The sequence below is a fragment of the Rhea americana genome, unplaced genomic scaffold (assembly GCF_003343005.1).
Source record: "Rhea americana isolate MKP2758 unplaced genomic scaffold, rheAme1 scaffold_6, whole genome shotgun sequence".
In the NCBI taxonomy this organism is placed as follows: Eukaryota; Metazoa; Chordata; class Aves; order Rheiformes; family Rheidae; genus Rhea; species Rhea americana.
In genome coordinates, this window is record NW_028186756.1 from 9,178,590 (window position 1) to 9,304,863 (window position 126,274).

The 126,274-nt window shown below is 34.9% G+C and overlaps 1 protein-coding gene across 2 annotated transcripts; it reads right to left on the reverse strand.

Annotated features, from left to right (window-relative positions):
- Nucleotides 1-30,257: 30,257 nt before the first annotated feature.
- On the reverse strand, nt 30,258-107,411 carry CHM (CHM Rab escort protein). 2 transcript variants are annotated; one of them, XM_085319630.1, is made up of 15 exons: nt 107,345-107,411; nt 96,619-96,685; nt 87,830-87,902; nt 82,166-82,287; nt 77,366-77,741; nt 74,752-74,868; nt 73,974-74,094; nt 71,134-71,359; nt 53,507-53,584; nt 48,129-48,233; nt 47,392-47,455; nt 45,730-45,826; nt 39,354-39,452; nt 35,730-35,896; nt 30,258-30,548 (listed from the first exon to the last, which is right to left on the reverse strand). In XM_085319630.1, the coding sequence occupies exons 1-15, from the start codon at nt 107,391-107,393 to the stop codon at nt 30,342-30,344; spliced, it is 1,968 nt and encodes a 655-aa protein (XP_085175756.1). In that variant the 5' UTR covers nt 107,394-107,411; the 3' UTR covers nt 30,258-30,341. The 2 variants fall into 2 exon arrangements, with proteins under 2 accessions (XP_085175756.1, XP_085175755.1); XM_085319629.1 differs by having other exon boundaries at nt 82,166-82,290.
- Between the last annotated feature and the right edge of the window lie 18,863 nt (nt 107,412-126,274).

A 126,274-nucleotide genomic window follows, 5' to 3' on the forward strand; every position in this document is an offset into this window, starting at 1 on the left:
TCTTCTCTTCCCCAGGCTGAACAGGCCCAGCTCTCGCAGCCGTTCCCCATAGAGCAGATGCTCCAGCCCTCTGGAGCATCTTTCTTACTCCTCAGTTACTTTCTAATGCCACTAGCTAGCCATTTAATTCTGTTTATTTGCTATTAAAAAGGTTAGAGAGTGATTTTTTTTTTAATATTCTTTGTGTCTGGTCAAACTACTTCTCACTATGTTATCCCTAAATTATTTGATTTCAAGAACTGTGTCAAGAATTTCCATTTACTGCTAGGCTTCTCCAGGGAGATAGATGGTACACGTGCTCAATGAACTTATTTCTGGCTAAAAGGCCAAAATTTCCTTTTCTGAAATCCTTATGTGAACTGATATTCTTAGTTTTGTTAATTTTGTTCCACAAATCCATTTACTCTTCAGTCATTTCAGTTAACGGACTACAGAACTAATTTCATTATTAGATGTATATGGTTGCTTCTGTAAGGGTAGATATATGCACAGAATATTTTTCAGCTGTCTTATCTATGAATATCAAAGAGAAACTTTCGCCTAATCTATACTCAGTCTTTCAGTGAGTCATTTAAACCATTGCAAATTAATTGGAAACATTGTTACAGGGGGAAAAAAATACACACACAAAAAAACTCCTCCCTCTTCCATAGCCAGCCAAATAACATCCAGACCATTTTAGCCAGAATACATCTAACTTCTAGCAATAAGTGTAATCCACTTGAAAGCCCAACAGAATCAAGTGGGTTACTTTTTTTTTTTGCTCATTACTTCTGTCTTTAAAAAATAAATAAATAAAAGCAGCTAGTCACAAAACTCAGTGTCAAAGGCAATTCTCCATCCTCTACCTACTGCAAAGGTTTAAATATGTCACTTGTAAGTTGTAATTAATTATCTGCACTTCAATCCAAAAAATTAAATTAAACATGGAAGACAATATTTAAAGCTGTACCTAGTTGTTTAAGAATGATAGTTCTGTAGCACACTTCAATCTTAGTTTCCAAGGAGTTAAATTTTCAGGTAGTATCTATCTTTTTTAACTGACATCACTGTTTTGGGGGTTTTGTTTGTTTTGTTTTTTTTGTTTCCTCTTACAATTCCTACATAAAGCATTGAGACTGAATTGTATTTGTTGCTCATACTTACCTTATCATTCTATGGACTTTATCAGATAGACCAGAAGAAGCGATAATTCAAGAGAACCTTGATATAGCTGTGCTTCTGGAATACTCCGAAAGAAATAGCTCCCAAAGGTTAAGCAAGGGGGATGTGCAGTGATGAGCCACGGATAATCCACSGAACTCAGGTACAGCGGCAGAATGACCCCACCGTTGGGGATGTTCGTGTCCCACCTCTCCCAGCAGGTGTCAGCATAAGGCAGCACTGGCCAAAGGGAACGAAACCAGAACTGCGAAACTACCACGGAGCAGCAAAAGCACAGTAAGAGGAGATGGCCTGCTTTTACAGTAACGTATGCTGCAACTATTAGGTATAAGATCAAAGAGAAGCACCTTTTTTTTTTTTTTTTTTTTTTTTTTTTTTAATGGAAAAGAGCATACAAAGTTTAGCCAGAACACTGAATAGGTAAATTAATGCTATTTACAGATCCAGGACCAATTAAGAACCAGAGATCACACAAATGCATCATTATGAAGATATACGTAAAGCCAAGTTTTCACAAAACTCAATTAGCCTCTGCAGCTGTGTCCAGAAATCACCCTCCCTACCCTGCCAAGAAGTTCAGCCACTTCCCCCCCCCCCTTTTCTTTTTGATGTGTATGGGAGGAATCCCTAAGCACAGAAACAGTATCATTTTGATTTTAGTTTTCTTTATATAAAGATTTTAAGTAAAATTATTCAAAGAATGAACACAAGCAGCAAAATTATACTGTGCCAGCAACTTTGATTTTCTTCTGTGTACACAATATCATTCCATGTTTAATTATGCAATCATGGACTGTTTTCCTCTTTTTCTTATTTAGTGCATAGGGAAAAGCATGCTCACTCAGGCAAATATTTTCTCTTAATCTTCATAGTTCTGTGTATGGTTCTCTGCTTTATTTACCCCATGCAAAAACTGAGAAAAGAATCATCCATTTCACTGAGATCTTTTACTCAGATTTTATTGCTATAGTTTAAGCATCTTATAAGTACTAATTAACTTACACGGCCAGTTCTCCCTGAAGATAGAAATACACTGAATCCCATTCAGCAAATCAACTGAGACAGAGAGACATCACTTAAAACACAACGAATTGGTGGCAAAGCTGGAATTGGGAGTCATGTTTACGTTCATCTCTCATCCAAAAGGAGCAAGTATTCACAACTCATTTGCATCCCCTAAAATCCGGTACTATGCATCTCAAAGGACCCCTAATTGGACTGCTCTTTTTCTAGGTGACGTGCCAAGATTTCCCTTAGAACATTTGTTGGGTTCCCTATGAAAAATCTGTTACAAGGAGAGGACATAAGTGACTTCTCTCCTCCAAAAGTCCTCTGGGGACTCTCTCCAAAGTCCTCTGGGGGCTTTGGTTTGCTTAGTGTACTTTCATCACCAGAGTAAATACAGAACTGTTCTCTTACAGGCAACAAACTCACAGCATAAAACTCAGTCATCTCTGAAAACTAGTTGCCTTGCACACAGAATAAAGGGCCTTGTATTACAAAACAGTGTAATCTTTAAATATCATGGATACATTAATGAAAAAAAAATGCTTATACAAACAATTCCTAAATAGCAAATGTTGAACTCTGCAACTTGGCCTTCTTATATCTTGGATTATTTATTACAGTTTTTTCTTTTAACAAAAACAAAAGAAAAAAACCCTCATACAAAGAATCATTATAAGGATTTGAATCTAAAAATAGTGGGCTGATGGCTATCAACAGCACATACTCTAGCTTAGCTGCACTAGAGGCAGCAGAAGATAATTTAGATGTGTGTTGGACCAAATGCTAAATGCTAGCCTCACATTAAAGCATGGCCAAAGACAAAAAGTTACAGTATGTTCTCTGTCATACAGAGTATAGCATATGGGTGTTGTATGTCCCATCCTCTTAAATATTAGATAACTTCATGCAATTGATATGAGGCATTGATTAGCAATTGCCTGATGATAAGGAAGATGGATGTAGAATGGATGCGTAGGACAGATGTAGGATGTGGAACCAGCTGAAAATACACTATTAATACTGTCCTGTTAAACACTGCCCTATTCTGCTGTCATCATATGCATTTGCCTTTATGTTTCTTAATCTCACTCTTGAGCAATGAGGATAGCACCAGACAGGACAGCCCAAATCCATGTAGTATATACAGTGATGAGGCWGACTACTGGAGTCACTTAAGGGTCTTCATCTGGTCAGGACTGCCACAGTTTTTCTTCTGCTCTTTCTTATGACTACAGTAGGTTAGTGAACAAATACATCATCTCGTCTCCAAGCAGCTGCTTGTTTACTGCATGCATGCTGCATGCTACCTTGGCCACCTGACCATCCACACAATGGTTTGGAGATTCTGACCTGCCGTCAGAAYTGTGCTGAGTAACATGAGCGGCATATGGAGCGTCTCTAACAAAAACAGCAAGATACATCTCTGCATTTTCTACCACCAGAATGGCCTTTAGATTAGGGTTAGAGCACAAAGAAAAGTAAGAAAAGGCTTGAAAATTGGCCTTGATATTGTACATTTAACTAAGAGCTCTTCTGGTTTGAAAAGCAAGTACATCCACTGCCCTAATTTTATGTTTCTTTCATAATTGGGCTAATTTGGGGAAACTGCTTTTAGAACTGTCAGACTGTTCATAAGCCCAGGGAAAACATTTCAGACTCTAGGGAAATTCAAAAGCAGACAACTTCTCAGTCCTTATCTTTTAACAGTTTTCAAGTCATGATCTATAATCTCTTCTTCTCTTATGCCTAATTCTCACTGGATGCAATACGGGAAAACATAGAAAATACTGCAAGTCACTAATTGAAATGTTAAGAGCAGTGCCAGAAACTTAATAAGCAAACCAGATATGCATGATAAAGACTTGGGTATACTACATATGTTCAGGAAGTTTGCCTATGATAGCTGCTTACTTTATAGAGTCTTGTCAAAACTTACCATTTTGATGCTACCAGGCGGACACAACTGCATGTATATGGCTCTCTTCTTAAACTTTTCTGTTTCTTAAAATCAAATGTCACAGGTGCCATATCAATATAACTTTTGCTCTTAAACAGATCCTGGACTACAGAATCCTTCAGATACTTCAACAAGCCAATCAACCTATTACCTAGCAAAGAATGACCTACCTTTTTTTTCCCTGGGTGGGTGAGCTGAATCAGCTCATGGGAGGGTTTAGTGAGTATTAGAGCTGGTGCAAGGGAAGTAGTGAGGATGTGGCTGGGAACTGGGATCTCTCCCTTCCGCTCCTCGCTCCCGCATTCCCTAGTTTTCCAGGGATGGCAATTTGAGGCAGGTTCAGACTCAAAGGCTCTGATGTAACTTAAAAGTAACCAACTGCTAGCCAAAGCACTTTATTCTGCATCATTATTTTTCTCCCTGCTTGTTTTCCTTACGCTCCCATATTGTCYTTTCACACCAGCATATTGACTTAATAGACATCCCTTTAACCAAGTCACATACAGTATGAATAAATTAAGTAGGCACTAATGCCAATCATGAAATGCCAAATCAGAAAATATTTAGCACGTGATGGAGTTCGCAGGCTTACTAACTCATTACTGTTCTATTTGTAAGATCAGTGCAGTATCTTTTATAACTGTAGTCAGTTTTTTCATTATCTTATGCAAGATCAGCACTACTGAAAAAAGATTTCAGCTACAGATGCATTTTTACAAAAAATTGCATCAAGATCATTTAACTAGTTTAGATGAACTTTGCTTTCTAATGACATTACTTCTTGATTTGTCTTAAGATGGTTAGAAATTTTACTAAAAAATAAGGTTTTGAAAATCTGATCATAAAACAAAAACTCACTTTTAAAGAAGCCCTGATTCAGGCCAAATGTGGAAATACAATAAAATCACAATATTTTTTGATTTAGATTCTAGTATTTTTTTCTACAACGCTTTTTTGCTTATATTAACTAAACGCATTTCTTAATACATTGTTCTGATAATATGAAACTGTGGCAGTATTTTGAATATCCTTTGCTAGTAATCATAAAAAATAATTTTTAATATTATATATGGCATATATGGAAGAAAAAAGATACAATTTTGGGCACTTATTTCTAAGAGAAAGGTAGAATTGTTTATAGCATTTTGTAATGCCTCACCTACAGGAAGCACACAGAGTGAATGTAGATTTTGCAAAATAAATATTTTGTGAAAATTAGTAAAAAGAGTTTGGTATTATTTTCAAATGTGAATCATTATGCAAAATTTGCATTCCTGCATGTAAAACTCATTGTTTTTATGTCATATTGCAATAAAATCAAGACACCCATTGTGAACAAGACTTTCAGACCAATTAGGCATACAATTACATGTGCAGAAGGTACGCACAATTGTGCAGCTAATTTGTGCATGAAATTACTTTGATTGTATGTATTAATTGGATAAATGTGTGTGCAAATGCCAATAGTCATTTCTGCTAGCAATTATCCAGCGCACATACATAGTCATGGAAACTGTATGYGTACATTAGATGCACTCTTGCATCTCTAACTGGCCTTGTTTTTTAACCAGAAATCCTTCCCCACCCCTAATCAGATCACTTGCACACAGTATTTGTAGGAAGTTTCTACTTATTATCTTGTTGAGCCAAGGCAATGAACATCATCACTAACAAGTAATTTGATTTCTTCTAAGAAAAGGAAAAAAATAAAGGAAGAGAATTCCGTTTTTACAGATACAGTACCTTATATTTTTATTTGGTAAGGGGGGAAAATAGTAAGTCTTAAACTAATATAAATCAAATATTAAAGCAATATAAAAGATGGGAATATGTTTGAGTCCACGTTCATGACACTTACCTGAATAAGAATTACAAAAATAATTTGTAAGCAATCATCTAAAAAACAGTAAGTGTGAAAAGTTTTCTGTACTCACATAGAGGCTTTAGCTAATTCTACCAGACATGACTACTACGCTTGTGCACAAAAGAAGTTAAGAGCTCACTTCACAACCTTATATATTCATCTGAAAAATTCCTGCATTAAAAAGTAAGTCTCAGAGTTAAAATACATACATACATGACAGAAAAGCCCAAATTCTGAATAAGTCTTGAAAAGAAATATTTACACTATTCTTTTCAAATATGAAGAGCACTTTAAACCTGAAGATATATACAATAGGAAAATGTATTTCAGTAAGAATGGGCTTTTCACAGAAACTTACTCKATTTTGAAATTCAATGGGAGAAAGGTACCTTCCCTTTCTCCCATCCTTTGGGAATCTTACACTAAACAAATAATGAGCAGGATGAAGAAAAGTCAAAGGGTAAATTTTGGACAAATTCAGTATTAAAAATCTACCAAGAAAACTAAATTCAGTGCTTACAAAGCAATGTCAGGAGTCTTCAACACATTTTTTTCTATAGTCAAGCAATTTTGTTTTACAAGCAGAAATTAAATTATGATTCTATCATATAAATGAGTAAAATAGTTTCCTCCCTCAGTAATCATCTTCAGTTCTGGTCACTTTCAAATAGACCAAAGGGCTCCAGAAGAGCAACAAATGTGATCAAAACTATGAAAAATTCTAATACGAGGAGAGAAAATATAGTTTTCTTTAAAGTAGAGCTAAATAATAGAAGACACGATAAAGAGAGATAAAATAGTGAATGTTTATAGAAGGCAAATTAAATGCTTCTATTTAATTATAGTTCAGTTTTGTTTAAGAAGAGTAGGCTTCATTCAACTATAGATATCCTTCCTTTCAATTTTCTGCCTCTTTATTCTCATATGACAACAATAATCTGTGAAAATCATTGCCAAAAGATATCACAAGACAAAAAGGATTTATCAGCATTAACATGAAAGCATTTATCTATAAAGAAATTGCTAATATCTGTAATCATACTGATTAATTTTTAGGAAGGTTTTATATCTTTTCCAAAAAAAAAATCTTCAAGATAAAATTTTTGTTAGAAGATGATTGTAAGATATCTAAATCTTGATGATTGTTAATCCAAAAATCACATAATAGAAAGTGTTTCTCTGAAATGTTTTCTCAGTGATCAGCATCTTAGTAACTTTGGTGAGTGACAGCTCCACAACTAACATCTAACGTAGAACCTGATGCAAAAAATAATGGCCTTTAGAAGTATTTAAGAAGATCTAAGAGAGCACCTCTGCAGATTTCAGTATAGACCCACCTCTGAACTCTAGTAGAACTGTCCTGAAGTCAGTGATGGACTCTGGCTTTTTTAATACACATGAAATTCTAACACAGAATCCCTGGTAACAGTCCTCAATCTGAATAGAAATGTCCTGCTCTCTGGTTTAGTAAAAGATATAAACTTCTTTGACAACTTTCAAAATATTTCAATCTACTAAACAAATGTAGCGTGGCCCTTGGGCTAGAAATCACCAATAGCAATAGTGTGACTTTTTAGTCCTTGCCTGTTTACATAATGCAATTCTACAGTGCTGCTTGTCAAAATCTGGGTGCAGGTCCTCAATATCTGTATGTCAAATATGCAGAGGGCATTACAGAAATAAAGTGACTATTCCAAACTGAAAATGTTAAACTTCACCCATCTTTAGCTCACAATACCCTGCAATCAACCCTTCCTACTCAAAACAAGGAAATAAGGGAATAAAGTGTTTGGTCAGGACTCCTGCAATCACCCTGCTTTTGTTCTTTATCCTTTTCCTGATGTTCACTTTGCTTGTATATGACTCATGCCCTGCACGTCTTACTGATAGTAAGCCCTTCAAGGCAGTGGCCATAAAAACTCTGTACTTGTGCAAAATCCAGCATAAGGGGACCCTGGTCTTGACTGTCCCTTAACAACTGTGCTCAAACAAAGATTAATAAAAATCTTCACGATCATATTGTAACACAAGCTTATTGTCTACTGATCATAAAAGACGAGAGTTTGGAAGAAACATCTAAAGACAAGTTGTTCCCTAAATACTCATTATAAAGTTTCTTACTCTTTTTTTCTGAAGCATCTGATACCAGCTGTGACTGAGGACAGAATACTACAGTGCATGAAAGATTCTTATAATTTGCTAGCAGTTTGTCTTAGTGTTTTTTGCGCTCTCTCAAGTCATGTCTATGTTATTGCATATTCTTCTGAACTCTCTTCATTCTCTCTCTATTTTCTCCAATAATGTTCTGCCTAATACAAAATTATTTATTCTACCTTTAAGGTAATCAGAAAACACAATCTCTTTTGGAGTTATCTTTAAGGTCTAGGAAGTTAGGGCAGGCTGGTTCATAACCAGATACAACACATTTCCATCAAGACCTGTCAACAGTCCTTATGCCTGATGCATGGCAGTTTCAAGACACAGATTGCAAGTTGACATATTCCATCTTTTTATAAACCACAGCTTTCAGCATTCTTTCATCCATTCACATTTACTTTAAAAAGGATGGAGATCTGAACTGAAATAAAATTTTAATCTTCTATATAGATGTCACTAAATCTAAAGTTTCACATGAAAAATCATTTAAATCCTGTAGTGACTAAAGAGCTTCAGAATTCCCAGAACACACAGTGAGCTTTAACTTATGCAGAAGGCCATATGCCACCCATGACGAAAAGTGACTTTTTTAGCATTTGATGACTGAACTTCAGAACAAATCATTTTATTGCCTACTGTAATATGGTAAGAGTGGCAGCGTGTTTGAATCTACTCAAAAAGCACTGATCCTAAACATTTTGTTTTGTAATCCTATGGCAGTAAATCAGTATATCCATAAGAAATTTACTATGCTACTGTACATTAAGAATGATTAATAGTTAGTAGATACTTACAATAATTAAATATTCTTATGGTCTGAATTTTTGCATTTTTTGAATAAGCAGTTGAGGACATTGTAGCTGTCATAAAGAAAATTCAAAGATATAACAAAATATAGTGATAAGCTAGCTGTCATTTCTAAACAATATATTTTCTATATCCCAGGAACTCAGATCTAACTAGGAACTATGTGCCAGGAACTCCTAAAAAAATTCCTAATGGGAGAGAAATACAGAAGGTGTGTTTGTGATCAAGATTCATCAAAGCACTAACATTCTTAGCACTCCCTGAGAAAGGAATAGACCTATCCTGCCAGATATCTTTAAAATTCTACTATTAAAGATAGAATGAAAGATCTAGAAAGAGCTTCAAACAGATTCTAACACCCTCATGAGCAAACCATTGAAATTATTCCATTTCTCTGACCAATGAATAAATGTAATTTTGATGAAAAAATCTGAAAAAACAAAWCTCACACCACATTTAAAGATAGTAACTTTAATGTCTTACAATCCCATTGAAAACCATGATGTCTTGTGCTAGGGAAAAAAAAAAAAAACCCTAGGAATTGTTCTTTAAATACCTTCTCCAAATGATTCACGATGTTAAAGGCCTTCTGCTGTATCTCCCGGTATGCATTTGTTTTGTGAGCTGAAGGGTTCTAGCCTATTCAGACTAACCTTGCTTCATAATGCAAGCATAGCAGGAACACTGAACCAACATTTTCAAAGTACTATCAAGGTCTCTGTATTGAATGGTTATAACAGAGTCATAAACTACTATCATGAAAGTATACTTAAGTTTCTTTTCCCTCCCACATACAGTTATATTTTGATTTTTTTTTCCTCCTTCAGTTACAAAATCTTGGTTTTAGGGAGTATGCAGCAGTAAATCTGTGGACTAAGCTAGCCTCTGGGGCTTGAGATATCTTGACTCTCTTGTGATTTGGGGCAGGTCACAATCTCCTCCTTGAATTTCTGACCTGTCAAATGGGGATAGTACCAGCCCTATTTATGAGGTTTGCAAGTGTGAATCATCTCAGAGATGTGTACTAACAGTAGTATTATAGAAATACTACCAAACTACTAAACAACACTAACAAGGAGGTGGATTAAGAGGTATTTGGATTTTGACAGCTTTTATATCATAATACAAACAGAGAAATTGCAGTTTTGGAGCTTGTCAATATGCATAGCACTTCAGAAGCTCCCATTCTTCCATTGCACTGAATCTATCACGGCTATTCTCTTCCAGGACATAGAAAAATGATTCAGCAGAAATTGAACTTCCTCATTTCTATGCTGCAAGAGCTCATATTCATTTCAGGGCTGTTCACAGCTTCAGAAAGAGAGTTATTGTTAGCATGGAGCATTCCTGAAACCTGAGGTGCCCTGCTGAGGGCACTCCATCAACGAAATCACAGCTGTCCTGCTCTTGCGTAAGTGATGCCCTGCTGTCCTCACAGCCTATTAGATTGCTGCAAGAAAATGTGCCCCATGCCACCTAATCCTTCTGAACTGTGAATTTTCAGTTGTTTGCTGCCATCAGGTGTAACATAGTTCTCTCTGCCCCACTCCCATCCCCTCCTCTCCCCAGCTGGCAGGATTTACTGTGTCCGGTGGAGAAAGGAGKACCTAAAGTAGTTTATTACGTCTCTGGACATATTAAAGATTTAAGAACCTTAAATGTTTTTAAATACTTTTTCTAGGATTCTTTTCCCTTTACTTGAAGCTTCAAGTATTACATTACTACCTAGTTTCAGCAGAAGTAGGAAGAAAAAAACCTCAATAATCAAACACTAATCACAAGAAATTAGTTTGCTTACAGATTTAATTTTAACATTCCTTCCATGGAATGTGTAATAGTAGACATAGTAAAAGTAGATGTCACCTTGTGACGACTCACAACTAGAGCTGCAGTCAGTGTTTTCCTGGAATTTGTAACTTTGAAGTGGTTGTACAAAAAGACAGTGTTCTAGCATTATTTTCACACAAAAAGACCAGAAGAAAATTTAGGGAATCTGGGAGCAAAATAGAGTAACTGTGAAACCGGACAAACTGCAATCTCTATCCTCCTGTTGTTTCTCAACCATATCACATCAGATGCTAGTTTCTGTTTTTACATATTCAGAGAACTCGACTTTTCCTCCAGTTTCAGCTGTGAGCTACAATTTTCTATGTATCTGGCTTCAAGTCAGACTACATTTCAGCAAATGAATTTTTTTCCTCTAGAAATGTACAATAAGTGATATAAAATAACATAGTAGCCCTCATGGAACTGAAAGTAATGTCTAACAGCAGAAACAAAGATTTTAAAAATAATAAAACAATAAATGATCTAAATACATACTTTTCTTATAATCCAGTTTAAGCAGGGCTTGCTTCTTTAGGTAACCTCAATGGAAAGAATAAAAGAAGAGAAAAGAAGGCTATGTTTCAATTTAGTTTTACTCCAGTGGCTGCTGTTTCTCATTTAACAGAAAATCTCTTTCAATTCTGCTCCGTCTCTTATATTCTTTTTATGTCCATCAGCTATTTCCCAGTCTAAGTAAAAACAGTACATYGTCGTAAAAAGGTTAAATCACCACAGCAAACACTTTGGGCTTTTTCCCTTCAACTCCTCAAATTTCTCCTGTGAGACTGCTRTTTTGATGCACTGTTTTTCTTCCAACCATCTTCTCAATAAGTTAATCAATAAATGAAAAAGCATCTCTGCTATCAGAACAATAATATGCAGAAATTACTACAGATTTTTAGACTTTAAGAACAGAATTGAACATGGAATGTCTTAAATCACAGCGTTTCTGCCATTAATTCCAACAATTTGTTACACGCCTTCTATGAGCTCACATACTTTACAGTAAGGCATGCAGTCTTGCTGTGAAGACCTTTTGCGAATGAAAAGCTATCGCTTCAGTTGCTTTTTTCCCCAAAGTCATTTCTAGATTGTTAATCAAGATGTATATCCTATTTTACATGGCATTTGCTGGGAGTTTCTGTTGAGTCATTTACCATTATTATCTTCTAAACCTTTTTAAAATCACTCTTTCCTGGACATACTGTCCCATCCTGTAGTATAACATTTTTTCCCTAGCAGAATACATTTGCCTATAGCAGTATTAACACGTAGTTCATTATAATGGCACATGCTTACCCTTACAAGCTGTATTACTATGCATAATGGCTCTGTCCTTGTCAATGCTTATTAAACCATAATCATTTTGTCAGTGGCAAATGTTCTGAGCRGTAGCATAATATTTATGTCACACTATTGGTAAGAATATTGAAGAATATAATACTTTTCTATACTGCAGAATGTTACCAGAAATTCTGCCTTTCAAAGACTATTTCCCATTGCTAGCTCCTTCAGGTCTCTTACCCGATTTAAATCCATTTTAYATATGTTCCATTCATTATACTCTGATAATCTGTCATGTTCTAGCAAAGMAAACAATTTACATCTAGAAGTATTTACACCAACGCAACATATCTAAATTTTTTATCAACATTAACCCCAAAGAATGATAGAAAATTTCATGAATGAAATAAAACARTGCTGACTAGCTGTCAGAAGGTTTCTATCTGTTAAGTCTCCATCACTGAAATTCCCTACAAACTTTTGTTTTTCCATTGGTTTGTCTGGGATTACACAGATTAATCAGCCTCCAAACTAATCACAACCTCTACCATCAAACAAACTAGAAATTGAGTTTGGTAGAAGAAGACCCAATACACACTTGAGAATTTAACCTAGCATCTAATTTACTAGAGAGGAGACAGATAAAAAATTGAAAGATAATAATTAATACTTGTTTCTACTATGTATATATTAAATTTGAAGCAAAGTGTAATGAATGTGTTATACAAAAGCCAAATTCTGTAAGCCAAGMTCATGTATGGATAGTACTCAGCAARCTAAAAATACCACAAAAATAAAAAATGTTAGAAATACTTTAGACAGGACAGGTTTTGTGAAATTAGGCAGAAATCACTTTGCAGAAATTTAGCAGAATAAGTGTAAGATTTGAAAKCATTTTTACAAGCTTCTTGCTAARGAAGTTCTATGCACATTGCAAGAAAAGCTCACTAGAAGCAGACTCACTAAGCTTCCTCTAAAATATAGAGCTGGATACAGACAAAGTGGCACTGTAGATGAAAAACTGTCAATGAACTCAGAAAATTAGTTCAGGTTAAATTTATTAGCTGTTGCAGCACTTGGATATGTTATTCAAATAGATATTAGTGGAACTAAATATACATATACATACATACATATATATATATATATTCATTGTACTTAAGATCTACCTTTCTTCTGCTGATTGGCTTTTTTGGCTATTTTATGTTAATCCTACTAAACTTCTGCCTCTTAAAAATGGCTGTGTGATGAAACAGTATGCAGACTGAGAGATAGAGTTTTCATATAGATTAAAAAAATAATGCATTTAAGTTTAAGAATTTTGTGGTGTTTTTCTTAAACATTTAAGTGCTTTTTTCATTATCAGAATACTTACAAAATTGCTGCTGAGAAGTAGAGTTAGCCACATCCTACCCAGATGACACTCTGCATTTGTGTATTTTCTCATTCTCTTTGATGAACACCGAGCAGACAATGCAGCCATCTGGTCAGGGAGAAAGAAATTGTGTAAAAATGAGATATGCGTGTGTAAATAAAAGATTGATGAATGAAGCCCTGAAAGCTGAGATGAAAGTGAAGCAGAACAGACAGGTAAATCATTCTGATACTTATGTTAGTGCTGAAATTATGTTCCTCTACTTTCTACTTTTTTTTCTGCTGACAGCAGTGCAGGTGACAAAAAATACTTTCAATTTTGCTGCTGACACAAGTGCTGGAGGTTAGAAAACTGTTTTAGTTCTATTGCTGAAAAAAAGCATGCTTTAGTCAGGAAAAACTGAAAGAAAAGTTTTGTTGTTTTGTTTTTAATTACTTGAGGTGTACCCAGATACTAGTGTGCTGATGGTTATTGAGCTATGAAACTCTAGCTTCTGCACTACCAAAAGAGGACTCTAGAATGGTTTGTTAAAATTGACTAGGTTTAAAAAAAAATATCAATTCTGAGCCTCTTGACTTTAACTTCGACATAAAAGAATAAACATTTCTTTTTGCATTGAGTTTCAGAAATGTTTTCAAGCTAGATTCTCTGACATGTTTCTAAATTTTCTTAAAGTGAGTTWAAATAAAATATTAATTTTAGCCTAAATAAAAACAAAATTAAAGCAACTGTTACCAAACAAGCTTTGCCTGAGAGCCTAGAGTGTAAACGTAATTAGGATCTGTTTTTTCTTGTGACAATCAAATGCTGCAATATCTAATGAACAACTAGCTCGGAAACTGAAAAAAAAAAAAACCCACTTGATGCAGCTCAAATTGACTCTAKCAGGAAATAAACTGGAATCTAAACACTATCTCTATTTGTCATCACATGCTTCAATATTTCTAAATCTTCCTTCCTGCTATAATCACCCTGCTACGTTGCTTTTAAATGGTAAATGTACATTTTGGCAATGAACAAAGATGGTATTATGCAACAAACCACTGACTCATTTTTCAAACGAGGCGTAATCATGTCTGATGTTAAAGGAGGCTTACCAAGTACATCTAGAACAGCACTATAAGGAGACATGAATTTTAAGCACTTGTCCAAATTCTGAGGTATCCAGTGCTTATTTGTTGGTGCTTTGGGCATCATGTGAATTTAAAGGCTGTAACTGTCTCAGTTCAGTGATCCTTTACATAACATTTATGAAACAGACTCATTTTACAGTTCAGCAATATCAGTCTTATTTCTAAGTTACTGAGGTCTTYGTTCATTCGTTAATGTTTAGTGTAAACATACAGCCATTCAAGTCAGCATGTTTAAAATGTTAGTACTTTTTGATTGACATTTCATAGTCTGTGGGTGTTGGTTCCCTTATAATTCAGRTAGAAGATATTTTTAAAGAAAAACCTAAACTAAATCTGTACCACTTTTGATTTCACAGAAGTATTATTCTGAAAATTAAGATACTCAGCTTCAGAGCTGTAAAGGGACTGAATTCAGTCCCTCTGGCTCAAAAATCACAGGTGTCTAGCATTAGATCTAAAAGACTTTTCCCAACAACTGTCAGCAGTTAGCACATCTTCTGCAACTAAGCAGCTCTGAGTCAATCCAAAAAAGCAGGAATATATCCTGCTTGTGTGCATATCGCTTCATCTTCTGTATTTTCAGAGGAAAGTTCTCAAAGGCTGAGGCATGTATTTGACAACAGATCCTTTTCTAATAAAGCGATCTATCCAATTCTAAATTATAGCTTTGAAAAAACCCTCTAATTTTATGTTTTTCACATATCAGATTATTGAACTGCAGAAGAACTGAAACTAGCTCCTGTTTTGAGGTTACAGACTCACTTTTACGTCAACCATAAAAATCACAGGAGCTGATTCTATGTGCCAATTAAAGCTGGGGAGTGGAGAACATTTTAGCAACATCCAGCACTTTCCAGACAGAAAGTYACAACATCTGCTTGGTACAATATAGAGCAGACACTGTGGCTGTCTTATAGATAATATTCCCAGAATTTGATATGGCTATTACTGATCATAAAGAAATAATARAGCCTAGTACTAACTAATGTTGTTTAAGAGGGTTAACAAGATAACCAAATATAATAAAGCCAAGCCCATGCATTACCAAGTAACATCAGTAACAACTTTTTTTTTTTAAATTTACAACAGCGGTAGAATTATGAAAGAATCAGAATGTATGCAGTCACTGCAAAAGTATACTATTATGACAATGATAGCAAYGTTTTGTAAAGAGATTTCAGTAAGCAGCATACAATTTTGTCATGGTTTGTGGACAGAAAATAAGTATTAATTTTGCTAAAATACTGYCACATAATATAACAATCATATGTAAGAAGAAAGTGTAGCCAAATACTCAGTTCTGCTTATGCTTATTATATTTGCTCCCAACTATATACCACMAGTGAAAGAGGTAAACTTCAGAACATTAACACAGCATTTCTATCCATATAACCATGCTGAACATATTATGTACAGAATTAAATATTACATATTAACAACAGAGAAGTTAAAATATTACCTATTTTTCTAGACAATATTAACTATTATTCAGAACAGCAGTGCTTGMAATGCCTAAGACTTGATAATGCCATAGTGTTAAGAATACACTATGTGCTAATGGAAATTTCAAATATTATTGCAGCATAACACAAAGAGCATGAAAAAGAGCTACTGTATTAACAATATTAACTCATTTAGTGCATAACGCTGCTTACTTACGGCCTTCGCACTGGGGAGAATTCATTATCTATTTTAATCACTKTTTTTTTTTTYYTTTTTTTTAACAGGAAAGAGACAACGAAGATAAAAATATGCAGAAGCTTATGACTGAATTAAATGATGTTATGGAATAGTGAGGAAAAGTTGTCATATTGTATCGTTTATTGCCACATACAACAGATAACATTTAGCAATGCATGAAACACAAAAGCCACAAAAGAAAAAATTACTTCAGCAGATGTCAGTCAAGATGCTGCCTGTTCAAATATGTATTTTCCTTTAGAGAATTTTTAATTCACGTATTTATCTTACAGTAAATATCAAACATTGTCTTGCTCTTTGGATGCAACATGCATGCTGCTTCCATGCTGCACCTGCAAAGTGTCAAAGGGAAACAAATCCCCCCAACCAGGTAGAAGAAAAAACCCAACAACCTCCCCTCCCCAAATGCAAGACAACTCCTGTTTTCATGAGTWATAGTTTAAACTTTTAAGTACTAGAAATCCCTATGCTTTAGAGTTCATTCATACCTAGGACAGACAAAGAAATACCTGAGTATATATGTACCCCCTTGCTTAGGGCGGACACTAGGCTAGCTAAGAGGCTTTACTCCGTTTTCAGTAGCCAGCAATCCAATCACACTCTCTGTGGGGCAAGGGGGGGCCTCACAAGCCTACAGCAGAAGAATGGGGTCCACGTTCACACACTCAACGTATGGCTTAGAGAAGTGGCTACGCTTCTCCCTGCATCACGGCAGGATGAAATGGAATAGTATTTCACTTCTAAAGATATTTAATTATTTGTGAAATATATCAATAAATACTACAGCTGATTACATTAAAGAACAAAACCTTTTTGGACTTGGATACAGATATTTATTGTGGTAGCTTCATGCATGCTTCATCTAGACATTAATGTGAGTGGTAATGGAAAGTTCTTGAATAAAACATATATTAAAGGCTTACACACAGAGAACTCTTGGGTCAAATGATAGGAGATCACCACACAAATTATTACTGGAAGTAAAAGGTACAGGGTAACATCCCTAATTTTAGCTAGAAGGAAAAAGTGGGAACAATGCTTTAATTGACTCTATCATATATTCCTTCTGTGGCCTTAGGGAAATCAGTTAACTTCTTCAACTTGTTTCTGCCAGTTAGATAACAGAGATACTAAASACCAGCCATTATAATCAAGACAAAATCAGAAGAGTGATAAAGGTGGATTATAAGTAGCATAATTATCAATATTAATCTGATGGAAGGAAAAGTGATTAAACTCTGATGAATTTCCTGAAATAAAAAGGATTATTTCCTTTCAGAAGTAAAGTAAAAAAATACGCAACAGTGAGTAACCAGTGATAACTTGTTCAAGTCACCCAACATATTATTTAATTTAGTACCATGGAGTTCATTAGATATTACCAAAATAGAGACAATCACTATGCTAAAGAACTCACAAGCCTACATGCAACCCAACATAACAAGAAATAAAATACAGATGATGTAGCAAGGACAATAGAAGTAAAACAGTTAAATTACTTTGGGACAGCTATGATGAACCATGTTCTGTTGGACAACGCAATGGAAGTAACATTTAATTTTTTTAATCTGAGGTATAGCTTTACATAAAAATTTAGTAGTCTCCTAAGTCAGTTTAAAAAGGCTATTCAGAATTCAGTATAACGCATGAAGGAAAAGAATGGACAAAGAAATTGGACAAACTGAACAGACTCCTGCCATTACAGTAAAAAGAATTTTTAAGAAAAACAACCCCAAAAAATCCATCCTGAATGGAAGAAAGTTGAAAGGAAGCTGTACGATGTCTGAAGATTTAAGTAGCTAACAATACTAAGAAGTGGAAAGCAAGGCAAAAGTCTCCAATCACTGCTACTGACATTAAGTGCTCAAAAACTCTGTGTCCAAAGAGCCAGACAGACTTTTTTTGCAATCAAAACATACTGCCATCTATATGAGCAAATGCCTGAAGGACAGAAAGGACTGTACTTTGACAACGAATGGTATGTGTGGAAAAAGATTTTTCAGTATATGGAATCTTGCTTTGATTGTATTAAACCTTAGYTGACAGCAGGTCCCTCAAAGCATCAATTCTCTAATTCTATTTCTTGTGTTCCTCAGTCTCCCAGTTCAGACCTCTAGATGGTCTAGAGTCATGCAGCTGATCCACGGAGCCTATCCTGGGAGTGGGAGGGGAAAACACTAGAAAGCATTTAATACTAGAGCAAAGACAACAGGCAAAAATGTTTGAAGGAGGGATGAGTGTATGCAACTGAACGATGCTGGAAGATTGTAGCTAGACAATGCCAGAACAAGCTTAGGGCAAACAAGATTTAAGCCAGTCTGCTTCCTCTTCCACAAGGCTCTGAGAGCAGTGCTGTAATGCTGAAAGAGATTGCAACATGGCTCAACAGCTGCTAGGAGCTAGGGACTCCCTCTCTCCGCTCGTGCAGTACTATGTACTGTGTTCAAAAATATTAAGTAGAAATTATTAAAGAAAATAAGGTATCCTTTTCTGTTACTGGGCTTTTATTCCTCTGTAAATGAAAAAAAAAAAAAAAAAAAAAAAAAAAGAAAGAAGAAAAAAACCTGCCCTCCCAACCAAAAAAAAAAAACGAATACAAAAACTCATCCTACCCCCCAAAAAACCAACACGCCCTAAAAACACACCAACAAAAAATGTACCTGCAAATCCAGCAACTTGTCAAGTCTTTTGCTGTTGTTGCTCTTCACAGAAATACCTCTCTTACCTTCCTTTTTGCCAACAGGCACATGAAAAAAAATCTAACAAAGCTGGTATTTGTCCAAAGTGTACAGTAAGGTATGAAGTGGTCAAGAGGTCTCCAAAATGCAGTCTGGGTAGAAGATTGAAAAGCAGAAAACAAACTGAACAGTTTAGTCTGATACTACACACGTCAAACAAATGTGTTTTGATGATTTTGAGAAATTGTTCTCAGAACAGAATGTGTTGTTGAAAAGGATGCTGTATAAACATATTTTACATTGAAAAGCTTTTTGAATTTATATAATCTGTAAAAACTAAGAATTTTGGCCTCTGCTTGCTTTCTTTTCGTTCCTCATAGTTATTATTGCCTCATTATACAGTCATTTGTGCAATGTTTTGGCAGACATTTACTATTGCATAAATTAAAGTCACTGAATCTAGTTTTGCCTACAGGTCTTTATGAAAATACCAGCAACATTTTTATTTGAATGTCAAAGTTTGTCAACCATTAAACTGATTGATTTTTCATTATGCAATTCAATAGAAGAAGCAATCTCCAGTCTGTATGCAACATTACTCTGAGGAAAAATATGCATCTTTGAAAAATCCTTGCTGCTTATGCTTAAAAAGTCTCTTCACAATGGAGCTGCAGTTTAGGGCTGACTTCATACGTTTTATTAATATACTAGCAACAGATAGGATGCTGTAATTCAATTCAGTGAAAGAGAATGAATTCATCCAGGGTAACCCAAAAATTCTAATAATCCTTTAAAAAACCTTCTCAAGTGGCTTTGTAAGAAAAATACCTATTGATTTTAATAAGATTAAGCTCTCCATTCTGAAGCTACCATGGCATCTAAAAAACCAACTAGATTCAATGGCGTAAGTTCCTTCACAGAATAGACCATCCAGTACAAGATTTCCTGAAGGAATCATCTCTCACAGTCCTGATTTGTGGAGACCACTGTCAAATTCAGAGACTAAATTTTCTTAATTTATTTAGTTTCTAGTCTCCTTTTCAAAATCTCCAYGGATGACAGCCACAGCAGTGTGTTGATGAAACTCCTAACTTACCTCAAACTCCTCTAAGAATCCACAAAGTGCCAATACACACATGAACAGTTGCATTCAGCTACCACTGTGCAGGACGAGCAGGTCAACATCACATTCATCACTTCAGCTCACGAGGAGTTAAAAACAGTAAATACAGACTGCATGCTGAGACAGCAAAACAGCTCTTCCACTCAGCAACCACTGTCCTTGGTGAGAGAAGCCATCGTTTATCAGCCGCCAAATTTCAGGGGATTCAAAGGACCCGTGCAAAACTCAAACCTTTTCTTGTACCATCCTAGGTTGCAATGCATCACGGATTTGTTTTACTTGTTTACGTTAACTTCCCAAGAAGGAAGTGCAAAGCCAAGGGTATCTGCCTAGGAAGATGGGAGACTATTTCTCTCTTGGGAGTAACTGAATACATTGAGGAGAGAAAAGCATGACAACCATAAAGTAAAGGAGAGGACAGCTGAGTCCTTGCAGCATAGTGACTGTCAGAAGAGAGCAAACATGGAGCCAAGCCTCTGGTGTGAGGGAAAATGACTTTTCTCAGTGACCTAGAGAAAGGAAAGGATCTGCCTACAAAGATAGTGGGAAATATATTTAGGGACACTTTTTATTGCTCTTTGGCTTTCTCAGTGACCCAACTCATTCTCTGCTTAAAAGAAACTTCCTGATCTTGTTTCTATTCAGGTTAAATCTGGCTTCGGAAATTAAAATAGTTATCATGGTATTCTCATGGTTTTCACTCTCAAAGCAAGATCTAAGTGGATTTGCCTTGAAGCCTTGGCTGAGAAAAGTCTATTAAAATCCTCAATTTTGATATTTCAGATTATAAAGGAAGCAAAAGCTCCTGCATTTAAATTCACCCATTTTTGTGTTCCGCTCTGCTCCCCTCCACCCCCCGCCACAGRCCACACAGTTCCCATCTGCAGGCGGCAGTTCAAGGAAAAGCCGGCCATGCTGCAAGGTGGTCTGCCACGCCGTGACCTTACCAGAGCTCTCTGTGCTTCCCAAGGAAGGGTCTCCAAACTTCCTCCCGTGGCTCTCTCCTTCGCCACCAGTGTCCACTTCCTGGAGGAACTGCACACAGCACTTCTCCTCAGCGCTGCCTGCAGGCAAGGCAGATCCATTCCCACCTCTTCCTTGATGCTGGTGCCAGCGCAGGCCTCCTGCTGCCGCAGCAGCGCTGGCCCTCAGGGAGGGCAATGCGGCCGCCCCCTCCCAGCTGCTCCCTGCCCAGGAAGCACTAAGGACTCTCTGCACGAATACATGGTATTCGCAAGAGTTGAACACAAAAGGCCGTCAGGGGAAATACCATCCAAAATAGGTTCACAGCACACTTTTAAGAGTTCCTTGAAGTGTATGTTATCCACAAACATTTCTGTATATAGCACTGTAGTTAGTGGTGTCCCATTGCTTCTATTTAAAAACCTTTCTAGAAAAGGAAGTCATTTATGCAAATAAGATAGCAAATTATCAGAAAAAGGCTGTATAGAAAGAAATATTATGTAAAAATGCATAGAATTCATTGTCTATACTAAAGAGATGACATGGAATACCCAATCCCACAATTACTTTGTGCTTTGTAACTGCAGATAAAACCAAAACAGGTGCTAAGAGTAAGGCAAGAGGTGGTATTTGTGGTAAGAGATCAAAAGGTTGTTTCATTATCTGATTTATAAGCACTACCATTGAATAAAATTTAGATAAAGTTTTGATTCCTTTGAACTCACTGTTAAAACGCCTAGGAGACTTTAAGCAGGACAGTATTTCAAACTACAGATTTCCATTCAACTCGGTCTATTTCTTTTCTTTCTCAAAGAAAAGGATAAAATAGACTCTATTAAAAAAAAGAAACAGAAATCATTAAAAAATACGTATTTAGCACATGTAGCAGCAGCATTTTTCAGGTTCACTGGACTACTAACAACTAAAATTTAAAATTATAGTAACTTTAGAGTAACTTTAACATTATCTTAAATTAAACAGCACAGTCAAAAGCCTTTCATTACCAAAAAAAAGTAACCTACTGGACTACCACATACAGTGCTAATGACATTGGCATTAAACATCCTTATTAAACAACGAAGCAATATACACTACTACTTGCCAGTAAAAAATGCACAAGCAAAAAATATTTCAGTAAAGTGTCATTTTATGTTATTTTTAAATTATTTTGATTAAGCAGTAAACAAAGATTTTATGCAGACTGATGAAAGCTTACTTGTGAAACACAAAACATCAGTGATGGAAAACAGGACTTGGCTAACCAAACATCTGCTATCCCATCATKTTTCAACAGTTATACTTGATTTTCCCCACAGAAAATTGTTAGCATCTCTACTCAGTATTCCTGCTACCCATTTTTACAGTTATCATTAATGCTTTTCATTTTCCTTCTCAGATCTGTATTACTTTTATACTTTATAGATCTCTCAAAAAGCTTCAGAAATTATCTGTCACCAGTTTGCATCTTTTTACTATGACATTAAAGGGAAATGACTCAATCGAGTTTATGCCAGAGATTAGAAATAAACTCACTTCTCTTAAGCTGATAAATTAGCCACTGCTTGTTGTTACTCTTCACTTGAGTACTGCTTCATCCCGTTACTACATTTTCAACATGTATTTTCAGACATTGCTTCAGAGATGACACAAACAGGCCACCTGAAGTGATCTTATGTCTATCAAATTTTTATATGTATAATTTTTATATGTATACTCTAGGTACTGTGCATAAGTAGTATCTTAGCAAAGCTGAATATGTCTTTAAAATGCAACTGTGAGGGCTGTTAGCTCTTACCATGCTTACATTTAAGATTCAGAATGGCAGTCCGGAAAACAATCTAAGGTCTCCTGGCTTAAAACTTCTATGGAAAAAAATATAAGTGTCACTAAAGAAAGTGATGTTACAATGATGATAGATAAAAATTTTTATTGTTTCTCACAAAAGTATTTTATTTTTGTCTTAAAATATATGAAACTTTTTTTAAAAAATTAAGTTTTGTCTATTATTTCAGCATAGAAATACAGAGCAGGAAAAATACTGTGTGGCTAAAAATAGTTCACTTTAGGTACTCAGCTAGGGCTTACACAAATTTTTGAATACAAAAAAAAGGCTGAATTCACTGGATAATTTATTCACAAAAAAAGACTCAACCATGACTAGCAGTGACTTTCATGCTACTGAAAAGTTCTCAGAGCAGAAAAATGTTTCGTAACATTGGTCTGACAGCTGGTCTCTCATCATAATTAAAAGGGTTTTCTTTGGGTGAGCTCCAAAAATATGCTTGGGTTTGAAATAGTTTCAAAATTCCACAGTGGCCACTACAAAGTTTAGGTACACAGAGTCTAAAGCATAAGACAAAAGTGTTTAAATTTCTGTTTCTTTTCTTTTTCTTTCTTTTGTTAAGAAGAGAATAGTCCTTTTCCAGATCTCAAGTTTCCAGTTAGCCAGGAGTAAAATGCATGTTCACCAGTCCAGACATTCAGCTGAGGTACAGAATACCACCTTGCTAACTATGAACACCTGGCTTGTGAACTAGGTCTTGAGGTTTCAAGGAACTTGAATCAAAGACTCAATTATCCTGATGTTTTATTATTGTGCTAGTAAGACCTACAAATGTAACACCTTCAAGATAAAGAAAACAAGCACTTTCAACAGAGAATAATATCTTGGTCCAGCTTTATGTTTAGAGCGAAAGAAAAGAAATGAGATAAAAATACCAGCACTCAACTAGAAAAAGAGCTTCTTGAAGGTGGAGTGGTAAAAAATCAGTTCTAAAAGCTGAAGTCACATTTATTAGCCACAAATTGTAATACCTTAGAGGAGAAACCTCCTCTGTTTGAGGAGGAGAAAGATGAAGTTTTTTTTTTTTTTTTTTAAGTGGGGCATACCAACCATAGGCAGTGGAGGATCAGCACTTAAGCTTTTTGTAAGATCCCAAAATATTATGAATTATGGGACAGTATTTCAAAAGGAAGTATGAGGTCCTCAAAATTTCCATCTAAAAATGTGCATGTTCCAACATTTCCTAACAATCAGAACTATCAGTATTAACACTACAACCTTTTGGCATCGTGTCATTTCTGTTAATATTTTAAAAGATTAGACTGCCTCTAACGAAGTATTTTAGTTCTACTTGATGCTTAATCATTTAGATTACAATAACTGACAATTAATAGGAAAACTAAAATCAGATGAAGACATAATTCAGTATACTAGGCAGTTTAAAAACTCACAAGATACTTGCATAAAACTGCCACTAGAACAGCATTATATTCACTGGGAGTCAGCCATTGTCTTTGAAGATGTTCACTCAAATACATCAGGGGCTTGATATACATTCAAGCTGATACTTTCYATCTTTTTTTTGTCAATGTATGCAAGTAGTATAAAATATATTGTCTGCTAGAATTATGACAAGAGGAACATTTTCTATTAAAGTCTCCTCTGATCAGAACTCCCATGCAGTCAACAACTGCATCTTCTTGATACTTCACTGTCAACTTTCTAAATCTCAAATGTCATTGAGATTTACAACATTCCTGCCTGGTTCCCCCATCCAGATTTTGAAGAACCAGTCACTGTTATTAGCAGGAACTGCCAGCCTGTAAATAAATGTAATGGTGGGATTGCTAATACACTCTATTTCCACCAAAAATATATATATATTTTTTGCTAGATATGAAGGTGATTTCATGAATTCCACAAGGTGGGCAATTTCCTGCTACTTATCCCTACAGTTGAAAGTATCTACATATAGTAACTTTTGATCTCATGAAAAAGTTATTCTTGAAACCATACATAACTAAGTTTTTTTAATGTATTATTGAACTAATCTTACTTTTACAGTGGATTAGAATCAATGAATATTTAATATCGGTCTCTCAAACTTCTAGTGTCTCAGCTACTTCCACTATACTACTTGAATTCTGAAAAGGTTTAAATGTAAACTTTTATGAAGTTTATTATTTTGCTGTAATTAATTAATTAATATTAGCAAAAAAAATCCTGTTGCTTGAGTACACACACACACACGTGTTTACATACACACATGCACACACACATAAAAAAAACAATGAAGTTTTATGATGTGATATTGGTAATTTGCTCCCTTATTTGGAAAATTAGCATCCGCACTAATCATATAGGAATCACATCCATTAATGCAAAACATCTATAATTTAGGAACCTGGGCTGACAGAACTGCAATCAAACAAGAAGGCAGACATAGAGTTGTAAGGCACACACAGTGCATCAGAATTTGCAGAGCTTATTGGGTGAAGAGAATATTCAAAGAAAATAAGGTTATAGCAGAAAAGCTAGGAGATCTATGAATTAATATTCAAAACGAGGGAGTAGTTTATGGAAGCTCCTATACAAGAATATTTATTAAGTGGATTTGTCAGAACTTGCCTTTTTTAGGGAGTTTTTTTTTCTTTTTTTTTTTCTTTTTTTCCTTTTTAAGAGAACTTCTTTATGTTACCACTGACTGAAGTCTAATTTCCATACCAGGTAAACTGATGAAACTTCCATAGGGAATGAACTATTAGACACACACAAACACAGTATTTGGAGTTTCATAGAGAAAAGTCATACCTCACAAATCTACAAAGTTTTTAAGCAGTCTATAATTTGATGGATGCAGATACAGGATTCAGTGATAAGATCTCATCAAAGATTTTTAAAATCCCAAACCATCAGAGGTAAGGAGGAAGCTACTACTAATTAATAGCTGGCAAAAAATTAGGCATCACCTCAAACCGTACTGCTGAAATATTTGGAAAAGATCTAGAAAAGGTGTGAAAAGGAAAGCTTAAGGAAAACATGAAGCTGTTAACTGATTAATAAATGTTCCGTAAGCTTGAAACTGGAATTAAATACAAATTATGATCATGAATAGCACATTAAACAAACATTGTAAAATGGAATGGGAAAGACTTGAACTCACTTAGAGGCACAATTCCCTTTGATGCTTACTGAACATTCAATGTGTTAGGGCTGTGAGCATTTCCATACAGAACACAGGGATCTTGTGCATCCACTTCTCAAAAGCAGGCAAAAGCAAGGGAAAACTAAGTAGCCTACAGAAGTCACCCTATGGTCAAAGCAACATCCATGGGTAYTCAAATACACTCATATCAGAAGGGTACTCTCTTCTACTCTCACTTTATATTTTTCCTTTTTTTGTTTATAAGTCTCTCATAGACTTTTCTGTCYGACTTCTGTAAGTCATCTCTTCCATTCTTCTCTCTTCAAAATCATTTTTCTTTGTCTTGTCCTTCCATTGAGCAGATCTCACTGATCTCATCCAATATCTTAAGAAACAACATAAAAGTCATGGAAATAATCGAATTTCAGTTTGCAGATGTTTACTGGAATATCTTACAACCTTCCATTGGTCTCCTGCTCTTTTACTTTATAGCATAAACTCCTCAGTGCAGGTGCTGGATATTACTCTATGTATATGGTATTCTATTCCTGGTTAATTGCTGTTGTCTCATTCCCAAAAGCATGTTTTTGTTTTTGTTTTTTTTTTTTTCTTAACAAATTGTGTAGCAGTCTCACACAGTGGAAGGGGATATACAAGTGCAAGACACCGTTAATCCTGGAGCATGAAGGTTATGACAATCAGCCCTCATTTTACYCTCTCCCTCCCACTACAGCAATCCTGCTTTAGCTATTTCCATCTGTTTCTTTCTCTCTTCTTTCATCACAGGTCAAAAAGTAGGTAGTTCATGTCTTCCCACTCCTAGTCCAGAAAAGTGTTGGGGAAAGTGATTTTATACTTTCAACTGCTGAGATTATAGACTGTAGATAACCTAGTCTCTTATTGTGTGAAAATAGTATTTTAATGCTTCCTACTTGCTATTAAGCAACAGATTACCAGCAAATTGTTCCTGCAATTAGCTGGTGCATCTCACTTTGCTGGTGCATAAAGATTTGGAGGGGGGTAAGAGAGACAAAGTACAATGAAGGCTGAAGCAACAGGAACCCTGCAACCTCCTGAATACAAAAATTGYAATCAATACTAGCTATGTAAAGAACATAGAATTTTTAGAGGAAATCTGAAAAGATTTGGAAGTGTTCCAAAAAGAAGTACAACATAAAAATAAAGCACAGTRTAAACAATTGTAACTCTCTAAATTCCCCATGTCCTGCTCAGAGTATTTCACTGAGATGACAAAAGGGTAGCATGTGCTCTGCCATTCATGGCTCAACACAGGAACTCACAGTGCTTGGACATTTCTGAATCAGCAAGTCTCACATGAAGTTTTTTTTTTTCTCCCCTAGGGGTCAATTTTCCCATTGATGCAAGGAGGATTTACACATGCAAGTCCAATTAACATTAACAGGAGTTACCCGCATAAATCCCCCCGCAATGATAGGAGAAAAGACCCCACAGTCTGCAAGCATCTCAGTTCTAATGATTACCTGTCAAATGGCCCTAAGCATCATCATCACCAGAAAAAGCAGACGTAGCAGCTTCATGGCTGAAAATACTGAAAAGAAAGGGTAACTAATTGCAGTCATACAKATAAGGCAATACAACACCAGAAGAGAAAAATGGCATAAAATTTACTGTTTGAATATTAAGGGTTAATCCAATTAACTAAAGATAAAAAAGAAAGTACTCATTAAAATAGGAATTCAAACATATCAAAGCACTCCTTGGAAAAAAAAAAAAAAAAAAGGTGTGAATATTGCATGAGCTCCAAGGTGCTTGAAGGATAATACAGCTACTTGTTTAAAAATTCAATTAACCTTATCTTTCTTTAACTTGATTTATTAATAAACCTACAGATAAACTGCCAGTTTTTAAAAGTCATGTTATCTTTTGAATACATCCTGTGTGACAAGCCTTAAAAACTACTTCAAGTAAGCCTATCTCTCATTTTGTATGCTTAAATCATTTAATTCAAGAACAAAATGCAGTTCAATGCATGTTTCTGTAAGATACAAAGATCAACAGTCTTATCTATTGCTATTGCAAGTGAGCTATTGGGTACTCAAGTACCATAGGAAAAACATTTTAAATTTCTATTGACCGTATGAACAAGACATGAAAACAGTTTTAAAGCAATCAATGTAGTGTAACTTCATAGCCTATATAACCTTTAGATTATTGTCTTATCCAAAATTGAATTTGCAGAATTACCGACCTTTTGCTTCACATGGGCACAAAACACTAGAAAGCTACTTTACATAAACTTGCTAAAATATATAAACARATTTTCATGCAAACAAACTTCAATCTTACTACAGAAGTCAATATTACAAAAGTAGTCAACACACAAACATCAGAAAACCTCAGCTAGCAAATGAATTGCTTTTCTTGCATAATTGAAAGAATACACAGAAAGAAATGCAGTTGCAAGCAAACCTTTAATTTTCATCAAACGATTATTTTGTAAACAYTGAAGATGAAAAGTTCAGCTGTGATCCCTATTACTGAAAGACAAACATGAACTAGGTCCTCCACTTAGTTCKTACATAGATTTCCGGATGTTAAATACAATTACCATATACTCATGCTTTCCAATACACGTAAAAATTACAGCTATACAAAGAGGCAGCCTGCTTTTACTATATATAAATAACTGCTTAATCACAAGCATCCAAAGATAACTGTAGCTTAATTCTGGAAACATTTAAGCTGCATTTTTTTCTGAGGACATTAGAGTTAAACACACAATGATGCCTATCCAATGAACACACAATGTAAACACTAACATACTGATTTCTGAAATGCAAGCTGGACATTTTATCATGATGCAAGACAAAAAGTGAAGTTAACTGTGTCAGTTATGTCATACAAAAATAAATAAATTAACCTTTATGGCAYGGAGCCATTTTAAAGGCAGGCACATGCACTGGAAAATTGTACAAAAGCCTGGTTGTCTCAATTTCAGGCAGTGCTGAATATTCATTATTTGATGCCATTTTAATTCATGTATAGTATTTGCCTAAATACTGTATTTAAGTTCATGTTGAAGTTTAAACTCTGACTATCATCAAAATTCACTGATACAGGTAGATACATAGYTGATCTATTGGGTATACATTTTAAGATAAACCTTAAAGTAAAAGTTAAATACTTTTCATTATGGGAATATGTAATTTCAAGCATTGTTCAGAAGAAGCACAAGTCTATCATGGTCATTTACAGTAACTTTCTCATTTTATAATTCTTCGTACAAATTAGGTTTATAAATATTTTAATAAATTTTATTGTATAAATATGCTTTATGATTTACTATTACAAAATGCATAATTTACAACTATCACACTAGTTTTWATCTTATTACCTGGGATCAGTACCAACCTTTGGAGTTATGATCAGCTGAACATCCTCCTTCTTCCTCTCCCCCCAAAACAGCAATTAATCATAATTTAAACTTYTCAGACATGGAACTTGCAAAAAATTAAATTACTAGCTTATCAGGGGCTCAAACAAATATGGGGAAAATAACATCAGCTATGTTCCATTTACAAACATTAATTTTATAGAGGAGAATAGTACTAAGTTTAATCAGAGCTATTTTCCTGACTATGTCCGGAAAGTCATTAATAAAATTATCTGTGATCATGCAACAGTTAGATCTTATTAAGAAACATTTTTAATGTAAAATAGTCATGTGAGAAATATCTGTTGGATTATATTTGCTTCTAAATTATGACATTAGTTTCAAAATCATACAATAAATTTTTCATGATATAAATTGTGTTATTATGTATTCTAAAAAATCACCCCAGAACCATCACTACTGCCTTTTTAAGTTCAAACTGCAAACATCTAGCCACCTTTCAGGACAACTTATGAAGCTCACATTCAGCTGTTGCATTGTAATAGACCCCCMAAATTTTTTTTGAAGAACTGTGATAACTTACAAATCTTTAAGGTGATCATCTAGTGTAAGTACACTTGCACTATTTTTTTTTTTTTTTGATTAGTTTCAACTTTGTGCCTATTTGGAAGATGGAGGAGTCCTTTCAGTATGTAGAACAAAATCAAATTCTCTCCAAAAAATCATGAATCATATTTTAACATTTTCAATTGAATTTTTACAAATTTTGTTTTGCTACTAACACCCTTGATCTGGTTGACCATGCCTTTACTTAGAACTCAGTGAAACTATTTGAAGAAAGAGCATATTCAAGGTAAGAATAGTAAGGCAATCAGAAATAATATAGCCTTTTTTTTTTTTTTTTTTTTTAAAAAGAAAGCTTCTTTTCTTACCCCTCCCTTCTCTTTGTTTTAGTCTGAGTCAACCTCTTTTTTCCACCAAGAAAACAGAGCTACTTCATCCTTCACTATGCTCTTGCTCAACAGTAGTACTACCTTCACTAATGCATTCCTCAAGCGAGGGTTCAGGTTTTGTCTCTGGTGAACTACTGAATCCAGAACCTTCTGGTGCAAGCTCATCTTCATCGTATATAATATCTTCTGGATTTGGTGGTGGTGGGCAAAATTCCTCTGTAGGAAACATTTCTTGGAAAATAGTCTCAGCCTATTCAGAAAACAAAACATGAAATAAACTTTACCTTGAAATGCAATACCTTGTAGCAATATTTTACTGATATTTAAGATTAAACTCTCTTCTTTCAAATCAACAATGATTTAATACTTTGACAGTAGCATTAACACATGGGAAATCCATTTCTCACTGAAGTCCTCAAAAAGGCAATCTATCTTTTTAAGTTGCACAACTATCAAAGTCAYGGTATATATATATGTATTTTTCTTAATGGTAATCATTCTACATACTACACTGAAACTGAAGCAGCAAATTTTCTGCAAGCAGAACGATCTTTTCCATTGCAAAAAAATCCATAGCTCCAGTCAAATATTAARAGACGTATGTGAAAGATCTGACCTCTTTCCAGAGAGGAGAGTGCATTTCAAGTGCCCAAAGCCAAGAAATTGTTTACATGTGCAATCTACAACATCTCTCTAATGCTCTCCTTCTTAAATTTAAAAAGTTATAAAGAACTCCACTTAGACACGACGAACCTATATAGCTTCCAATTCTGTTTTTCTGAACATATTTACAGCTCAATGGAAAACTATTMCCATCCAATTGAGCACTATCTTTGAAAAATATGTATGTATATTTGTATACTACATATTTATCATTTACTCAGAAAACACATCTAACGTATTATGTGTTTGCATCTACATGCACCTATTGTGCTTTTCTGAAAAGAACAACTGTATACGCAACTTTTATTTAGACAGGAAGAGAGTTACTTTTAACATACAGCTCAAGGATTTTTTTTAAAAGACATTTATTCTCTATGCCATCAAGAAGTAGAAATTAAGCACACAGAAGGCTACGATGTCAAGTTCTTGACCGCTGCAGTAAAAGACTTTAAGAAACTTGTTCTTGGTAACATCAGGTTTGTTGCTGTTGTAAGGTAAGGAATACAACTACAAATTCTAGGGAAAAAAGAATCCAAATAATACAATCTTAGAATTCTTGCAAACCAAAAGTTTTATAGAAATAAGAAACAGGAAGACAAAAATCCTTTAAAGAACCTAGGAATACAAGGAACTCTGTTAACTACTGTTAAATTGATTTATAGGTTATTTGTACAAGGATAGCCTATCTAAAGGCTTATCATTAAAAAACGAGATAGAGGTGTTTAGAAATTTATTTCCCGAATCAACACATACTTCAAAGATTTTCATAATATCAGGCTTTCTTTTCCATGTCCTTAAGTTTCTAAGGCAAATAGAGGCAAGAGATACAGATACTAGTCCTGTTTTGGGTTTCCACAAAGGTAAAGACACATTGCCTCTTGATTTTGTCTATTTAGTAAAGTGTGCTCTAAATAAGACCTGTGATGAGAGTTCCCACACAGACAAGAATACATTTAATCTCTATGTCCATACTATTACCAGACACTGCATTGAAAAGGCTGGCAATAGGGTCACTTAATGACAACTGCAAAGGCTGATTACATGATGTGGACTCCTGGACAAGAGGGAATTGTTTTCAGATTAATATATCATTGAGCAYGTACCAAACAGCTTTCTGTGATAAACTTCACTGCCCACCAGCACTGCATTTGTATCACCAGTGCATAGATGTAGGACTCACTTTTTAACTGCTTAAATGACCCTGTCGAGTCTCAGTTCAATTTAATTTTTTATTCTGCTTCCTAAATTTCACTCTTCCATACTCCCTTAAAGCCACTTAAAAATAGTTGTAGATTAGCTTAGGAAGAAACATGCCCAAAACTCTATCYTTTACTTCCAAAGCATGTTTTTTGCAACTGTAAGACCTTGATACGTTTGGGAAAGGTGATGGTGGTGGTGGGTGCAAATATGCTACATCCTACCTAAAGCTAAGTTTCTGATAGCAAGAAAACACTTTTTAGGCTATTTCAAGTTTGCATTTGTCCTTGTTATTTAAGAGTATTAATGAAGAAAAGTACCATATTTTGCATTAAACATAAGACAAACTACAGTAGACAAACATTTTCAAATACAGTTCTGAACAAATTATTCTGCCTCCAATTAGTCAATGAATATCCAGTTCAAAAACAGTCAACAATTATGAGGCTGAATATGGAAAAAATTTCTCAGTATACAATGTAGGACATCATGACATTGATTATACTTGAACAATTTAATGTATATATTGCTTTCAGGTCTACCAATTTTTAAGTTAACCTTATCCATTTGAAGTCATGCAGAATAACCAATAATAATTTAACAGCCCCTTCATTATAACACTTTGATATTTACTGTAAGTAATTAATTTAGTAAATAGTTTTTTCAATATTTTATAGTTAAGTGTACCAGCTTTCAAATATGTAAGGCTGAGTTAAGCATTAAGACACAAACACGTAGAACACTTGCACAGATATTCTTGTTTAATAACTGCTAAACTGCTTTAGGCTGAATAAAACTACTATGTTTTTTACAGTTTTGCTCTATCATGAGTATCTTGATAGCACATACACAAGCTCTATGGGCTTTCATTATAACTTTTATAGAGAACACTACCAAACTAACAGTAGTACAAAATACAATGCAATTCTGTAACTGGGAACTTTTTCTGGATTACAAACAAGAGAAAGGACAAATGCTGGCATGGCATTTTTGTACTTCATCTTGTGCACAGCCTTAGAAATCTGAAATACTTCACGTAATATTTTGTATTATTTTAGTGCAAGATAATTCATGACAGGCTGTAGCAGTGGAAAAAATTGAAAACTGGGAGACAGATTCTATCCAGATTCTTGATCCACATATACAGGATTTGAAGAAACCATAACCAGCACTTTACATTTCACTTAGCTTACTGTCAGGGCAGGTAAGTGCAGATGTCAAAACTARAATCAGCATTATACTAGAAATTTAACACTAAACAAACTAAGAATTAAATCACTTGTACAGTGAGCTGTAGATAGATAATCATCTCTAGAAAATGTGGTACTGTCACTAAATAATTTATCAATAYAGTCAAAGATCATGGCATACAGAAACACTAATGGTAATGTATATTTAAACCATGAAAAGTATCCCTAAAACAGTAAAAAGCTTAGAGAATTCAATCTAATTTTTACAATCAGTTCTATTTCTAAGAATAGAATAACGGATACTCAGTACAATTTTTTTTTTKTAATGTTCCGATTCATAAGTTTGCAAGTATCTTATGTGGAGATTTTGATCCCATTGCAAGGTACAYGAGAGCAGCTTTGGGGGTGGGAGGCCATGGGGGCGTACCAGCGTACWTGTACGCGTTACCTCCGTCCTCACTTGCCGGGAAGGTACGTGCACGCTAGCTGGGAAGCGTTCCGAGTCTTGCTTTATCTGCCATCTATTCTCCCCGCCGCTCGGCCCCTGCCACTTTTAACTACAGACACGGTTCACACTAAGATCTTTTTCACTCTAATTAGCGTCTACTTGTTTCAAAGTTTAAAATGGATTAAAAAACCCGCAACTTTTACTCTTTCTGAAAGTCAGTCTGTCAGGYTCCTGATCCTTTCTTCTGAGATCTGCTCAGTTCACATCTACCTCGCTGACAGTCAACAGATTCCACAGGAAGGCAAACTACAAGACCTTAGATACTTAAATACAGCTTGGTCTACAATGCCATTACTTGTATTGATAAGAATTAAGGGCTGTTAAGCAAAAACAAATTTAAATGCAAGAAAAGATGGCTGATCATAGAATTAGAAATAGCCATAGTATATCTTATTTAAATCATTCTATTTATTGTGTGAACTGTATTGATCATAAATCCAAGTTTGTTTTTAAATATATTTAAACAGCTTTTGACTTGCATTTTTAAATGGTAACAGTTAAAGAAAAAAAACTCCTTAATTTAAAGAAATTCATTTACAATTTAAAAGCGCTGCCATAGCAATTGTCTCGCATTATTTTTGTCTTTACAATCCTTTACCCTCCTGGGAGGCAAATTACTGCCTTGTAAAGCAAAATGAAGGGTACTATTAGCCCTTAATTATACTGTTCTAACCCTACAGTTCAGACTATGTCAGCCTTTCCATTTTAAAATCTTATTTTAAGAGGTTTATGACTTGGTCATAAACCAAAAAAGACCTTTAAAAATAACTAGAGCTAGTTAATCCTATAAAGGTATAGAAGTGTGTTAGCTCTAAGAGCACCCTGACATCAGTGTCGAGTGCACAACAAGAAGTTCACGTGAAGTTCTTTGTGAATTTCTGTGCATCTACCCTCAATGGTCCAGGGTTCCTCAACATTATGCTTCCTGCTAACAGAGGAGAAGGCTATTTCACCCTCTGTCTACCTAWCCAGTTTTCACTCTTCACCTCTAATTTCAAAGCACTAGTTGCTTGTCTTAAATTGAGCTTTGGTAGGCATGTTAATGCCTGCTACTACAAGTCACAAATAGCTTTCAGTTCAGGATTCCAGTTAGCAGGAACCAAATACACAGATACCCAAATATTGAGGACTAAAAATCAAAACTGAACGCGAGTTGTCATCAAATATTTTCTTGAGGTAGAGTGAGATACCCCTCAATTTCTTCAGAGACATAATTACACCATACATTTTTAACACAGTATTAGTAAGGCAAAGAGAAGAAAGATAACCTGCGATAGATAGTTTAATGCACCTCTACCTAGTATTTCTGCTGTTTTTTAAATAGATTTCTGGCCATGTCGAGTACTAAACTTCAGTACTACTTTGACAATTTTTCTACAGTTTAACGGTAGACAGGCTTTTCTGATCTTTTTTGATTTGTACTACTTCCCTGCTACTTTACCTCCTCTGCAAGCTTACAGGTGAAAGACTGCATATATTCTTCCTATATTTCTGAATTATTTGATAGTTTTTCCTTTCCACAATATTTCAGCAAATAACCTTCTGACCAAGATCATCATTTTTAGGTACTACTGCCTTCTATATTTCCTCTTTGTCCTTTCAGACTAGCTGCTACTTCTAATATTTCTATACTAATCATCATTTTCTGAAGTTTTTTCCATTCTTGGTAGCACTGACATTCACTTTGCTTGTTATGTAACAATTCTGTATGTTTAGCTATAAAGAAGCAAAAATGTTTTAATATTAACTACATAGCATAAAACAAGATTATGCAAGAAAAAAAAAAAAAAAAAAAAAAAAAAGAAGACTACATTGGACCTTCTTAGGCCTCTGAAATGAAAGTTCTACAACCAAAATGATTAAGTTGCCTAACCTGTTTGACAGCACAGTCATTTCCTAAAGCAGAGTCTGGTCCAGAACAAACATAAACATTTGAAGGTAAGCCATCATATGTATTTCTGTCAATGCCTGAAGAATCTCTCATGTTGAAGTATACAGCCCAGAGGACTCGAGGTTTTTCCAGTTTTTCATTTTCAGTCTCTAAAATGGAAAAAATGTTTCCAATAATCAACGTTCATGTGCAATAACAGAAATATGGAATTAAGCACATCAGAAGTCAATTTATAAGCATGAAATTACTATAATAGAGTATAAATATATATTTTCAAAAGGCCAACAAAGATGTACTAATAGCATTTTTAATACATTCTTTTTATAAGGTTTCTAGAAAGGATTTTTGTAATTAACTATTTAACATCATAAATCTTGCTAGCTTATTGCACACTTTAACTTTCTTATCTTAATCAAAAGAAGTCCTTGAACCCATGATTCTTTCACATGCTGTAAGTTACCAAAGAAGGGTTCTTTTCACATGGTTATGTACTAAATAATGCTCCCATTTTCAAGTTGCCATTTTTCAAGTAAAACACATTTACTATATTTTCACTGTCAGTATTTTCCTTTTAATTTCAAGAGCAAATCATGTAACATTTTTGTTGCTTTGCCTTGAAAAGAACAACAAAAATAAGGGAAGGGAGAATAACTGTATGTATCCCCACATTTAAAGCCCTGAAATCAAATTTCGTATTATTTCATTTAAAAATAGGCAGAAGTGGTAAATTAATCCAGTTATCCATTAGTATATTTAATTTTACTTTCTACTTTTTTCCTGAGGTGCTTTTGATCATACTTCTATTTTCTATTACAGCTGCAAGCATGCAAATTTGATTTATTCTGTATAAAGAATTCTAAAAAAGAACCAATATCACCATGACAAGCACAAAGAAACTTGGTCTAAATATAGTACACAATACTCATTATGCATACAAAATGACCATAAACCATGTCTTGCTTGTCCACCATCTGTACCATTTTGTAGTTACTTCGTACTTTATATATAATCCCTCTAAACATCATCAGCAAAACTTCTGAGAAAACGAAGGTCACATCATCATCATCAACAGTGCAGAATGCAACAGAAAAACACACAACACAGGTTCTGAGCTTAATAGATACTATTTTTTGGGGCAAATTTGCTGTCCCCTTTTTGGTATTTCAGTTCCTCTAAAATAAATGATGCTTGTAAAAGACCTTGCAAGATTTACTTCTTTCCAAGGAAGAAACTTCTACATAACAATGACATTCATAATAGTATTTTAGTTGAATTAGGAAGGAAAAAAAAAGAGATAAATCTATGCTATTCCTTCAGCATAACTGCCAAGTACTTAAAAAAAAAAAAAAAAAGAGAGAGAGAGAGAGAGCGCAAACCATATTGAACAATTTGAAATATAAATTAAATTCATCAGCCTGTGAAAGTCTGAGCCTTACTACAGGGTAAGATGCTCTTTAATATATTTAAAAGTTCACATTGCTCATAAAAGTTACTTCTTCCTCATTTAGGCAGGAAAATGAATGGAGTCCTCTTCTCCAGGTGACTTTGCCTCTTTGACCTGCCATGGCCCAGTGCTCACTTTATCTGGTGATTCATTTTCAATAACTCCAACAGTATTTGTTCTGACATTTTAATTAAAATACGACCACTACCTCATCCTGATGATAAAAAGGCCTATGTGTCAGTGAAAACTAGCTTTTCAGTGCCTCAGTGCACCTGAGGACCCCTCTGATCACAGAGTTTCTACAGAAGAATTTCAGTCAGGTTTTAAACAATATATCATTTCAAAACTGGATCACTTTAAACATTAAGATTAATGCTACCCTCTCCCCCCGCCATGACTAGAAGACACTAAACCACAGGCTAATCTTTTCTTCACCATTCATACAAACACACAATAGTATCTTCAAAATGCAAGCTATACATTAAATATTAAAACTTGAAAAATACTRGGCTTTAAATGAACTAATATCAAAACAAGAAGTGATTGCAACTACTCAACCTATTTATTTTTTTAATATTTATTTTTATATTTACCATAAGTCCTAAGTAATTGTTTTGTAAAACTGTATACTACAAACCCAGTAAAACATCTGACTCTTTGGGTTATCAAAACAAAGTTTGCCTTTCCAGATATGGAAAAGGAAGAAAATGTATATTATTTAATATTTTACTTCCTATTCAAAGCACTTTGTTGTCTAACAAAGACAATAATAAAACATTTGCTTGTTCTTTAAAAAGGAAAGTACAGAAAAAGCAAAGAATGCAGAAAAACAAAACTGTGAGAAGCTGAAGTCAAGCCGTCACAAAATTTTGTTGTTGGCTGCAGAACTCTAAGAAAAAATAAAGACATTGGATACGAAACACTTTAATACTAGAAAACTCGACTTTAATACTAGAAAACTCTACCTGAATTCAGGAAGTTAAGAACGATGTATGACAGTAAATATTATAAGCAAACAGAATATTAGAATTATGAAATACATCCACATCTAACCTCTACATAAAATCATAAACACTTTCACAGGCAACTAAACATTAGTTTTCCACAGAACCACAATTTACTATATTTAAGTATGAGCATTCTATATTTAAAAAGGCTTTATCAGAGTAAGAATAGAGCAACAGCTTCTATGATCGCACTACCTTAGAAATGAACTCATTATATGGGCTTCTACCCAAAAATATGATTATATTCAACATCTTGGGATTAAATTTCAAAAATTTCTGTCAAATGAGCTCAAATTATCTCTGGGAGAATTTCTTTCTTAGTAAAAACTGCTTTGTCAGCAGCTACTTTCCTCTTGGACTATGGAATTGTTCATCTCAAGGTCAAAGCTCAGAAAAGCAGCTGGTAAAGTCTCCTTTAATACAGGCCCAAAAAACGCATTACTGGAGATAAGAATGACTAGAAATCTCTCTGCCTTCCCAGTAACATCCTAGGGCACAACTCCTTTACACTTCAACTTCTTTAAAACAAAATCCATAGAACTAAAAACAGTAAAGAAGAAGGCACTTAAAGAAAAAGACTGAAAGAATGAACAAAACAGTTGGAATAGGAGGCAGCAAAAGAAAACTAAGAAGCTTATAGCCCTGAATATATTTGGCAGCTGGAGGGGAAAAGCAGACCAATAGCTTTTTGGATTTTAAGATCATTTGTCAGAGATGCATACAAGTAACAGAAATCATGAAATGCAGAACAATGGGAAAAAAAATTTAACAGGTGCACAGATTTTCTTTTAATTGCTGCATCTTTGAAAGACAGAGATGTCAAGAAGCAAATACAGTTCCATGAAAAAAAAAATTCAAAACTAAAAAGCCATAGGCCCTAGACATTTATATCCATGGTCCTGGTATACTGAAGTTAAACCATAGTTGAAGAATACTGGAAATACTAGATCATGAATAGTGAAAACTGACACCAAATCATCTCCCTCTCAAAACACATTCCTTTGAAACATTGACGTCTGAGTAGCAGTTCACAACATATGTTGATTCTGATGACGGATTCAGATGTTCAGTAGCAGCTATTTTAGTTAAAACATATTTTTATATTTTTATATAACTATATTTATTTTGGCAAGATAATCTCTTATTTATTTTTACCTTTTTCTGTTTCAGTATTTAGATTGAATAACTTCTGTACGACAGGCTCTAAATCTTCTCTAGCAGTTTTAGTTGATGGACAGGTTAAATGAACTAAATCTGTTAAAAAGAGAACAGAAATTAATTACAATTACCAGYACAGAGATATATAAATATCATTTACAATTTCTGAAAGACACAGTAGGCTTTTAGAAATCACTGCTCTTCACATAAATCACTTCCTTTAACCCAGAGAAGTACTGTTACGGAAATTCATTCTCTCCCTCTCTCTGTGTGTGTGCGTGTGTGTGCATATCTATATAGATASGTATATAAACTCCCACACAAATGAATATATATGTTTTTAGAGATGGAAATTTTCTTAAGTATCTTATTAAAAATCTGCACAGTCCTCAAACCACTGAAGCTGCAGGCTGAAGTACTTTAAAACAGGCACTAGGTATCATATCAGCTGATGTTCATGTACTTAAAATGTTAAGTGCAATTGCAAAATAATAATTTGCTACAAAATGACTTCTAAAAGCATGAACCTCTTACGGTATCATCCACTATGCAACACATGAAGCATACTCATTCTAAGAGAAGTCATTCATTCCTTTTCTGAGAAGTATAGCGGTCAACAAATGAATCTCACAATTATCTCTCTCCTCCATATAAATTGGTAAAAAGGAACCACAATGTCAATAGTGCAGAGAATATTATTCTAGGAATACGCGTCTTCAGATAGCAGGAAAAAGTATGTTAAAAAAAGTAACAGAAAACTGGATGAACACCTCATTTTTTTTAAACAAACAATCGCTAGAAAGAGCAAGAACATTCTTGATCACTGCCTTAATAGTCAAAAAGTGCAATAACACACTAAAACCACAGATGTCATCACTTCATCATTTTAACTCTTTGGTCAGGCCTGCACTACCCACAGATTAAGTCTGGGTGGACAGGAGTAAGTAGGGAGGCATCTTTCCCCACTGAAGAAAGAAGTGTGAGCAAGACTCATTTCTTTTATTGTGCTAAAGAGTAAGTGGGAAATGAATAAACGTGTTTCAAGTCACAGCTCAAGTGAGTTTATTCACTCATCTTCTTATGGGATTAGAAAAACAATAGTTTTGTATTAGAATATGGGCGAAATTCAGTTACATGCACTAGTAAATACTTATGATGCTTGGAAAACTGATTTCAAGTACTTGATTGTAAAAAGTGCTCTGTGCACATCAGAAACAAACCATAGACTACTGCAATCCTATACTGAAAAAAGATGATGCTGAAAAATATTTGTGACATAATTCACAATTTTGCTCGAATAATACAAATTTGACATTTAGATTTCTTGTTCACGTACCTGTTTTCATGAAAATAAAGCGTCAGCATGTTCCATGGGGAAGCTTTTTAGCAACTTCCTTTGTTCTGTTTTGCAAATAATCGTTTGATATAGCTCTTGACCCATTCTGTCCAACTGGTCTCTCCTCAGATAGAAAGGCAGCTACTCTGCTGCATTATCCCATCTAATTTTACATCTATTCAGATACTTTAAAAGCCTCATTTTAAAGCTTTTTGTAAATCTGCATCAAGGGACCTGCTTACTTTTGAATAGCTGTATGGAAACTCATTAGTAGTGACAGAAGTATTCTTCACAGCATCATGAAGATGTTTAACAGATCTTTCTGCAAGTTTTCAGCTGAATTAGGTTTTTCTTCATTGCTATACAACTTTGATCAATTTAACAGTAATGAATAGCTATCATAATAGTTAGTTACTTCAAATTCATACGATGTTGTTCTTTTAACTTTGAAGTCTTTCTATATTTGAGTCATTATTTCATTTACCAGTACCTCATACATATCTTGAATGATTTCCGGATCTCCCAGCCCCAGTTACATCACAGAAAGTATGACATTGACTCCAGAAGGACCAGAATTTTAACTTTTTTTTTTTTTTAAAAAAATTACATATGCCAAAGGTTATCTTCAAACACTAATACTCCCTTTTATGTTTAGCCAAGAACAAATATGAACTCTAAAAGGAAGATATTCTAAAAGTAAATAAAGGTAGGTGTAATAACGAAAATCACCCTGTAATCTTAACTAAATGTTTACTACTTCAAATACTGTAATACTATCTGTTTTTTCTTAAAAAAAAAAGCTATAAATCTTTAAAGTTCACATCATTTACTTTCTATAAAATAATTTTTATTATCTTTAAGGTTATGGCTATGAGTCACAGTCATCAGTATATATTTTGATTATATTTGATTTACTCAGGTATAACTGCATTAGTTACAGTGGTTGCCAACATTTGTCTTCAAGTAATTCTTCTAGCAGGAAGAACGATGAGTTTAGTTCATGATTTCATCATTGCAGTCTCAATTTTTAGGGCAAGTGAAGGAGTTTGGTTCCACTCAGCTGGCAATACAGATTATGTGCCTGTCATTTATGTAGTGTGATCAAAGAGTAGATCTTATCTGTATACTTATCTTAAATAATTGTTTGAAGGAGAAATAAGTCAGGTTAAAACACATTTACAGATAATGATGTAAAAGTTAAAAGACAGAGGAAAAAAGACAGAGAGAAAGAAATTTTTGAAATCCACCCTACAACTAGAATTTAGCTATAACAAAAAATACAACTATTAGTATTTCAATACTTTGGTCAAGGCCAGCATTCCATTAGTTTACCATAAAATAAAATCACTAAACTAACAAAACTTGCAATTTAAAAACAAGATGACTATAGAATTATAGAATCACAGAACCAGTAAGGTTGGAAGGGACCTCTGGAGAACATCTAGTCCAGCCTCCCTGCTCAGCAGGGTCACCTACAGCATGGTAAACAGGGTTGCATCCACGTGGGCCTTGAACATCTCCAGAGAAGGAGATCCCACAACCTCTCTGGGCAACTCGTTCCAGTGCTCCGTCACTCTCACAGGGAAGAAATTCCCCCTCATGGTCAGGCAGAACTTCCTGTGCTTCAATTTCTGCCCATTGCCTCTTGTCCTGTCACATGGGACAACTGTAAAGAGCTTGTTCCCGTCCCCTTGACACCCTCCTTCAGGAACTGGCTTTCTTGGCCACAGGAGCACATTGCTGGCTCATGGTCAACTTGTCATCTACCAGCACTCCCAGGTCCTTCTCTGCAGAGCTGCTCTCCAGAAGGTCAGCCCCTAGCTTGTACTGATGCCTAGGGTTACTCCTCCCTAGGTGCAGGACCCTGCACTTGCCCTTGTTGAACCTCAGGAGGTTCCTCTCCGCCCAACTCTCCAGCCTGTCCAGGTCTCTCTCAATGGCAGCACAGCCCTCAGGTGTGTCAGCCACTCCTCCCAGCTTGGTATCATCAGCAAACTTGCTGAGGAGGCACTCTGCCCCCTCATCCAGGTCACTGATGAAGAAGTTGAACAGGATTGGATCCAGGACTGAGCCCTGGGAGACGCCACTAGCCACAGGCCTCCAACTAGACTCCACACCACCGATGACGACCCTCTGAGCTCTGCCTTTCAGCCAGTTCTCAACCCACCTCACTGTCTACTCATCTAACCCACACTTCCTGAGCTTCTCTAGGAGGATGTTATGGGAGACAGCGTCAAAAGCCTTGCTGAAGTCAAGGTACACAACATCCACTGCGCTGCCCTCATCTACCCAGCCAGTCATTCCATCCTAGAATGCTATCAGATTGGTTAAGCAGGATTTCCCCTTGGTGAATCCATGCTGGCTACTCCTGAGCACCTTCTTTTCCTCCATGTGTCTGGAGATGACACCCAGAATGAGCAGTTCCATCACCTTGCCAGGGATGGAGGTGAGGCTGACCGGCCTGTAGTTCCTGGGTCCTCCTTCTTGCCCTTTTTGAAGACTGGAGTGACATTGGCTTTCTTCCAGTCCTCAGGCACCTCTCCAGYTCTCCAGGACTTTTCAAAGATGATGGAGAGTGGCCTGGCAACAACATCYGCCAGCTCCCTCAGTACCTGTGGGTGCGTCCCATCTGGGCCCATGGATTTGTGGATGTCTAGCCTGCCCAGAAGGTCTCTAATCCTTTCCTCCTCAACCAAAGGAAAGTCTTCCCTTCTCCAGACTTTCTCCCTCATGTCCAGGCTCTGGGATTCTTGGGGGCTGCGCTTAGCAGTGAAGACTGAAGCAAAGGAGGCATTCAGCAATTCTGCCTTCTCTGTATCCCTTGTCATCAGAGCCCCCACCCCTTTCAGTAGCAGGCCCACATTTCCCCTAGTCCTCCTCTTGCTGCTGATGTATTTGAAGAAGCCCTTCCTGCTGTCCTTGACATCCCTTGCCAGACTCAATTCCAGCTGGGCCTTTGCCTTCCTTGCCGCATCTCTACATACTCTGACTGCATTCCTGTAATTCCCCCAGTTAGCCTGTCCCTTCTTCCACATTCTGTGTATTTTCTTCTGTTTGAATTTGGCCAAGAGCTCCTTGCTCACCCATGCAGGTCTCCTGCCCCTATTGCTGCACTTCTTACTCACAGGGATGCACCACTCTTTAGCTTGGAGGAAGYGATGCTTGAATACTGGCCAGCTCTCCTGGACCCCCCTTCCTTCTAGGGCCTTAACCCATGAGATTCCTCCAAGTAGGTCTCCRAAGAGCCCAAAATCCGCTCTCCTGAAGTCCAGGGTTGCAATCCTGCTTGTTGCCTTGCTTCTTTCCTGAAGGATCCTGAACTCCACCATCTCATGGTCACTGCCCCCAGCCTTCACATCTCTAACCAGTCCCTCTCTGTTGGTAAGGACAAGATCCAGCAGGACACCCTTCCTTGTAGGCTCCATCTGTGACAAGAAGTTATCATCAACGCATTGCTGGAGCCTCCCGGACTGTTTGTGTGTTGCTGTGTTGTCCCTCCAGCAGATGTCAGGGTGGTTGAAGTCCCCTATGAGAACCAGGGCCTGTGATCATGAGGCTACTTCCAGCTGTCTGTAGAAGGCCTCATTGACTTTCTCTTCCTGGTCAGGTGGCCTGTAGTAGACACCCACAACAGTGTCCCCCATGTTAGCCTGCCCTTTGATCTTTACCCATAAGCTCTCAATTGCCTCCTCTTCCTCTACCCCTAGGCAGAGCTCGATGCATTCCAGTTGCGCTCTCACATAAAGAGCAACTCCACCACCTCGCCCTCCTGTCTCTCCTAAAAAGCACATAGCCACCCATGACAGCATTCCAGTCATGTGAGCCATCCCACCATGTCTCTGCGACTGCAATGAGATCATGGCCCTGTGATCGCACACAGATCTCCAGCTCCTCCTGTTTCTTCCCCATGCTGCGTGCATTGGTGTATGGGCATTTCAAAGAGGTAGTCATGTCTGCAGGTTTCCCAGGAAGGGTGTACGGGGGTCCCCCATAGCTATTTTATCAAGGAACATAGCAAATTCCCTTCTGAAATTAACAAATCTCATGATTGGACATAACCCTACCTTCACCCAAACCTTTCAGCAGTCATCAATTATTTCAATTAATACTCAAAGAAAGCAATCTTAAAAAAAAAAAAGCTCTAAAGCCAAGCCATCAGATTCATGTGATTCATTTCACCTACTGATGTAAAGACTCACTATTGTAATAGTGAAAGTAAATCTAAAGAGAAGAAAAGACTTCATCATCTTTTGCTGACAGTATTTTTTTTTTTTTTAAAAAAAGGATTTCAGAAATATTTGGGAGTTTTGAAAATTTTTGGCAGAAATTTTTTTTTAAGAAAAGTAATTTCTTAAGAGATTGCCAATATTTTGTGTTGAATACTGCATGATTCTAGCTGGTTAGAGTGGGGGAATAACAGTTTCTAGAGCTCTCAACAAATCTTACCTATCATTCTAGTAAATCTTTGGTTATCTTAATAATCTTGTAGAATAAAGAAAATGTGAAATTCTAATTTTTTAAAATGTAAAAATACTTAGCAGCCAAAAAGCAGCCAAAGCAACAAAAAAAGCTCTTTCTTGGTGCTATTTTAAAAATATTACATTGGGACACTGGGAGAAATTTCTGTGTCTGATTTTTTTTTTTCTTTAACCAGTAAGACTACAGCTATCAAGTTCTTTAGCCATATTTGATTCATTTGGAAATGAAGAACAATATATCTTATTGCTATGAGAATCATAGTAACACTTTTATAAATAATTCTTGCATGTAAATTAAAAAATACGTATTTAAATGCAAGAACTTTACAGTATGATTCACAAACCAAATGAAAAACTCCACAATTGCTACAGAATGAAGACAATGGACTATTTATTTCATCTTCTGATGAAAGAAGCCAGTATAGRCTATTTTCTCAGGCAGCAATGTGATAATCATGCATCAGAGGAATGACTAAGACACATTTTAAATTTTTGTCTCAGAGCTGATATAATCAAAGGAAAAAATACAGTTAAGAACACTTAAGATACTTGTACTTACAAGTATCCTTCATGCACGTCATGGTTGAGGAACACAACTCAATGACGCAAACTGCTGGTTGCCCTAGATCCACTGGAGGCATTCTCAAAATGGAAACCTAGCAAGCAGGAAGAGAAAATTCTGAATATCAAACTAATTAAAATATAATTTCATCATACAGTATTATCTTACACTGAAATACTGCAAACTGCAACTCTACTAATATACTACTAACAGTTCAAGTAAAATTGGCTTACTATTCAGTTCAAAAAGTAAAATACAATATTAAAACATAATAGGCAACTATGAGATCAGTAACCAAAGACTATCTGGAATAGGTACAGATTTGTACTATTCATGTATACATGAACACATACATTGACTTGAAGTTACTTAAGGATAATCTTCTTACAAAAAACAAAGTTTTAAGATTGTTATACTTTTGCAAAAATAGAAGTTATTTGAATCTCACAAATAATTACCAAGAATTTCATACCTAAATATATTTATCACCACAAACATAACTGTATTTGTATTTGCTCAGTACTCTGCAAAAGTTTAACAACCCCATAAATATGTATTTATAGAACAGATGAAGAAAGCTCTACAAAAGTAGTTACTGTAAACTCTGCTACATACAGCTCATCATAGATTTGTTTCTTTTATGAAATGCAGAAAAAAACCCAAGTCTATATCAAAACAGAGTAACACGAAAGATCAGACAACCACTGCCATTTTGAGTAGAGATGAAAAATAACTGCAGACCTATTGATACAATCTGATTTTCTGGTTTACTAGTAACAGAATCTATGGGATCAATCCTGCAGAGCTTGCAAATACAAACAATTCTACTAAATGAGTAAGGCCACTTTTGTTATGAAGGGCAAAAGTGCTTCCTTTGTCCTTCATAACAAAGGTGCTTTGCTTTTGATTTTTTTTTTTTTTTTTAAGCATCAAAATGGTCAGAAAACATCACATTGTAGCCCTTTCCAAAACGATGATATTCAGCTTTTTATCTGATAACTAGTTTTCATCATAAGCCACAGACAGTTTATGAACTGCTGTTGGCAAGAGATTGCAAAGTGGTTTTTGAACACTGTGCAGAGCACCGTTAGGTAAGAACTGGTGGAGTACTTTTACATGGGACAGCTAGTAGCAAGGCGTAGGAAGAACAAAATTTTCTGCCTTCTATATTCTTACTTTTCAGGTCCTGATTTAAAATATAAGAACATAGGATATGATAAATTGAATTGAAGAAATACTTTTTACACAGACCACAGACCTTAATTTTAAAGGGTATTTCTGACAAAGCAGAAACATTTTAAAAAGGATTTGAATGCATACAAATAGAATTTTGAGCTGTAAAAATGAATGTTAAAAAGCTTTCAACAAAGTTTATGCAATATAATTGATTAACAGTTAACAGTCAGCATGTTAATGGCAACAGCGGTAAAAAGCAAGTAAACCAGTAGCTTAGCAATTGCGTTAATTAAAATAGTCAACCAACAAACAAGGAAATCCAAGTCGCTGAACCAGAAGAAATACAGTTTTACAGAGACTASTGAACCAGATTCAAGCAGAAATAAAAGCATGAATTAACTCCAACAACTAAATATTAATACATACAATTCATAAGAAGTAAGTGATATAAACAGATACAAGTGATACAAAATTGATATATACCTGCTGCTCTGAATCTGTTTTTAGTATGGACTGATCTGTAATGAGTACTGCTCTGGAAATCTGCCTACAATTAAATAAAACAATTATGACATCTCACAGAAACAGAAAAAAACAGCAATTTGGATTCAGTGTTCGGCAATACAAATCTAAACATAGTACTGTGTGAGTGTTAAATATATAATCTTTATTAATATGACTATGTACATACTGCACTGAGCATATACTTTGAATGGGGTAATTTGCCTTTTGCTGAATTAGGTTAATCTCTGGAACATTAATATACTATTTTCAATGCCCAACATAGACAACCAATAAATGAGTGACTGCCATTATGTAAACAGCTCAATACCCTTCTGATTTAAAAGATTTAAAAGAGAGAGAGAGCATGCACAAATGTGTGCAAGAAAGCAATGACTGTTGATACATTTCTAAATCTGAATGAATTTAAAGAGAGAACAGCAAAAGGCACCTCCCTGTTCCAAGGACCTTTCAGCAAATATGAAATCCGTTAGGTTGGGTATTTCCAYAACGAAAAGGGGAATATAATTTTAAGGAAACCTAAACATAGAAGGTACAGTAAGCTCTCAAGTACATACGAGAAAAAAAACTATGTACAGAACAAAGTTGTTTGCACCACAAAGATAACGCAGAAGGCAATATTCTCTTAACTTAAACTTAAAATACTAGTATGTAACATCCTGTAAGAGATTTACTATGCTTATTACTGTATTACATACCTATAACACACATTTTTACATGTGTTCTCTGAAAGGTAACCATCTTCCACAACAAAATACTTGGCACTAATTCTTTGTCCAAAATGATCTAAGATAGCTTTGCATCTGTTTAAAAAAAAAAATTCAAATTAAAGTATGAAAAGAAGGAATTCATCCACAGAAGTATTCATAATTTTATTACAGTTTTGAAATTAAGTGACAGAGAAAATCATTTAAATATCTGTGAAATAAGTTAGCTATAAACATTTAACATGCAAATCCTAAAATAACTCAACTGAAACTCATATATCTTAGAGAAATACATGGTATATACAATTATTCTGAATTACAAGTAACCATGTTAGAAAGTCAACTTGATCATTTTATTATTAAAACAAAATATAGGCTCATAACACTGGCATTTTACTGTACATGAAAATGGAATGTTTCCTGCCTCGTGGTACATGGATGATAGTGTGTCACAATATTTGAGGCCACAGCAATCTTTCATACTTTCATATATTTGTAATGTAACAGATTAGCTCTTATAAATGGGACAGATATGCAAATCACAGGAAGGTAAGAAACAAAAACCTTAAACTGTGGGGAACAAGATTTAAATTTCAGATTTCATTGAGGAAAAAAAGTCTGTAGGAGAGAAAAAAATTTGATACTTTCATACGAAATATATGAAAAATCAGGTAAGTGAAACAAAAGCAAGTTGCATATAGATATTAAACTATATGCTTTGATCTCTATTCTATTTAATTCTATATATCTTCTCAAACAGAAAACTTGCACATACTTTTTAAAAAAGACCTACAGTTCCAAAGGGCTCCTATTAAACTATTATAAACTTAGCTTGCAAACAAAACATGTAGACTACAATTTCTTTCTTTATCGCTTATTTCCATATCACAAGAATCTTTAAGGTTTAATATTGATTCAAAAAATATTTTAAGGTTTTCTATAATATCAGAATATTTATTATTAAAATAAATAGTAATAAGAAAAGTAAAGTAAGTCAGCTTTACTTATCTTTTGCCTGATGTATATTACAGTTGCTTTAAAATACAAGATTTAAAACAGTAAATCTCCTCTTACACTTTTACACACTCACACACACACACACACACACAAAAGGAAACAAGAGGATGCCTAATACAGAGATTCCTTACAGTTTTAAATGTGTTTTATCATAGCATAGCATTATTCTTGTAGAGTAAATAGCTGATATGAAAATTACGTCTTGAGAATAAACAACATTTCTGCAACTTCAAATTATTCATCAGTTTCTGTGAACAAAACAATCTACTGAACTAGTGAGGATGAAAATCAAACCTAAATACATAAATGCAATCAACTGCCACTTGCTTTTGTACGTTTAGACTGTTACCTACTTTCCGCGGTGTGAAATGAAAGCTGAAAAGGTGTAGATGAAATGCTTATTTTGAAATGTAAAAGTGTATTTAATCACCATTAACTTGTTGTAATACTAACTTCTAATACTGATTTCAAAGTCATGTATACTACATATACAACTATATTCAAATTCAAGAGAGAACTTGCAAAACAGTCAAAACATCTAATGGCAGCAATGGTTTAACTTTGTACGTGCAGGATTCTTCACACCGAGTTTAAACAGCATTCTCTTCAACGTGCGTTTCACCTACTACTTTAGGAAGATTTTTTTCCTTAATGTTAGCCCAACTGATTTCATTCTCAAGCAGCTCTTTTACGCACTGCAAATGAACAAGGAAGTCAAGCTGGTACAGTTCATATCCAATTATAACCGTCCTGATTGTTTATCAAACAGTTTCCTCTGCCTGCCGCCCTCCCCCCAAACATTCTGTGGAGGGGGAAAGGCGGATTAAACATCATACTGCATCACTTAAGGCCGGCAAAAGCAACTACRCGCTTTTTATTTTCCTGCTAACTGTTGTTTCCTCTCCACTGTTCAGGAATAGCTATCAGGTCATGTGCTTGGTAAGATTTTAAACAGAAAGAGAGATTGTGCTTTCGGTATCAGTCGCCACTATTCTTCAAAGGATGATGCCAAGAAAATTTCTTTCCAGTACTGCTTCCAAATATGGAAAACACTTATGCACTGACATTATCAGGTCTCTGTCATCTGATACGTGTTGGGACAATGAATCATACAGAACCCTCCATTGACCTTCTTTCAATGTGTCTAGATAAAAGGATGAAAATTAGAATCCATCTCCTTGCAGTGCCACGAGTTATAAATGTACTTTATAGGGCTCATTATCCAAACTAATGGACTAAGGGCGACATCCTTGAAATGGACTTACCAGCACTGACAAAGCCAGTATGCAATATTTCAAGAAAGATATGTAAATTACTATGTGTTTGCTATATCTTTTTATTACAGATATATAAATTTACATTTATCACGTCTTTTCCATTTTTGAGACAGGATTATGTGATTGGAAACATATTTAAACTGTGATCACCATAAAATGCCCACCATTCTTTTCAATGCAACTCATGTAACTTAAAATATCTTAAATTTTATCAGATAAAACCAAATAAGTGACTACCTACTTACTACTAAGAAGTAGAAAATAATCATAAATAACCATAAATACATTCAATTTTCTTCTTCCTCAAGCTAAGCAACACCAYGTACTTTTTTTATTCTCCTAACAGAGCATTAGAGTTCTATCAAGAGTGCAACGTTCTGCATATGTATTAAAATGCCAGACCTAATCTGATGTTGTAAGCAAAAGAAAAATTTTTAATTGGACTACTAAAAATCTTAAAAGAAGTACATCTAAAAGTTTTCATACTTTCATACCATTTTCCCTGAAACTCACATACTATAAAAAGGGCTACAGTAACTTGATAAATATAACTGTATGCTTGGGACAAAATCTACTGCTCTCTGGATATATAGTTATGGATAGTTAAAAAAAATTTTGAAAAAGCAATTCAATTAGGTAATGATATTGTTTCTTACTTTTCTTATGCTAGAGAGACTACTAGTCATGTCTAGAAAAGATTGAAATTTAATTTTAGTAATATTTAGGGAACTTCAAAGTAAAGTCTAAATGAACGAAAATAATTAGATAATAATGGCACTTACCTATAAATACAAATTTTTCTTACATCTACTAGAGCAGAGCATTAAAAATACAGTTCACTAACTACAAGAAGATCTTGAAGAAGTCTGGAAACCTATGCAAGATGTTTATAAAATAGCAATGAACACTGCACAATTTGATTAAGTTTCTACTGTTCAGAGATTGATATATTTGTAATCAACAACGTAAGTTGTCCCTGAAACTACAGGTGGTCTGTGACAAAGAGACATGGTTTTGTCTAKTATCAATTACTATTAATGGACTGTTGACTCAAAACCTCAGTAACTCATAAATACCCTCATTAACAATTTGATAGCTGATCTTTAGTAGGCAAAACAGCGAAGTTTAGAGTCAAGAGGAAAATCAAGATGGTGCAGGAGGGAAAATGCATTGTAAGGAAAAGTGGTAACAAAAAAAAAAAAAAAAGAAAAAGAAAAAGAAGGGAAAACAAGGGATTTAGAGGCGATCCAAACAAACAAACAAAAAAGGTTAGCTTGCCAAGTTACATTGTAGTGAAAGACTTTCATGAAGAAGTAAAAAGCTGTACTACATTCAGGTGAGAGGAGACAGACAGAAAACAAACAGAAAATATCTCTAGGAGGTAAGGAAAATACCGGCCACCAGGTGTTTGTATTATGTATGTCAATACTTAAAATCACAGGCAGGCAGGCAGTTCAAAGCAAACGGCAAGTGATTGAACAGGGGAAGCTGCATGGGTTGTGCTGCCTCACGTTCAGCAACAGATAATGGCATTATTAAAAAAAATAATGCTTTAGAATTAAAAGAGAGTCTGGTAAAGTCCTTCAAAAATATGCAGTATTTCTGCACCTCAAAATCGATCCTACATTTTTAAGTGGAAACAGCAAGAGTGAGCCATTAAATCAGCCTAATAGGCTAAACAGGGAGGCTTGAAATCTGTCAGAATTTCTGACAAATTTATTAGATCCAAAGCATAAAGGCAATTTAACCAAAATGCAGTCCTCCAAATTATTTTCAGAAAACATATAATCTTACTAAAAAAAAGATGTTCACTTCTAGCATCCTGAAAATGTGCAAAATAAGCTAGAAATTAGGGAAACCAGCATCACTGATCAGTGAGAACTACACAGAATGATGTTTGGAAGTTCTTAGAAGCTCAGAGTTTTGTCCCTCTGAAATAACAAGCAATATTCAAACAGCGCTGGAAAATGAAGCTCACTAGTTATGAGTTCAAATATTACTGTTAAAAATAGTTTATGAAAGGGACATAAATTCATTTGCATATGAACATGCACTTGGGAACACATATGATGAATTACTATCACACCTGCATCTCAAGTTTTAAAGCTTTCCAATGAACTTTAGAAGGTCAAACTAGCAATGGAAAGGTAAACTGTTGTTTACAGAACTTCAAGAAAAACACACGCTACTTGACCATGTCATAACAAATTTAGTTATAAACTTCATGCTAAAAAAAATAACTGTGCAGTGCAACTGGAAAGTAAAGATATTGTACTGATTATTTAACTACTAATTTCTCTAATAAAATACTATCATATAACCTTACTACCTATTCCTAGTTTAATTCTCAAATTTTTCAACGCAATATTTTGAAGTTTTCAATCATAAAAACTAAGCTAAAAAATTTCTTAAAAGAACCAAAAGTATTATCACAGGCATTAAGCTAGTAACTGTTAGAATGCATGTAACAGAAACCATGACAATCTTCACAGGTGTGAAAAATGTCAGTATGGACAAAAATATGGGTGGATTTTTCTTTGCTCAAATTTAAACCTGCCTACAGTCCTGATATTGTTGTAAAAGAATTTATCCTATGATAACAGGGCAGCATAGTTTATGACAACAATCTACCTAAAAACTCATTAAAGTCTTTTCTCTTGGAGTGACATGCATTATCAGCAAAGATTAATCTGATGAGTCTTTAGGTGAGCTCCATTTTTAAAAACGCAATAACAGAGGGCTTTGTTGTCATCTGATGAAAATCAATTAGAGTAGGTAAGGCCACAAGGAAAACTAACATCACTCATCACCAGCCCCCCGGCAGCCGAAATGATTTGTCTTCCAAGCTTGGGCGATCAGGAGCTGTAGTAATATCACAGGGAAATTAATTTAGTTTCTATATTCTAGACCCACTTTCCTTGTTCTGGAGGACCTATACACAAATTACTTTTAATCAAGGTTGATGTGTTATTAATACCAAGGAGAATCTTTGAAGAATCATTTTTAAAAATTGACTTAATGCATTTTTCATCTGCATTTTGTATATAAACAGAAGGTTACTTATATTACCCTTACCGTCCAGATTCTTTGTCCACTACAAGGCACTGCACAGAATGGCGAAGACAATAGATACCACCAAATACAGCACACATCCTGGAACATATTAGAAAAATAAAAGTTACTCCTATCGCAACTGACTGCAAGCAATCTGAGTATCTGCAATAAGCAAGGCAAAGTACTCTGTATGTTGTAGCAAAACAATTTTAAATAATGCCTTAATCTCTGAAAGAGATAATCAAAATAAACCATGTCAAGTGGTTTTGTAAAGGATATTTTGTTAACATTTTTTGTATTAGCATTTGTCATAGCCTTCAAAATAGTCACATTAGTTTGAACATTTATCGCTTTGAGATGTCACAGACTTTTAAGTCATTCAGTCCAGAAAAGCATCAATTTACAAAGTACACAGAAGATCTGCTGAACAGGCTACGTTTTACATAGTGTAGAATAAGAATGCAAACAAACAAATGAAAATCAAATTCCTGAAAGACTTAAGTGTGATGCCCAATTCAGAATTTCTCTCTCTACTTTCACAAAATGTAGCATGGGAACTTTACTGGCTACAAGCAGCTTAAGCTTTGGGAGCACTGGGAAGTGCTCAGTTGAATGAACACTTCTTGCAGTCTAAAGCMGACCTCTTCCAAATACTGATTCCTCCAGGTTCTGCTTATGTTAAGATACAGTTGCTCATGATATTGTGTGTGTGGAATGATGATAAGAGATCTCCTAAACATGAGAATGAACCAGCTTCACAGGTCAGTTGTCCGAAAACTAGTTTATGTATGCTATTCAATATTAGTTTTTCCACTTACAAACAAATCCTAATACATAAGACAAACTAAGAAAATTAAAACTACCCAAAAGCTAATCCGTTCTTAAACTACAGGGAGACTCAGAGTTCAAAGAAACTAAATTATGACATTTAAATATGAAGAAGTTATTTTTGTGTTTATACCAGCTTTTACAAAGAGTTTTTAATAAGAGAGTCTGTAATACTATGGTCACGCTTCTCTACTTTGTTTCTGATGCAGTACAATCGATAAAGTTGAGAACAACAGTCCCAGAGCAGAGGTCAACAAGTCAAACTCAGTACTGAATAGCCAAAGGAACAGGTCTATGCAAGATGAGTACGTTTTGCCACACAGTTTGTGATTCTGTTACTACAGGAAGCAATCTGCTGCTACATTTTGCATGCTTTCCTGCCTAATAACATGGTGCTTCTACTCAGAGACATATACCTACCACTCACCTSTGCTGCACTGCTAACTACTTATAACTAAGCATTCAAAAGACTTCCCAGCTAAATTGTAGTCAAGTATATCACTTTTTAGTACATTAAGTTTTGAATTACAAAATTTCAAAATGGACTTTCAGACTTGAAGTTTCAGCATTTTGAAAGATTTTGTTGTCACAGTAAGCAACATGACTTTCATAACACTTCAGATGACTTGTCTTTTATCTTTAATTCTCAAACATCTGAGAAAACTTACTCATCTTAGGTTGATACTAACACCTGGCACATTAAGATTTGTCTGATCCTTTACAATACAGTTTCAGGACTAGACTGTTTCAGTGATCAGTCTTGGGAATCTTGAATTTTTCTTAAGACTCTCCAGTGGTTCACTGAGATCAATCAGCTATCACTGGCCTCTTCTCATGTATTCGGAGGAGCAAGAAAAGCACAAATAAACTGTATATTTGCATAAACTGTATCTCCTTTTCCCTGACAGAAAACTGTTCAATCAGAGAAAACCAAACGCTACCCGGTGACATTATATAATTCTTCCTTTGCCCTACAAACTACCTATCTCTGTTCTTTTCCGTTCTTTTTCTATTCAAAAGTAAATAGCAAGATATCGAGAAATCGTAGAACAGTGTGCAGCACATTCAATGCACTGAGGCACTGTTCTGTTTTATACCATACCAGAAAAGGATACTGTAAGTTTCCTTAGAGTTCCTGCTCTTCAGCCGAGCTTTGGTGTGACCTAGCTATCCGAAGTTCTGCTCACAGAAGGCAGACAGAACCAAAGTTGAGGTTTAAAAACCAGAAAGTCATTTGTTAACACAGTTTGCCTAGATACTGTATTTAAGGTAAGAATATGTAATTATATGAGTTACATAATCCATGCTGCACCCCTGTTTTTTGCACTGCTTTGTTGATGTTTATTAAACTGCAGAAGAAATGAGGATGGGCTACAGCTCTCTTCTGTTTTATTTTCAGTTGAGAGTATAAGGAGACACCGTGAGTCGTTCTTGCGCACAAGAGATGCATGCACCAGTGCATAGTACATACGCACGCATTGAATACAGTATTGTAGAAATATTTAGTTGTATTTGTCATTCGTTGTTTTTCACTAAATAAGGTTAATTTTGAACAGGAGAAAATAAACCTATTTTTAAAGAGTCTATATGGCAAAGCTTGCCCTTAGTTTCTTATCTGTGGAGAACTGAGGTTTAACAGCAAATCAGGACATAACTGTTATTTCTGTATATTTTCTGTAGAATTTCTCTAATTTTAGTATACTCGTAATTTTGGATGAATCTGAAAAATATATCTGAAAACTGATCACAGTTAAGAAAATCCCTTTTTTTACATGTGGAGGAGTTGGCTTTTTCCCTTGTCACAAAGATAACAATATGGTTCCTTTTTTTCAAATTCATGCACTTTATTTGCCATTTCCTGGCATTTGTGAGCAGCTACTAAGGTTTTGAAATTCATTAAAAAAAAAAAAAAGAAAAGAAAAGAAATTTCTTCGTAAAAAAGGAAAATCCTATTCTAATCAAGGAAACCTAGGAGAACTACATTCCAGTAAGCTAGCTTGCCTTTCTCATACTGATTTTCCTATGGTTAGTCCGACGCCTAGCCAATGTTAGACGGGTATTAAAGATGTAGTCACGCTAATCCTTTAAATTACAGTGTATACTGTATTATAAAACAGAATTATATATTCTTAAATACAATATCTAGGCAAATTAGAAAGACTGGTTATGAACATGGAGTGTGGGGGGAAAACACATAAGTCATATACATGCATGTATATATACACGAATGTATATATAATACACTCATAACCCATCAAAGGAATCACAACAGTTGGTGTGACCTTGAAAAGTTCAGCCTTAAGAATCAGAACAAAGAAAACCAAACAGAGAAACATCCTAACACTGTAACGTGAAGATTGCTAACAATGAACTTTGCTTCAGGAGAAGCACAAACTCAGTATCTACATGATGGTATGCACAACACTATGCTTGGTATGATCACTCATTTTTATACTAGGATGCGAGTTTTGATTAAGGAGGTTCATTCTGTTCCAAACTAGCCCGGGGGAGAGAAGACTGAGGGGGGATCTGATCAATGTGTACAAGTACCTGAAGGGAGGGTGTCAAGGGGACGGGGACAAACTCTTTTCAGTTGTCCCGTGTGACAGGACAAGAGGCAATGGGCAGAAATTGAAGCACAGGAAGTTCCGCCTGAACGGGAGGGGGAATTTCTTCCCTGTGAGAGTGACGGAGCACTGGAACGGGTTGCCCARAGAGGTTGTGGAGTCTCCTTCTTTGGAGATCTTCAAGGCCCACATGGATGCAACCCTGTCTAACGTGCTGTGGGTGACCCTGCTGAGCAGGGAGGTTGAACTAGATGATCTCCAACCTTACTGATTCTATGAAACTAGAAAATCAGAATTTATCAAAAGGGCCTGCAAGTCTCAGGTTCACAGTTCTAGAGGTGGAACAAATTAATCTTCCTTCCTGATGCTCTCATTAGACTTCACCCATGCTACAAAAGAACATCAACAGTCCGGCTTGAGGTACAAACTCATACCCTTTCATTAGTTGATGAAGRCACAAAAGCACCTTTAGACACAAAGCTAAACTATGTCACTTTCCCCCCACACACATACACGAAGAGTGGAATTCTTGGCCCTGAATTATCTCAGTTAGTTTCACGGAAAATTATTTCACTTTTGCAGAGCAGGGCAGACAGCTACTAAGTTGAATGCAAGCAAAGAAGGGTCACAATAGTGATCAGCTCCACACATCTGCCAACCCTAGCATTCCAGGAGAACATGAGGTTCTGAGGCCTAGGCTTTCAACAATCAGGACACAAGACTGCCCACTGAATGGAAGCAGGAAAGCATACCCCAGCAACAAATGTTAAGGAACATGGTTCCTCTATACCTAGTAACAACATACATGGTGCTCTCTGAACTGGAGCAGATGTTAATGGCAACAGAWATATTCTCTTTACAATGCTTTTCACTTTGAGAATAAAATCTCAAATGTGACATTTGTTAGTGTTCTGAATGGCTTTGAAATTTGATCAAGTGGTGCCACATTAGAGCATTAGATGGCTCCCCTAACAATTGTCCTGATTCAGTATATGGCTTATAGATTCAACTCACAAAAAGGCTCTTCTTATGCAGACAGCATATTTCTTCAAATATATGTACCTCTACGCAGTCAGTAGCCTCTCAATGTTGGCATTCAGTATCAAAGTCCACTTCTTTGCCAAACTCTTTCATACTGGGGTCCTTTCGATGTTTGAATTAGGCCCCCCCTGTCAGAGTGGGTTTTGGAAATTTTCTGTCCCCCTCTGCTGCAGCATCTGTTCTTTATCTCCTCCAAACTGAGTATGGTTAGTAAAGGCTAGAAAGGAGTTTCAACCAAGTGTGCCCTGAGCCCTTCCCCTCCACCACCATAAAGAGAAGAATCTGGCATAAAACTTTAATATGTAACACTCAGCCAAGCAGAAGAGGGACCTCTTTTTAGAGGAAAAGTATGCAACTTTGTGCTGCTCACCAGGCATTTACCAGGTGGTCCATAATACTAAAACAAACAAATGTAGTGCAATAAATACGTTTTGATACAAGAAAAACGAAAGTTTTGCAGTTTTGAAAAGCTTCAGCTGTCTCTAGGATACATGATACACTAAGTTCCATCTTGCCACTACAAATAGGAAAAATTAGCTGAAGAACATTCACATCTTTTTTACTCCTTATGCCTTATACAATAATACCAGGCAATAATGTTGCGTTTACAGCCTTCTTAGATGACAGAGATGGAAAAAACCTCTAATTCTGCACACTTAACTTCCTAAAATAGGATCCATATTGGTATTCAAAAACTGACTTCAAAGACAGTTAAGACTACAGTACCTTCTAAAGCATGTGAATGATGTAGCATGGCAGACAGCTAAAAGTGATACCAGCTGACATCTCTCACAGTTCTRCTCTGGAGTGTGGCAGTCTAAACAAAGGCCAACAGTATCACTTACTGGGCAAATGAGAAGATCCAGTCCCCAAGAAACATGGCTTCTACCCACACAAAAGTAAGGAGAAATTATACCATATTGTATTCCACCTTTCATGGTCTGGTGGTTGGTTGTTAAAGATGATCCAGCTGAAGATGATCTAAAGGTTCAATACTCACTGAAGAATATTCTAGAGCCTTGGGTCACAGGTTTATTAACTGTAATGCTGCAATCAGAGGCTTCTAACCTGATACAGCATGTGTTAGGATCTTCCAGACCAACTCAGGCAACTTTATTTCATGTGGCTTACCATAAAAAATTAGAACTATTAACCTAACTAGAACCAAGATTCCTTTGTCAAAAATTGCATAAATTATTCTTTTCCTTTAACATCAACCACATTCAAGGTCTTTTTGATAAATGCACTTTATCCAGCATGCTTTGAAAGAACTTTGCTGCTTGGCTGCGCAAAAATGTGAATGACTTATTTTCAAGAGTAGCCTGCTATCCAGTGGAAAAGGGCATGACCTGTTTTCATAGTAGGCCAGCAGAAAACTTTTCTTTCTAAATGAAAATAGAAAGGAATTTTGATTATGTTAAACAATTACAAAGAGCTGAAATACCTATTAAAACAGTCCAGCATGAAAAACGACGTGATTTGGAAGAACTTGCCAAAATTATTTAAATACAGAAATTGAAATAATAAACTAAATGGCATCTCAATAATTTATGACAAAGTAAAATCATTGTTAACATTACTTTCATACAATAGACTATTCAAGAAGATTTGACTGTACTTGAAGTACACGGCAATTCTTTGATACTATTAACCCTAAATGACAGACGCTTAAACTGATATTACTCTAATTAACTGGCTACTGCCTTCACCAATAATTCAGTTTTTGCTGAAAGATAGCACCAACACTGTACTCAGCTTCAACTTTGCCCTGGTGACATCAAATCATATTACAGCTAAATTAACAGTTGTGAAAATTTTTAGCCTGGTAGCTTTCCATCATACACAGCCTTTAAATGCCATTTCAGTTCCTATCAAGGCAGGAATCAGCAGCTGTAATTTTTAATACAGTTGTGAAACAATAGGACATACTAAGAGCTGTATTTTTGACAGCATATTCATGATGATTTATGAGTTTGTATATAATTTGATTATTCTATTAATTTTACTGATTACTGTTTCAGCTAATACAGTGAAGGTCACTTACAAAATAAATCTTCATTACATTTCACAGAAAGAAACTGCCTCCAACTAGTTGTTTTCTTTAATTAAACACTAATGTAACAAGAGAGAAAATAGGCTTCAGGGTTGCTGCATCTGTTGCTACAAGAGGAGTTTACTGCTTTGATGTAATGCTCTCCGATATTAATTGAACAAAAATAGAATGTCTCTCTGTCTGACATCTTGATTTTCAACACAGAGATGTCATAACACCCACAGCTTACAGACTACCCTTAGTTCATTCTGAAACTACATAAGAGGCCTGGAAAACCATATAACAAAGTATAGTTTTACACCAGAAAAAAGTAGCTTTTATTTCTAGCACACGATCTTTTTTTCTTTTCATAAAATGCATGGAGTGATTAATTAAAAAAATAGAATAGTCTTTTCCCTAGTTGTACAGTCATCTATAGCAAAAACTCTTTTCTTCCTTAAAGACAAATACTGTGTGCATGGCATAGCAAGCTTTGGAGAAAGATCAAAGAAAAACATGTCAAAGGCCCGAATTAATGAACTGTCATCTTTGAATTTATTTTTGCACATAGAGCAAGCTGTGTCCTGGTTCTTACGTTACGTTCTTTGTTTCCTGACGGTCCCAAGAACTTCAGTATTTCCTGTAGTGCACTGTTGTATATTCTAAAAACATCAAAAAGTAGAACATAGACAAATCAAATACAACTAGAATGGCTGTTTCAGTAAACACAATCAGTCTTCCTAACACAGAACTCTCCCATATAAAAATCGGATCTCTATGACCACCTGGGTGAAGATGAAAAAAGTGAAGCCAGCACTAAAGATAATAACCACTCATCCAGAACTGCCCTGGCATTTAGGGAATTATTAGAAAGAATAATATATGACAATAACTGCTTGGGAAAACAAACGAAGAAAGAGTCAAGTATTTTTGACTTCATCTTGGACACAGCACTCACTATTCCTGAAAAATTTCTGTAAAAAAGGTCCTGAAAAATTCTCTAATTGTCCTAGTTTATAAACCCAATTAGCAAAAATGACCATTTCAAAGGCACCAGGAAGTTCTTGCACAGTTATCAACTGGAAGTTAGTTAACTTCCAGAGAATATTCCACAGGAGCCACAATTTCATGCCCATACATATAAACTAACTTCCTTCCCCAGGTCTTCACTTCCGCACTGGCACCAGAAAACAAAAGGGAATTCCACAATTGTGGTCAGGCAATGCTATTGGAAGAGCTGCTGTTCAAGAAAAAAAATATGGGCTGATCTGAGTTTCAGCAAACTTCTTTCCCAGAGAAATACAAAGTAAACATGAATGGTGACAGCTCAGAGAGGAAACGTCTCAAGCTGAGAGAGGAGTGTGTGTGKGGGGGGGAAGCAGCCTAGTCAAAGGTAAATTTATTGTAAATTTCTGAGTTCCATTTGTTTTTAAATCAACAAAATCAAATTTGTTTTTAAAAGTATGAAATAACTCCTTTTTACTATATGGGTTTCAGACTGCTATATAAAGAAATACATAATTATATTCACATACTGTGAAGAGTTCGAGCATAGCATACCATATTTCATGGTAAAATAGGTAACAAGATAAAAACCAGTAAATTTGATTCTGTTTTAAAGCACAAAACTCAAGAATTTGAGTAACACACTTGCCCCCAAGACATATAACGCTCTGCACTTTTTTTCATAATTATAAAATACAGATCATTTAAGTCCATTTCATTAGACTCTAGTAAGATGTAATTTTTTTTTGCTCATGATATCTAAACAGTAGGATCTGCACTGAAATGAAATAATTTCAAGAGTTTTAAATTAAAATCCATCTCCAATTATTTAGTTTAAGGCTTTGGGAACTCAGTGCAGTTTTCCACTATGTCTAGCTTCAAATTCTGTATTCTAAAACTCAGATGTAAAACGACCAAAAAATTGCAATAAAATTTTCAGTTCATCAGAGATCTTTATGCTCCTAGACTTCCAAGGCTTGCTTTATGTCAGTGCAGGTTTATCAAACTATTTCCAAAATCTAAGAAAGCTCTGTTGACAAAAGTAAGATCATATTTAAGCTCTGTTTTCATTTGTTACTGTTTTATTTGTGTCTACCATTACAGAAACTTCAGTACTAAAAACAAACGAAGCATTCATAAGCTTATCATTAATACACATGAGAACTCTTCCAGAGGGTATCTAATCACTTAGAGAGGCTAAGTGCAATGGAAAAGAATCTTAGATGTAGTCATTAATAAACTCCTAGAATTAAAAAAACCTAGTGTAGCTAATAACGCAATACAAAATCAGTATTAATGTCACCGGAATTTTCTATAATTACGAACACTTGTTAGGTATACTCCTCAGCAACTGTTCTACTATGAAATTAATTCCCCACCTTCCACATTTAAAATAACCATATAACAAAAAAACTCATTTAAGAAAATAATATTGAAATTGCAGAAATGTGTAATTGACCAAATATGGTAATTGTAGAAAAATGCTAATATATAATATGCATATAGTATTTTATAGAATTCTTTTCAGATTACCTACTACTTAGATTGAAGTCATTTCTGATGCAGGAGACAGCTTATATTCAGTCAAGTGCTACACTTAGGCTTAGCATAATTTTGACTCGGCACTATCCTCTGGGATACACAAATGTGGGCAGTTCAGCCTGCACTTGCCCAAAAGCATTAGATAGACTGTTCTGCTGCAAATAAACTGCTAATTCTGCAAACATGATGTTTTCTTTTCTGCTATATCCTCCCCTTTCGTAGGAGGAAAATTTGGAAGAAACATTTGATGGATTAGACCTGCAATTCACAACAAGATATCAGAAAAGACATACAGGTGTACACATCACTCCTTGGCTGAAATTTTAGTTTTTTGGTACCTTTACTGATAGTAAGATAGACAGAAAAAAAGGGTATGAACTTCATGAGAGGAGCAGAGTGATGAGATGCCTTCCCTTGAGAGCAATCTTCCGTACAACAGGAAATAGGGAAATCTCTACAGGAAAAAGCATCTAGGATATAAGTATTTTGAAAGTAACCATCAAAGTGCTCAGTGCAAGATTCATCTAATTTCCTATTCCTTTTTTTCAGCTTATTAGGAAACAAATGAAATGCGACATCCTACAACTTAAAACAATGGGGGGGGGGGAAATCTATGCAAAAAGCAGGTCTTCCAATGTTCCTTAAAGTATAAAATTCCAAAGCTTGATTAATAATCTCTGATGATTAGAAGACTGCTCCATGGCAACAGCTCTCCTAACCAAATAAAATCTGACACAAATCTACAAAACTACTCTTTCCAGAAGCAAAATAGGAAATCATCTTCTTACAGTTTAGGATTCAGCCTTCCTAAATACAGCATTTATGAAGAATCATAGATCCTTCTATCAATTTATTCAACATATTTACATCTCAGTTTACAAAATTATCTAAAGACTGACTTCAAAGTAGAAATTACTGGAAAATTATTTTGCATTACTGAAGTTGCATGGCGCATCTTGGACTAAGTTTAGGAAAAAGATGTGAAATGAACTGAAAAATGAATAATATATTTCAACTAGATTACAGCTATACTAGAGTAGTTATTCAATTCTTCTTAAAGATGAAATAAACAATCTCAAGGAAGAGGTGCTTAATATTGGATTATTAAATGGAAAAAAATATATCAAAAATTTTCAAGATTATTGCAATTAACACTATTTCTCAGTGAGTCTTGATTAGCATCTTGGAGAATTATTCTTAGAGATTATTTTCTTGCAGGTAACGTGAGGATCCATCATTATGCCTTTAAGTATTTACCTGGCAAGTGATCTAGAAATTAAGACTAAAGTATTGTGGAAGTTTAAGAAACTACCACAAGCTGAAAAAAAGATTATTCTTTCTGTTTTAATATGATTATAGTTAACCACGAAGGCACACTGAAGATTAATCTCTATGGAAGAGAAAAGTATGGGACTTGCCTATCTGCAATCTATTGACCTTTTAAAGAGAATAACTCGTTCCTAGCCCTGGATCCTTCACCTGCAATAATAAAAGAGCTCTGCCCTCAAAAGTAGCTTGCAAGATCAGGGCCTTAGGGAATAGACACACAAAGCAACTGGAGAAAAGCCAGTTGCTAAGCAGTAGGTCATCTACAAAGTCTATTCATGTGTTCTCTGCCTCCAGTAAAGAATGAAAACTCAAGTTATCTTAACCTTTGATAAAATTCAAGGACTATTTCATTAATTTAGCAGTATTTTGGAAGCTTTTCTCTATCTTCTAGTTGAATGAAAATGGATTCTGTTAAACTGCATTTGCATTTACATCTCAGTTTGCTTCAGTAAACATGCATGTAGTTATCACAGATCTGCCAATAATGCTATAACAAATTCATATTTCTAAGTCCTTATTTTTAATATATGAGCTAGAATCTGCGTATGTTCACCATTACAAAGAGCAATGTTAAATCTATTCAAAGTCTTTCAACAAGACTGTTGAGAAATAATATCAAATAATAAATTACATCAAATAATAAATTACAAATGCTTCAATCACATTATTCTTAGCATCTTAATTATTAAAGAGAATAATTATTAAAATATGATCTCCATTTCAGCATTTGCATTTTGTACTTTTATGTTTCAGACATTTTTATAAAATGAAGCAAGACTGATTTGAGAGTAGGATAATGCAGTTAATTTCATTTTTTTTAATATGTAGTATTACATTTATTTTTCCTGCACCATGGCGTACATTCCAATCTCTGTAATACCAACCAAAATATAAAATGAAAACTTTTCCATTCTTCTTAGGGTCCTGAAACCTATATACTTTGACAACATTCTTACAATTCAGAGGTGAATTTCATATGGTACATCCTAAAATTCAAAGGTCTTCATGAAGTATAAACATTTGGAGAATAGTGTATTTCTAGCCAGTGAAATAATAAGGACCTCAAGAACTCCCTTATTTTTTTTTAAACCAAAAAACAGACAAACATCTTTTTTCTGAGAAGACAGATAAAAATGTAAAATGGGAAGATACTTTCAGAGTTGCATATGCTTAGAATGATATTTCACCACAAAGGTTATTTCCAAATTAAAAGTCTTTTCCTGTCAAATCCTGAGAAATAATGTAGGCAAGGACACTAAAGCATTCCATAGCTTTATTAACGACAATGTTCACTGATCTGTGAATAACCTGAAAAAAAAATGAAGATTATTGAGTTACTTTACCAATCTATCCATCCATCACTAGAAAACAGGTCTCAAAATGATGGATTATCTCACTTCCCTGATGTCTCTCCCCCTAAGGAAAAACTCTTTCTTGGGATAAACAAGCAACTGATACTACAAACAATCATGCTAACTATGCTTGCCCATTTTGCATTCATCTGCCAGCAAACAGAAGAGATACATATCAAGTCTGTCTGCAAAAAGACCAGCTATGTCAAAAGTTGTATTACTTAATTGAAATGCAAGTGAAAAAAAAAAAGTAAGGAGAAAGTAGTATGACAACTACTCTTCCCATTTAGCATTTGAAAAAAAGACTTGGTAATACTGACAAGCTGTATTGTCAGCAATTTCAAAATATACTTTCAGGGCCAAAGAAATGAAATTATTTTAAATGATAAAATGAATGTAATTACACAAATGATACATTTTGAAATTTAGGACTTAACTCATGTCTCAGCTATAGCTGTGATTCTTTCACACTTATATAAAACTAAAGGCTCCCTAAGATTTGAAGCTAGTTGCTTTCACACCCAATAGCCACAAGAACTGACAGCATTAGTTGAATTTCTCATTAATATGACAGATAAAGAGGCAGTACTTATTTACAGATTCAAATGAAAAAGATGTTGTGCTTAATTCTTTGTTAATTCTAAATGCACATTACATTCAGGTTTCCTAAAGCCCAACCTTGATTTTGGAATACTGAAAGCTTCTTAAAGATTCTAACAGGGACACAACTGGCAATGTTAAAGTAGCTGAGACAACCTTTTAAGCTTCAACATTCGTATCATACAATAGCTCGAATGTAAGGATAAAAAGTAATTATCTTTTTTCAAAATATATACACGAATCTTCCAAGTCAGTCATAAAATCCATCATAGTCCAGCCTGGATTTTTAACCTTCTTGTAAACACAGGGATTGAAAGGGATAATCCCTCTTAATTAGAGCTTCCCTCCACCACAAAACTACTACTGTCACTGCCACAAAACAACTAATTTCAGCTAGAATCTATTACAACCACAAAAAAGTTACACTGCCCATGAAATATGTACACATATGATGTACAAGTTCAAAGCCTATTTATACAAAATGTTAGTCATTAACTGACTGAAGATAAAAGTTGGTAAATCACTAATTCCTACAGCAAAGCAGCAGAAGACATTCTTGCACGTCAGCACCAATTACTACATCTGTCAGCTCTTGGATGACTTCTAACAAGAAAATAAAAATAAAAAACAATAAAAACAAGAGACTAGATACATCACTCTTCAGAATCCTTACAAGATGACAGAGAGATGGAGTTAGAGACTTTCGTAGACTAAACCTTCAACTATGAAAAAAACCACACTACTACTGAAAAAAAAAAGACCGTTCATACTTCAAAGGTCAGGAAGTAACAGTGTAAGAATCTAGAAAAAAAGAATCTGAAACCAAATGGAAGAGAAACCATGCAGAGTCCTTCCAAAAATACAGTGCTGAAAAAAGTCACAAAAGTAAATGAGGCCACAACATAAAACTGACTTCTCAGCTATCCTTCACCCTACTCATTATATACTGGTCATAGGTGAAGAGAATCAAAACAGACAATTTCTAGAACGACTTCCTCTTGAAGAAAAGTTGAATATAAGATGCACATTTCACTGGAGTGAACAGTAGAAGGAAATACTTGCAACATTCATAAAACAGCTCTTTCAAACACATCGCCCCCAAAAAACTCAAAAAAATTTATTTTCCAAAAAACTGAAAGGAAAAAAGGAAATAAAAGTTACAAAAGAGGAATTTTTTTTTAAGAATGTTTGAAAACTGTTAGAAAAAATGCCTTATTAAATTAGACTTCTCTTATTTGGCTTAAATCTCATCTTATAGTTCATAAATGACTTAAAGTACTTGATCAACACCTATTTTAGAACTTTTACTTAAAAGATTTTTTTTCCCCAGTGATAAAAATAGAAAGTTGGCAGTTTCAAATTTAACCTCTCATCAGAAAACAATTTGGGTATTTTCTTTTTTCTAAAATCAGAAAAATCTAAGATATACTGAATATTCTGAATGTTGCATCACTGCCTTACAGTCTAATAAAGACTAACTGTAATTCTCTCTAATGAAACTTTTTGAAGACACTGAAAAGTTTATTACTGATTTGCAACAAATATGTTGGCTGCAAGCTGCAAAATGTGAGTTGAATTCCCTAGTCTCCTTGCACATATTTCATTGAACTTTTGGTGTCTTACACTTATTGTACTAATGTAATGAGATGTATTTATTTATTTATTTGTTTCTTACTGAGTATAATATGACTACCTCATTAGAAAGGAAGACAAATAATAGTTTCATACCTACAAGTTTGAAATAAAAGAGGCTATTACACAGGTCAGTGAAAGTTTTCCTGCTTGTCAGCTTGGAATAATGGGAAGTTTCCAGTGACCTTGGTTGTATCACAAATTCGATTTATGGAGAAAGAAATCTCACATCTGTACCTCAACATATTGGGAGGTACATTACAATGATATAAAAGTTTAATTTTCTCTCCTAAACCATACCTGTTTAAACCAATAAAGAACTAACACGGCTTTTACTCACTCAAATGTCTTCAGTAGTTATAAAATGTTGTACTGTTTATGCAGAATTCATTTAGAATGCAAGGATGTGACTTACAAATGTCTTTGAATCATTCACATAAATATGCATGCATGCCATTTATAACAGTAGCCTTGATGAGAACACACAGTGTAACTGGCTGCAAGAAACGCTTAAGAGGTTTACATTAAAGCAGAATATAGAACGATGGTTAGAAATCACAGAACAGGTGACACCTTATTCTGATAACTTGGTGATAAAAACTGTAGAGTATGATGTATAGGTTGTGGTATTACCACTTTACTATACAGTCTGAACAGTACTCTTAAGATACTACTCAGTTTTAGTGAGACCCAAAGCAGGCCATATCTAATAATTGTAATTAATCTCTCTCTCTCTCTCTCTCAAAAAAAAAAAAAAAGTGATTGCCTACTAAATGGTTCACTAAAAACAAAACCATTCCACATTTTTATTATAATGCTTTGTAATACAAACCTTTTAAAAGCATAATTACTTCTTGGTTTAATAGAGTAATTTGCTTCAACTATTAAAATATTCTCCTTATCCTACTTGCAAGATTTGCAGCTTAACAACAACAAAACTAAGAAAGTCGCAATCAACAGGCCTAATTAGACAGTTTGGTCAATTTGAAGAATTCTCGTGATCATAGAGAGATTTGCTGATTAAAATATTTACAAGAGTTCTAGACACTGATATTGCTCACTCTTTAAAAATAGTGCTTTTATAGATCAGGAAACTGCCTGYCCTGGCTATTAAACAGCCAGTGCTTTCAATGATTTCTTGTGCTTTCAACAATGCAAGAAAAATAAACCATCTTAAGAAGCACCTACATCAGAGTAAATATAATATTTTAATTGTAATTATTAAAGTTAATTTAAAATTTTCATATATTTGAAACCCAAAAAGGTCTAATGACACACGTCACAAAGCTGGTGCTTCCACAATGGTTTTGATAATCTTTTGATTTATTTAATCTGTTGGTCATCTGAAACTTTCTAGTCCCACATGTAGTCCTATAAAAATGAAGATGTAATAAAACCCATGAGAACAAATCCTGTTGTATGGCTGTGACGAGAATATTTACCTAAAAACAGTTGTTCTTCACAAATTGTCTATCTGATCCCAATTACATAATCCCACATTTTAAAAAAACTCCATATAAAATAATTCAAGATATAGACAAAGGCTATTGACAAAAAAATAAGCTACGAAATATGACTCCTATTCAATATAGTACAGAATAAAGTCTAGTTGTCTAATGAAATAATGTAAACATTATGTGAACCACGTACATGAACACAGAAACATTATACAGGACAATTCCATGTAGTCTTCATTAAATGTTAATGCCAAATCAAGACTTTCCATAATGAGGCCAGCCACTGGTGCCAACCAGCTACTTTTTAGACACTGCCCATGAAGTATGGTAATTATTCCAGAATGGCTGTACCAACATATATTTGCATCCATCCTAAATAATGCCAAATAGGCCCAAGCTGCTAAGGTCATTCTTCTAGCAGTAGTATAATTATTGGTATCGAGAAGAAAAATAGAACCATCATACAGATAAAACAGGAAGAGAATGCCCAAAAGCACACTACAAACCAGAACTTCGTAATAGCAGCACACATGTAAAAAAAATTTGTCCACAAAAAAGAACAAAGCAAGTAAGACTTCACACTGACATTTAAAGGAATTGCATTTTGAAGTATCATTCATAGACAACAAAATAGCCTCACAGTACAACAGTATTTTTTTTTCCTTTTTAATAGAGCTAATGTCTACTACAAATCTACAGGTTACTACCTTAAAAATTTGCATAGAGCAGATGGAAAGCCTGCTTGCCAAGCAAAAGCAAAGATAAAAAACCTCAGCCTTTTAAAAGCCAGTAGAATATTTGGAAACAACTGAAAAGTAAAACTACCCACTCGCTGCACATGTTTTCTTGATGGTCCTCAAAACCACTAAAGTACAACTCCATTGCAAGAACTGTAACCCCTAGCACACCTCTGGAGCCTCATGAAAGAATACATATCATACCTACAGTTTAAGAAAAGGGATTGATGTAGAGGTTGTTTCAACTTGGAATCGATTGTTCCCTTTGTTGTAATTACTTTCTACTGCTCCAGAGGTGGAGAGTGTATGACTGCTGTTTAAGATATTAGAACGTACAACTGCATCTCTACGTGGCTCTGTGTAACAGAGCTTTAGGATGACTTATACGCAACTGCTGTTCAAGTTACACTGGAAGTTTGTGACCTATAGATACAGGTGTACAGAATGATGCCAATAGAATACGATTTCACAGTAGCTGTCTGGTTTATATCAGTTTGCAATATAAAAAAAGTGAGTGTTGCATAATCTTTTTTTGTTTAATAATGAACAAATTTTTCCTGAAACAAATTTGTGCTATGTGTCCTTTTCATTGCCAGTTTGAATCTGTTCAGTATTCAAGTTTTTGCACCTGGATTTGAACCTGAAAACCAAATACAGAAATTACCACAAAAGTCATCAAGATTTGCCTATGGATGGTCAAGAAGTTTTCTAACTCTAGAGACACTCACAGCTGCTGCTCTTTGTATACAGTTCACACAAGAATAAAACTGAATATGCATATTTTGCATATGCATCGTGTAACAGAACTACTTATTTTTATTTCAAACATACATTTAGAAAGTTAAGAAGTTAGATAACAGGTATCATTATTAATAACCTTCAACTTTCTTTGCTGAATTTTCCTTTCTAATCTTGGCACATTGTATCTGTACCCGATAATATTGTTCCTCCTCTTATATCACCACAATATGCATCCAGTACTATAAATGAAAGAGTAACTATTAACACAGATTGTCAACGTACATCTTCCTGTATCTGTAGGAAAAATTAAGAGGCAAATTATCTCAGTCTACCCAAACGTACAGTCATCCTTTTGGACAGACATCGCTCCAAATCTCATCTGTCAATTTGAAGAAAGGATAGCTGTTTATGAGTTAAATTATCTCTCATCCATTCCTAATAATTATTAGGATGGGCAGGCACCACAACAGCCAATCATTAAAAGTTTTATTTGTATCACAGTGAAAACTGTTCCCAAGCACCAGTGTAATTTACAATATTTTCGCTTCTCTGAATGAAATACTACTAAAAATTATTCAAATTAGTCTCCTGATCTCAACAGCACCATTGTTCTATAATTTCTTTTTTTTCCTAGGAAAGTGCAAACTTCTGGGGGAATTTAATAGCCAACAAAAATACAAAACAAAAACACTAACATGCAACTGTCAGCAGGAATTGCTCTATTAGCATTAGGTTACCAAGAATTTCCTTTTTTTAAAGATATGTATTAGAAAAGTCAAGCTTACCTGCAGAAACACTGTGGAATCTCTCCTTGACCATACAAAGGAAACAAAAATGGTGTATTGCCATAGCGGCCAAAGCAATGAAGAAATTTTTTGGTTGCCTGGAGACCTTCAAGGGTGCTGCAATCAGTCTCAGATACCATTGCAATAGAGTGAAGAATGAAGTGTTGCAAGCTGGGTGTTAATTTCTGTGTTTTTAAGAATTGAGCAAATGTACTACTCTCATAATCTGAGAAAAAAAATAATTCAGGTAAATGATATAGGTTAACTTTCGTACTTTTTCAGGATCTTCAACTTGAAGAAATACTTTTGTATTAAAAAAAAAAAGAGATCACAAAAGAAACCACTTAGATCTTCAACATACTTATCACTGAAAAACAGTAATTCTATTTCATGAAAGCTAAAAATTTTACTCTCAAAGTACATTTCCTCAGAAGACAGAAAYATCACTACATTAAAAGTATTTTGGAATAACACAAATCTACTATATGTGAATGCCATATGAGACCTGAATAGGCTATCTAGTTTTACACAGTAGCTGAGCACCATCTAAATATGGCTTCATCTATTAAGTTAGACCTGACCAACACCCATTTCTCAATCATTTAACAATTTTTAAGATTGAGGTTTCTACCAAAGTATATGGAGTAATAGCCATATGGCAGACAAAAATCCATTGGTTTTACTGCAGCTTGGGATGGTATACCTGAATCCTGTAAATTTCATAAATATTTAATCCATTTAACCTAACATCCATTCAGAAAGTTGAATCCATACCTATGTGGTCAGAGCACATATTTATGTGCAGATAACCCATTCGCATAATGTTTTACTCCAAAAATGAGAAGAGCAATACTTATTTCAAGTATTTTAAATTGCTGACCTCCCAACAAATAAGTATAGATGAGACAAGAAGAAGAAAAAGAGGAGGAAGCATATTGCCACTAATGCACTTTGAAATTTATAGAAAAACAGAAGTCCTGCAGGTAACCTTTAATGCAAGTGTTGCAGGTTACTGATACATCTCTGAAATATTACAGTTAGTTTAATGATCTTAATACAACCTGAATATTCTTTTTTAGGAAAAGATTATTTTAAGCAATAATGTATTTCATACCGTGTAGAAATCTATTCTTAAGCTTATTTCAGTCACGTGAAAATTCAAGAGTAATTTAGAAGCAGTTCCCGCCAATGCTGTGACTAGTGTTATTAGGCCATATACTCTGTTTGAGATTCAACCACTGTTTTATTACAAATGTACTTCACTACCTTTGTACAGCCATGCAGCAAGTCATAAAATATATTACATTTTCCTTTGTGCTATTGTCTTTCTAAAAAAAGTCGCAAGTTTTTCCTCATTCTAGACCTCCTATGTAACTCAAAATTTTACAGAAGAAGCTTTAAAAAAATTATTCACTATCATGAATTCTCCCTATTAAAAGTCTGTCCTCCCTAACGAATGCAATGATTTCAACAGGTGCAATTCTAAAGCTCTGAAGTCTTTAAATTAGACTAATCAGACTCAAAATATTCCCAATTACTTCCATGGCTACTTTAAAATATAGGAACAAAGTCTGTTTAACTATCTCTGGATATAAAATAAGTGCAGTGTTATTTAGGCAGATGAATCAATGAATTCATTTAGAATTGATATGGTGTCTCCTTTTTTTACTTAATAAAGTTTCTGAATGCCACCTATATTCTTGCTCTGAGCACCTCAATTTCTTTTATCGGCCGTAAACCTCAAATTGCCTGTAATCTATAAACTAGTTCAGCGTAACAAATTTTTCCCCTTCAGGATTTTCTAGAGTTCATCACAGATTTTTCTTCCTAATCTTATCAGATCACTATCTATATTGACCAATTCTATCCTGCAGATGTTTGCAATCATTTTCTCTATCTTTTCTACATAATCTAAGGGTCATATAATACCAAGGCAGCTTTAAGCTCAAGTGACCAGACCAGTATCAGTAACAAACAACTGTTTCTTCTGAACACTAGCTTCTTTTGAAAGCATTGCCTAGTCGAGCTACTATCACCTACAAAAGCACTGAAATGCCTCAGTCTGAAACCTATAGTAATCGTTTAAGTATTCCTCTGTTCTCATTATTTCCTTTTCACAGATTTTATAATTTTTACCTTAGTTTACTTCTAGAGTCCAAGCATTCAGAATATCACTCCATTCTTTGTACTCTTAGGTTCATAAATCCAAAGCAGAGAGCAGGTTTCCATCATTTTCTTTCCACTAGCCAATTTTCCTCTTTCACTGCCATTCTTTGCATAACATGGCTCCAATCTAATCATATTTTCTGTCCTCTAAATAATTCAATAATTGACAAAGGCATTTGGCACCTGCCCTCTGCAACTAAAAGGCATTTTTAACTTCACAATTAAACTACACTTATTTTCAAAGTTAAAAAAAAATCCACATTCAGCATTCCTGTTTTTTTGGCAACATACTGACACACTGTCATACAAGATTTACGTATTATCAAAAAAAAAAAAAAAAAAGAGAGGAAGAAATCAGGTGCATCACACCGTATTACAAAATCCCTGAGGGGGAACAAAACCCTAAAAATGATAAAAAAAACATTTTGCAATCCTGTTATAATATGTAATTTTGCTATTAAAGAAAAATGGAGGTAATTAATGATACCATGGGAACTCGAAATACAAGCGCTTAAGCGGAAGAATTGACATGAAAGGTCAGGAAAAGGTCAAAGTCTAATCCAAAAATTAATACACAAAAATAAATAGGGTAAAAATAAAGGAGAGCTATCAAAACTGTGCATAATGGAATGAACTCAAAACAAGAAGGTGTCTCATACTTAATGAAACACTACCTTGGTATTCATCAGGTTGTTGTTCATATTCCAAACAAAATGTCAAAAATTTCATTAGCAATCTCTTTTCCACCATAGTGAGCTGCCTGCTATTGAAGACATCTGCTCTAGAACAAGGTACCTAGAAAAAAAAAATTAATAATTTTAGGTTCATTATATTTAATGCCTTTCCCACACAGGCTATAAAAGACTATAGTTGATTACCTAACAAACATTTAAAGTTCCTATTTTTCATTAGAACTACAGTTGTTTCTTACATATTTCTACTATTTTCTATTTTAACTAAAATAATTATTATTTTTCATAACAAAAATATTCTAAAATCTCTTTCGCTCTTTCCTTTTTTGCTTATGTCCGTTTGGTTTCAACAGGATCTCTACTGGGCCAAGTATCTCCTGTTGCCACTACTAGTCTAATGACTTCTCTCCTAAGGCAAGGAAAAAAGACAAATCAAATCCATTCAAGGGATCTGAAAACCTAAAATCTGCACATCTTTAAGATTCACTGTTGAGTCTATCATAGACTAACTATTTGTCATATGGTAAACATTTAATGATTTAATGATTTATCTGACTGCACATTATTCTAGCTTTCTTTTCAGGATTTAGATTTAACATGCATGTAAAAAGAAAAAAACCTCATTCTAAAAATGAAATCAAACAAAAATTTTTTAGTAAAATATACCAGTTATTACAAAACTCTCAGAAAAAACAATTTCRAAATTTTTTGACTTTGAAAAGATCAGATTAAACACATACAATGCATTCTTCTACAATACCTGTTCGACTTTTCCTTCCCAAAAGGCAAGAATTCGTGTGGCATTTTTAAATTCTGCATATCTGCTAACATTTGACTTAATCAAAAGGTCAATTAACAGACCTCGGGAGTAAAGAAGCTGCACAAACAAAAATAATACAGTGAGTAAAGAGAAAGAAGCACTTATATAGGAAGAAAATAGTAACTCTAACAGTATTCCTTTGTAAGATATTTTCTACAACTATATGCTTATACACACAGTGAAGTAAAATCTGAGCAAAATAACATCAAGATATAGCATGTTCAAAATAAAATTAACACAGAGACAGAGGAAGAAAAGAAAGTAGTCCACAGGAGAAAAGGTTTCAGCCCACTGTTGATCTYACCTGTTTGGGAGTAATACCGTGAGAGAGAGAGTCATCTTGGATCCACTCACATAGTGAAAAGGAGAAAGCGTAAACTTGTTTCTTTACCTCTACAYGGGCTATGGCATGCCAAAACGCATCACAGCCAATCTGCACCACAGTTTTACTGGTGTCTTTCAATTCAAATACTCTGTATTACTTTTGCTTTCTAAAAATAGCAATGCTATTCTATTAAAGTAAATAGGGATCTCAAAGATGCAAGAGGTCAACGGGACAATGTTCTACGCTGCTTTTTCCTTTCTATTCTCTTCAAAAGTTTATCACCATTCAGTGTTATTCATATCTAAAGACTGTGCATACCAATTTACACAGGTATACTTAACATTGTCTCCTCAAAACATTTTGCAAAATCAACAGTCAAAGCTAATGGCCAAAGCTGCTAAAAATCCCCTTCTCTCTTTTCCTATTTTCCATTTTCACCATAAAGATCTCTATACTCAAATTTACTTCTTATGTTTTGCATATTTTGAAACAAGCTGTGTTAAAATCAGCTTTGCATTAATAGCTCTTTTATCTGCCAATGTATGTGTGTGGATTTTTAAAGTTGCATCAGTTTTCAAACTTTTAAAACATTTACTTAAATTTTGTATGGTCCCCCTCCCCTGCCTGTGCAAACTAGCTGTTTCTGTCATAACGAGAAATGATGTGACATTTTCTAAATATAAATTCCTTAAGCTACCCCAGTTACTCTTCTGTCAAAGTGGTATTCAGGTTTAGTCATATTTTGTTATGCTACTTAGCTGTCTATGTTACGTCTACCTTTATACTTTCTACAGGCTAAAGAATTTATTATGAAATACTGAAAGTACCAAAATATAACTATTAACACAAGACATATGTCTGAATTTAAAAGCATATATTTAAAAGCATGGAGAAACTTCTAGTTCTAACTTCCTGCAAGTCTTGTTATCCTGAGTAGTAGAATTTGCATAGTTAAAGAGCAGATGTGAAATCCTGGCCACTATTTCAAAACTGCACGTTCTGTAAAGCATGCCCCTCATACAAAATTAATGCTTAATTTTCAAGATAAAGGTTGACTGGAACACTAATTAGGACACTACGGAAAAGTCCGTAAGAGTCCCAGTGCCAGAGAGAAACCAATGAGAATTACTAGGTCTGTTTTGATGCCATCTCTCCTGTAAGATTTTCTGGAATCAATAGCATTTACCACTGTGTAGCAAAATTCAGTATGGTGGCACAGAAAATGTGTACTATGCAAAACAGTACTATCTACTATACCACTATAAACCGACTATTGGTTTCACGGTATCATTCTGGTGATGCATAAGAGAGGTATCTACATTTGGAACACGGAGTAAAAAACATGAAATAATGTATTTTGTAATGTCTATACAAAAAATGTAATAAATTATTGAAGAAAAGTTATTTTCTATTTTTCAGAGGTTTGAAAAATTTCTGCCTAAAAATTACAAAAAAATAAGCACTGAACTTTGGGGAAAAAAAACCTTCCACTGCAAGGTATATAGTCTGAAACACTGAAATTTAAAAAAAAAAAAAATTCATTTAACTTGTATTTGCAGGACATGCACACAGACTGCTAAGTAGCTAAAAGACAGGTTTTAGATCTTAAACTGCATGATAAATATGCCAGATTCTAAATAGTTTCACCTTCAACTAAAAAGCACATAAAATTAGCAATTCAACATAGTAATAAAAATATGTTATTTTACTCAACTTTTATGTTATGGACTAACCGTAGGGATTTTTTTTAATACAATTTATTACAGTTCAGCTTTTCAGTCACTCAAGAACTTAAAATGGTACATTTTATATGAACAGAATGACAGTGCGAGTATCACAGGAAAGCCTATCTAAACAGGTAAGTACACTCGATTAAAAATACCCTTCATCTTAATAACATCAAAGATGTGCATTTCTATTAGTTTTCATTGTTTAAGTATGTATTTTTTAAAAATTTTAAAAGGACATCATTTAAAAAAGTATTTTAAAGTTATTACTTAAACTCTCTATTTCAGGAAATTTACAGACTCTTTGGTTAAAAACAAACATTAAAGAGCACATATGAAACAGCTCATTTGCTTTAATAGTACTACTGATTGCTCACTTCCCAGGAGAATGTATTTTTTGCCTTAGAGGTACCATTTCAGCCCTCTAAACACTCAGAATTAAAAAATTCTCAGCATTTAGAAAAAGTAAATGTACTTGTATGAAAAGTCATTAAGTTCCTACCTTGGAAACTAAATCAATATTAAACCTTCTGCCTTCTCTAACAATTTGGGAATACGTAATTTTCTTTGGTTCTTGGGCAGAAATTTCTGAGGGTGCAGCTTCTGTTTTTCCCATTTCCAAAGTGGACTTGCCTAAAGCTGCATTACGAGAACTTTCACTCTCAGAGGTTATTTCGGTATTATTCCCTTCTGTTGCACTTGCTGGGTCACTGCCTGCAGTCTTTTCTGGTTCCCAGCTCTCAGCCCCTGGCAAGGCACGTTCCACAGGTGCGCACTCTTTTTCCAATTCCTGCGCAGCCCCGGCAGCATCAGAAACTCCTAAGACGGGCAGCTTTGACAAAGCACCAGCTTCTTCAACATCTTCAGACAAATCCTGACTGATTAAAAACATAAGGGGGAAAAGGGGGGGGGGCAGAGGGGAGAAAAAAGAAAAAGGGACCTTAAAATTGTCTTTAAAACTTGTTTAAAATTTTGAGTCAGTGTCAGCAATGGAAACATCGGAAGCCTTTCTGTGAAAATCATTAAAATGTCTTTACCCTGGTCAAACTGGGTGCCACCAACCAAAGAACTCTGGATTTCTGACTGTAAAAATAGAATTTAAGCAGAATATTATGTGGGGAAGGAATGAAAAAACCTTTGTGCTCTTGTTTTACATAGACTCTCTCACAGTGATACACATTATACAGCTATATAAACAAACAAATATAGTATTTAAAAAATAAACATTAATGCGATTTGATTGTTTCTTCCTTTGGATAAAAACCTTTAAAACTGAAGTACAGAAAGACACTTAAGTTATAAGCCAAGATTTCTTTAAACTGAACTTGTTGAAGAAAATAGAATTGTTTTGTATAACTGAGACTATTTCACATCTTTATAGCAAAATCTTCAAGAGAAACAGAATTTTGAACTGAAGTTAATTTTAAATTAAAAAGATCACTTTTCAGACTCTGATCTTACAATCTGAGTAGCTTTTCAAGTAATAGCCATAAAGAACAGTTTACTTAAATACCTTTTTTTTTACATATATATATATAKAGAGAGAGATATATATAAAAGGTACTAGAGTTCGTAAGTTTAACCAAGCACCAACCAATTACTAACTGACTACATATATCATGTTAAAGTATTTTCACCTTTACTGTTTATAATCTTAGATTTATTGCAAGCATGATAAATCTGTGCATAGTTCTGATGAATTCCTAACATGCTTGTGATGAAGGCAGCCAGTGAAAAGGAGGGACAGTATCACACGTAAGTATTCTATATAGTCCATTTCCTTGTCATAAGGACACAATTCTTTAAAATTCCTCTTAAAAAGCAGACCTCCACTTTTAATCTCATCCATTCTTTTTATCTTGAACTTCAATGACATCTACCTTAGAAACTAGCACTTTTGAATTTAGAATTTTAGTTTGTACTACCAGCTGAGATGAATCAAATCAATGTCATTATAAGTGAAAGGAGTTCACCAATAATTTCACACTATCTTTTTATCTTTACACTGCAAGCCATTAGTGTACTGAATAAACAATTTAATCTCAGCTGAAAACTAATGAACTATGATTTTAAAGGTGACCTGCAAACGTACAGTACTGAATTTCAGTAACTATCAAGACTGTTAAAATTCAATAAATAGCCAGGAATTATTCAGCACACTTGTAAAAACGTTCCTTCACACATCTACAACTGTGGAGATGGAAGCAGGGGTAGGAATTTCTGTTCAAGTTATAAAAGGGAAGAAATATTTTGCCTCCTTTAAAAATTGTTCCTCACTGATCTACTTGTAACTTCAGAGAACTTGCAAGGACTAATGAAAGCCAGACTTTGGTACAGGTTTCTCAGCCTGTGCACAGCCACCAGGAAGCACATACAAATGCGGTGAAATACTGCCCTGGAAAGCACACGGAACTGCTGTAAGGAAGCACTAATGAAAGAAGTTATTTCAGAATATTAATTTTTTTATGCCTCTGCTTTATTCTGCAAATATTAAATGCACATAAAATACCAAATACAAAGATAAGTACTATGTCGAATGTTTCTAAAAAACTAATCTCTGCTAAAAATACACTAACTCTATTCAATTTCAGGGGGTGAGGGGAAGTTTGTTTGGTTTAGGAATTTGGAATGCCCTGTGCAAAAAAAAAAAAAAAAAAAAAAACCCACTATTGTGATTACTGTAATCACTAAAATTAAGCTTTTATTTCAGCCTTTCTAAAGCTTTATAAAACACAACACAAATTAAGGGCAAGTCTTCCCTTCTATCTCCTCCTAATCTGACTGCATAGATCAAGCTCATTTAAAACATTATTTATACTTTCTCAAAGCAAAGTAGAATTTGGATTTGCAATACATTGTCTTTTTTCTGTGTTACTCTAAAACACAGTACAACAGAAACGTTGTATTTACATGTTTTAAAACCAAATTCAATTCCCATTTAATGAATACATTAATCTGTATGATTTGCAGCTCTACAAACTTCATAATGGAAGCCTAAAAACTAAATTCATTACATCTTTCCTATAGGAACAAACATCCCTGAATAATGTAACAACTGTCTATAAAAATCACTCAATTTGAACTTTTGTACAGACAATTCTTCTCCTAAATCAGAAAAAAAAACACATCTGCAGACAAATTGTTGTGTAAATTTAGAATATTATCTTCCACCATTCATCAATTAATGGTACTAACAAAGGAATATCTTAAAATGAATGTGTCTTATTAATGTCTTGTAACAGCAACCCCTTCAGATAGGTCAAATGAAAAATTGCCAACCAGCTGGTTAATTTATTCAGCACAGGTGTTCACTATTTATTTTTCAGCCATTTGCCTTTTTTCAATACAGCTTGTTGTAGACACAGTATTCTTTTCCTTTGATGGATGCACTTTGTTCTAAGGCCATTTATTTCAGATTTTCACTGTGTATATTATACTGCTACCCAGCTGTTTATTCTTTCAAAATAAATGTTTAATGGTTACTTCATAGGAGTTATAAAAGTTAAGCAAAAACAACAGAATCTAGCCAGAACGTGTAAATTGTCAGAAACATAATAACTGATTCTCTCAGTAAGTTTTAAGTTCATGTGGTAAACTTTTTCTTTGCTAGTTTTATTAATTCTGCAGTTCTTCCTTGTAACTTTTTTTCTCCCATGATAAACAGAAGACAGCATTGTACTGCCAGACTAAGTTAAAAATAATGTCCGAACAAAATTGGTTCAGATAGAAGGCTCACTTCCAAAAACCAGTGACACCTTAGTGCTAGGGGACTCTCTTTCAAGCCAGCCATGAGTCAGTATCACTTCTTCAGTAAGAGTCTTCCTAGAGATGGTATATACAAAGTTAAGAGGCTATGAAACTTGCAATCTAATATTGGTCCTGAACAATATTCATTATCACAATAGTATCACAGTATTATATTGACATTGTTTTAAAACAAACATAACATTTTATCTGCAGTATGGTCAAGCAGCCATTACTGTGCAACATTCAACTTTTGAATATGCCGACTGTGACTTTCAGATTTCATTAATCTAACTCTAACATTCTATTATTTTTACTATTTGTGATGTTTACAAAAATAAATAAATGTTTCCATATGAAACATCTGTCAGTGTTTCGTTCAGATACCTATGCTATTATTTAGGARACTCAAGATTAAATTTTAAACTACTATCTCAAAGAACCTTTTAGGAATTCAGAATAACACTCAGTTCAGTGCAAAACTCCTAAGATACAAAAATAATACACAGAGAGAAATGATTCAGTTTTAAATTGTGGCCCACACAATTTCCATTCGTTACTACTATGCTTAAATACTACTTGAGATTACTGCTTAACAATGTTATTTTTAGATGTTGTTTGATCTCACTATTTAAGATGACACTGAAAAGATCAGTTCTTGTACAGCTTATAYGTAATGAAGTATTATACTTCCATTTAACAATTAAAAACCAAAAATGAAATTTCTGTTCTCAACTTCTGCTAATGCAAACATTATGAATACCTAACTAAAATATGTTTAGTCATATATTTAATTCTAAGATAGTATAATACTCTTGACTCACTTCTGCAACAATTCTCCCCAAAGCAAATTTCCAATTAAGCATGTATTTTTTCCATTTTTATTTAATGTAAAACAAAAGCTGAGTCACTTTACTTCAAATACAAAAAGAAGGTGGCAGCCCAAGAAGGCTGACTGTTATTATTTTATCAGGAATTTCAACTGTGCCAATTTGTTCTAAAACATCACAGGAAAGCACTGGTTAACGAGCAAGTTGAATACAGTGACAACAAGCTAACAAAGGGGAAATATTGTTTTATTATTGTAGTATAGTTAAGGATTTTATGATTACAGTACTACTGTCCATTTGTGTTCTTATTCTTATGTACCTCTTTCATTTTACATGTACAAAAATAGAAGGCTTACTTACAGGAATAGGAAAATTTAAAATATAATAGTACATAACTATTCAGTTCGGTTGTGACTCAGAAGCAAACAAAAYGCCAGCTCAAAAAATTGTTGAGTAAATGTTCAAATGTTGCAATCTGATAACCTTATGTAGGAAGAACTTTAYGTAATGTATGAAGAATGTTCCCAATAGTTACCCCTCAACAAAGTACAAGTAATTTCAACAAAAGAACAAGGGCCTCTACTGAGGAATTCTATAATTCTTAGTTCTTCTTCAAGACCAACAGGAAGCATGTCAGAGTGCTGGCGGTGAAATGCTTAGAGCCAAGAGCACAATATAATTATTTGTGATACATAAAATTATTTGTATATTTTGATATTTATACTTACTTGCTAAAACAGAAATCCTCTACATGTTGAATAGTTTTATCAGTCTTGTTCAGAGAAATAATTTCTTCATTCTCAAGGATCAGTTTTCTCCAGTCTTCACATTCACCAATTACATCAGTTTTCTGCTTTAAAAAACAATTATAAAATTAAATTTGTACTGCACTAGATGTTCTTGGACTATCGATTTCTGTATTTCCAAATGATTTGTCTTTTAACAGTTTTAATGTTTTCTCTATTCAGACTTTTGTAGTTAAGAGTGAAATAATTGGGCTGGTTACTTCACTCTAGCGTGACAACATTTGCACTACATTATTAGTTGTATTAATTTGAAAATGCAGCAGTAAATGAAATGCAAGTTTTACTAGAAATTTAAACATAATACAGTAAAATCTACATTTGTCATAGCCAGGTTCATTCCAATTTTTCAGTCAAAACTCTTTGAATGGAGACCATATCATGAAACACAGCGATCTGACTATTAAAAGTCTGTCTACGTAAGTATCTCTACATCATAATGAACTTTCAGAGGAAAAGCAGAAGTTCTTGCTGCAGGCTCATGCAGCACGATCTTTTTTGAGAAGGCCAACTCCAGATGTGCACCTATTTGAGCGGGGGTTGGACTAGATGATTCCAGAAGGTCCCTTCCAACCCTGACCATTCTGTGATTCCGTGCATGGTCCTCTGTTCATTCACACACTGGAGCTGCCAATAATGTTTCACACACTCCAAGACTTCATATTTATCAAATGTTTTTGTGTCTTAATGAAAGATGGAATATATAGAAAGTTTAAGAACCAATGGGAATTTTTGCATTTYCTAATATAAGATGAGCATCTCTTCTATTCTCAATACATTATCAAAAAAAAACGTTAGGGATATATAATCTAATTTGCCTCTTCACAAAGAAACCTTRGTTGATTACTACAATCATTTTCCTGAAAAACTTGCTTTATAGCAAGCATAACAGAATTGCCATCTTCATCTGCTTTAGAGCAAAAACACAAGAAAAGCATCAAGGAAGAAAGCAAATATGGTCTCCCCAAAAACAGAAGTCGAATGCTACTGAAGACACATTCTGTCCTGATAGAATCAAAGCAGAAAACAAAGAACATGCATATTAACAGCATAAGAAACACTGATGATACCTAGCCGGTGACTGCATTTTTATATAATGTCTACACAGAAAATAATACCTCCTAGCAGAGCTTACACAGCACCTAGAACACAAAGTGCAATACTGTATTCTTTGATACAAAGAAATGAAAAAAAATCAAGTGAAAACAGAACAAAAGTTACACTTCCAAAGAAACTGTAAAGTGTTATGAACTTTGTAAACATAATGCAAYAGCTCAAAGACACTGTCTATTAGAATTTCTCCCATGTACAATGAAAGCAATCTGTTTAACATCAAGCTGCAAACAGAAGGGAGTGAAAGAAAAAAATGGACACCAAATTCCAAAAATTTTAGGCCAAATTAATAGAAGTCCATACTGAAAATATCGTTTATATTAAGACAAAAAGCAGGTAATTGTCGGACTGAGATTTATCTAATACTTGTGTGACTTGTTCACACTCATATTCCACAGAATTTAAACATTTCAGTACCTCAAAATACTAGAAATCTTAAATTCAGAGTTGGCTTTACTGTAAATGTTTGTCATTTATATCATCTTTCAGAATGGTAAGTGGCAGAGGTCCTAGTAACTAACAAAGCTGAATGTTGCAATCTGAATATTCAAAAGCTGTGGAATTAACCAGCTTCTAAATTAAATGCAGCAAAAGCCCCTACCAGTGCTTTAACTGAAGTAACATTACCACTTTGAATGGATGCCCAAATCCCTTTAGACAGACTATTCTTTTTCATTGCTATAGAAAGCTTTAATGCAGGATTTATTTCCTCTTACAATTCTTTCTCAGGATCACATGATAAATTTTTATTCTAATTAGAGTATTGCAATATCAGAAGTACTTACTGAAAAGCATATGGCAACTTAAGTAGACTGAATTTAGACTAAGCATTTTTACACTTGAATTGTGCTGGCAATATCTCAACAATGATATGCCAGGAAAATTTTAATCTGGTTTATGGAATAAGACACAAGATTTCAGAAGCTACTTCCTAAAACACTGGCCATACACAGACGTTTGAACTTTGCAGACTGATAGCTCACTCTGTTRAATAAATACAAAAAAGGTAACCACATATTCTCGGAGAGGCAAGTACAGTTCTCCACAGCAGGACATAAAACAGAAGTAGAAAGGAAAGGTACAGAGACTTCTTATTCTTTTCTCAAAAATCTCTTCTGGCTATTTGCTAAGTTGAGTCTGGCTGGCAAGAAACTTCCAACTGTAAGCAAAGAAAATTATCTCCTATTTGATTGTTTCAGTATTCAGTAATTGAATTGTATATACTTTTTGCAAGCAAACAGGACTGAATTAGAAGGGAGATACAACTTCACCAATTTCTCTTATCAAAAATAAACAAGACTGCTCGAGTCAAAAGGTAGTCAGAAAGCCAGAAATTAAACAGAGCACTTAGAAATGGCAGACACTGAGAACATTTTCTGCTATAGATCAGCTCTACTGATTATGCCAGAAGGTAACCCTATGTAGTAAGTAGGTATGAAAGATGAACTCAGCTGAATAAAATTCCAGCCTTTATAAACCGACAGGCTCCTAGCACTTCCATAAATAATACCAGCAATATAGCATTTAGTCACATTTACTTGCTAACATACTCCAAATGCTTGTCGTCCTAAGTAAGTACCCTCTTCAAAAGATTTCTAGTGGACCGTCACAAGTTAGATAAACTTTGGTCGTCAACATATACACTATCAACATTAACCTTTTTGTCTTGATTACAAGACATTTCACTGAGGATCCAATAACTAACCTGAGAGACTTAGTTGAAAGCACACAACAAAAAACCAAGAGACTGAAACATCAGAGACAGCAATGTAAAAATCAAAGAAAATAATGGAAAAGGGATTAGAAAAGACCACATTACCCTTTAAAGAAGGGGCTAGGAAAGGAATCAAAACAATGGTACGCTTGCTTCTGCATAAATGCAAGAACCCCAAATATGATTAAGCACTAGAACATTTGGTCTTAGATAAAAACATTAATAAACCAAGTGTATCAGAGGAAGCAAGAATCAATCCTACGCTAGTAGTAGGATACAAAATGTAAAAGAGTGAACAGTACCAGAAACACAGTAGTGCAGTACATTAAAAAGCATCAGGACACTCTGCAAGTACCACTGAATCAACACAGATTGAAATTCTAAACTTAAGCAGGAAGAATTATACATTAATATATACACTAATACATTAATAACCACTATTAACCAAGATTGAAGAACCAACTATAATATAAAGATGGGAAATACAGCTGGACTGTATGACTTCTACCCCTGTTGAGCAAATACCATAACAGGATACAGGGCTGACTATAAGCACCGAATGGGAGCACTTACACAAGACAAAACTACAATGATTAGTTTTTCCACTGGTGATTACTTCAGCCATTGAGTGCACCTGAGAGATTTCCATACCATTTCTGTTTTCTTGGAATGGTGTGATGGGAAAGGAAAGAACATGAAAAGTGGACTGTCTGAAATGGAGTAAAGGTAGAGGAGTTTACAGTAAAGTATATGAAGTGAACACCAATAAATCTCCAAAATAGATAGTGTTGGCCTAAAATTTCTACCACAGCACATGAAAGAAATACCTAAATTACTTACTGTATGTGTAACCTTTCATTCAAAACTTTTTGGTAGCTAAAGACTGGACAATAGCAAACAAGATGCCATTCTTTAAAAATGATTTTGGAGGAATCCAGAGGACTATATGCCTATTAGCCTGTATCTGCACTTAACAAATTAGCAGAAACTAAAACAGTGAAAAGGATTAGCAGACACCTCCATAAATAAGATCTATTTGAAATGAATCAACTTGTTTTCTGTAGGCAAAGTTCTGTCTTTAAAATTCTCTGAATTCTTTCAAAAGTGAACAAACATGCACATAGACAATAAAGTCCACTGGGATTTCCAAAAAGCTTTCAACAGGGTCCATCACCAAGGGCTTTTAAGGAAAACAAATATCCCTGAGGGATGGTCTTCCCCATGAGGGAAGGTCTTGAAATGACTACCCAGTTAAAACACAAGAAATGGAGAATAGCAGTAAATGGTCAGTTCTTGCATTGGAAGGAATAGAATGAGCAGAGTTCCTCAAGGCTCTGCTGTGGCCCTGGTGCTTATCTTACTGGTAAATTTGCTTATAAATGGAAAAAGGAGAAAATAGCGAGACACCGTTTACTGATAATACAAAATTATTCTGGGTAGTTAGGACAAAGACGGATCATAAAGAACGGAGAAAGGCCTTATAAGACACAATCCTCAGCAATAAAGCTACAGATGAAACTCAGCATAGACAAATGTAGTGAYGCACATGGACAAAAATAATCCTAGGGTCACATATGATATGATGGGCTATATTGACCATTAACAGTTAAGAGTTAGGTTTTGCTGTTATGACAGATAGTTTCATGAAAATAGCTCTGTGCTTGGTAGCAGTCAAAAAAAAAAAAAAGAGCTGAAGGAGACAGACAGAAGGAATAGAGAACAGAAAGAATAGAGATTAAAACAAGAAACCATTTATGTCACTATGTAAAGCCATGCTTTTTTCCCCCATGCTGAGTTATGCAATTTGTGCAATTCTGCCTCCTTCAGCTCTGCAGGAGAATTGGAACCACTTCTGGAACTGGAAAAGTTTCAGAGAAGGGTAAAAAGGATGATCAAAGCTATGGAACAGCTTTCAAAAAAATGAATGACCAAGGGGTACCATTTGTTTGCCCAGTTTTTACTCTTTCCTCTGCCTATGACCAGAATGGCAGACAAAACTCTAAGATAGATGGATGAGTCTGAACCAGTAAAGCTATTAAATAGAAACCTATCTGATCTGTCAAATTACCAAAAGAGAAAAAAACATTGTGGCAATCTGTCTTGCAATGAATTATACACATAACCAGTATTAACTGAATTTTTATTTTTTTAAATTATGTATTTTCCCTACAAACTGCATAAGGAAGTATCATTCCCTTCTTACCAGTCTAATAGAGAATTACTAAATTCTCTAATAGAGATGTCACTACAGGAGATGTATGTTGTACTCATCTCTAGTGGAAAAATTCTTGTAAAACTTCATGTGTTACACTTAACCAGTGTACTCAAAAGCTCCCTACTTCTAAACTAACAGGACTAATATTAGATAGAAACATTATTAGGATTATTTGAGGCTTAACACATTGTACCAATGAAGTGCTTTGAGAACTTCAGAGGAAACAAACTATTAAAGTATAAAATGAAATTAATAACTATAGCCAAATTGTAACAAAATGCTTAAAAACATGCATGATAAATCTCGGTATGTCAAAAGTCCTTTAAAATTATATCAAATATAGGGCTATCTGGTCTCATTTAGTCATCAAATAGATAGTTTTCAATAATGCAAAAATGAAACAAACATACAGTGGTTCCACTCTTGTCTCAGTATTTATCCAATAGATGGTTTCCAAGGAATAATAAATAGCCTCTTGCCCTTTTGTTTTTCAACATAACCTTTCATGTTAAAGAATATTAAAAGTAGCAATTTGGGAAATTTTTACCTGGTTTTCTTTAATCCAAGACAATAATCCTGAAAAGCTAAAGCTGGCCCAGTTTCCGCCATAGTAATTTTTTCTGGAAAGAAAAGACAACAATGAAACTTAATGAACAAAAACTTAAAAACTTTTCTCAGATTTAAAAAGAAAATAAAAGCCCACAGGTTTTCCATGACAGATTTTACATGCACATAACATGTAAGGTGGTGGAATAAAGTATTTCAAAAATGTTAATCAGATGTAAAATTCCCATTTTCATTCACAGGATGGTAATGAGATTTYGGTCATTTTTGACCAAATAAACTATAGTCTATCCTTTACACCTGTAGATTAGTTATCCAGAGAATAAAATGTATTCATAAAATGCTGAGAAAAAGCATACTGGATTCCGTGAGGAACAGAAAAATATGGATATATATAACTACTTCTTGTCCAAGACTGACACTACACCTCTGTAACTCAAATATGTACATGAGGTAAGTTTTTTTGTGTCTATATCACACCACATAAGAGTTTCAGGTCCTGGCATGACCTAATAGATTTGTCACATTAACACGGCTATACTACTTCTGACTGAGGCTAATACAAAAATTGGAAACATTACATCATGTGCCACCTCCTAACTAACAGCATTCCCTGAAGTAGATATGGTTATGGAATCCCATAATCTTCCCCATGAAGTAGGGATGCTTCTGCAAACTGAGYATGGGTCCAGACAGTAGAATCCACACTTCTCTTATCCATTAGGTCAAAAAGAAATGAAGTTTCCATTACTCATCTATTGCTGACAGAACAATTATTATACTAACTATGGACTGTTTAAATCTCCTGGCAAAATCATTTCTAAACCGCATATACTGTAGGTGGAGCCAAAGGAACTGACTTGTACAAAACAATCTTATCTTCTTGAGTACTTTTCGGTGTGTATTTACAACCTTCTGCCTTGAAATTTTTAATTGTTTAAAATCACAGAAAATTAATAGTTACGCTGTTCAAAGAAATGGTCTCTGCTTTTTAAAATTTCTATCAATATTTTCCTAGACATCAGCTGAATGAATTAGCATGTGTTATCACAAATACCAGCTCTTAAATATTTAGTAGCTGTGATAGGAAAAATAATAAAACAATTACATTAAAAAAACACTAGCCTTTGCAAAATAATAAAAAAAAAAAGCTACTTCAGGATTTAGCTTGAATCTCAATTCACTAAATTATGCTAGTATTTCAGAAAAATGAAGGATACAAAATACTGAATGTATATTTAATCTTACTGTACACACTAAAAAAAAGTTTAAGAAGCAAGATGAGTTTTGTGTTTTACAGAATAATGCAAAGATAAATTCAACAAACTTAAAATCTCCTCATAACCTCCTCCATTTTTGAATTGTGGAGATAAGTGCAATCAAGAAGAAAATAAATTCAGGTTTAAGATAGGATGTTTTTGACAAGGGTTATATGCACTGACAAAGGCTTCATTAAGAGTGTCAGTCCCTTTACAGTACCAGGGGRTGATGCTCTATGTTGCTTACTTAGCATATGAAAGACAGATGTCTGCCAAACAATCCTTAATTGTTCATGACTAGATATTGACCTAAAAAAGTCTTTCAGCTACTGCAAGGCAACAGTAAGGAACATAAATAGAACATCTTTTGCAAAGACGACAAAATCCAGCATTCACTGAATAAAGGTGGCTTCAAAAACAGAATACAGTATTTAAGGCCATGGTCTGGGAGGTCAGGGCCTATAGTTTAAGAAAATCCATGTAGTTTATCCAATAATTTGTCCAATCTAAGTAGAAGAGATTCATCTGTAAATCTCTTACCAATCAGAAACGCAGTCTATGAAAAGGAGTTAATATCTACCTCATTATATGAATGATATAAATGAAGTTTAAAACGTGTATTTGGTAYCACTTAAAATACAATGCAGCAAGAATTAAATATATTACTGAATCCCCAATTCTGCCAGATTTCAGGCTGTATAAAAGCAATTGACAGGAATCTTTGTTCTATACAATTACTATCACCAGCTTTGCTTTAATGTTCAATGGAACAAGTTAATTTCTTGTTCCTTCTTGAGATTTCACTTAACAAAAAGCTCAATATCCATAAACTACCTGCCACTTCTGGGAATTCTGAAAAAATGCAGCCACCAAGATTTACTTTAAGAGAATCTGCTGCTTTAGTTGCAAGTTTCCTTGAATATGGAATACAATCTGCCTGTCAGAGCAAGCAAGGCCATTGATCACAGAAATCGCAGAGAAAATCTGCATAAAATTAGCACTGGGTTTCTTGAACCTATACCAATATAAATTTATGCATATTTGGAATATTTAAATTTAATAAACTTTGAGTAAGAGAAACAACTATATTAAATCACAAGTAAAGTTACGAAACTTTCTGTGAAGATGTCAAGACATCTATAACGTAAACATTCCTCTGTTCATCAGGTGGATTTTTCTTTGAAATTGCTTTTGTTTTCAGCTGCTATTGATGTGAATCAGGCTTTGCAACACAGCACTCTATAATGTCATCCTGAAGCTCAATCAATTCGGAGATAATAGTCTTCCTCAAATGGAAAATGAATCACAGCTCTTTCCTCTCCTCTGGAATATGAGTTTCTTTCCAAAGTTATGCTACACAACCTCTAATATTAATCTTCTCTGTAAGCATCAATTTCCAGATTTTGGGTTTTTTTTTGGCTAGGAGATTTGTAATTAGTTATTTACCTTGCATTACATGATGACTCAGAACTGCTTAATTTTCCTACCTGAAAACGCTACTGGCAGAATGAAGATCAGATATGATTACTGATCCAATCTCATCCTATGATAAACAGCAGAGTTTTTAATAATAATCTTGATGGGGAAATCTGAAAATGTGCAGGCTATTATTTTTAAAATTAGGAGTCCTTTGCAACCGAGTACATCTTTTTTATTATAATTATTCTTAAAAAGCAACAAAATAAGGAATTGCAAAAAGTAATGGGCAAGATCAAAGTCTAATAATTATGGATAAAATATTGTCTCAATCTTGAGAACTGAGCTCCTCCCTTCTCTTGATACACTGGCAAACTACAAAGATACGTATTTTTTCCTTCTTTTTTTTAGAGCTACAATTCAATTATCCTCTAGACAAGATGAAATATTGAAAATATGCTATTATTTCAGCATCCATTTGAAGCTGTAAGAGCATAGCTAAAAAAATCATTTTTGTATCAGGTTACATAAGACACAACATTTTTCTATTTCTAAAATATATTGTTGCCTAGATGCTTTTTACTCAAAATTTCTCTTCTATCACTTGCAGTTTCGTGTGAATTTAAGTACTGCTGCTTTTAGTTCAGATTTTTCAAATCCTGAATTTTTAGTTCAAAATTAACAGCAGAATAACCTAAGAAGTTTTTGTGACGTTTTGGAAATCCAGCCCAGTTTTCTCTGGAAAAAACTTAAATTTCTCTTCTCCTACATTATTTTATGTATTTCTTCTCAGTTGCTAACATCTTTTTTCCTACAAACACTCTGGAAGAATTAGCAAACCCCATTCCAGAACACACTGAAATTGCAAACTGGTTCAAACTAATTAACATTCTTAGACTTCACGCCAGAAGAACCAAGAGAATATCCAGTATTTCCTTTTGAAGATAGACAGCAATTTGAGAAATTGAACACTTAAGAAAGCATGAGATACACAAGTAAGACAGAAACAAGAGCAGAAAGACTCTTTCATGGACTATGTCTGTTAAGACGATTGCCCTTCTGAATGCCATGTCATAATAGCCATGGTAAAACAGTCAAAGCTGGTGAAGTCTGAAAAGAAGCTGCTGATGCTTCATGATTGCTCCCAAGAGCTGCCTGTATGTGTCTGTCCTGCATTTGATCTTTCAGAAAAAAGTCTCCTACCATCAGAGTATCTGTCTTTTGCAAAGAGAGTTACTGCCACATCGATTTTAAGGATCTGAACATAGAACGACTTCTATTTTAAACCCATAAAATCCCAGGTACTAAGTACACTCTCACATTTATTAGAAATTCCCATTCTGTCTTTGTAACCACATCTTAGAGAATAAGAAGCAGACTAACAAGTCTCCTTGGTTTTTAAAAGAAAATGTTTAATGCAAACTCTCTTGATATCTTTTCAGTTCAACAAAAGGGGTAGTGGTTGCAGTCACTAATATCACATTATATCATGGGATCAAGGGCAATTATCACAGACAGTTGAGACTGAAAGTTTTACACTGTAACACCCTGGATATGAGTTTGTATCCTTAAACAACATTAAAACAGCTTTTTCAAACAAGGTCAAAAGATACCTGAATTAGGACTTTTTTAAACAATTCCTTTATTTTTCATGGAAGGAACTGACTTGCTTTAAGAAGCATCCCGTTCCTTCTCTGGTTACTCTGCTTACACAGGTATCTCCCTTTACAGAAGTTAAGGATCGAAAAAGAAGGACACACAAAGACACAGGCTGTATTGTAAGTTCTGAAAAGAGATAGACATAGCAAGATGTGGAATGCACTACAAAAGCAGATAACAAGTGTGTGTGGGTGCCCAGGAAGCTTTTGGATGCTCACATAAAACAAAYAGAATCCTGGACACGAGGGACACCAAGTACTCTACACGCTATGCAAGGTCAAAGAGTAAGACAGATCAGAGGTGACAAGAAGCAAAGGGACATAAGAAGCAGGCAGAGTGAACTGGGCACAGAAGAGGAGTTAAATCCTGCATCTTGACACTCCTTCTATGTCTTTGAATTAAACTCTACATGGACAGAGAAGTCAGTCAGTGAGAAAGGATGTATGCAATACAACTATACTCTACAAATGCTGTATTCTAGATACTGAAAATCAAATACATACAGAGGATTAGAGGGGAACTGTACTTAGCTACATTTTGTTCACTCACCATCCTTGAATATACATAATTACAAGAAAATAATAAGCAGAGGATCGTAAATAGGCATCAAATCATCAGGAGAAAGTCCCATGCATATGGACAATTACTATGGGAGGTACATTCACTTAAAGTAATCAACTTCTAGTCTTAATCTACCCTCCTTTAGTAACTTCTACTTTAAACTAAGTGCTGATCTCCACATTTTAAATTGCAAATTACTTTTCTAAATCACTTAACATCTATCCTTGAAATTTCACATGTCAACAACTCATTAATATCTACAGTAAATGTAGCTCTCTGAAAAGAACCACAGATTTTACATTTATTGAGATGGATAGCTGGCAAAGAGAAATAGAGCTTCTTCAATTACTATTTGGCAGAAGCTAACTTTAGTTTAAAATCCATCTACAGGAATTTATGGCAACACTGCAGTGAAGTGACTGTTTTGAATAAGATAAGCTACTGTTGATGGTGATGCTTGGACAGTGTTTATAAATCAAACCTAGAATGCTCTATTTTATAATAGGCCACTTCAAAACTCTCTACCATAATCACCTATGCWGTATATTATGATAAATGCAAACATAGTTGGAGATTAAAAGAAATAAAATGATCTACCCAAGATAATGAGTGCAAGAAAACCATATATAGACTTTATCCACATGCATTTTCCACAGCTTATATCTAACTTAACTCAGATATTTGTAAAGAATAAAATAGAGAAATTAATCAAAATAGTACAGCTAACACAGAAAAGTATTTTAGTAATCTCAAACCTGTCTTATGCAATTAAGCTCATGTTCTTTCAGAAAGGGAACAATATAGTTTCGTTTAAAAAAAACAGTCATCTGAATAACAGCAGATTGAGGGGTTTTGTTAACCAAATTTCAATTATTCTGCTACCTTAGTAAAATTAAATTTGAAAATTAATCTGGAAATTAATATAATAAATACAATTTAGTTCAGACAGTCTTAGGAAGCTTGCCAGAGATTCAATTTTTTATTTAAAATTCCAATGACATCAGTGCTAGTTTTTTTTTTCCAAGAATACTAACTTACTTTAACAAAAAAGAGCAGATGGCAACTGAAATGTTTGCCTATTTATGGGAGGTTTTGTACAGTATAAACATTTTCATTTTTTGCCAAGATATGGTTTGTAGACTACAAATCAGTGAGCACATACACCAATTAAAACAGCAACTACTAATATAAGTGAAGAAAATCTCTGTTAAAAATACCTTTCCCTGACTTAAAAAGCTTATTGCCTGCACAAGACTTGGAAAATAACTCCACAGGAGAAAGGAATCAAATGTGGAAACCTTCATTATCATCACAAAAATAAAAGCATGTGTGAATGTAAATGAACGTATTTAAGTGAAAACAGTAATAAACAAAATCTGAATTCCACAGCTCTAATTGCCTGTTGATCTGAAGGATTCTTCATCATAGCTGAAAATAGGCGTGGATAAAACAAATCAAAGTTCCAGTAACTAACTGTTACTACAGATTTTTACAAACAACGGATATGAAAAACTGAAATAACAAAAAGTTGTTCATTTAGTAAAAACAAAGCAACTTATTGGTAATATATGCATTAAGTTTAAAATCCAATGAATTCAACACAGCTTTATAGTTGTGCACAATGCTTTTAACAATCTTGAAAGYAGTCTTTGTTTCAACTGAATCATTGCTTATCTTAAATATGGAGCATCAAGTAAGAGCTTGTTGTGTACCACCCATTCGTGAAGTGAAATACTAGAACATTAACCCATTTAAGGACTTCTTTCTGAGAGTTTAGTCTATGGACACTGAAGACTCATTAAGATGAGTTCTTAATCCAAACTCTCTCTTCTTGTTCTGAAGTGCACCACCTGTCCTCACTTCAGTCCAGGACAGGCAGCCAGAGGTTTATACGGAAAGTCAACAGCCAACTTAGCAACTGCAAATCGTATTTCAGTGAGCTAGTCTTGCAAGTTTTGAACTTGTGAAGGAACTGAATTTAGAAATACACTAAAAACTGATGGGGCCTTTGAAGGGCTGTACGCAAAACAGATTGCAGAAGCTTAATCTTGAACTAATGTAGTTCAGAAAAACTGAGCAGCAGGAAGCACATATCTTTTAAGCTTTTGGCTTAAAACACAGGAAAAACTGAAAACGTGTATACTGGCTACAGCAGAAGTCTCTAAACGTGGGTGCTGGATACACAGGTGCATGTCACAGGAATGTGCACAGAAAGGCAAGAATTCAAAAATACGATTTAAAAATAAAACACTAAGCCAATCTTGTAATTTATGGCAAAAAAGACTAACAATCAGACTACGCACCATTCCTGCTACAACCATTTCAAAATCACCTGTTGCTCCTTCTTTGCCTAAAACCTGCAAGTATCAACTAGAAAGGAGCTAACAGGCTGCCTGAAATCAGTCTCCACATGGACTGTTTATTTACATGTTACTGGTTAATAACAGAGTTATGATTTTACAGTTAAATATGAGTCTTCTTTTTCCCTCATTTGATACTAAACTTCACTGGATTATTCAGTTTGGTTGTATGTACAAGTATTTACCACAGCTGAGCTCTAATGCAGAAATCTGCTTAACTGTAGATGTTTATGATGCATCTCAGATTATGACAGCATTCAGCCACAGAGCTGCTTAGGCAGTCCTCCTTCTTATGACTCCCTACCAAAACTGTAGTAGTCTAGCCAATTGTATTATATGAACTAATAATTAGACTGAAAAAATAGCAAGGGGACAGCAGTCAACTGTGATCAAGATCAGAGGCACTGGAAAAAAAAATCTGTATAAYCTCACTTTGATCTCACATAATGAACTACAGAAGACACAGTCCAGGTATCTAGCACAGAAATTTTATGAAATATATCGCAYTGGTATCTTCTAGAGAAACCCAAGACAGTAAAGCAGCCTCAAAAGCTACTTAGTAGTGATCAAGATAGTCTCAAAGAGTTAAGAGGAGCCTTAAGTGGTAGATGAGAGATAGAAATTTTAAGAATTTAGTTTAACCTGCTGATGCTCCAGAATTTGATCTCAAACTTACCTCAGAAGCTAAAGTTCTAACTGCAGTTCTGTTACCAAATTTTGCTGAGTAGGTATACAAATATGCTGAGAGCCAACAAATACCCTGAATTTGTGCATCATGGTGTATAGTTACAAAGTTTATATATAAAGATTGTTGTTATAACAACTTCGGTTAGTTGGTAAAGAAAAGTAAAGTGAAATATTAATCTCTTAAAAGGGTGCAATGAGATACACTGAGTGGTGCAGCAAACATTTTTATTTCAAAGTGCAAAAGGAGTACTTTTGAATCAGCTGATTTCCCTGGTATTCTGCAAACTGATTTAGCTTGGGACATACAGATGACAGCAAACGAAGAATAGTGCTCTGTTCATCTCCTGACTGATCAGCCAAATATTTAATGATAATCCATTAAAATGCAAAAATAATTTTAACAACTTCTCTATGCATTGAGAACTAATAAAAATGGGATGCTGGTTAAACATTTTATCATTAGAAYAAATGATAAACAAATATCTCAGTTAAAAATTCCCACACAAACTGAATGGGATAATTATTGTCAGAAACCATAGCAAAGAGCACTGAACCTGTAACCATTCTTATCTGTATGAAAGAAGGAACACCCTTGAGCACAGTGATGTCCCAAATTAGTGGCTAACACTCAAAAATTGCCTGGAATTGCCCTCCATCTGTTCTTACGGATAAGAATAACACCCTAAAAATAAGGTGCACACATAAACTTACAAGAGCTTGATGGCAGATGAACACAGAACACAAGTATGTTCTGAAAGGTGCAGTGATGCAGACAGATATATTCCTAACCACTTCAACTCCTAAGAAGGAATATTGTTGGAATAACTTACGAATCAACATGAAGAACTCTCTGGCCACTTCTGGAACATGCAGCTGCAATAATAGATTCAGGCAAACCTGAAAGGACATATGCAAGTTTTAAAATTCAGTTAAAATTCAGTACACTAAGATATATTAACTTTGATTTTATTTCATTTGTTAAGTCAGTAACAGGCAACTCAAAGAAAAGAAATACATAATGCAATATGTTAAAGGTTACTGAATGATTATTTACTACTTATAAAGAATAAGAAGCTCTTACACTTTAATGGGATATTAAGTACAATTTAACACTCCTACAGACAAAGAAAAAAAAATCATTTCAAATGGTTTAGCTAGCTTTATTAATCCTAGAACCTGGAAAGCAGTCTAGAAAACATCTAGCAGGATCTAAATACATGCAATCACAGTTTCACAGTCTCTTTAAGCAGGAAAAGGCAAGACTACCATCAACACAAMAAAGTTAACCTCTCTATCTTTATCCTTGCCCATTCCTGCTCTCCCTTTGATGTGAAGCAGAGGGTTGGTTTGCAGTTGTCAATTCCATTTTTAGCAGTTACTATTTTGACAGATTAAAAAGAAAAACCAAAAATCACTTTCTTAACTGATAAAACAGAAGACACTGCAATAGTACATATTGCTTCCACATTGATATTTGTATTATAGAATTAATCTCAGAGGCAAATGGGAAGAACAATTGTATCAGTTCCAGGGACATGCATTCCACAGTCCAGACAGGTCTATAGGTAACAGTCACTTCAAAGCGGTGGGACGTGATGTTCTTGGCAGGAAAAATATTAAATATCAGAAAGCGGCTACTTTGAACCCACTTTGAAGTCCACTGCTGATGACATCAGAAGTTTTCTGCTCTGCAATATAATCACAAGGTATTCTGATCACCCTGTTTCAGAGCTTTAAAACACACACCTGCAGTGTATGTTAATTGGTTACTTACACCAGTTTAGGAAGCCAGAAGCCTTCACACAACCCCAAGGACTTCAAAAATCAGCACATTCAATTTAGTAATTGTATCTTATATTTAGAACAGGTCATCTTCCGACAATGTGAAACCATTTTACAAACTGTAAATGGACAGATTCACCACTGAACTAAAAGTACTTCTAGCATTAAAAGCCACTACTAGTATCATCTATCTGTGGATAAGAYGTGTATGTTGTATATGCTACTTAAAATGCAGATGTAATTTTTGACAGAAGAAATGGTGACACATTAAAATGTAACTAGAACAAAGAGCTCGACTAGCCTTTGGAGGAAGAGCGCCTAAATGAGTAATTATTATGAGTGGTAAAGGCCTATGCCTTGCATTTGATTTGAAAAGCCTCTGATAAAACTTCACTTAAAAGCTGAGTCTTTCAAGAAAGAACTCAAAAAACAACTTATGAAGAGACAACCATACTTCTGACTAGCAGAAAATACATAACTGTACCACATGCTCCAGGACTGTCACAAGATCCTSGATGCACACAGTTTTATTTATGTGAAAGTAACTCTTCATTCAGCTATCCTCCAAAAGTGTTTGCATTTATATTTCATTTCTCTGCATCTATCAACTACCTGGTTTAACAGAATCTACAATTAATATTTTATTTGTAGCTCCTAAAWAGGAAAAATATTTTCTTTTCCTCATTTGGGATGCACAGAATATTACTCTAGAAATGGAATTGAGAAGCTTGTTTCTCCTTCCTTATTGATAAAAGCCACTGAGAAAATGTTGTAAAACATCACCAGTGCTGCCTGGCTGATCAGGACTGGAGTTATAGCTACTAGGGCATAACTGATTGCTCTAAGCCTGATCCAATTGATACAATGTTGGAGGTCTGTTCTTCCATTAACCTTGGATGAAATTGTTCCCTGAATTAGCTTCCTCGCACTTGAAAGCTGGCATCAATTTTCTTCAGCAATCCTTTGCCTCTACAGGTACTGTGGCCCCCGAGTACCAACTGGCAACAGAATAAGAAAGTGTAAGAAAGGTGATGCCCATGCATTTTAGCTTTTGGAAAGGCTCTTAGAACAACTTGATGGAGCAAGACACCACTTATTCTTATGTGACACACAGACTCAGTAAACTAAAGAAATAAGACTGTGCCTTGGACACCAATTTCTGAATTCTGTTCTCCAACAGAAATAAAACCACACAGAAAGCAGGTAGCTGAGTCAAATGCAAATTACTCCAAAATGGGATCTAGATTGTATGATGGATACTTCACATGTCTTTTTGAGGAAAAGGCAGCTCTGGTAAACAGATTGTTATAAAATAGTTGTAAATAGTCCCTTTCTTCTCAAAAAACCCCCACCAACTAACTAACTTTGAAGTATTAGAGAGAGCACTATGCATCTCTAGCACATGAAGTTGAACGATCTCCTATAGCACACTCACAGCATTGTGCAGATAGGTCCTGTTCAGATTATTCAACTGCAGATAAAGATACTCCCTTTAGATACTACTCCTATTTGGCAACAGTTTTCTATTCTGAACTTTGGCATTTTGCAGACAGTTGTCTGAAAACTTTAAACTGAAATACAGTCAATCTTTGAAATACTTTTAGAGCCCAAGAAGAGGCCTGAGCAGATTCCAGAATTTCTCATTCCCAGTTTGGTTTGAAAATAATGATTTATTGCAGCATTCAGCTGATTGYAGGATAAAGGTTAGGTGCATAATATTGATTCTGAAGTTACACTTATGTCTAATGAGTAAATAAAACTGGGCACTCTTAGCTGTTTCTTTCATGAAAGATTACTCTAAAATTTCTTGCCATTCACCCCTCTTCGGGGGTCAGCCTGTGGTTTTGCTAGCTTAAGGGATGAAGGACTTATTCAGTGTTATAACCCGTGCCACTCATGATGTTTAATCTTTTTGAACAGATAGTTGACTACTCCTCCAACAATCAGGACCAAAGAACAGCAAGACCAACTAGAATCTGTATTCCCTTTTAGACTATCAAAAACCSTACAATTGTACTGCAACAGAAATCATTAATCAAATTACTGAGTCATCATGAGATCTGCCCTCTGGTAATATAATTAGTCCTACCAATTTTTCTGCCTCTCCAGCTATCTGCTTGAAGCTGCAAGAGATTCCAGGGCTGTATCAAAAACAGTTGCCAAACTAGAACAAAGTGATCCAGTAAGTGGATAGTATAAATACTTGGTTCATCACAAGCTTTTGATGAAGAACAGAGTCCACTTCTGATTGCACTAGTTTCTGCTGCCATTTGTTTAAGCACTATGTCTAGTATAATCTTCTTATAACCCTAAGAGGTAGATTAATCTCAATAGCTGTTACACTGCAGACCTTGCAGACCTCTATGTCTGGTTGTTTCCAATAAGCTCTGATCAGGTAGATTACATGCATTTTTGGATTTCCTCTATGAAGCAAAATCAGCTGTAGTTTCAATTTCATGAATGATGCATTTTGTAAGTAAACATACTCTTGCATAGCAAGAGTACTATAAGTATAAATAATTATTAGCTATGCATTATATAATTATCAAAATGTCAACTGAGCTTTTAGTTTCAATCCACCAAAATGAAAGTTGCAGATAAGTGCTAAACTAGAAAGTTCTTCTCTTGAGCACAAAGCTTTTAGTATCAGTTGGCTTTTTAAATAAAAGTTATAATTCATTTCTGCGTAATCCAAAATTAATATTCAGACTTACATATTGTGTCTCTTACAATTAGCAGCCATACATAACGCTATAATGATGCACTACCTCTTGGAGTGATTTTAAATGGATACCTTAACTGCCCCAAGCAGTTTATACACTGAACAGCTGCATATGCATGGAAGCATCTCAGTTCCTGAATTTCTCACTGAAAACTATCTTCCTGTCATCTAGCTGATATGCTTTTACTGAACTACATAAGCTTCTTATTGAAAAAGGTTTAAATGTTTAATTTGCTTTGCTCTATCTAATAAATAAATCACAAGCGTCTTTTCCATAACACAAAATGTTGAAGGGAAATATATTCAGAATGCTAGGATAGAGACAATTTCAAAACAGCAATCTTGTTGAGTCAGACCAACTGCAATAAATTTTGCTTGTACCTGAACTTCTAAGAAGAGAACAGCAGCTGGTTCTGGAGAAGCTCACTAGACAATTCTCGTAGAACTTTTYTGCTGTACGTAGAACCTAAATGGTATTTTATAATTTACCAGTAAACAATTTAAATACTTACTGTGTATAAATTTGTGTTAAAACTACCTAATTAAAAATAATAAGAGGTTTGATTTATTTTATGTCCACATTGCAGAATAATATCAGAAAATCTTTCCGCATTACTGAATATGGTAGTGGCACACGGAAGACAGCACATAAGGAGAATAAGCACTTGTAACTGATCAAGGAAACAGCCAAAAGTAAAAAGTTTCTTTTCCTACACTAGTAATTTCATATAACTATCTGCATACTAGAAGAGGAACATCACCACAAAAAGCATGGAACCTCATAGTTGGTGCAAATATGAATTACTTAGGAAAGAGACCAAGCAGACACTTACCCTCCAAATAAAAATTTAAGTATCTAACTTGTTACTAAAATTATGCTCAAACAAAACAGTGCTATCTGATAAGAATAGGGAGAAAAAAATCATAAATCAATATAAGAATGTGTATTCTGAATTTGACTCCAAGAAAGAAAAAAGTTACAGAAAATTAAAAATTAACAAAGACATGAGAAAAACAAATGTACATGAGATGTAGATAACAGCACAAAGAGGATATAATTCTAATTATATTAAAAATTCACATAAAAATTATATATGAGTCACATACTGTCCTTTTGCACTGTACTGTACTTAAATGTTTTGCTTGTGGTATGTCTAAGAACTGACTCAAGGTAATAGATTAAAACTACTACCTGCTTTTGGCAGACCACTTTCTGAACTACAGGTAAAAGCATATTACTTTAAYAGGAAAAATTCTACTTGAAAAAGACTGCAGCTTTATTTTTCACAACTAGAGGCCTACTGTTCAGTATAAAGGATAATTTTCAAACARAAGTGTCTATGTACGTATGCAAATATATATATAAGTACATCAGTATATGCAGACATACTGATGCTCCCCTTGAACCATACTGTTTAAAAGATAACAAGTGAAATTCAGAAGACTTCAGAGTATCTTCAAGGAAAAAATATAACTGTGTTAAATAAAGAGAGTTTGTAAGCAGATTTCTCTAGCACATACTTGACCYATAAAAGTCTGATCTTTAGCTTACATGACAATCAATAGCAGCAGATAAAAACAAAAATCATATACACCGAAAGATCAATACAGTAAGTATATCCATTAGTAAGTTTTATTTTGACCCAAGTCTTCTAGCATCTTCATCTTTCACTTCCTTTTCTGTCTCCCTGCAGGAAGATAGCCTGCCCCTTATCCAGACTTCTTTAAAYATTGCATAAAAGGGGATTTAAAAGAGTTGGTGCTGCCAGTTGCCAATTGTTACACACAGTGAATTTTCCTACCAGAAGAGCAAGGGACATTTCACAATATCTAGGTTAGAATCCCATTTGAGATACCAGTGGGAGTCCAAGTCTCSAAGGCTGTCATAGCAGCTCTGCTATTTGAGGAAGTTCGACATATAAGGCATGCCAAAAAAACAACCACTTAATTTTAGTCAGGTTAAAAATGCTGGTGAGAAGGTAAAGCTACATTTACACGTGAAGGATATCAAAAAAAAAAAAAAAAAAAAAGAGCGAGAGAGAGAGAAGAGGGGAGGGTAGAAGAGAGAAAAAAGCTGTGGGTCAGTGTTTATTTTGACTGATGCTTCCATGGACAGATAATAATTTATTTGCAAATAGCAGTAATTATGTGGGTCTATCTCCTACTTACAAACATTAACATTACAATTCAATGCTACCCTATTTGTCTGCAATGACTACTGAGATTAAAAAAAAAGAAACTTCTTCAGCAGGCTTTCCATCTAGCTTTTCTTCTACAAGTCCAAATAGCTGCTGACGTTAAATGCAGACTGTATACTTATAAGTACTGTAACCAGAATTTCAACACAGATGTATTATGAATTGTTAGAAAATATTTTAGGCACATTCTAAATATCTTGCAGTAATAAAAACATAAGGAGCTATTAATTAAAAAAAAAAATAGTCAGAATCTCCAACTTCCAGCTTCATAATTCGCATCTATAATACTTAGGTTATTTTTTCTTGATATATATATATTTAAATTGTTTAGTATTTATAAATGAATTTCCCTAACACTATGCTTACATGAGATAAACATAAAGCACTTGCACCACTCCCAGCATATCGAACAATAAATAATAGATTCCCCTGACAGGACTTTGATGACCTGGCAAAGCCCGAGTGCTTTCAGCCAAAATCATATGAATCCATAAATCACTCTTTATTTTATAGAATATTTCAAAATGGATTCCTGCTTTCTACCTTGAAAGTCATTTCATGTGTTATTTATAACCAGTGAAGACCAGAATGGAAGGAAAATTGCATAGAACTAGAAAATTTACTGTGACTGCTTTTATAAAGAATAACTCCTTTTAGAAAAAAACTAGAGTTACTGGCAGACAAACTTGTGAATACAGTCACCTTTTAAAGAGTAAAATCCTTTATTTTACAGCTTCACCATAAGCTAATACAGGCTTCTGTAATGCCAGAGACAAGTTTAAGTAGCATTAAAATTGAATATAATCCAAGCAACTGAAGAAATGCAAAGTTAAGGGTAACTCTGCATCCTTATCCACATCAATAAAAAAGTATGCACAGTCACATTACGAATCTTAGCACTTAAAATGATTTCTGCCATAAATTCAACATTAGTGAATGTTTTGCCTATGAATTTTCCTACATGGTAATTGTCTAAAGGCAAAAACCCTGCTACTGACTTTAAGAACCCAGATCTGAATATCATTCTCTCTCAAAAAAAGATGTATTTTTCTCTTGAGATAGTTACCAAAGAAGTCATAATGTTCTGTCCTTAGACATGTACTTGCATTTTTATACCATTACTGAGAAAGTTGACCCCACAAAAGTTTACAAATAATGAACTTATTTAAATGAGCATGACTATTACCCACTTAAGCAAACATGTATAACATCAGCCCTCCAAAACTTGATACTACTCACTGTTAGATAAACAGAATTCATTGAATATCACATTCCAAAGAAATACCAAAATTATGTTGTGGATTAATGATATTGTACACAATTTATTTTGTGAGAGAAATACTCAATGAAGCCATTTATGCTTGGTTAGGGGTTAACTTGATCATAGCACTATATTAAAAAGCAGGGCTATGCGAGTCTTCAAAAGGGAGGATGGTGGGGATGTTAGGAGAGACAGAGAAAGGCAACGGATTACTTAAATGCTATAATATAAAAGAACAGAAACAAAGAACAACGTTGAAATAGTTTTTCCCTTTTCTTTCTTCTTTTTAACTCTCACAAATTATTTTCAGTGGAAATTTAAGATACGATCATCAGTTTTATATCATACGATTATCTAATTTTCTTAAAAACTATAGATGCTTCCATGGAACTTCCATGATGCTAATAAAAACTTTTTTACTGGACTATAAAGCCATTAAACAGGACTAATATTTTTGTAGTGCACAACCAGCTTACTATAAAATTACCTTCACAAAACAATGTTTAATCTGAGATAAGAAAAAGTACTTTCTTCAATAGTGAATTTACTTTTACCATGGAAATATTACAGTGTTAATTTAACACAAGCATTACATGGAGCACTGATAACTAAAATTTCACAAGGTTCCATTTTCACTACAGGGAAACAGTTAAATGAGCCTGAAATAAGAAAAGAAAAAAAAAAAATCTAATGTTACCACTCAATCTAATCACTAAAATTAACAGATGTAAAAATTATWAAACCAGAAAAAAGCCACATATGTAGAAAAGAAAGCAACTACTATTACACATTTGAAAAGATCATTAACACAAACAGCAGAGTTATTCCAAAGTCTGTGTTCATGACAATTAAATATCCATAGGTACACTGGCTATAACATCAGAAAATAGATGCTTAAAACACACAGCAAAAATATTTCCTCAGAAGTCACTTCCCAGAAGAGAGGAATGAATGAAAGTTCTACTTTGAGGTAACATTTTATACTGTGTAATTTTATATAGGTAACAAATATTCAACCAACAGTATCAGTCATCATTTATGTATGTGATTGGTAAAAATGGATGCACAGAAAARACAGAACTTCTACATTTTAGTGATCATTTTGAAAAACTTCAAATTAATTCTAATATAACTCCATAAAGCAAGCCAACAGCTCAAAAATACAGTCTGTAATACCTATCTACATCATCATCACCAAATGGCAGTGTTTCAGAAACAGAACKTAGCTCAGAGAAATTCTCCCCCCAACACACACACATATCAAACCTCTAACATTACAAGCTCATTCCAAATAAGGGAAGGTCATACTTGATGGCTGGCACATGACCAACTCTAACTGGTGTAGATAGTTTAGTCAAAAGTGCCTTTGCAACAGCAAAGCTTATTGTTGATCTTACTGTGTCAGGTGACTAGAGTGTGGCTAAGAGTGTATAAACTCTTCCATTCGTGGCATCCTACCATCCATCACTTCTTTTTCTCAGCGAGCAGCCAGGTACACGTGGATATCGCACATCCCGCAAGTACAACACAACAGCGAACATGAAAGACAGCATGTGAAAGCAGGCTGCCACTGCCAGAACAATTGGCCTGCCTTTTGCTCCTGTGATATCCCTGAGCAAAGGGCTGCCTCAGCAGGCTCCACTACATTCTATCTTTAACAAAAATTACAGAATCTCTAGAAGAAAGTTTTGGCAAGACACATAGGGTTTACTCCTGCACAAGAACCATAAAAACATGAACTCTCTGTTAGATGATTATAATCAGCTCTATTGAAGATATACCACCTTCACTAGTTTCCTTAGTAGCTAGAATAGCTACTCCTACTATTATTAGTTACTATTTTCACCTTTTGGTTTCCTTAGTAGAGAGATAGTTAAATAGGCTGACACTGAAACTGATTCTATGAAGCTTTCAGTATCATTTTATGCATCACTGTATACATAAATATGTATTCAGTAAAGACTGAATTACCCTCATAGATCACAAAAGACATGTAAATGTTTTTACATTTTGCCCTGTTGGGTTGATAATTCAGCCTTTCATTGTCTCCCATTCTTCTCATACAAACATTCACAGATTTGAACGCATATGAAAACAACAGGTTCACTACAAGGGCTTCCACAGTGTACAACAGGGCTAAGAACATAGAAGGGATCTCTTAATTCGCTCARGAAACTTGATTTTGCATTTTTATTATGTTTAAAGTCAAAAATGGAGACAATATGCTTTTATAATTTCTCACAAATCCCCAGACTAAGTCCTTTGAGCAATTATATCAACACTGTAAGAYGACTGCTTCTTCCTGGTAAACATTTAGCATAGCAAATATACTAAAAACAACTCACTTATTCCATTTCAAATCACTTTTTAGAATTCTTAAATCTGAAGGACATACCTTAATTACACAAAGTAACGAAGTCAACAAATAGGAGTTCCTGATTTCACATGGAAAACAAAAACATTCAGAGAAGTCTTGCTTTTGTGTTCAGAATACCACTCTGAGCAGACCTTAGGAGGTCTCCGTCAAGGCCAGCAAGACTTCATTGTAARTTTGGGACCTACAAATAGTAGTATGTTTTGATCACGTTAGAAACTAGAGCTCAATCCTGAATTCAAGGCTTTTTTTTTTGGGGGGGGGGGGAGGGGGAACGAAATGACTTAGTAAGAATTATTTGGACTAAGCCACTATCACCCTGGGCTCACAGGAGTGCATTTCAACATTAGAAAATTACATAATTTTGATACACAGCTGCAAATATCTTACTTCTGAAGGAATTCTTTAAGATTTGTCTTGTAGTGACAGTGTCATGGTGTGTGTTTCAGTGAGAAGTTTAAGATCTCCATCATCACTCACTTGACAGGAAACAAGATGAATTCGTACAGGCTGTATAAAACATGGGCATTTACAAGAAGTTCACAGGCAAGTCTCTGATACCCAAAATCTTTCAAACAGATTTCTCAGTTTACTCAAACACTCAGTAATATACTTTAAAGATAAGACTTAAAGAAAGTTTTGGATTATTTGTAAGCAAGTACAAATACAAGAGAATATAAGTACAAAGAYAAGAGAAAAACTTTAAAATGAGAGCTTCATTCTCGTATTACAGAAAATAGAGAAAAAAGGAACATCCACATACACTGCATACATTGAATCCACATTGACTTTAGCTTTCCAAAACTATTTTCAGTACAGAAAATTAATCTTTTAACTCGACAAGCCAGAAAATACTTCAGATAAAAAGGTTTCCAAAGGCAGCAGGGTCCAGCAAGGCTTTATTAAATACAAAAGGAGCACCTGATCTTAGGGGTGCAGAGGCAGAAGGTGTGTGCCTGACTCCTGGCTCACAGGCCCACGGTATGCGGAGATCCACGTCCTAGCAAAGGCCCCACGCACATCTGCGCCACCTCGGCGTACGAGCAACCCCCAACATTTTAGCCCTAACGGCCACCCTAGCGCAGGCTGCCAGCTCCCCAGAGACTGGCGCAGCGCTGCTTACACAGCTGCCCAGGCAGGCTCCCCAGCCCTGCCCGCCAGCAGCCCCGCCGCCGGCCGCCGCCCCCCGCCAGCCCTCTCGGCCCCGGCCCCGGCGTACCGGTCCCTATCACCACCACATCAAACTCCGAGGGCAGGTTGTCCGCCATCTTGGGAAGGGCGCTGTCACGCGGCTCCCGCCGCCGGAAATGGGGCGCGCGGCGGGACGGGGCTTCCCGCGGCGGCGCGCAGGGGCTGCTGGGAGCTGTAGTCCCCGCGGCGGGGCCGTCGCAGCAGGGAGCGGCGGCAGCGGCGCCCGGCAGCCGCGTCCCGCTGCTCCTCATGGGCGTCCGGCGCTCCGCGGCGCCTCTGAAGCAGGCTGCGAACCCAGCCACTGCCTGCCTCACTAGATCCTTTACCCCAAAAAACCCCCAAAATACCCCAAGCCCCACCCAAATTCTATGAAAAATAGGCATATCTGCCGTACGTGCTGTTTTGCCCACAGCACCAGTTCATGTTTCTGCGGCAAAAACGCAAAGCARTGCTTGTGCGCCAGTTTTATTTTTGGACAGGTCATGCCTTGAGTTCACTAGAAGCACCTGGGCACCATTTCTTCAGTAATTCAGGCTCACTTTCGACATCAGTTAGATTGCAAATTTTACTCGTAACTCAAAAATTTAATAAAAATTCACCTATGTTCTCTGGCTACTATTTGACCAACTATTTATCACTTAGTTCCTGACAACTTCTTTTTGCTTTATTCTCTACTATTTACCAAGTCACAGTATCTTAGTTTATATCATGCTATCTGTATATATAGATATCAGTCCAGTAACAGTCTGTATCTGTTTGCATCTTCGTATCTCTTAGGCGAATTCCAAAATGAAGTGGACATGCCCATACCAAAAATGATTTTATTTAATGGTGAAAGTACGATTTTGTAGATTACTTYCTTAAATGGTATCAGATTTCTTCAGGAACTCTAATTTAAGAGTTTAAGGCTAAGTTTAAGGTCAAATTATGACTCCTTTCTTCAGTACAATTTACGTTTTGCAGCATTAGCAGGAAAAACAAGGAAGTATTCCCCTTATTATTTTGTTGGTGGCAACATTTTCATGAAGTCTTCTTACTCCCCGYGTTGAAAATTGATTTTAAAAGAAAATGTATTAGTTCATCGATTTTAGTCATTAATTTCATATCTTTCCTTTGTTATTAACAGATGAATTATACATTGGACTGTGCTTTGTTCTCGATTGCATTTAAATCCTTTCTATTTTCTTCAACTCTTTAATTGACTGTTCATTTATGTTCCTCTCAAACCTTAGCTCATGCTTCAGCCCTGTTTCACCTTTTATTTTACAAGGAAGTCGGGGGGATCAGTGGTGACAACCGCAGAGGAGCCCCCCGTTCCTGAGCAGCCCCTCCTGCGCGACCGGCCTCAGCGAGAGAAGGGCAGGACACAAAGCCGTACTGGAAAAAGCCAAACGCAGGTACAGCAACGTAAGCGAAACAACCTAGCACGGAGGACTTCTGTCAGCATGAAGTATTCGCTGGAAATCTCTAGAAGGTTTTGCTTTTTATATTTCATTTAATGACTTGAATGAGTTTAAATTAATCTCCTAATATTATTCGTTGTGTATGATTTTATTAGTCTTAACACCTTAAATCAATGGTAACAGTAAACCACCCGGCAGCCTGTTAACACCTTATTACAAGCTCCTTGTTCACACAGCAGAAAAATGGTGAAAATAGTATAAAATAAGTAATAGAAACCAGAGACCACCTTAACTCTTCGGTGCTGCCAGACATGCCAGAACAGAGTACAGCACAGAAAACAAATTTCTAGCTGGAAATGTCAAACAACATAGGAACACAAAATATGTACACATGTAAACATCAGTACCTGGTTAACAGGCTAATAAATATGTAACAGAGAAAATGAGTAGTTAGGGATTCAGATATAAAAGTAGTAAGATCAAATTTTACATTCCTTTCACACTTTCAACTGTCCTTTAGGAATTTTAAAACCTTTTCCGCTCTGCGGTTTGTGTGCTCCAGTTCCGCTGAGGAGACTGTCATTTCTATCTTTTTAACCTGTAGCGACAAATGCCCCGCTCCAAAATGCTCACAGTGCTGGATCACCCCGACCTGCGTGAGCTGAGGAACAAAGTCTCACTCTATTGCKCAGATCTTTTTGTCTTGGAAAAGACAAATTCTACTCTCACATCCTTCTCTTGCTGAGAGAGGGAATGCTCATGAAAATATTATTTCATTGTCAAAACCTTTTTTATTGTTTAGTGTAATTCTAGGAGTGCACTGGAATAGAGCTATTTCACTGTCAATGTCTAACTGTTTCTCAAGTGCTTAAGTATTTCTCCCACCACAAAATGCTATTGTTTGGTTCTGTGACTTCCTGTTAGCTTCATTCATAAGATGCAATCAGTGCAGTCCTATTTCATGATGACAGTCATTATCCACTGGACCAGAAATTCTTCTTAGCACTATTTATTTGACAAAAATGATTATTCAGGATCCTTAACTGCTAGGTTTGTCAGCCCCATCCAATGCAAAAATGTTGTCCTCCACTTTACTGTTTTAATATCAGCAAATGTTAAAATAAAATATGCAAGTATGAATAATTTTTATGAGAATTTCATGGACCCTGAGAAAGYGTCTTGCCATGTTTTTCTCTTTAGCTATTTAATTGCAATGTCATAGTAACAGAAAGCAGCATACCCAATTCTGCACGGATGAATAACCGCATTCAATAAAGAAGATTTAACAGAGTAAATCAAACACTGGATTAAACATTTTCTGCATAACAGACCACAAAATGGGCATTCATTTTACCAATAGATCCTCTACATTAGAAACAAATAGAAATGCACACCAACATAATTTAACTGCATATTCTGTGGCCTGATTGCAGAATTTCCCTATATTTTATTAGACTACGTCTCATCAATTAAAATTGCCAAAATGCATTCAAGAATGCACCCTGACAAGTCTAAATGTAATTGTTTTATTCATTCGTTTTTCTTTGTTGAATGAAATAATTAATAATCCTACATCTAGCATTTGAGCAAAGGCTTCATAAAGCACTTATTAATAATAGTTCAGAGAGACACATGAAAATATCAGTATAGGAGTCCACATGAGCAGTCTTAAAATATTCCTTCTGTAAGCAATTTTTCTTGTCTTAATTTCAAGCAAAATATGTATCTTACAAAAACCTTTTTTTTTTGCTTCGTAACTTTTATTTGGGATTTTCACTTATTCACAGAATTAACATTTTTTTTCTCTAAAATCTGTATAGTTAATGTCCAACCTTATCAAAATACTCTGAGAAATACAGTAATCTCAGCAAAATGCCATGAAGTATGCAAGTATTTTTATTTCCACAAGTAGAAACACTGAAGCTCAAGGCCATAGAGAAAGTCAGGAAGAATCAGCATTATAATTATGGCGTTCTTACTTATCTCACAGATCTATTCTTAGATAATTTGATCAAGTATTTCTTCCTTGAAAAACAAACAGCAAATACTTTATACTCAGTTTGGTCCTTTTTTGAATTATGATGAGGTTTATTATTATTATTATTATTATGTAGTATCTTTATCCTGCAGGGACTCCATATGTGAAATCTCATCATTTATTTTGTTCACTCAGTGGATACACAATTTAACTCAACTTGAGTACCAGTTTGAATAAGGACCAGCCGCAGAATCAGGCCTATTAGCTGCTTGAAACATCTATTGAATAACCTGATTTAGCCCAACTAAATGGCTCATTAGTTCAGGCAGCAAGAAAATGTTTGTGCGTTGCTGAAGTTATGCATGGTTGTCGTACAGAGTTTGCTGTTATGCAACTGTCAGTCACTCAAGCATGCACAAACTAGATTGATCATTAACTACAGAAACAGCTACTCTACATTCAACCATGTTTAGGACAAAATATTTGTTTCCAAATTTCTTTTAAACTGTGCTACACATTTATTTTTATTTCTTCCTTGTTACTGCTATTTGAATTTTTCTTTTTTCTTTTCTCTGTTTGCAGTAGTTACTCTCCATTCCCAAGCATACCTAATACTTTTACTTAAGGTGTATTCCTTAAACTCCACAATGAAACATATAGTTCTGCATATGTAATTCACATTATAGATTTCAGATTTTCCATACTCYTTAAATGAACATTTGATTACCAAATCCATGGAAGGGCAGATCACTTGCCCTTCCATTATCTAAAATCTTTTGTCTAGACTGGCTTATTAAAAAATGTGTTATTTACGATTTGGGCTGTGCACTGGGCTCACTATGGTATTTTTCTGGGATTATATTAATTATTGTTCAGCTTTGAACATTTTTATATATATTTAGCAAATGGCAATGTATTGAAAATGTTATTAAGCAGATCAAAACTCTTCCATTTTCTTCTTTTTATTCTGTGTTTGACCAACTTAGTGGAGTTCTAGTGTATAATCAACTCTCAGGAAAAACAGTAGCAATCTTATGACTCTGTATTAGCAGATTCTGCTCCTTAAATCTTCCTCCAACTAATGCAATTCAAAATGTGAATATCTATTTAATAATGTAATTTTAATCAAAACTGTTTATGTAAACGTCTTAATTAATCCACTCATCGTATAATCTCTAACGTATTTCATCCTCGTAATTCTTTTGCAAGATTGTTCCCACTTTACAGGTAGTAAACTGGGGATATATATTAAGGGCCTGATCTAATATCCATTGATGTCATGTGAATTCTGTTATTTATTTAACAGAAGTGGGATTAGACCCTAAACTGCAAATTCTCAATCATATGTAGACACCTAATTCTCCTGGATGGCCTGACTATTCCTTTGAAACAGTAATCTTGTCTTTGATAAATAAGTGAATTAAACATTTTCTTAGAATTAATAATTAAATGCACATTCTGTAACTAAGGAGTAAAACTGATTTTGCAGTTGCCCTTTTTAGTAATCAGCAAGATATCAGTAAATTATATGATGGAAGGAAGGCTCAACTACAGCCTCATTAAGGACGGCCTATGTGTTTTACAGGCTTCCTAAAWTTACATATGTGCTGGATGAAGGAGAAAGTATTTGCAGTAGCCACAAAGTCCAGTTATTTTTTTATACTACAGGTTGTTTAGCTCAGTTGGTTAGAGTATGGTGCTACTAATGCCAAGGTCACGGGTTCAGACCCCGTACGAGCTATGCTGAGSGTTGGACTAGATGATCTCCAGAGGTCCCTTCCAACCTTACCATTCTATGATAATCTTAAGTGGTTAGCTGATGAACCAGATCACTAATATGCTGCAGTTTTTATTGCATGGCTCTCTTAGAGACATCTGGAGGAATCTTAGGAACTGGAAACTTAATGAACTACTGGTAGCACATTCAGAATAGATCTTCATTCAGATTGCCATAAAACCATGATATTATTGCATTATATGCAATATATGGTGTCAGCTGAGTTTTGGAATTGGCTGGATTCCTTTCTTCAGTGCTCTGTAACAGTGGCTGAAATCATTGGTATAATACGTAAATTATCACTGCTGTATGCAGGGTAATTTTTGAATCACTTATGCATGTTTGTAAAACAAGATCCTTTCACCTTCCTGATTTTCATTCTGCATCCTTTTTCTTGATAAAAAAATGTGTCTTTATAGTACTACTGTCAGATACAGAGATAGAACTGTGTAAACAGTTTTTGAAGTTGAAATACCAATGTCTTTAACCAAAAAAATAAAATTTTTTCTGTTCAAGTTCAGAACAAATTCATCAGGAATTTCTGACAATGTTTACTGGTGAGTTTTTTTGACTGGCACAAATAATGCAGATATTATAACATATATGTTATGAAATGGAAGACAAAGTACTACTGGAAGTAGAGCTATTAGATTTTTATTCCTCCACCAATTGCATGATCTGTTTTGCTTTTGGTAAACACATTGGCTGTCTCCAAAAGGGAGCTGAGTCATAAGGACTTAAAAGTTTTCAGTCAGTTCATTACAACCTTTAGAAGTTCTGGCCCTTGATGAAAACATGGAAAAATTAGTGGTCAGACCAAGGAAAGAATGCAGGGAAAAGGTAGGAAGATACATGGAGGAAAGCTGGAGAAAGTCTGTAGAAAAGATCTATGGAGCAAACAAGTTTGTGATGAATCTGTTGAAGAGGATTAACCTAACAAAGAATGCCTGCCGCTGGGGACACCTGGGGCAAACCATGGCGGGAAGATAAGCAATCCTCCTACAAGGATAATTTGAAAGACTAGTTTTGTCTAATGCAAGATAATTTATAAGAGAAATCAGACAACAGAACTTAAATGTATTCAGACATACACAGCTGAACCTTATCTATGCTAGCAAGATTTCTGATATACCCTTAAATGATAAACTCTTGTAGAATATATGCATTTTGTGTATGTAACAAAGTATTTTCTCTGTATAGCTTAATTACATGTTCTAAATGGTAACTTGGCTTTTTTTTAAATACTCTTTTAATAAACAATGTCTTCTGTTTCTTCTCAAAATGACAATGTCAGAACAAAATTTGATCTCAATAACATCAGTATAAACTGGAATGAATAACTGAAATTATGCCTTATAAAAGAGGATGTTGAAAAGCAGAGTTTGATGCTTTGAGTGCTACCTATTCCTTTAGGTACATACTGCGGCATCTAGAAGTCTAGATCAATTGTGGTATTTCAGAAATTGCCAATAAACAGTTAAAAAAAAAAAGAAACGGATCAGATGAATAGGACTACAAAGGTTATGTGATAAATCAAGATTAATAAATAGGGATGTGTGTGTTTAATGGCATGTAAGTATTCCTTTACTCCCCTATTTCATTTGCAGTATTACTTGAAGCAGTTGCTATTGCACAGTAGAAGGCTTTCAGACTCATGTTCTCAGGTTTTAGGAAAAATGTACCTTTTCCAACACATCTGAGGACGGTAGCTCATGTAAGAAACTAATCTCTGGAAATATTCCTATCCTTTTTAATTATTGCATTTCTTTTATTTAGTTCTTCCTACTTGTTGCCAATTTATGAATACAGTTTTTTTTTTCCTTTAGGACGTTTCATTTAGGACAGGCTCCTACTTATTACAGTCAATAGAAGCTTTGCCATGAAAAGTTCAGCTTCTTAGATCATGGTCTTTCCTAATTGATTAACACAAAATAATTAGTTAAGGTTGAAACATCTATTGCTTTAAACATGAGATAGGAGTAGTTATCTCATCTCACATGTTTCAACCTTAACTGTGCCCACAGAAATACTGAAAAAAACCCCCAGCAATTGGTCTAGGAGATAGATAATATGGTATAGCAAGTAAGCAAACTGGATTAGAAGGCTATTATTTCTTATCTGAAGAAATTGAATACATAAAAGATTCTAAATATTTTATTTTAAATAGTAGTTTTCTCCATGTTGAAAATCATAAATGACACATGGCTGAAAAGAGAGGATAAAATGAGAATTTAAGTTCTGAAACTGATAAAGCTCCCTTTGGAAACTCACCATAAATATTATCATATAATTAAAAGGGTTTAAGGTAGTCTATAAAGCTAAGTGAATTGATGTGTCTCATATGCAGTATTTTTACCTGGACTTCATGAGAGAAACCATAAACAAAAGACTATAAAGGCCTCAGATGAAATGAGTTCTTGCAAGCTCAGATTCTTGTGAAGACGTACTTATCACTAAGGACTCAAACATGAAACTGTGAGAGAGACACCTGCAAGATAGGAGTGAACAGCGGTGAGGGACTCATTTACAGGTTAAGCAAGTTGTCAGTGGTATAAATAATAAACTAATAAAAAGCTAAAAAGGAGTAGTCTAACATCTGCAGTAGGAGTGACAAAAGTTGATGAAGAAAGATGATGAAGCAAAAATAATTCTTACATTTTTACCTTTGAGAAATTCTCAAAGTTGAATTGTCCTCAGTTTAAATATGATGGCTCTGTCAGTGCTCTGGTTAGATCTCAGCAGTAACAGCAGAGATTGAGTTCAGACTTTACGTAGATGCACTCTTGAAAATTTATTAAAGTATCTGACAGTACATATGACTGATGAAAGAGCTGCCAGGTCCTCTTCCTGCATTTGCCTCTGAAAGGCCATATGTTAAAAATATGTGTTGTTTGTAGGAAGGTGATTTGGGGAGGATTTTTTAAGTATTAAAAAGTCTATGACTAAAACAAAAGCCATCGGCTTCTACAGCTATCTGCCTTCTTTGTAAGAAACAGGAATCACCTGTTTAAAAGTGTATTCACCTTTTACTTTTCTTAAGTACCTAAGCTGAAGCCATTTAAAGGAAATGCTTCTTTACTAAACATTTCCCTTACAATATTATAATTAAATAGGGGTTTGTATCTAAAACCCTGTTGAGGATTTTACAGACAGACAGTAACAATAGTGAGCCACCAAAATTTTTAATAAATTTGAAATGAGATTGTACTTAGCTTGCCCCAGGAAAATGAGAACTGGTCTTGTTTTACTTTCAAAAATTGTGAACTACTGCCAGACTATATGTAGTGATGCTTCTGAGGATTCAGAAAGTACACATGATTTAACATCTATTTTTCATTATTGCAGACTTAAGTATACTCCACTTATAATGCTAGCTTTTCTTGTGCAGAAAATAAGAAATCCACATTGCACTTAATTAAACTTTAATTAACTGCATGTGTCTAGCAAAAGAATGTGCATACTGTAAACATTCTGTGGGTCAGCTGCATTAAAGTATTTAGTGTTTTTTATAAGATGTTTGCATTTTAATCTATTTTCAGGGAGAGCTGCCACTGAGTTTTCTAGCATATTTGAAACCTGAATTTAAATAGCATTGCCTTAATAATAGGGTATTCTCTAGTTTTAGCATTTGTATTGACAGTGTGATAACATATAAAACAAAAACAGTAAGAGGTCAAATCTGGTTTCAGTTTGAATTAGAATTTTAGGTTTGTAATGAATCATAGTACGTAGGACATATTAGACTCCATTTTTTTCCTTTTAGTCTTAAAATCATCTTTTATTAAAGTAAAATCTCGAATTTGAGGTTTGTCAATTTTCAGCAGACACTTCCATTATAAATTCATTCAGTACAATAACAGTTCCATGATAAGGAATTTCTGCAATAGCAGGACTGTTAATTGTTCCCCAACATCTGACTATCACTAGAAATATAACCTTCCCTTTCAAAGCAATTTTGCATCACAGACTCTCTAAGGGGAGGGAGGGAGAGAGTGAACTGTTATACTTCTTCATGTCTGCTGTGTAGCTAAAACGACTCAAAACTTCCAAAGCAGAACTGATGAGAATACATCATCCACTCCCTATTTTTGCATCACTTAGCATCTTTTGACAGTCACTGCCTCCTCTGTTTGGTTAGGAAAATCAAAGAATGGACTCTACCTTTTCACATCTTGAAGGTGTTATATGAATATTAATTCTATATCGCTTAAGTATCGACCATTCTGTTTACGCTAGAAGAACCAGAAATTTTTTTACCCACTTCAGAAGAATATTATGCAGTTGTAAATGTTGAGGCAGATTATTAGGAAGATTTGCAAGAATAACTACTCAAAATGGTCACATTCATTTTAAAGAAAAGAAATATAATTGGTATTTGCATAGAAGAAAATGGATGAATTTAAATTTTAGTTGATTATAATTATTGTCATCATAATCATCATCATTATCTTTGTATGTCTAAATGACTGATTCAATGAAGAATTTTAACACATTTCAAATGTCAGTGCAATCCTTTTGTGTTTTGTGCTCCAGTGCTTGGATTTTTTCATTTGCTTTCTTCAATCTCCGAACTTTTCATGGAAGCTATTGTAATCACTTAAAAGGAGGAAAAATGTTTCAAAGAAGTCAAATCTAGAAGTATGGCATATGTACATTTTAATTTTTTCAATAAAATATAATCAAATTGTACAGAAAAATGAATATATAGATATTGTATGATGGCACTGATTAATGTTAAGAAAGAGATTCTGAATATTAAAATGCTATTTGAGCCCAGATTGTTTGAACAGCTACAACAATATTTTAAATACTGTTATTTACATACAAACTGGTAGATGAACTAACTGAAGTGGTAGTACATTCAGATGAAGACATCATTCAGAAAGTCCTTTAAGAAATGGGAACTGCAGGTAGTCACTATGCTCCTAAAGTTTTGCAAAATTACCGATCATTTTTTGCATTTGAATATGTGTATTGATACAGTTGATATTTATCCAAAGCAGTATTTTGTTGGTCTTCTATTAAATAATGGTAGTATGGGTAGCATCTTCCATTAGGACTAGTTACCCAAGTGTTAGAATCCCGTACCTGACCAGGGTTATCGTGATTTGAGGCTCCAACTGCTCCTGGCAGTCCTGCAGATTCCYGATAGGCCATCTTCAGCTGGCTCCCTGGATGACAAGCACTCTGAACAGGGACAGGGAACATACGCTATAGCTGAAGCCTCATTTCTCTGTTTCTGTTAAATTAAATTATGATGTCTTCCTTTTTATTCCTTGGTGTGAGTAGAAGTATGTTCATGCCATTACACAGGAAGAGATTGGCAACAGCTGAAAACATCTTGATCTGTAAATAATCACAGAGTAACTACCACTGTCCAAGGCATGGACTGAATAAGAGATAACTTGTTGTAAAAGAGAAGGGATTTCCCTGAAACTGACTGCTAATACAAAGACTGATACAGTGATGAGTTGCAGCACATCATTTCTTCCTCATCAGAGTAAGAAAGTTAAAAAAAAAAAAAAAAAGAAAAAAAAAGAAAAGAAAAAAAAAAGAAAAACACTTTTTTTGATTCTCAAATGTTTTCTTTCTTTCTTTTGCTTATGTTCTTAATTGGAAGATTAAACAATATTTAAAATACAAGAGAACTTTCTTTCAAGGATATTTTTTTATTTAAAACTGTACCCTACAGTTACATTTTATGAAAAATCCCAAGGTCTATATTAAACTATGCTTTATGCTATATTCATAGACTATTGAGAAAATACTATGGAATATCTTCAAAGAGTATATTTAAGATCATGATGGATATAATTAAGTGGTAGCATCTTTCTCTAGAAAAAAATATGAAGATTTTTTTTTATTTTTTACAGCCTACCTCAGTGCAAAATATCCTAAAATTCCTGATATCATAATACCAATGAAAGGTATCAGTAGTGGTACCCACTATGGAGATGAGTAAGGATTATTTTCAAAAACTTGAACTACAGGAAGGATATAGTTTAAATAAGTGATCGCAGGTGTTTTAATCTGTATTTTTAACTGAACACTCTTAGGCCTCCGGAAGTCAAGGATAATTCCATCGGAATTCAGTGAAGTTAATGTATATAAGCCAATTTTATATAAGATCATATATTTCTTTGTAGATCTAGAATGTATGTCACATCAACCTTGATGTGGAAATACGGAAGAACAAGACAGAGAATGTCAATAATGATTCCCAAAGAAGAGGAATGAAAGACGCCCTTCTTTTTCATGTAACTGTTTTCACTTTATTCAAAAACCCAGAAAAATATTGAGAATAATTTTGACATGTAAATATTCCGGTTCAAGTTAATAACAAAATGCACTCTTAAATATTTGATTTTGATCCCACTGTGTATTCCCTTGTCTCTATTTGCTACAGTGGATTCAGTCTCTCTGGTTCCACTTCTGTAACAGTGTAGAAATACCAGAATGAGCCCTCTAGGAGGCCTTTCCCTCTACTTCTGACTAAAAACTACAGCATAGATTGTAGCTAGTTCCCTGAAATAGTTAATTTTATTCAAAAAAGTATTAGGTTGATTGTATTTTCTTTCAATCTCCTTCAGAGTTGTCAAAAAGTAAGACTAAGAGCTACCAGACAATGGCACTAAAGCTTCTGGACCAGCCTCATTCCTTTGAGAGTTTGAAAAACAGATGTGAATTCTGAGGGAAAGGCCTTTGCAAAGTCTTTGTGAATTTAGGATTTGACAGCACTGCAAATCCCTGGCCTTGATTTCAATGTGCACTCTACACACCCTGGACTATCTTCTAAAGAGGGCTTTGAATTCTTTGTTCTTCTATGGGAACGGGAGGTAGAGCATTGTGGACTTTATCAGCTACAGGTAGTGTTCTACCTGAAAGTATTTACAAATTTGTTAACGTGCATTCTGAATTAAATGTCTCTAACCTTCTCCAGCTTGTTCTAGAAATCAAAGGATCAAAATGGTGTGTACTACCTCGACCACTTTGGACCAGTTCCATTGATTTTCATTCAAAGGTGCATATTGATTTCAGTAAGAAATGGCAGCACAGATTGGTGCTACCACAGTGCTTTCAGAAGAAATGCAGTATACTTTAAAGGACAGTATCTTCAAATTGATCTACAATGCAGAATATCTATTGATGTCCATTTCTGTCAATAAGATTTATATAATTGGAGGACAGCAATATCTTGAAATGTCTAGTAGTATCTGTGGCAAAAAATACCATTAACTCCCTTGGAAACAGAAGCAAAGCCAAATTTTGAATACTAAAATATTATCTGTGTTTTAAAGTATGTAAATATTTATTATTTCATTACCATTTTAGACATGAAAATAGTGAAATATCTACAGGATTTTAAAATATAGTAATTTCTTATTATTTACTCTATTGTTTACAAAAGACTGTGTGCTCCTGAATGATGTAAATCAATTATCCCTGTATGTGTGAAATGTGTAACAAGATCAATGAGACCTGAACACAAGGAGGCATCTTAGGATAACAGCTGCAGATGCATGTATTCACTGAGAAAAAACAAACAAATGAATACACACTGCTCACCCTTATGTTTCTCCCTCCCCCACCATAAAAAACCCTGTTATTATCCTTTCCAATTGTTAAGTGCGTAAAAAGTAAAATAAGTAAGGACTAGTAGCAGTCCACACACCAATACAGGCACAGTACAGTAAAGGGTATCTTCTAGAGCCAAGATAAAATGAATGCTTTGCATTCAGTTTTTATGTTTGTTCTGATGGAACTTAATGGTCAGAGTATACTTAAAACCGAACACTGTATATTTAATGGCTGTATGAAAAAACAGAACTGCCTGTCCTTACCATCTAAAGATACATATCGGTTTTGAAGATGAGCTGAAGATAATTACTTTCACAATATTAATAATTCTACCAATTGGATTTCCAGAAAGTAGATTCAATAACATACTAAAAATATTTATTCAATAAATCAGTTACACTTCTGATTGAGTCTGGATAGCTATAAATTATTTTCTCATTGATAAAATTCTATTTATGAAAGCCTATTTTCATGGAAATAGCTCTTAGATTATTATTGGAAAATACTTTGCAGTTAAACAGAAGATACGAGAATTAATGAAAGGTCCACATGAACCTATATATTTAAATAAACAAAAAGATTATCTTTTTACTGTTGTTTGAAGTAGAATTTAATATCCATGTTTTAAAAAGCCAAAAAAATGTGAGGAAAAGTTAAATACCTTCTTATCCCACTAGATGGTGGTGCCTTCAGATTAGAGCTGAGATGCTCTAACAGACATTGCAGGAAAACTTTTGCTTTCTTTAGCTGACCTACAAATAAAGAGAGTGAGAGATGAGGTTAATCTTGTTACTCTAGGATTATAACAAGCATTCATGTATAATAACACATGTGAATATAATTGAGTAGATATTTTTGTGTTCATAGTACTGTCTGTTATAAAGTGTGGTTTAATTTCAATATACATCTAGTAGTATTAAGTTCTATCCTTGAAGAAGAAAAGGTGCAAACAATATGGAACCTTAATGAGGATTATATAATACAGGCTTACTGATGAGTATGTTAGGGTCTTGGCTTTGCAATTTTACCATCCTCTATCCTCAATCAGAACCAAAATCAAGATTAAAGTAATGAAACATTAACAACTGCACCTTGCATTTATGTAGGTCATTTGGAAGATCTTAAAGTACTACCCACACTTTTATACAACTAACATACTGCTCACTTTAGCAGAGAAAAAAGGTTAGACACCATTTCAACAAAAAGAAAGTGTCTCAACACTCAAGGGTGTATCCCTGCAGTTATAAAAGTCAAGTGAAATTTTAAAGAACAGGAAAAATAAATGGCACCTTGTTTGAGAGAGTATTTTGTGCTTTGTTTTTCTCAGGTTCCTGTAGTAAATAGAATCATTCATGCCTTAAGTAAAGCTTGAACTGTTGAGTTCAGTGAGATTCTGTGAACCGGAGATTTTGGCTCAAAGGCTATGTCAGTTGAGGATGGTCCCGAGGGTATGTTCAAAATCACACTCAGCTATAGGGAGCAAGCTCATGGATGCAGATACAGACATGGACAGAATATGATATTATAGCCTTTGGAGTATTAAATATATCAACACTGTCGGTGAGTTAGCCAGCTGTCAGTCTTGCCCAGGGAGGCTGTCCAATGCTGTGTAGGTGGACAAGGTGGACCATGTGAACACGTTGCTATAAGCATATGGTTGCTCCAGAGACTCCTTCACATCTGTATACAGGTAGTCAGTAATTTTTGATTAGGAATTTTTGAGCTTCCTATTGAAAACAGTTTGTGAGACTTGCACTGGAAAAAAATAAGCATAAAGTAATTCTGAATTGTTTAAGTTTTTCCTAAATATTATGTACATGAATAGTATGAAAAATTTAATTTAAAAATTAAAAGCCGTTTTATGGATGAATTCTAGTAAGATAAGCACTAACATGAGACCTCCCAAATGGTCTTTTTAAAGATGCATAATGTATAGAAAAAATTAAAGATGTGAAAGAGTGCTTCAGAAATGACAACATTAAGGATCCCAGACCTATTTTGTGGTCCATGAATATAATGGTATAATTGTGGTCACCCAGTATATTTTACTCCACGTCACCCTGTTCCCAAGTGATTATCTAACTGGTAATACCACGGAACATTAAAAAAAGGAAAACAAAACAAAACAAAACACTTCTTTCTGGCCTGATTTGATTATCAAGCCATAAATTCTCAAAATATATAGCAACTAATTTCCATTCATGTTTCATGTTTATGTTCTATATGTCCCTTTATGCCTTTCCTCCTATGCTACTCTTTCACTTTTCAGCTCCCACATTTGCAACTTCTCCTCAATCTYCGATTTCCTGTTGAGAGTAAGGTACATTGGTACGAATATTATTGAAGTGTTGAGGTGTACCAAATTAACATGTCCATAAAAACCCAGACACTTCCATGTAAGAATGTTACTGACAGAAAAGGCTTAATCCATGATTCTTTAATGAGCATTCCTCATTAAAGGGGAATTCCTTCCTACATGAAGAGGACTGAGACAGAGAAATGGATAGAGAAGTGGAATTGAATGTTTAATTCTTTTATGAGGGTGAGAAGGCCTACTCTTTCTTTCTATGAAGAGGTGGGTAAAATTTTCTAAATACCAAAAGAAACAAAGTCCAGTGCAATCATTGTTACTCACTACCATTAGGGGCTGAAATGCAGCATTTGCCAAGGATGCAAGTTCCTTTATTTTATCTCTTTTGACTGTACCAGTAAACTCTCAATCATTGGAAACACCTCTAATAACTCTTCCTTTTACTTAATAACGAATACCACATCTTTAAAACATTAGAAACAGATGTCACTGCATTACTTCACTGCTGATGTATGTAATAGAAATGACACACTAATTAATTTAATGCAGTATAAATGTACTGATTATTTATCATGGCTGACAATAAAATTATGAAAACATTCAATTACAATCAGTGGTAATTCATTATTTATTGATTCTGCATTACACACACATTAATACAATACATTTAATTACAAAAGAGAATAGATCATTTTTCTATTGATACTTAGACATTTAGATTCATCAGTTTTATTTAAAAACCTTGATGTTTAGGTTGGAAGTTTTAATCCATACTTCCAAAAAAAACTCTACTAAAATGTCAGAAATAAACTGAATACAAGTGTTAAGTACTAGTGCATCTACAAAAATGTGGGCAATAAAAATGAGATACTAATTTCAGTCTCTTCTTTTTCTCACATCAGTGTCCTACATTTATTAATATAATCATGGTACTCCTTCCCATGTAAACCAAGGAATTAAACACTGAGCTAGCAAAAAAATCGTTATCATTTTTTCTTGTTTTCCAAGTCTTTCTTCAGAATTATTAATATTGGTGGTTTGTATGTTCATGATATAAACGAAAAGATCACTAGAGTACATTAAGAGATTTGGATCAGCGCCCAGTAATTTTTTTCTTAAGGACAACAAGGAGAGCATCATTGTCACCAGCACTCCAATCAAGTGGGAATTCAGAAAAAAAGGTGTTTCATTTCATTACAATTAGGGTGTATYGTAAATGTACCTTGCAGTTATTTTTTCATCCTTCTTTTTGGGTCCACAGTTGTCTCTGACCCTCATAAATCTCTATTTACATTAATCCCTCAGAAACCTGGGCATTGAAGGGGGAGATCCAAGTTCTTTGCTAAAAACTGTTTTTCCATACTCTGCTCACATTAGATGTATCTATAGCAAGCCTGTATAAATTTTTCTTTGTGCTAAAAAAAATACCTGGCATCTTTACATCACAATTTCTCTTGAATTTTTCTTTTTAGTCCTGCCTCATGCTTGACTATTGTAAACTGAGATACAGCAYGTACATCACTATTGAGCTTTCCAGTCTTATAGAAACAAAATTATTATTTTTAATTAATTCCCTACTGTTTTACTTAAAAGGCTGCCATTATTTTTTAAACTTGTCTCCCTCTAGTCAACTGTATCACCCATCATTTTCTCTATAGGATCCCTGTGAGCCAGGAGCCACGTTATGCCAGCTGGCAATAAGTAATTTACAGAAAGCTGTTGATTGGCCCTAGCTGAAATGACTGGGGCTTTCCTCTCTTCTCTAGTGTCAGAAAAGAGCTTTTCCACATTTCACTCCAATGGGGCATATGTAATGATGACAAAAACAAAAACAAACGAATAAAACAGAACCTTTGCTTGACATTTTGCCATACAAACACAGCCAATTTTTATATATAAGTAATATGCAACACACCCATACTTCTATAGCTGTCAATGTTATGAAAATTGAGTATTTTGCTTACAAGTCTGAAATGAACAAAAATATTGAAACTTGAATTTTAAATAAATATTCTAAAATCCTCATTTCGGCTATAGGGGGACTTAATAGTTTGTACACATTCAAATTACATACTTTTGGACTCCGTTCAAATAAACCATCTGGATACTTTATAAGTGACAAGATATGACCGTATGATTGTTAGGCTTTAGAAACTTTGCCTTGTCTTTAATAAAATTATTATAATAAAACACGAAAATAATAATATTCATTTGTATAGTTGATTTGTATATGCTTAGTTGAACCGGACAGCTGCCTGGCATTAATTCTCAAACCTTGAGCATTTGCTTAGTTTAAGAGCAGTTCTTTTCTCCATGGGTAGTCAGCTCTCAAGGGTACTGTTTTTACTACAGCCTTTATGATTTTATATTGCTTCATGCCACTCCAACTTGCTGGGTGTTGATGCGCAAGGCTTCCTTTGGCCTTGCAAAAACTCAGTCTTATTTAGAAATATGTTTAGCTTATGGAAGACATTAAAGTCAAAAAGGAAAAAGAATTCTCAGAGTGGAATTTGATTGTCACATTAATCTCAAAGTAAAAAATGTCTTTAGAGGGGTAAAGCCAATGAGAAATGTTTAAATCTGATTTATTAAATCTCCTAAAAGCAAGTATGTCCAGTAAATTAACACAAAAAGTTTCTATTTGAGGGGAGCAACTCGTTATTTCTATCACTTCCAGTATGTAAAAATCTCTGATGAGTTCAGGGCTCCATTGTAAAAAACATTTTGCAGAAGCAGATAGCTGYTGCCCCATGGAGCTTCCAACCTACAGTTCCCATCCCAGAAAGATGCATGAACAGGCTTAGGAAGTGTAAGTAGTCTCACTGAAAGGTATTCATTTAACTCTAGGTTACATGAAAAATCTGCCTTAGTATAAGTCAGGTAAGCTAGGGATCTAAAACAGGAGGCTAGTTTTGGATTATACAAATGATCAATTGAAAGAAAATGAGGTTCCTTATAATCAAAGGTGAAAAGTGAGGTTCTTTCAGAGAGTAATTTTTAGAGCATTTAACTAATACAGCAATTTAATTAGCATACATTGTCATCTCCCATCTAAAATGGGACTACTCAAAATGTAGAAATACTAAACTTTGCAGAAAGGGTGCCTAAATAAGGAAGTTTAATAAAAGGAAGCTGAAAATGGCACAAATGGGCAGCGCGAKCATAACATTTGAAATGCTCTACTGGTATCTATTTCTTTATAAACGCTGTTTATGCTTTTCCACTTGCTTGTGTACAGAGCGCTTTAGAGGGGGACCAAGAAGAAGTTAAAGGACCGGGTCAGCAGGAGGGATAATGGGAGAGTGGAAGAAGTGCAAATAAGTAGGAGGGAAGAAGCCTGGCACAGAGGGAGGCAGGAACGGGAGAGGCTGCGAGAGGAGGCCGGGGCGTCCCGGCCGCGGCGGGCTGCACCGCTCCGAGGCTCAGCCTGGCGAATCGCGCCCCAACGCCCTTCGGGCCCACTTGGTCAGGGAGAGGGGCAGCAGGGAGCTTAGTACTTGGGCCAACTTAGATCTTGTGCCAGCTGACCTGGCGGAGGTGAGGGAGACGCGGGACGCGCCTCGCTCCCCGGCCGCTGGCTTTGGCTTCCGCGGGCGAGGGGCCGCGGCGCCCCGCGAGGCCGCTCTCCAGGCAGGCCCAGGGGCGCATCCACGCCGCCCGTCTCGCCGAGGCGCAGCTGCTGCTGCCGTCGCCTCCGGGCGTTTTAAGCGCTGCTCTCCCGCGAAACGACTTCRCGAACGCTCGCCAACTTTCGCGTTTTTCCCCGGCTCTCCCTTGCCACAGCTGGCGCCAGGCGCCCCCTTCTCCGGCGGGCTGGGGCTGGCCGCGACCGGGGCCGATGCGCAGCCGCTGCCTGCGCCCCCTCACAGGAACGGCGGCAGCGCGGCGCCCCCGCCCGCCCCGGCGGCCGC

Excerpts from the sequence above, each read along its gene's own strand:
- CHM (XM_085319629.1), bottom strand. The coding sequence starts at position 107,393 with ATGGCGGACAACCTGCCCTCGGAGTTTGATGTGGTGGTGATAGGGACC. Across the intron at positions 53,585-71,133 it reads ATTCCACAGTGTTTCTGCAG|GATGTGTGCTGTATTTGGTG; the intron begins GTAAGCTTGACT and ends AATATGTTCCAG. Across the intron at positions 30,549-35,729 it reads ATGACTGTGCTGTCAAACAG|GCTGAGACTATTTTCCAAGA; the intron begins GTTAGGCAACTT and ends TTTTCTGAATAG.